The sequence below is a fragment of the Siphateles boraxobius genome, unplaced genomic scaffold, assembly GCF_051911475.1.
Source record: "Siphateles boraxobius isolate OS27281-9 unplaced genomic scaffold, OSU_SipBor_1 11, whole genome shotgun sequence".
Classification (NCBI taxonomy): domain Eukaryota; kingdom Metazoa; phylum Chordata; class Actinopteri; order Cypriniformes; family Leuciscidae; genus Siphateles; species Siphateles boraxobius.
The window spans coordinates 4,563,924-4,708,102 of NW_027508711.1; the positions used below are offsets into that span (position 1 = coordinate 4,563,924).

General features: G+C 37.2%; 4 protein-coding genes, 1 long non-coding RNA gene and 1 other non-coding gene across 25 annotated transcripts in view; 1 reads left to right on the plus strand and 5 right to left on the minus strand.

The window, feature by feature from the left end:
* Positions 1-14,517: 14,517 nt before the first annotated feature.
* cenpt (centromere protein T) lies at positions 14,518-23,673 on the minus strand. Its single transcript, XM_077194248.1, has 13 exons — positions 22,987-23,673; positions 22,443-22,542; positions 22,153-22,288; positions 21,418-21,514; positions 21,205-21,347; positions 20,936-21,035; positions 20,598-20,746; positions 18,350-19,252; positions 17,737-18,024; positions 15,879-15,978; positions 15,654-15,797; positions 15,449-15,553; positions 14,518-14,903 (listed from the first exon to the last, which is right to left on the minus strand). Exons 1-13 carry the CDS (start codon positions 23,073-23,075, stop codon positions 14,774-14,776), a joined length of 2,484 nt encoding a protein of 827 aa, XP_077050363.1. The 5' UTR covers positions 23,076-23,673; the 3' UTR covers positions 14,518-14,773.
* A 2,449-nt stretch (positions 23,674-26,122) lies between these two features.
* Positions 26,123-26,250, minus strand: LOC143704890 (U6atac minor spliceosomal RNA). The gene has a single exon (XR_013191835.1). It is a non-coding gene; the product is annotated as a U6atac minor spliceosomal RNA (small nuclear RNA).
* A 3,650-nt stretch (positions 26,251-29,900) lies between these two features.
* Positions 29,901-118,019, minus strand: fnbp1b (formin binding protein 1b). 20 transcript variants are annotated; one of them, XM_077194293.1, is made up of 19 exons: positions 117,766-117,955; positions 80,004-80,119; positions 75,386-75,436; positions 75,101-75,248; positions 68,013-68,075; positions 66,670-66,774; positions 62,514-62,642; positions 62,107-62,253; positions 60,748-60,942; positions 55,327-55,518; positions 49,437-49,451; positions 49,130-49,165; positions 42,339-42,448; positions 41,361-41,493; positions 41,140-41,273; positions 40,276-40,427; positions 39,604-39,762; positions 37,684-37,719; positions 29,901-32,428 (listed from the first exon to the last, which is right to left on the minus strand). In XM_077194293.1, exons 1-19 carry the CDS (start codon positions 117,787-117,789, stop codon positions 32,421-32,423), a joined length of 1,953 nt encoding a protein of 650 aa, XP_077050408.1. In that variant the 5' UTR covers positions 117,790-117,955; the 3' UTR covers positions 29,901-32,420. The 20 variants fall into 20 exon arrangements, with proteins under 20 accessions (XP_077050408.1, XP_077050396.1, XP_077050389.1 ...); XM_077194281.1 differs by lacking the exon at positions 117,766-117,955 and adding an exon at positions 107,796-107,942 and having other exon boundaries at positions 55,327-55,422; XM_077194274.1 differs by lacking the exon at positions 117,766-117,955 and adding an exon at positions 107,796-107,942 and having other exon boundaries at positions 40,276-40,424.
* On the plus strand, positions 114,295-117,217 carry LOC143699606 (uncharacterized). The gene is made up of 3 exons (XR_013188532.1): positions 114,295-114,368; positions 114,833-114,866; positions 117,174-117,217. It is a non-coding gene; the product is annotated as an uncharacterized LOC143699606 (long non-coding RNA).
* Positions 118,020-126,986: 8,967 nt separating the features above from the next.
* Positions 126,987-132,934, minus strand: cdk9 (cyclin-dependent kinase 9 (CDC2-related kinase)). Its single transcript, XM_077194298.1, has 8 exons — positions 132,837-132,934; positions 132,355-132,468; positions 132,140-132,221; positions 131,960-132,050; positions 130,905-131,071; positions 130,598-130,769; positions 128,542-128,690; positions 126,987-127,977 (listed from the first exon to the last, which is right to left on the minus strand). The coding sequence occupies exons 1-8, from the start codon at positions 132,875-132,877 to the stop codon at positions 127,612-127,614; spliced, it is 1,182 nt and encodes a 393-aa protein (XP_077050413.1). The 5' UTR covers positions 132,878-132,934; the 3' UTR covers positions 126,987-127,611.
* A 196-nt stretch (positions 132,935-133,130) lies between these two features.
* fpgs (folylpolyglutamate synthase) overlaps positions 133,131-144,179 on the minus strand; it is a 19,896-nt gene continuing 8,847 nt past the window's right edge. Inside the window, exons 8-15 of the mRNA XM_077194309.1 lie at positions 142,401-142,503; positions 142,249-142,326; positions 142,022-142,166; positions 140,399-140,479; positions 139,397-139,547; positions 135,837-135,912; positions 135,687-135,753; positions 133,131-134,415 (exon numbers count right to left, since the gene is read on the minus strand). Coding sequence (XP_077050424.1) covers positions 134,039-134,415; positions 135,687-135,753; positions 135,837-135,912; positions 139,397-139,547; positions 140,399-140,479; positions 142,022-142,166; positions 142,249-142,326; positions 142,401-142,503 — 1,078 coding nt within the window. The 3' untranslated portion in view covers positions 133,131-134,038. The remainder of the gene's footprint in view (positions 134,416-135,686; positions 135,754-135,836; positions 135,913-139,396; positions 139,548-140,398; positions 140,480-142,021; positions 142,167-142,248; positions 142,327-142,400; positions 142,504-144,179) is intronic.

Here is a 144,179-nt window from a genome sequence, read left to right on the forward strand (position 1 = left end):
GTGTTCCCTTTATTTTACTGACGACTACTTCTCAAATTTCGGAGTTCAATGCAAGATTCGTAAACGGCTTGCTCTCGAAAGATGGTGTTCAGAATACTTAGTTTTGAGTTTTATATTGTGTAGATCTCCTGCTAACTGGCTAACTCATGTTATCACTGTCTAACTAAAATACTTCTGCTAACCAGTTGTGGGCCACTATAACCTAAAACTGTGTCTATTAATGCAGATTGTCTGAAAGATTAAGCATGGAGCAAGATTTGTTTTACCAACGTTTATGTTACATCAGTCATTCAACGCTAGAGCTCGGCTAATGTATGCATTGTTATTGATACAGTTCCCGCATGTTCACCGCAATAAATTAGAAAAATTTGACGCACGCTGTACGCTGTGCCCAATCACAACAGACTGAGCTGTCTGGCCAATCAGAGCAGAGCAGCTCACGGAAAGGAGGGATTTAGAGATATTGATTCATCTGACGAGTCGTTTGAGAATCATTGAAAACGTGGTGATGTGCAAATGTATATTATGAGAAAATTCAACAGTTTTTTGACCTTTGATGCATGTAAACCTGTTGTAGGACACTCCAAAACAACATTAGAAAACTTTAAAATAGCATAATAGGGGCTTTAATGGTTCAGGCTGTTGGTGGTGTAATGGTGTTGGGGATCTTTTCTTGGCACACTTTGGGCCCGTTAGTACCAACTAAGAGTCGTTAAAATACCAGTTTTGTTACCCGAGTGTTGTTGCTGACCATGTCCATCCCACAGAGTACCATTTTCTGATGGCTACTTCGCAGTAACGCGTTATGTCGCAAAGCTCAAATGATCTCAAAATGGTTTCATGAACATGGTAATGAGTTGACTAAACTCAAACAGTCACCCGATCTCAATCCAGCAGAGCACCTTTGAGATGTGCTGGAATAGGATTTGCAGCATTATGTGCAGCCGATAAATCTGCAGTAACCGTGTGATGCTATCATGTCATTATGAACCAAAATCTCTGAGGAAAGTTTTCAGGAACTTGGTGAATCTATGCCACAAAGAATTTAGGCAGTTCTGAAAACAAAAGTGGTCCAACCTGGTACTAGCAACATACCTAATAAAGTGGCCGGTGAATAGACATAGATACATAAGCATCACTCACTTCTCTTCAGGGAGTGTAAAGATTTGTTTTGAAGAGTGTAGTAGTATAGTAATGGATTGAACATTGAACATGAAAACCACATTTAATATGTCTTTCCGTATTTCTCATGCAGACAATCTCTCTCATTCATTTCAAACTCCCAACTGCACCTGGACATCCCAAAGGCATTGATTTCCCTTAATCCAGATGTGTGTGTGTGAAGTTAAATGGGTCAGCAGCATTTATAGGCCGTGTTTGGATCGTCACTCGGCAACACCACCGTAAATAAACCTGGCTGAAGGATGCACAAAGAAAAGCATGCACAGTACAAACACACATGTCCATTTTTAGATGACGTTTTCACTATTTTACAAGTCATTATGATCACTTATTTTAACGGCAAAGAGAACATTGTGTCAGTCAAATATCAATTGATAAAATGAGTGTGAAGTAAATTAACAATTTAATAGAATATGAATAAGCCTTAAAGGGATAGTTCACCCAAAAATGAAAATTAGCCCATGATTTACTCACCCTGAAGCCATCCTAGGTGTTTATGACATTCTTCTTTCAGACGAATACAATCGGAGTTATATAATGGCTGTCTGCTGGAAGTTAGTTATTTTAGTTGATAAAGTTTTAAATATGGATATTTTACTTACACAAACGTATTGCTTCACTTCAGAAGGCCTTTATTAACCCGCCAGAGACGTGTGGAGCACTTTTATCATGGATGGATGCGCTTTGATTGACTTCCAAAAAAAAAATACCCCTTCACTGCAATTATAAAGCTTGGAAGAGCCAGGACTTTTTTTTTATATAACTCCGATTCGTCTGAAAGAAGAGTGTCATAAACACCTAGGATGGCTTCAGGGTGAGTAAATCATGGGCTAATTTTCGTGTTTGGGTGAACTATCGCTTTAAGGTCCATTAACACCAAGAATGATAACTAAAAAGATTAGCATCCACACAAGCGGGCGATATCGGTCAATTTAATGTAAGATGGTCTGCAGCTTTAAATGCTTGAGCTCTTTAAAGCAGGATGGATTCTGATTGGCTGTCAATGTTTTTATCATTCATCAGCTGGATAAAAAAATCGGTCTGAAAGTGATTCCAACGATATCGTTTCTCTGTGTCGGTCACCAACTGCTCCGAGACAGGAAGGTTGAGGATCCAAATGCAGTTTTATTGAAAGGGTAATCCACAATCATAGTCGAAAACAGGCAAAGGTCATAAACAACGGGTAATCAATCCAAAACAATAACAAACACAACAAGGCAGGGAACACGGGCAAAAGAGTAATCCACGGAACAGGTAAGAAATCCAAAAACCAAGAGACATGAAACATGCTCGAAATTGCAGTGTAACAGTCCAGCTGGTGACCGTTACAGTGTCATTATCACTATTTGTGATGTGGACTCTGCTATTTAGTGCTTTTATATTTGGAAAGATTTTTTGAACTGCATCTTAATCATTATAGTAATTGTCTTTGGTGTGAACAAAAAATAAAACAATTAGGCTACTATGGAACCATAGAAAATACTGAATAAAGTGAATATGATTCATATAAATGAATAAAGATATATAATATGGAACTGAAATTACTTTACTACAGTATTTACATGGTATCCTACTACAAAGAGGGTGAGGAAGAGGGTGGTCTCCCGCCTCTTGGCCCACCTCCCATTCACCTCACAAGCTGGCAGGTCCCCAGTCCTCCGATGACTCCTTCGGGGAGACGGAGGAGGAAGAACGGGTCCACCTCATCTGCCACCTATCCTGAGGCGCATGTAAATGCTGCATTTCCCCCAGAGGTGGCCGTGAATGCTGCATTTCCCCCAGAGGTGGCCGTGAATGCAGCATTTCCCCCAGAGGTGGCCGTGAATGCTGCATTTCCCCCAGAGGTGGCCGTGAATGCTGCATTTCCCCCAGAGGCAGTAGTCTCCAAACCATCGCCTTGCAGACGTAAACGGAGGAAGAGAAGGAAGGCTTCCTCTGTCTTAAGAAGTCTGGTGCTCCCAGAGCCGTCCACTTTCACTGTCGCGCCCTCAGTGTTGGCCGAAGAGGCTGCAGCGCCCCCAGTGTTGGCCGAAGAGGCTGCAGCGCCCCCAGTGTTGGCCGAAGAGGCTGCAACGCCCCCAGTGTTGGCCGAAAAGGCTGCAGCGTCGCTTCGCTCAAGGAAACAGAAGGATGAAGTCTTCCTGCTTACCACAGGGCCCGGAGGTTGTTCCAAAGCCTGCTATCAGCCCAGAGGCCGTCCCCAGGCTCATTGACCTGCCGGCGGCACTCCAGCGCCTTGCCCTCCCTGCGCCGCCCCAGCGGCTTGCCCTTCCGGCCCAACCCCAGCGCCTTGCCTTGCCGGCTCCATCCATGCTGCCAGTCATGCTGGTTCCGCCCAAGCTCCAGGAGGCTGTCCCATAGTCACACAAATGTCTTGTCTTGCCAACCCAGTCTTTGCTGCCTGACCCACCCTGGCCTTCTGCCAAGTATTCAGATCCGTCTGGTCCACCTTGGCCCTCAGTCTGGAATCCTGAACAGCTGGAGCCTGCCTGGTCTGTCCCGCCATGGCCCTCTGCTGGGACTCCTGATCCGCTGGAGCCTGCCTGGTCTGTCCCGCCATGGCCCTCTGCTGGGACATCAGACCCGCCTGAGCCTCCCTGGCTCAACCCTCCTGTCCCTCCCTGGTCCCTTATAGAGACTTCCTGGACTGTCATGCTGGCTCTGTCTTGGCTCCCCTCCCTCCCCACTTTGTCTCCGTGTTTTGATCTACCCATCTTGTGTTGTCTGTTGGTGAGTTTTTATGTCTTGTTCCTGTCTTGTTTTGTGGTGTTCCTTAGAGGAGGGGTAGTGTCAGGGTTCTGTCACTTCTGTCTTGTCTATTTCTTGGTTTTGTGACAGAGCCCTGACACTCATGTTTTGTCTTGTGCTGTCTAGCACGCAGCTTGTTTACACTAGCTGTGTGCTTTCATGTTGTCTTGTTTTGTGTGAGCACATGGCTGGTGATTTTGTTTTACTGGCCATGTGCTTGTGTTCAAGTCATGTTTGGTGTGAGCACATGGCTTGTCATGTTTCCTTGTGCCATGTGCTCTCCTGTTGATTGTCTAGCCCCTCCTATCTTGTTACCTGATTATTGATTAATTTGCCCCACCTGTCCTCCCTGTTACCTCCTTTGTTTGGTCTCCCTATTTATTCTCCCTGTGTTTGCAGTCCTGGGCTGTTTTCGTTTTCCACTCACAGGCACCCTGGAGACGACCACCATTCAACCCGAGTCATATAACCATTCCAATAACTCCGAAGCTGTTCAGTTAAGCTAAAAAAAAAACTGCATAGTGCTGCTTTAATCAATAAATAACAATTAAAAACAAAGGCTGTAAAAATAATAAAATAGTTAATAGAAAGTATTTCAGGTCTCTTTTGATGAAATCAGGTCTTTCATTTTAACAATCATAATTATGTATGATGTTATCCAGCTCTGTCATGCTTGAAACAAGTGTCTTTTTAAAAGCAATGTTAAAGCAAATGTTATTTCAAGGGAAATCAGAACAGCTGAAGCTCTGAGTCATTTTTCAGCAGAGTGACTGGACCATCACATAAAAACCTCACACTGTATTTATTACAGCAGATGGAGTGAATACTGACAGCTCAGCAGAGAAGCAGCCCATCACTATGATCCGAGAGTCAGAACCAGCGGCCAACACCAATATTCATGAAACCACTTTCCAGTATAGTGCCATGTTTAAACCTCTTTCTCTCTCTCCCACATACAGCCCATCCTCACTGAAGACTCTGGACGATTACGCAATATTTCTCCATTGGCAGCCTCCGGCGCATTTTAAAATACTTTGCAAGTGAGCAGGGGGCATTTATTTCTATTGGGCAACAAAATGCAGTATACACCCTAAATGACCTTTTAAGGAGGTCCTCCCTGGTTTAGCAACAAGATGGTATTAGCTCAAGTGTATTCATGCGGTTCTGCCTTAAAAAGTAAGTGAGATCTGGGTGTCTTAAAGAGATAGTTAACCCAAAAATGAAAATTCTGTCAGTATTTACTCACCCTCATGTTGTTTCAACTCCATAAGACCTTCATTCATCTTCGGAACACGAAATAAGTTATTTTTGATGAAATCTGAGAGCTGGATCACTCCTCCATAGGCTTCTTGAGGGATTGAAACTTGCCGGCCTCGAAAAGTTATTAAAGACATCGTTAAAATAGTCCAAGTGACTACAGTGGCTCAATCTTAAGTTTATCAAATGACGAGAACACTTTTTGTGCGCAAAAAAATCAAAAATAACGACTTTATTTCAACTATTCATTTCCCTCTCTCTGGGCCTCGAGTCAGTTCACTAGTTTAACAGCGTATGATCTGTTGTTGTAAGTCACACGCATCACCCACATGACCAGCGTCGGCCAATAGCCTGTGACGTAGCTCTATGCAATTACACTAGTTTAACTGACTAGAGGCCCAAAGAGAAGGAAATGAATAGTTGAAATAAAGTCGTTATTTATGGGTTTTTTTGCGCACAAAAAGTATGCTCGTCGCTTGATAAACTTAATATTGAGCCACTGTAGTCACTTGTACTATTTTAACGATGTTTTAAATAACTTTTAGAGGCCGGCAAGTTCAATCACTCAAGAAGCCTATGGACTAGTATGGAGGAGTGATCCAGCTCTCAGATTTCATCAAAAATATCTTAATTCGTATTCCGAAGATGAACAGAGGTCTTACGGGGTTGGAACAACATGAGGGTGAGTAAATACTGACAGAATTGTCATTTTTGGGTGAACTAACCCTTTAAGGTTTAGAGGTTTTCCTTCAGGCCTCTGCAGCATGATGAAACCTCACATGTGCCTTCAAACATGCAAACAATACACAAAAGGCTTATAAACAATACATAAATCTCCCATCAAATGATCTCATTAGTTATGTCAAGCATCACTAGTATTTCTCATACTGAGGGTTAATGTTTTGAACAAACCTCTAAAACTAAGTATTAAACTTTGGCACACAACCCTGCACCGTTTGCGCTCCAGACATAAATGATTCCTCAAATGATCTGGCTTATTTATATTACTTTTCTAAAGTTATTTTATGACTGACAATTGAAAACTGGGGGAAACAGTTAGCAACAACCCATAATACCCTGGCAACTGCATAACAGTAAGATTTGCATGGGCAAATACCTGAACATTTTCTTTAGAAAATGTCATTTTAATATCGGTGGAACATTACGTTTTAAAAATATATGTAATGCTATGTATTAGTAGCATTGAAAATTTTGTAATTTTTACATTGCAAAACTTCTTATTTTATTTATCATTTACATTACAAAAACTAGCTGTTTTAACACTGTGTGTGTATACACTGCCCGGCCAAAAAAAAAGTTGCTGTTTGGATTTAAATAGGCAAATATGACTGAGTCTATGTTTGGATCATTATTGCAGTGATTATTATGTTTCTAGTATGATATATGTTTGCCAATAGTTCTTCTAACCCTAATTGATGGAGTGTGTAGCTTTTTATTTCTTAAACATCCATGTAGGAAGACACATCATGACTATATTCCAGGATGACAATGTCAAGATTTATCAGGCTCAAACTGTGAAAGAATGGTTGGGAGGAACATGAAGAATCATTTTCACACATGAATCGGCTCCTCTGAGATCAGATCTTAAATTCATCGAAAGTGTTTGTGATGTGCTGGAGAAGACTTTACAGAGTGCTGGACTCTTGCATTGACAATACAAGATCTTGACGAAAATAACATCACAACATTTATTACATCATTTTTTGTTCAAGATCTTGTATTGACAATGCAAGAGTCAAAATTTAGCCTAAACCAGTACCTTCATATGGATTAGTTTTGCGATCTCTTTATGAACTTATTGAAGCATCAAAGTGGTAGTTGCGTAGCTGTCTATGGAGCGATAGAAAGCTCTCAGATTTCATTAAAAAATATCTGGTGAACAAAAAAAAACATTTTCTAGTGGAAAAAAAATAGACTTATGTTGAATGACTTGTGTCTGTATTACATGGTCCTGGAAGTAGTGCGGTTAGCCGTTTTGGTTTAGCGTCTCTGTGCCAGTATAAACATGAGCAGAACATTTCCCCCACAAACAGCCAATCATACAAACCGACCATCAACTAATCACAGCTAATTAAATCAATGAGATATTGCTGGAAAGGTAAACACCCGGGCTTTCATTGGAATTGAGACCCTTGGAGCGGTCAGGCCGGGGTAAAACACGAGTCTGGCGCACATGAACACACGTGGATGCAGACAAAAAACAGTCTGATATACCCACCAAGAAAATCATAATTCCGATTACAAAAGAAAAAGAGTATAGTGAGTAAAAGGTCATTAGTGTAAATGTGTCATCATACAGCAATCCTTAATTATTCCCAGAGAGGAAACCATTAGGTCTTTTCCTCTCAGTAAAGGGACATCATGTAGCAATTGCAGTAAAACTGGTGACAGAGCCACAGCCTGGGAGAAATGTATGTGTACTGATCACTGCATACTGAAAACTACATGTACAGTGCAAAAGTTTGAGATCGGGTCGGTTTTTAAATTTTTTTGAAGGAAGCATCTTTTGCTCACCATTAATTTAATAAAAAAAAAAACAGTAAAAACAGTAAGAAGTTTTCTATTGTAATATGTTTTAACATTTAATTCATTCCTGTGATATAAAAGCTGAATTTTCAGCATCATTACTCCAGTCTTCAGTGTCACATGTCCTTCAGAAATCATTCTAATATGCTTTTATAGGTTTATATTTTTTTTTAATAAAATTATTTTGTAACATAAATGTCTTTACTGTCACTTTGTCAATTGAATGCATTCTAATCCTTTCAAAAAGAAAAATATAACTGACAACAAAAAATGTTTAACAGTGTATACTAAATGGCTTTCACATGATCTCATCATGTTGCACGTTGTTAATTCAGCAAGTGCTGTCAGCAATATTCTCTTGGAAATGAGAACTGTTATTTTGCATTTTTAATCCAGTTTTGTGTAAAAACGCCTTAACTTTTGGCAATCTTTTCAAATATTAGAAACTGCATATCAAAGGTCAAATCAAATCAAGCAAAGTATCCCATGCATACAGCGGTGTGCAGTATACATACTTTCGTTTTTACAGAAGTACTAGTTAGTATACCATTCCAAACATTTCCGATTAACTGTAATGCACAGTTTAAAAAACCTTGTTTAATTGTAACCTTTAAATTTGAATTAAAAATGGATGCACAGAGAGAGAGAGAGAGAGAGAGAGAGAGAGAGAGAGAGAGAGAGAGAGAGAGAGAGAGAGAGAGAGAGAGAGAGAGAGAGAGAGAGAGAGAGAGAGAGAGAGAGAGAGAGAGAGAGAGAGAGAGAGAGAATCTTTGTGGATGAAAAAAAAATGCTAAAAAGGGAGGAAGATATGAACAAGAAAGGGAAGGAATAGGGACAGGAAATAGAATATAAGACAGGAAAAAGAGGGATAGAAGGAAAAGGAACACGAGAGGAGTTCCACGTGTACATTCAGGCAGGAAGCTGTACATCTTCAGCAGGACATGAAAGAAAGACGAGGGGAGGGGGGAAACATGGGGAGAGTGAAATAGAGGAAAAACAGCCATCATCCCGACTTTCCATCCATCACCCCATCTTTCTGAAAGGGGGCGGGGGGATGTGGTCACTGGCCGGGACCGCTCAGTATGCTAGAGGTGGCCTGACTGTCTACTGCTAGACATGATGTTACAGATAGGCCTACTGTGGTCTGAAACACACACGTAAGCACTGAAACACTAAAAGATGTCATTAACCAACTTTTATTCTTCTGTGGAACTAAAAAAAGAAGAACTTTTGATAAATATCTTGTTTTCAATACAATGAAAGTGAATGAGGACTGGGGTGGTTGAAATCCAAAATGACCATTCAAAGGTATATGGTATCTTTTGTGAAGAGGATTTGACTACATGTGAAAATTGTAATCATTAGGATACTCACTGAAAATTTTGACTAGTGGCCTGGGGGTTTTCAGAAGAGTAGCGATGTCGGATTCAAAAAAATTGGTTGATCCAATGCAGGAAATTGCATGTTTATGAATCACTGATGCTGTTCTCGAATTCAACTCACTGACTCATTCCGACTGCAAATGCCCAATGAAAAATGCTCAATGAAAAACGGATGAAATTTCAGTCTGTTCCTTACACAAAGTTATTGCACGGTTTCAGAAGACATTAAATATAGTGCATCAATCACATGGTGCACTTTTATGATTATTTAAATATATTTTTAAGTACTTACGCTTTATTTTTCGACTTTGAAAGCTCCGATCTCCATGTAAATGTGCGGAAAACAGCGACCAGTGCAGTATCCGGAATATCTCTTCTCATTTTTCAGTAAACTAAGATTAACAAAGATTAATAACATGCAACAAATGTACTGCTCATTAATAGTTCATGCTAGTTAATACATTAGTTAATGTCAACAAATGAGACCTTATTATATAACGCTATCCCTTTAAAGAGGGATAAACCGCAAAATGGAAAAGAATGTTGCAGACTTGAACCAGCAATAAAGGAATCTGGACTGTGGCATCTTTATATGAAATGAAGCATACTGTATAAAGACTAAATATGTCGGGACACTACAAAGTCAACTGTGAACAGAGGCCACATTGTGCTCTGGGAAACGTAGTTCTCACCGTCGTCTCCCCTGGAAATGACTCGTTTTGTGGCTTTTGAGACTTGGGATTTTAAATGTCATAGTCCGTCTGCCAGAAACCTAGGAAAAAATTGTTTGTGTGTGTAATTAAAGCCATATTAAACCATTAGAATACATTAGCTAATATTGCCGGAGGATATGACTAACTAGAGGACTAACTAAAACATGAGTGGTACTTGCATGTGGAAAGGTCTGACTAGAGCAGACCAGAAAGCAAGACACTTCTAGATCTTTGTCCGTCATTCTGTTTTGCTATTTACTTTTCACTTTATTACCATCTGGAGTGTAGTATTCATGTATTTTTGGCCAAGCAGATCTTTCTCTCACTCTGTTTGCTAAGTAGCAGTGTGACTCAGTCAAACATTGATGATGAAATTGGTGCGGGTCCGCTGGGTCCAAGTTCTGGCAAGAACGGACGAGAAAAAGTGCCAGAAACACGGAAACTTCCCCTGCAGCCAGAAGAGCAGAAAACATTCACACAACACTGTGAAAACAGACACAGACCAACACGAAAACATCCGCGCCTAGTGACCAGCCCTGGACGAGAGACCCCACAACTCTGCTTGAGCTTCACTTGTTTGATTTGGATAAGTCGACCATTCAAACTTAGAGATTTAGGACAGATAGCTGGACGACATCTCAACGATGTCCCAAAAAAAGCTTTAGGCGGCTGTCACCCCTCACCAATAGAGAATGTCATAAAATGTCACACATGACTGCCTACAGGAGCAAATTTTCAGTCTATATTTTCCTATAAACCACATAATATGTGGTTTTTTGTGTTTACAAACAAAACAACATTGCTAGCTAGCTATCAAAGTCCCTTTCAAGGAAAGTCTGTTCACACGGCGGCCATATTTGCAACACCTCCGGGCAGATATATCTGCCCAAGACCAAGTCCTATCTACTTGAAATGAAATGAAATTTTATTTCGAGCAATATAGTGACATGTAACAAAGGCAATAAAGAAGCATTTGATTCGATCTATACAACAATGTAAATTCACCTTACTACAACAACATAAATCAATCAATTGCTCAAAAGGGAGTGGGAAGAAGTCAGACTTATTTAGACCCACCCCGGTCTGTTACAATTAAAAAGAAAAACAAAGGTAGCTGCTTCCTTAATTGTTAACGTTATCATCTCTCAATTACATATTTATATATATATACACATGAAAAAACACAAACATATCTTAATTACACACCATATATTACCGCAGGTAACAATCATAGTAATACCAGTAATGGTAACTAGAATACCTACAAGGTAAGATAATAGCCTATGAATACATCACCAGACGATTAAGCCCCGCCATACTTGTACTGTAACAAGACCTTCTGTTTATAGAGTGCTTTAAACTGGTGAATGCTTTGACGTTGTTTGTTCGAGCTCCAAACTATTCCATATTTTATTCCCTTACTATTCCCCCACTTGAATTGTCTCAAAAATGTTGTTTCTTATGCTCAAATAGAGTTGGAAAAAGCTTACTTTACAGGCTAGACCAGCGAAGCGGCGCTTCTAAAGGCAGCTGCAGTGACGCAATGACTTTTAATTGGAAGCCGGGGCTTATTCCGCCAGATTGTGACTTGCGGTTTAGCCCATTCTAGGAGTGCAACATCTTTGTATATCTATATAGTAGCTATTCAGAAGTTCAATCAGCCAATCAGAACACTTTTGATGTTTAATATCTAGCTATATGGAACGAAATGTGACTAATGAGATTCCACGATGGGCGGGAGTCGCGGGACTGGCTTCTTAAGGCCTGTTGACACCTGGTATTAAAATGCGTTTTGGTCGAACGGATCAAAGTGGATGACGCTAAATACAGGTGTAAACAGGGTCTAAAACTTTTTGAGCTTGTCCACTATCAACCACTTCCAGAAGTAGTCGAAAACTCATTCGACCGCATTGCTTTCGTAGTGTAAACGCTAATGTGGTCGAATGTGTTCAAACAGCCGCAAAAGACGTCTACACTCCACCTATTGACCTAATGTGTAAACATTATGGGAAGTGTTCTAGCCAGACAGGATTTAAACTGACCAAAAACATATCAAAAAAAGCACAATGTTCTCATCATTCCTGATTTCTAACACACAATCACGCAAAAGGTCACGAAAGGTCTAGAGATGTGCTTTTTTTTAAAATTTAAATTCTTTGAACTTGAGCAAGGTATTTTTAACAACCATCTAGCCTAGCGCATGTTAACATAGAAAAATGATATAAAAGCAGCGCAGCTGAATGAAAAAAATATGTTATTTGTGAACGGCTTCACAGTGTGTTCCAAATGGCAAAAAAAGCGCTTTTCCAGGCACTCTAAAGGGAGACACTCATGGCAATAATTTTGCAGGGTTTTTTTATTCAGAACAGCATATTAGCATACTATTTCTGCCACATAAAGATATATTAAGTATGCTATTTCAAAAGAGTCTGTACACCCTTTACCCTCCAAAGCTTTCACTGTGGAGCCTTTAAAGACAACAGAATAGGGATGATCACTCCTGAATGGAATGCAGTTAGTCTATATACGATTGGTCCCCTCAGTAGTGCTCACTGTGATCAGATGACCAAACAAAAAAATATCTAGGAAATGTCAACAGGAAAAATCTGCAAACTATCTTACTCATGTAATGTGATATCTCTTTTTTTTTTCAACAAGTACAAATGTTTTCGCATCAGGAACTGATTAGATGGTTAAAAGTGGTCCTTTACGGCAGGTAGTTGGAGGGGATGGGGCTAAAAAATAAGAGAGCTTGATGATGTCAGCTGAAAAGTTATTTCAGAGGCGGAGCAAGTTGTTATACTTGAAACATTATAAAGACAAACTTTTTCTTTGGAATAACTGTATTAAGAAAGTAGATAGGATCAATGTTTTTCACTTTCACAACAACAGCTCTCTTGTTTCACATCCCTCTCTCCATCGCTGAAAATCTCATCTTAAACAATAAGTCAGCTAATTTCACACACGTGTTCACTTGCACATCCAGCCACATTGAGGATAATGTCTCACCCGGTGAGTCATGCACTAGATGACGTGAGCGTTCTGGCTGCCGCGCTGCTTTGTGACCCACGTTTGTGGCTTTGTGAAGGAGACCGAGAACAGATTGGCTTGTCAGAGGTTCGTTTTCAAGCAATGTTTGGTTTAAGTGCTACATTGTAATGAAACTCAACATGATAGATGGAGTTCGCTGGAGCGGCTGCAGTGCTGACTCATACTGTGGAGAATGTGGAAGGGTCACAAGCAGGAGGAGAAGAGAAGGAGGTTTGGGCCCCAGAGGGCCACAGGGACCCAACATCTGGAGGGCCGGATCAATCTATAGCGACACCACAATGAGAAGGGTGTGAAACATGAGCCGGATCTGGAAGTGAAAGCTTTGAAAGATTAAATCAAGTCTGACAGTAAATAAATACAAGAGATACTGAAAGAGGTTTAGAAAGAAACAGGAATCCAGCGTCTGTCTGGGCCCGCAAATCTCAAAAACAGACTTGGCCTTGTAAAACTCACACATACATGTCTGCTTCGGTCATTAGCAAAAGGAGAAAAACTGGGGGGAAAGATTAAGAAATGGTGCATTAGTTACTTCGAACTTCACCCAAACTCTTCTATACAACATTGTCCCATATTAAAGCAGTTATTTTAACAATAAGGTACCAAAAGCTGAGACATATTGTGAATAAGAGGTCAAGGTTTCGCTTGATAGCAGAAATGTATGAGTAACTAAAGATTGCAAATTTCAAAATGTGCACCTCAAGTCACACATAACTATAATTTCACAAAATATTAATGTCATACTGCTTTTATACAAGTCAATGCAAAATAAAAACATGCAAATGCATGTTTTACTTCTGATATAAGATCTATACCTGACATGTAATCTAAGGTTATTAGTTGGTCTCTTCCAGTGATGTGCAGTGATATAATCTATACTACATATTTTGCAACATCGTATTGACCAATTAGGATTCAATTTCGGAATGATCCATTTTGTAATAAAATTTGTGGTGTATAATTCAAAAGCCTGCAACTGACACACCACTATCACGCTTATTAAACTCCCGTGATGGAGTGTGAGTGCCACCTGGTGGACACTGTACTCAAACACATTTTTAGATCTGGTATTTTTGCATATTAAATTAGTCTTTGGGACAAAGGAGTGATCAGTTACAACATAGTAAAGTTTCTGACAACTTCAAACAATAATACGCCTCCAATCTAACATTAATCTTCTGTGACTTTCCAAGTGACAATAGATATAGGGTTGGATAGGCAATTAGACAGGAAAACTTGTTTTTACCAATTCAATATAAATATACAATAATAATTATATCATTCAAAATATTATTTTATTAAATAATAAAAAATAAGTCAATACAGAAAATATTCAGAAATTATAATATTGCACTGTAAAATAAAACCAAGTGTTTATGAATAATAAAATTATTTACAGAAAAGTAAAATTATAATACAAATATTTATGGATGTCTTTGCTTTCAAAATCAAAATCAAAGAGCTTTTATTTTGCAGAGAACTTAAATATAGCTCATGAAGAAATAAATGCATTTTAAATTTCATCAAAAACAGGCTATGATGTTTGTGGTTTATATTTTTACTTGGCAGAAATATTTTAAGCAAATTATTTTCAAAAAAGCATTTGTGCGTGGATGAATAATGCACGACAAGACAGGGACTTTCATTTAAATACCATGCGGTTTTTAATGTCTGCTTTGAAGAACGTTTTGAAAATATACATAAATGACTAAAAATACATTGAACTGAAACTTTATTTGTTTGGTGTTGCATAAAAAAAGACATATATATCACACAAAACTTTATTTACAAAACAAGGCATTTATGTTTTGAACATATAAACATATTTACAAGAGCACATGCAGATATGCGCAGCCATCTACTCCAGTGTTTAAAGAGGACGTCACGTCTGCATGTTCACCTTCTTGGTTTTGGGATGACTTTATTTCCACTGGTGGCCACCGGGATGAGAAGTTTCCGATACTCGAGCGGAAGATATTTCTCTATCAGTATATTCACAGGTGTAGCATCCGTCACAAAGCCCTGCCTGAGAAAAACAACACAAACAGTCAGTTGAGCATGCTAAACATAGCCAATATGACTCCAAGGGGGAAAAGGCTGCACAAGTGTACAAAAACAAGTTATATTGACCTATTTTTCCCTTTTTCAAAGTCTTGATTTTGTTTTTGGGTCTACTAGAATAGGTTTTCATGCTTTAATGTCAACAGCTTCGAGCACATAAAAAAAAAAAAAAAAATTTGTTGCGCCCCTTACCATAACCGTGAGTTTAGTACTAGCTAACAGTACTAGCTAACTCAACCAGACCTCGCCCCTTTTTTGCATGTACTGGGTGGGAATTATTTAAAAGAGGAATATTGTGACTTGTTTGTTGCAAGAAAAAATGTCAAGACTAAACGCCAATTAAAGGCGTTTCAGGGAGCACAGAAACAGTGACACTGATATAGAGAATAACTCCCGCTGGAGGGACTTTGTGCTTTGTAACTTTGCAGACCTTTTTCATGCTCAAACAGCAACATTACACACTAAAGAAAGGTGAAAATGTAAAAAAGCATAATCCTCTTTGGTGTTTACCTTCTCATGAGGAGCTCAAAATCTTCAATCTCAATAGTTTTACGTTTGGCATGAGTAGCGTATACTTCCAGATCATCTGCAAGCCGTTCAAAGTACTTCTTAAGACTAAGGAATAAAAAAAACAGCACAGACAGAAACATTGCAGGACACGTCACTTCAAATGTTCATGCTGCATAATGTAAATAACTCTTCTTTTAGCACTTACAATTCATTAATGACAGGGTAGACGTCACTGGCCACTTTGGTCTTGGCGAAATGCTTGAATACACTCATGACGTAACTCTTGGGAAGAGCATCAACCCCTGTCTGACGCTTCTTTCTGGGGGCTCGTTTGGCAACCTGAGGGGGACTGAGATAAATGGGTTTTAAATCTGCATTAGGACACAATATAAAACAGACAAAGAGAAGGAGGACTGTTGATGGTAAATACCCAGCATTCACTTCTTTGAGGACTGTGGGTATGGCCTGCACACTAGGACTTGCGAACAATCTCTTCTGTCTTACGAAAGCAGGAGTTTTCATGGACAGTTCTGAAATAAAGGAAAATACAATTAATGCAAAAGTAAATTAGCTAAATCGGAATTGCAAGCACATCAACAACTGGTTCTTCTTAATGATTCGATAATGGCGAGTTCACACTGCACGATTTTAGGCAATTTTGGGAGATCGCCGACAAATGCCCCATATCATAAGCAAACTGGTGCTCGTTCACGTGAGTGACAATCATTCTCACTCAGTCAATACTCACAAAGGTCTAACGATCAAGATTAACTTAAAAATTTCCCGGAGTCCTCCTTTAAGCTCATCCAGAGTGTTGGGTCTTGCGTCTCTCAACTTTCTCTTCACAATATCCCACAGATTCTCTATGGGGTTCAGGTCAGGAGAGTTGGCTGGCCAATTGAACACAGTAATACCATGGTCAGTAAACCATTTACCAGTGGTTTTGGCACTGTGAGCAGGTGCCAGGTCATGCTGAAAAATGAAATGCTTCCAAATTCTGAAAAGCTTTATGGAGATGAAGATGAAGTGCTCCAAAATCTCCTGATAGCTAGCTGCATTGGCCCTGCCCTTGATAAAACACAGTGGACCAACACCAGCAGCTGACATGGCACCCCAGACCATCACTGACTGTGGGTACTTGACACTGGACTTCAGGCGTTTTGGCATTTCCTTCTCCCCAGTCTTCCTCCAGACTCTGGCACCTTGATTTCCGAATGACATGCAAAATTTGCTTTCATCCGAAAATAGTACTTTGTACCACTGAGCAACAGTCCAGTGCTGCTTCTCTGTAGCCCAGGTCAGGCGCTTCTGCCGCTGTTTCTGGTTCAAAAGTGGCTTGACCTGGGGAATGCGGCACCTGTAGCCCATTTCCTGCACACGCCTGTGCACGGTGGCTCTGGATGTTTCTACTCCAGACTCAGTCCACTGCTTCCGCAGGTCCCCCAAGGTCTGGAATCGGTCCTTCTCCACAATCTTCCTCAGGGTCCGGTTAACTCTTCTCGTTGTGCAGCGTTTTTTGCCACACTTTTTCCTTCCCACAGACTTCCCACTGAGGTGCCTTGATACAGCACTCTGGGAACAGCCTATTTGTTCAGAAATTTCTTTCTGTGTCTTACCCTCTTGCTTGAGGGTGTCAATGATGGCCTTCTGGACAGCAGTCAGGTCGGCAGTCTTACCCATGATTGCGGTTTTGAGTAATGAAACAGGCTGGGAGTTTTTAAAAGCCTCAGGAATCTTTTGTAGGTGTTTAGAGTTAATTAGTTGATTCAGATGATTAGGTTAATAGCTCGTTTAGAGACCCTTTTCATGATATGCTAATTTTTTGAGATAGGAATTTTGGGTTTTCATGAGCTGTATACCAAAATCATCAAAAGACCTGAAATATTGTGTGCAATGAATCTAAAATATATGAAAGTTTAATTTGTATCATTACATTATGGAAAATAATTAACTTTATCACATTATGCTAATTTTTTTAGAAGGACCTGTATATATATATATATATATATATATATATATATATATATATATATATATATGAGAGAGAGAGAGAGAGAGAGAGAGAGAGAGAAAGAGAAAGAGAGAGAGAGAGAGAGAGAGAGAGAGAGAGATGGGGAATTTAATTATTTTAGTACAAGGACAAGGGAATCTGCGCTTTTGTTGTTGTTCACTGAAAACAGTTCACTGATATGATTGATTCAAATATAAATGCATTTAAAATTGAACTGATTTGAGAAGACAAATTGCAAAACATTGCAAGACAAAACACATGTGAAAGTGGAAGTCACCTGCACTAAGAGCATCGTCGTCATCATCCTGTTCCTCCTCCTCCTGAGGAGGTTCAGGGCTCTGATTGGCTGGCTCAGAGTCCATCAGCTCCTCCTCTGATTGGCTCACTTCCTCCGGGGCATCATGGTGCTCTACAAGCTCGGGCAAATCTTCCTCAGCCAGACTAGACTCACGTTGTGATGACCTCCGCTTAGAGGTGGTGACCTCTGCCACAGGGCTGCCCGCTTGTTCCCTTTCTCTAACGTCCTGCACACTCTCTCTGTTCAGGTCACCAAACTCCAGATGATCTGAACAGAAACACATTAGCTTTTCAACCTACAAACAATCTCTGAAATGATCAATTAATTTTAGTTTAGTTACTATTAAAGACCTGCCCACTTAAACGTGACATCGCCTGCTTTTTAACGTGACATTTTGGAGGCATCTTAATATGCAATTTCTGTTTATTTAATAGTTATCAAATTCCAAAAGCTTTGCATCATTGGAATAAATTATTTAATAGATTAAATTATTTAAATAATTTTTTTAATCTTACTGACCCCAAACTCATTTGAGCCTATAATAATCAAGTTGAACCTTGTGTGTCACTTCAGGAAGTCTCACTGTTCTCACCTTTCTCTCTGGGATTCAGTCCAGCTCCGAAACTCTTTGTGACTCTAGTGGAGGCTGGGGATAGATGAAAGAGGACAGCTCCTCCTCCCTCTGAGCGGTGAGCTCTGCGAGTTATTCGCTCTGGATGATGTGATACATCTTGGTTCACTTCAATGTTCTTATCTTCAGCTTCCTCAACCTCTTCATGCTCATCTTCCACAACGTTCTCTTCCTCCACGTTCTCATTCTCAACGTCCTCATCCACGTTCTCATCCTCAACTTCCACAACGTTCTCTTCCTCCACGTTCTCATCCTCAACTTCCACAACGTTCTCATCCTCAACTTCCACAACGTTCTCATCCTCAACTTGCTCCTCCATGTTTTCGTCCTCAACTTCCTCCATGTTCTCATTCTCAACGTCCTCATCCACGTTCTCATCCTCAACTTCCACAACGTTCTCATCCTCAACTTGCTCCTCCATGTTTTCGTCCTCAACTTCCTCCACGTTCTCATTCTCAACGTCCTCATCCACGTTCTCATCCTCAACCTTCTCATCCTCAACTTGCTCCTCCACGTTCTCATCCTTAACTTTCTCCTCCATGTTTTCATACTCAACTTCCACAACGTTCTCATCCTCAACTTCTACAATGGATTCACGATCTTGTAACTCCACATCCTGAGATGCAGGAAGAGATTCTGTCATCGCCTGCGTTGGAGCAAGTACAATATAATCTCCAGGACTCAAAAACACATCATCTCCTGCTTCTTGGGATGAAGGCACCGACTCTTCCTCTTCCTGGGATGGTCCTACTGTCTCGTCTTTTTTTGAGCGGACGTAAAGCTCAGTGACATCATTAAGGCCGAGCGTGAACTTCTGCCATGAAGAATCTTCAAGTGTTTTTCCATCCTGAACCACAGAGTGATCTAAAGGACAGAGAAACTATTTAACATACAGACCAAATAAGACAGATGCATAATATCAGACTCAGTGTATATTAGGGTTTCACAATTTTGGGGGAAAATGTAATTTGTGATATTTACGATAAACATTGCCATTGCAATTTAAAAAAGAAAAGAAAACCTCCAGGTTTGCTGTGCTTATTTGTAGGGCTGCACAATTTGGCCATTTTTTTAAATTATATATCAAAATGACTAATAGTAACAGTATTAATAATATAAAATAATAATACTAATAATTATGTAACAATAATTAGTATTATTCAAGCTCAGTGTATACTAGGGCTGCACAATATATCGAAATATCGCAAAAGTATATATATCGCGATATGCATATCGCACCGGCTTGCAATAACTGGGGTCATGAACCAAAGACAAAGAGAAAATCACTTTTAGTGAAACACATTTGTAGCTTAAATAAGAATCAGTAGGCCTATATATTTAATTCATACAATGAAAACTAAGCAGTGTTTTATTTTTGCATTTGATTATTCACATACTGTTGTTGTTTACTAATCCTAACGTTAGCCTTCCTGAAACCCTGAACCCTGTAGTTTACACTGATGTTAAAATAACACTTCTTATGCTACGGTAAAACACTGATGTTCACTTTCAGAAGTTGTAGGGATGTTTTCTTGTCACAAAACAAGACTGTGAAACACGTATGTAGGTTATATAATTTTAAATATATTTTAAAGATAATTTATGTTTATTTGACACACTTTAAGCATTATCGTATCACATATCGAATATTGCATTATTTGAGTTATCGCATTTTTCTTCAATATCGTGCAGCCCTAGTGTATACCTATAGCACTTATACAACAGCCACACGACTGACCAAAGTGCTGTACAGAGGTTCAAAGGGAAGGAAAAAAGGTAAACAAACAACACCGCTAAAACAGCTAAAAAAGTTAATTAAAAATTACAATTTTTAGAAAAGTATTATTATTAGTATTATTACTACAACTACCAAAAAAAAAAAAAAAGAACATTGAAGAAAAAATAATATAATAATAATAATTTTATTTTACAGTACAATTTTTGGTGCATGTTGCATTCGCATATGCACGTTATAATAAGCGACCCAAACTCAGCAAATGCAAAGATGGAGTTGCTAACCGAGCCGCTCTGAGACACTAAAAAACACTGAATCATGAGCTGCTCTGTGTAAACTAATGCTTCACTCTGAAACATGCAGAACATAATATATTTAAATAAATTGCAGCCATTGAGATTTAATGATCATATTAAGCCATTTCACGATTTTGGTTTTATTTCAAATAATTGTGCAGCCCTAGTGTATATAAACCTTGTTTCGGGCCCTGCTCCAAGCATCTCTGAACGGCCAGATCAAATGCATCCACAGACAACGACTTCCGATTGGACACCTTCCGCTGTAGCCCCGCCCTCTCAGAGCGCTTATCCACAAATGGTGTCTTCAAGGTCAGGTTCAGCCCGCTGTCAGAAAATAAACTTGAAATTAATCACACTCAAAATGCCTCAATCATCTCTTACATCTTACAATTCAATCATGTAGTTTCTATATAGTTCTTTATTAAGTTAATAAATTAGCAAATTTATTTACTTTCCATTGCCAGTTTTAGTGATCGGGTCAGTCTATTGGAAAATAATGGACAAAGCATTTACCTCTTTGAGCCAGCAGACAAATCCAAATCATGAGATGTATCTGGTTTCTCTTGAGAGACATCACCTCTGTGAGAGACATGCGAGACGTCCTCTGAGTTGTCTGAGAATGTAGAAAAGTGTTAGATAATGCTTTTTCGGAATGGTCTGTTGCACACGTGATAAAGTTAAAATTATCTGCTGATATTCCACTATATATGCAGTACGCCTGTTTTCAATTCCAAATGGTCTTGCTAACAAAATCATTTAACAGGTGAGAATGGGTGAAGCACCTGGCAGTTGATCGAACTGTCTCTCAAACGCGGACACACTGAAGGCACGCTGAGGTTTCCTGCGGCTCAGTCCTCTGACCACATGCGTCAGGGGTTCAGTGTTCAGAGTCAGATCAGACAGCTCCACTCCAGACAGGCCTTCCCTGAGGAAATCACAGACACGTGAACAACGTGCAGAGAACTACTAGTACATGAGACTGAAGAGTTACTAACGTTCTCTCTCCGGCACTGGACACACTAGACTCGGCTGGATTCGGTTCTGCTACTTGAAGTGCAGGCTGACCCGACATCAGAATTGATGCTTCCGTCTCTGAAACACACAAGTCAAAAATAACTCACTATGTTAGTACAGATAATTGTAAATAATTATGTTAGTCATTAATAATTATAAAAATGTAATTAAGCAACTGGATAACTGTGTATACAGAAGCATCCTGAAATATGTGTAAACTTACCAACACAAATCAAGTGAACTAAATAGAAAAACATGAACTAAAATTTCAAAATAGTGAGTACATACCAGTGTTGTTATTGTTGACAAACTATTAAAATAGTTTTCATTAAATTGAATAAATCTAAAAATGAAGTAAATTAGAGATAAATGAAAATTGGTTAAAATTAGAAAAATGTTGCCTTGGCAATTAACTGAAATAAAATAAGTTGACAAACAAAAATGACAAAAAGCACGTAAAAAATTACTAAAACTTAGTTACAAAATTAAAACTAAATATATATAAATTAAAGCTAATTAAATTAAAATGTAACTAATATTTGTACTTTCCATAGCTTTTCCAAGTTTGAAAATAAAAAAATAAAAATTCCAATAGAAATTCCCTGATATTACCAGGTATTCCTTAGCAATAAAATCTCAGAATATCTCTCTTTATTAATAAACCCATCAGTTTTTCTTGACATTTATCGGTTCATTCCTGAAACCTTTCCACTCACCCATCTGAATGATCCCTCTGAGCAGACCACGAGTCGTCATGTCCTCATCATGCAGCGGGGACGGGGTAGGAGGGTCCGTCTTTGCCACCGTTGACCTTCGACGTTTAGGTGAAGGGAGGGGTGACAGAAAGGCACTCTGAAAAAAAGAGGAAAGTATTCAGGATGTGATTACATAGAATAAGCAGTTGTATATATATGTATATATATATATATATATATATATATATATATATATATATATATATATATATATATATATATATATATAATGTATTAAACACCACACGTACCTCATGGAGCTTCTTCTTGAGTCTGTGACGTAAGGCAGATCCAGGACTCTCCAGACCAGGGGTATTTTTTACCCTCATGCTCCGCCGTACACTGGTAGAACTGAAACACATAAACATTGAAAAGCAATACACAAAAATAAAATGTTATATATATATATATATATATATATATATATATATATATATATAAAGAGAGTTATTGGTCCAAGGAGGTTTTAAATTGTTGTCTGTAAGTTAATGGCTATTATTCACAATTTGTATTGTTTTAAAATGTAATGCTAAAAAGAATATTAATACAGACTTAACCGACAACCAGTATACAGATAGTATAACTTTCACCTTATGACATTTTTTGTATTTAGTTGTTACCCAACTAAGTTACATAATGTTTGAAAAGTATTTACTTAACTATTTGTTTATAAAAATGTATCTGTGTGCATAAACCATTTACGTAAACTGATTTTAAAGCAAGCAAACACATATACAATTAGGCAGGAGATTTTATATGTTTATAAAATGTAAGTGAAATTTGAAATAAATATACCTTCTGGTTACAGGGGACCTGGGTAACTCTGTGTGCAGGACTCTCCTCAACAAAACCCGAGCAGATATGTCCTCTTCTGTTGAATCCATCGTTTCTTATCGTAGTTTATCACAAAATGAAAGAAATATTCACAACTGCTAAAAACTCTAAACTACATTAAATTGAAACGAAACAAAGAAAAACATCGTCGACTCATACGTCTAAGGTTTGAAAAATGGAAGTCACACTCCCGCTCGTTGGTTTAAGTGAATCTCGCGATATTTTGTCGCTTGCTTTCATTGGCGGTAAGGTTTACAACACTGTAAAAGAAATGGACACAGCGACCCCGTTGATTTCAACGGAGAGAGTTGAAGCCCAACATGGGCACTCACTTCCTGATAGCCAAGCGTTCTGCGCAGGCTCAAACTGAGCTTGATGACGTAGATGTCAAGTGAGCAACCTGACTGACAGTTATAAATCTTCTAGTAGCTGTTTGGAGAAAAAGAAAAGAAAAAAGCCAACAAAAAGTTATCACACTGAATTAACAAAATACCACCTATAACACAATACTTGTCTTGAATGATGATCAGAAGTTTCCAAGGTCGAAGTATCACGGCTCTCCAGAAATAAGGGCTTTGACTAGCAGGCAGGCGCAAGCAAGCTAATCTCGAACGGTCAATGACGCATCAGAGTAAAGAGTAAACTCACATTGATGTGTGTGTGTGTGTGTGTGTGTATGTGTGTGTGTGTGTGTGTGTGTGTGTGTGTGTGTGTGTGTGTGTGCGTGTGTGTGTTTTGGAAATCAAATCGTTTGGTATTGTAAAAACATAATATAATTTTTATTAATATATTACAATACTATTAATAATTATAATAATTAATTTAATATAACATATTACGCTATATAATTACAATATGACATGATAAAAGAAGTGGCTAAAATCGACTTTAAAATAGCCTACTTTAGGATTGTAATCGTTTGAGTAGCCTATCTGCAGTTCTAGTAATTTTAGTTAGTTTAGTTTATTTTGAACATGTTTATGTATATATCCATTAGATTTAAATATTTGGCTAGTACAATCACACACATAATACAATCAAAAATAACAGATAAATAAATGCATAGCACAATCTTCCAAAATTATTAAAAATGATTCAAATATTGGCACATATGCAAATCATTTTTTCCCTTCTTTTTCGTTTCCTTCTACATCAAACAGAATAATAACCCATCCAAAAAATACTTCTTAGAATGAGCCCAGGAACCATACTATAAAATACTGTCCCCTCGAGTCATTTTCATATCCATTCAATATTCCATGACCATATACAATATTCCAATATATAAAGAATTGTGAGCTAGGTGTTAAATCATGTAGTTTTGGCTAATAAATCATGGTCACAAACACTTGAACAAAACCGTTTTACTTTATTTCACGTTATGTAGGCATTTTGTACATATGGCTTCCGAACGGGATCACATTCATCATTTATCGAATTATTTCCAATTCCTCAAAAACGTTGTTTAAATATTTTGTCGCGTTGCTTTTATGGACTCTGTCTATCTATGACATGGGCTGACTTTAGACAGTAAAAGACTGCCTGCGAGACTTTGCGAGCTTCTCCTCCTGTCTATACGGTAATGTCTCTATTGTACGACATAAAGTCGCGTGGTTATGACGTAATTTTTTGCCTATTTTTACAACAATGGCTTCTACGGGGCCATGACGTAAGATACAAAGTAATGGAGCCTTATACATTGTCGTGTTTCTTTAGAAATAAATAATGGACAAATGGAGTCTTTGGACGCCTCAGATGTAAAGTTATTCGCTGTCAAAGTGACGCCAAAATGAATGGGAGTCAATGGGATGCTAACAGCAGGTGATAGCCAGCTACAATGGCGGCCCCCGGAGGCGATATTTTTTTTCACAGGATGGTAGGGGAAGACTCATGAATATTCATTAAGGAACTCATCCCTGATTGGTCTTAACCCCAGTGACTGGTAGGTTTAGGGGCGGGGTTAGGGGTAGGTCATCAGACCCCCAGTGACGGGTAGGTTTAGGGGCGGGGTTAGGGGTAGGTCATCAGACCAATCAGGCATGAGTTCCCTAATGAATATTCATGAGTCTTCCCCTACCATCCTGTGAAAAAAAATATCGCCCCCCGGAGGCAGCTAGTACCCATAGACATCATATAGATAGACGCCCTATCGACCGCTACTGCCTATTGGCGCGGACGAGCCGTGGGGCCGCCATCTTAAACCGGTCACCCGCTCCGCTCAGTGTAATCTGTTTGGCAAGTGCAATGAGCTGCCAGCGCATATCTCACTGAATACCGAACTGATTTTCACGCGGGTTTTTTTTGCTGCAAAGGTCATACATGTAGCTACGATACAGGACACATTGAATATTTTGTCCACAAAATACAACCAATCGTACGGTAATGTTAAATGTTAAATCTTACTTATGAAAAGTAATCCCCGAGTGATGGTCCGCCAATTTGAGCAGGAATATGCTGCGCATTGCTCTGGCATCTACTGCTGCTATGCAACGCAAATAGGAGTATGACCGGTTTAAGATGGCGGCCGCATTTCTTGGGCATCTAGTCACTATATGATGTCTATGGTAGTACCAGTATATCCTCAAGGGGGGCGCACGACGACAGCGCCTCAGAAAGCTCATCTATGATTGAGCTGCATTCAAATCTCAGTGCAATTTGTGAAGTATAATAAATTGATACCTAACATACAGATTGAAAACATTTACAATAATCTATATAAATTGATTTTTAAATAATCACTCAATGAAACAGATGTGATATGGCAATCCTTCAGAACATAATGGAACTTTATAGAACAGAAGAATATAATTCCAATGGAGCAGGTGTGCCCAACCCTGCTCCTGCCGATCGACTGTCCTGCACAGTTTATCTCCAATCCTAATTAAACACACCTGCCTTTAATTTTCAAGTGATCCTTAAGACCTTAATTGGTTGCTTGAGATCCTGAAGACCTTAATTGGTTGCTTCAGGTGTGTTTGATTAGGGATGGAGATGAACTGTGCAGGACAGTCGATCGGTATTTACTAACTACTACCGATAAAAACTGAGTTGTTTTGAGTTTGAGTTCTGCATCATGCACTATGTGCAAACACGAAGAAAAAAAACCTGGTTAGAGATGCCACGAAGTAAGTGGCAATGCCTTAACCGTATGTGTGTTGAAGGCCACTAGGACCTCTTCCATCCTTGTCAAGGGGAGTGCTAACCTTCTCTCCTTTCATACAACACACAAAGTTTACAGTTTCTCAGAGTATATATAGGGTAGTGTGTACCTGTTGTTCCCAACGACGGTGACCAGTTTTAAAACGAAAACCTTTTTATCATAAAGTATATATCGCATATCGTTGTGTATACATGTTAACGTAAACGTTACAAGCGTATTATTTTGATTAATTCTTGATTTATGTTTTTAAATGTTGTTTTTGCGATCCTGAGGCGCCTTGCATAGCTTTCTCATTTGCATCTCTCACATACCGACCAATCATAACGACGTGAGAGGATACGTCACATACTCTTGCCCGGGAAGTAAACAGTAGACAATGCGGTTGAAGAACTAAACGTCTGTCGCGGCCGGCTGATTGATTGAAACTCGTGTGTTGCAGAAACATAACCCGCCATTCCTTACATAAAATAAATGTAAGGAATGGCGGAATGTGTGAAGCGTGTGCATTATTATGCTCAACTCACTCCCAAAGAGGATTTAAGTATGAATTGTTTACCACTTCCAGAAACACCCGATTAACAAACCTCTTCCAAAATGCGGTAATACACTTAAGGAAAATATAAAATTTCGGTCAAATTAATAATAATATAATAATGATAATAATACACACACGATTATGTATTACAATTTTAGGTGTCTCTGAAACAATAAGTATATATTGCGTTCAGGTAGTTTGGCGTGACTGGCCTGAGACGCTACAAAGTCGTGAGTCGTGGTTTGAAGTCGTGATTTACGTCTTTAAAAACCTGCCTGGAACGCAGCATAAGTGAAGCCGGGAGAGATGGAAAGTAGACTACAGTGTATGATATGTGAAACATGTTAACGTTTGCTCTTCATCCTTTTGACTTTTGAGTATTAAAAAAGTGACATTGAACTTTATCTTCAAGCACAGCTGCAACCTCTTTGCAAAGATGGTGTCCTTTTTGTTCTCACTTTGCCTAAATGCTAGCAGAGGATGTCTGACCTTGCAAAACGGGGTCTCAATTTTTATTTGGTAATTCTAAAAGAAGAGGTTTATTTTCCACAAGAAACTCATTCTAGTGTTAATGATGAGCCTTTGGTCAGCAGAGTGTAGAGGTAAAACTTTTTCACATGAGTCTTCTCATTCATAATTTTATTTAGCCATCATTTTACTGGTAAAATTATTGGTTAAATAAAATTATCAATGAGAAGACTCATGTGAAAAAGTTTTTATCATAATTTTACTGGTAAAATTGAGTCACATTTCTCTTTAGAGGGCAGATGGATAATAGTCGTTGTTCAGTCCGGACAGGCTGTTATTTTATGTAATATATATAATATATAGATCAATGCTTATATATATAGGACAATACTTGACAAGCATCAAGCTTGACAAGCATGTTTTGAAAAACTGTCTGCCTGTTATTGTACCTCATATCACTGCTATTGTAAATGCTTCACTCTATATTGGGAATGTCTGTTCTGCTTTAAAAATGGCTGCAGTTACGCCAATTCTTAAAAGCCACACATTATTGTTAAAAGCCTGGGAGTGATATCACCGATATGTCAAATTATGACATATGTAGGCCTGATGCAGAGCTTCTTATCCATCACGTCAAGGCTTGATTATTGTAATTCTCTCTTTGCTGGTTTGCCAGCTAATTCTATTAAGGGGTTGGAATATATACAGAACTCTGCCGCACGTGTTTTGACTCATACATCCTCACGGCATCATATTACACCCTTGCTCCAGCAACTGCTTCCAGTTCAGCCACGTATTGATTTTAAAATTCTGATTTTGACCTATAAAGCAGAACATGGGTTGGCTCCAATTACATTTGTGATTTGGTTACTCCATCCATTCCCGCTCGCTCTCTCCGTTCTGCTGGCTCTCTCTCTCTGTATCAGGCTCGTTGTAAATTGAAAACCATGGGGGGGGAAGAGCCTTTTCCAACAACATATATATATATATATATATATATACACACACACATATATATATGTGTGTGTGTGTGGCTTTAACAGCTCTGATTTAAACCATATTCTTTTCCAATATTTGTCTACAAAACTGCTTGCTTTAAAAGTTTTGTTCACCCAAAAAAATATAATATTATCCCATAATTTAATCACCCTCAAGCGTATAGGTGTATATAACTTTCTTCTTTCAGCCAAACACAATCGGAGTTATTATATTATATATCATACGTCATGTGTCGGGTCAGATGTCACCCTTCCGCCGGAATCAGATCTCAACAAAGACATTACCGGAAGCCAGTACTTATAGTTTATGTAGTTTTAAATATGGATATTTTCTTACAAACAGACTTTGCTTCACAAGGACTTTTTTAAACCCCTGGATCTGTACAGATTACTTTTATGATGAATGGATGTGCTTTTTTTGGCCTTCAAAATCCATGGTACCATTTATTCCCATTATAAAGCTTGGGGGAACCAGGATATTTTTAATATAAACTGATTGTGTTTGGCTGAAAGCAGAAAGTCATATACTTTTAGATGTTTTGTTATGAATTACTCATATTTGTATTAATACATGTTTATAAAGTTAAAATTAATGTAAATGTGTAAATAATTTACTCTAATGGATCTGCTATTGTTTTTTGTAAAAAAAAAAAAAAAATACAGTAAGGCTAAATGTGAGGTCATGCAAGTAGTTTCATATTGTATGCATACATGCATGTTATTTTTTTTTTTTTTTGCGAGGACATTGCATAGACTTCCATTGGTTTTATGTCAGGTTAATGATATTTTCTATGGCCTAACCCAATCCCTACCTCTAAACCTACTCATCACAGAAACGTCCAAAACAATAGATGTAAATAAAAACATTTTGGTCGATTTGTAAGCCTTTTTAACTAGTGAAGACCAGTAAAATGTCCTCACTAGTCAGTTGTCATAATATTTCACTATAAGTGAGGACATTTGGCCCTAACACATATAGACAAGCCAGTACACACACATTAACACAGATACACTAAGACAATATTTCTTTGATTTTCCCCTCTATCTTTAATTGGCACAGTTAACACATACAAAGTATTCAGTGCTCCAAAAACACAAGCAAAACAAACAAAACACAAAGACAAAAGTGCAAAACAAACATTTGGCAGACCCCACCAAACGAGACCAAAAAAAAAGTTTAATTCAATTAGCAAAGCAGAGAAAAGAAACTGGGATGTTTTTATTAATCAAAATTTAAAAATAGACTCTTACCATGGATTGGTAGTTCACTCTTATTTATAGACTTGTACGTATAGATATACACACATATATATATATATATATATATTTATATTTCAAACTCTCTGATTTGGGAATGGTGTTTTGAAGCCCCAAACAGAGCAGGTAGGGGCCGAGGGCAAATGATTCTTATCACTGATAGACCAAATAAGACAGCTGTGTGTGTGTAGATGCCATATGGTGATAGCCGGCACAGTATAACAGTGCTGAAAGGATGAAATGTAAAAGTTGTTTTGTTATTAAAGAGAACCAGAGCACTTGAGACAGTGTGTATGTTCGGAAGACAGACGTAATGATGCTTTCCTCTTTAAGATGTTGTTCTCCGCTTTTCAAAACCTTTTCTCAATGATTCATTTTCATATTTATAGGTTCATCAATAGCGAGTCAGTCAGTTATTAGGTGATGCTGCTCAATTCATTCAACATAAAATATCATAATTCATCAATAAGCGCTTTATTAAACATAATAAAATGATTCAGCATTAAATAGCAGATTTGTGGCATGTGCGAATTGTCATTTCCATGATGCTGCCTGTAGAGATGTAGATGTTTTGGGCTTCAAACCTACTTAAGAATAAAGAGAAAATGAAAAATATCTAACACCTCTCCTGGACCCAATATGACTGTGAGAGAATTAAAAATATATAAAAAGAAAAGTTAAAATTATTATGTGCCTCAAGGATGGTGAGTAGTCAGTGGAAGATGATGAAATTAAAAAATATTATCTCTTCACAACAGACATTACAGAAAGAAAAACTCCCCTTCGTCAAACCACAATGATTACATTAAAAAGAAAAAAAAAATCAGTTGAATTAAAAACCTCAAGCATGGAGTCCATACTTCAGGTTAAGACAACCATAAAAATGCCAAACACAGATCACATGATGCATGTTAAATGTCTGGTTAACCTGTACATTTGGCTCAGAGTACATTTAAACCCTTACGTATATATATATATATATATATATATATACCTTTTTGCCAAGGTAACCGAAACCGGCCAATGAGGTTGCGGTATTCTCGACTGGGTTCTCCACAGGGTAAAACCATGAAGGCATGAACAAAACATCTGTCACAATAAATACATACCCATATCGACAGGACATTAGCATATTCATGTGTGTAAATATAGCTCCTCCCCTGCCTGACAAACAAAAAAAGCTCACGCTCGAGCATGACGATTGGACGGTAAAGCAGGAAGTCATTAAATGAATGAAAATGTGAATCACTGAAGGGATGTAAAAATGAGTTAAAAGATGGCAGACAGACAGAGTATTAGTAATTGCACTGGAAGGGCGGAGACAGAGGAGGTGCCAGGGCAAGCAGACATGCTATTGGCCAGTGAAGCCCCGCCCCTGATGTGTGCCCTGCAGCTGTTATCTACGGGAGGCGGAGTCAAAGCCTCCAAAGGGGTGTGGCCTGATAAAGGAGCCGGAATGAGTGACATCATGAAGAATTCTATTGCTGCGTTCCATTCAACTCGGCAAAAATTCTAGCTTGAAACTTGGAAAAGTGCAACAGATGGGCACTTAAAGACATTTCACATCATACAAAGAAAGCGGGACATGTGGTTAATGTTAAACAAAAGCTTTTAAGCACAAAAAATGCAAGAAGTTCCTACATTATATGTTTTTAGCTGTGTAAAACATGATAATGTTGATATTCATATACCTGTAAAACATGTACTTGCTTCGCCATTTTGTTTCTTTATACCCTACCGGCCAAAAGTTTGGAAAGATTATGCGTTTTAAATATTTTTGAAAGTCGTCTTTTAAGCTGAGGCAGAATTTATTTGATCGAAAATACAATAAAACAGTAATATTGTGAAATATTCTTCACACGATCCTTCAGGAATCATTCTAATATGCTGATTTACTGCTCAAGAAACATTTCTGAATATTATCAATGTAGAAAACTACAAATCAATGTAGTTAATATTTTTGTGTAAAACGTAACATTTAAATAAAAATACTTTTATTAAGCAAGGACACATTAAATGAAATCAAAAGTGACAGTAAAGACATTTGTATGTTTCCAAAAGATTTGTTTCTTTATATGCATCTAAGAATCCTGAAGAAAATGCATTAGTTTCCACAAAAATATTAAGCAGCACAACTGTTTTCAACATTGATAATACTAAGAAATATTTCTTGAGCAGCAAATCAGCATATTATAATGATTTCTGAAGAATCATGTAACAGTAATGAGTAATGATCCTGAAAATTCAGCTATGATCACTGTAATAAATTACATTTTAGCATATATTAACATAGAAAACAGTTATTTTGAATTGTAATAATATTTCAAAATATGACTTTTTACTGTATTTTTTATCAAATAAATGCAGCCTTTGTGAGCATAAGAGACTCAAAATCAAAAACATTTAAACATCGTAATTATTCCAAACTGTTAGTGTGCATCATCTTCCAAGCATCAAGATGTAGATGTAAAGTAGGAATACGGACAGAACCCAGCACTGATGTGGTACCGCAAATTCAGCTCCTTTTACAGACCACGTTCCCAGTTCAGGATAGGTCAGGGAATCGGAAGCAAAACCGTTTTTCAAGCTGTTAAAGACGAAAACACACACATACATACATACACTCATTCGCACCAGACTGAAAGAAACATTAGAGCCGTTCAGCAGCGATGAAGAGCCGTAAAGCAAAATGATATATGTAGATCATATTCACCTTATTATAAAAGAACAGACAGGTAATAAATCTAAATGTCATAATATTTCTCTGATTTGCTGTTAAAGTTCCTCTCTACAGCAGGAGAATTTAGGCCGAGAGGTCTCTATAGCCTCTTCCTCTCGCTTCTTTCACTGTTCCTCTCTTTATTTTGTGTCTGTCTCTCATCTGTCTCACTCTAGGGTGGTTCATGGAGGGTAGGCTGTAGTTTTCCTCACATGTGGCTGCTGTTTGCCCTGCACCACTGAGTCCTCCTTCCATACTTTACGAATCTGCAGTCATACAAACAAAACAAACATATGAAAAACAAAAGAAAAGACATGTTAGAGTTGGTGAAGTGATGAATTCATGCCCCCTATGAATGGCTTTTCACACTATAATTAAAGGGATAGTTCACCCAAAGACTAACATTTTGTCATCATTTACTCACCCGCAATATTATAAGATATTTTGAAGAATGTTTGTAACCAAACAGTTGCTGGTCCCCATTGACTTCAATAGTTTTGAAAAAAATACTATGAAAGTCAAACGGGACCAGAAACTGTTTCGTTACCAACATCCTTCAAAATATCCTTCTTCTTTTGTGATTTAGAACAACTTGAGGGTGAGTAAATGATGACAGAATATGTCATTTCTGAGTGAACTATCACTTTAACCCTGTGTTATATTTTGTCATTTTTATCCATGGGTTAAGCAACATTTCATGCCAGTGTTATTGTAGTATTATTTGTATACTATTAAAGTGTATATTAATATTTTGAATTAGCTTCTATTTTTATGTTTTCAGTTAACATTTTAATTTTAGTTAAAGGTTTAGTAATTGTTTTGTCATTTTTATTAGTTTTCTTTAAATATTTTCTTTAGCATTAATTTTTTTTTTTTAGCTTTAGTCATTTTAGTACAGCATCTTCATTTAGATGCCAAGCCAACATTTCAAAATGTCAAAGTTTTTCATCTAATATTTATATTTGAATTTATTACAGCTTTATTACTATTAACGATCAAAGTGCAGATCAATGGGAGTTATTGTCACCTAAAAGAATGAATCAATAGCCAATCCGTTACTGTACTGCTCATTATTACAGTTCGTATAACTGTGTATCAACTGCTGGGTAAGATCCGGAGCTGAAATGTAGATATGGTAATGGACGCTTCGCTTCTGAAACGAGCTACAAGCGGTAGACCAATCACAACAGACTGGACCATCTGACCAATCAGAGCAGAGTGAACCAATCACAACAGACTGGGCCATCTGAGCAATCAGAGCAGAGTGAACCAATCACAACAGACTGGACCATCTGACCAATCAGAGCAGAGTAGACCAATCACAACAGACTGGACCATCTGAGCAATCAGAGCAGAGTGAACCAATCACAACAGACTGGACCATCTGACCAATCAGAGCAGAGTAGACCAATCACAACAGACTGGACCATCTGACCAATCAGAGCAGAGTAGACCAATCACAACAGACTGGGCCATCTGACCAATCAGAGCAGAGTGAACCAATCACAACAGACTGGACCATCTGACCAATCAGAGCAGAGTAGACCAATCACAACAGATTGGGCCATCTGACCAATCAGTGCAGAGTAGACCAAACACAACAGACTGGACCATCTGACCAATCAGAGCAGAGTAGACCAATCACAACAGATTGGGCCATCTGACCAATCAGTGCAGAGTAGACCAAACACAACAGACTGGACCATCTGACCAATCAGTGCAGAGTAGACCAATCACAACAGACTGGACCATCTGACCAATCAGAGCAGAGTGAACCAATCACAACAGACTGGACCATCCGACCAATCAGAGCAGAGTAGACCAATAACAACAAACTGGGCCATCTGACCAAACAGAGCAGAGTGAACCAATCACAACAGACTGGACCATCTGACCAATCAGAGCAGAGTGAACCCATCACAACAGACAGGACCATCTGATCAATCAGAGAAGAGTAGACCTAACACAACAGACTGGGCCATCTGACCGATCAGAGCAGAGTAGACCAAACACAACAGACTGGGCCATCTGACCAATCAGAGCAGAGTAGACCAATCACAACAGACTGGACCATCTGACAAATCAGAGCAGAGTAGACCTAACACAACAGACTGGGCCATCTGACCAATCAGAGCAGAGTGAACCAATCACAACAGACTGGACCATCTGACCGATCAGAGCAGAGTAGACCAAACACAACAGACTGGGCCATCTGACCAATCAGAGCAGAGTAGACCAATCACAACAGACTGGACCATCTGACAAATCAGAGCAGAGTAGACCTAACACAACAGACTGGGCCATCTGACCAATCAGAGCAGAGTGAACCAATCACAACAGACTGGACCATCTGACCAATCAGAGCAGAGTAGACCAATCACAACAGACTGGACCATCTGACCAATCAGAGCAGAGTGAACCAATCACAACAGACTGAACCATCTGACCAATCAGAGCAGAGTAGACCAATCACAACAGACCGGGCCATCTGACCAATCAGAGCAGAGTGAACCAATCACAACAGACTGGACCATCTGACCAATCAGAGCAGAGTGAACCCATCACAACAGACTGGACCATCTGACCAATCAGAGCAGAGTAGACCAAACACAACAGACTGGGCCATCTGACCAATCAGAGCAGAGTAGACCAATCACAACAGACTGGACCATCTGACAAATCAGAGCAGAGTAGACCAAACACAATAGACTGGGCCATCTGACCAATCAGTGCAGAGTAGACCAAACACAACAGACTGGACCATCTGACCAATCAGTGCAGAGTAGACCAATCACAACAGACTGGACCATCTGACCAATCAGAGCAGAATGAACCAATCACAACAGACTGGACCATCTGACCAATCAGAGCAGAGTAGACCAATCACAACAGACTGGGCCATCTGACCAATCAGAGCAGAGTGAACCAATCACAACAGACAGGACCATCTGACCAATCAGAGCAGAGTGAACCCATCACAACAGACTGGACCATCTGACCAATCAGAGAAGAGTAGACCTAACACAACAGACTGGGCCATCTGACCGATCAGAGCAGAGTAGACCAAACACAACAGACTGGGCCATCTGACCAATCAGAGCAGAGTAGACCAATCACAACAGACTGGGCCATCTGACCAATCAGAGCAGAGTGAACCAATCACAACAGACTGGGCCATCTGACCAATCAGAGCAGAGTGAACCAATCACAACAGACAGGACCATCTGACCAATCAGAGCAGAGTGAACCCATCACAACAGACTGGACCATCTGACCAATCAGAGAAGAGTAGACCTAACACAACAGACTGGACCATCTGACCAATCAGAGCAGAGTAGACCTAACACAACAGACTGGACCATCTGACCAATCAGAGCAGAGTAGACCAATCACAACAGACTGGGCCATCTGACCAATCAGAGCAGAGTGAACCAATCACAACAGACTGGACCATCTGACCAATCAGAGCAGAGTGAACCAATCACAACAGACTGGACCATCTGACCAATCAGAGAAGAGTAGACCTAACACAACAGACTGGGCCATCTGACCAATCAGAGCAGAGTAGACCAATCACAAAAGACTGGACCATCTGACCAATCAGAGAAGAGTAGACCTAACACAACAGACTGGGCCATCTGACCGATCAGAGCAGAGTAGACCAAACACAACAGACTGGGCCATCTGACCAATCAGAGCAGAGTAGACCAATCACAACAGACTGGACCATCTGACAAATCAGAGCAGAGTAGACCAAACACAACAGACTGGGCCATCTGACCAATCAGTGCAGAGTAGACCAAACACAACAGACTGGACCATCTGACCAATCAGTGCAGAGTAGACCAATCACAACAGACTGGACCATCTGACCAATCAGAGCAGAGGGGGGGGGACAATCCAACCGTCTCTATTGACTTTGCATTGCGAGAAGCTGCCTCCTTGTCATTTCGGACTTATAACAAAGAACAAAACAGTGTCTAAAAGCTTCTATGTGACAAAGTGTACAGCAAACAAGCTAAGAAAGCCAGAAATAAGTTTTATAAGCTGTCGAGTCGACCCCAAAAAAATAGCGTTTAAGGACACAAAAGTGGAAACAGGCTGGAACAAATGGGTAAATTGTATGATCCTGACACTAAGTATGCACTAAAGAAATACACTACGTGTGCAGTAAACCTTTTGTCACTGGTAAGTCAAATATCCAAATGTCAGTTTTATATATTATATTTCTGTACGCTAAGCTATCCTCTCGCTGATTACGTTCCCCTCCAGTTGACATTTCTCACAGTAATATGGCACCTTGAGTTCTGTTTCAACTGCCTGTATCCACTTTTATGTCCTTAAACGCTTGTTTTTGGGGGTCGACAGATTATTAAAAACTTATTTCTGTTTTTTTTAGCTTGTTTGCTGTATACCTTGTCACATAGCAGCTTTTAGACATTGTTTGGTTTTTTGTTATAAGTCAGAAATGACAAGGAGGCTTCTCGCAATGCAAAGTCAATGGAGACGGATTGTCCCAGCCCCCAATGTGTGGGCGTGGCCTAAATGCGCTTTGTCTCTATCACAACAGACTGACCATCTAACCAATGAGAGCAAAGTAGGCTCTCGGAAAGGAGGGGTTTAGAGAGACTGAATCTTATGAGAAATAAGGTGATGTGCAATGTATATTATTAGAAATTGATGCATGTAAATATACAGTAGAAGATCTCCAAAACAAAATTAGGAATTTATAAAATAGCATAATAGGGCCACTTTAATAGTTATAGTTTTAGTTAACAATAATAACACTGTTTCATGCTTGTAATCTTTAAATCAAATGCACACAGTGATTAACCCAGGATAAACTAACAGTGGTTAGGTAACCAAGGTTAAAAATAGCCACGATTACAAGAGTGAAAAGCCTATTTGAATGCACACCAAAAACACACACATATGACATTTTATGTATATGCTTATATGAGCTGTACAATTACAAAATGGACTGAAAAATGACAATATATACACACAGGATTGTGTGTAGCGTGATTTATAATATGCATGAATTATTGGCAAGAGTAATTAAATTTTCCTGGTTGAATTCAAGAACAAATGCAGCCTGAAACACTCAAACATGCATTTATGAAGAGAAAACATCACTCAAACAGGCAGGCTTGCAGAAACAGAGGACTCAGATGACGTGTAATATGTTTATATCAGTAATTAGATCAGCATGTAGGTTATCTCTCAAGTTTTTTTTTTTGTGAGTGCACGCCATTTTGCAGAAAACTAGCTTAAAGGCGGCTTACAGTAAGTAGGTTCATGCTTGTTTAAACTGAAACAAAGGTCAGACTTCAACACTTCATTTGGAGGAAATTACACTCGTGCAATATTCAACTCCAACTGTTTCAAATGTATATGGGATTCTAATGCAATTTGAGGCATCTTAAAATGAAAGAGAAATTCAAGATCTCTTCATTCCCACACACACACACACACACACACACACACACAGTTAATGCACTCATCTAGTACTCCGTCTCACCCTCAGAAAGATAAACCCTTGTCCAGGAAAACAGCTCTGTGAGGAAACATTGAGAAACGTTTCATGCGTCACATTTCACAGCTAAAATGGCAACTCAGCTCTCATTCAGGAATAAAGATGAGGAGCACCGAACATGATTGTTTCGTCGTGACTGTGTGATATGATTGTAATTCTTGAATGTATATTGTGATTTTACTCATTTAAATGGTTGCATTGTGTTTTTCTGTAAACCTCTTTGTATCAAAAGGTTTTTTCCCATGGTTATTTCTTCTTGTTATGAATATCTACATCAACTATACACTGTAAAAAAAGATTTTTTGAATCTTAAAAAAATATTGAAGTTTTACTAGTTAAAGATCATTGAAGTCTTACTAGTTCAAAATTTTGTTTAATTAAATGTGTTACAGTACTTCTGAGTAAAAATAGTTTCTACACAGACTTTTTCAGTGTGTGTATTGAGATTGAACACAGTGTGAACAAATAATACAGCTAAAGATCCATAACGGCAGTCTCTATCTAACACGTATTAGCAAATTATGTGCGTTTCACAAATATATTCAAATGCATGATGATGGTTTACTAAAGAAATTCTACTTATGCTACTTGTAAACTGTTTATTATTACTAGTGTTTGAGCTGATGTCAATATATGATCATCTTTTTTGGGGGGGGAAACACCTGCATAAGGCCCGGTTCACACAGAATGCGTTTTTGCAGTTAAAAACATGAGATGCAGGTCAGTGGAGCGAGAAAAAAAAGCAAGGTCTAGACTCTAGAGACTCGTTCTTTAAAAGTGTAACTTATTTTAACCTGAGTGCCGTGTTTTTTAGAATGCCTTGTCATGTACGATAGACGATAGTCTTGTGTGTTTACATAGAAAAACAATGAAAAAGTAGAGCAGTGGAATGAAAAAATGTGTTCTGTGTGATTGGCCCCTGATTTGACGTTTTCCTCCAAGAGCTAGGCTGGATCTTAAGGTAATTTACAATTACTTTATATATGAGAACAGTACAAAAACGTTCATGTATCTCCTCGTATATATGTGTGTTGCATTTTATTGGAGCGATCTAACATGCACTGCTATTCAATACGACAAGATACTATCGCCATATGAAACTATGGTGGACTAATATCTAAAACCATCATGTGTTAAGACACATACAGTACTAGAGCTGCACGATTCTGGTTAAACTGAGAATCACGACTTTTTATTTTCAAACCGAGATCACGATTCTCCCACGATTCTGAACAGACAACTAAACAAAATAACATGTAATTTACTCATTGATAATAATTGCTCCAGTCCACTTAAAATGTTGAATTAATTTGAATGAATTATTTAAAAAATCGGGTTGAATGAAATATTTAATGACTCACTCATAAATACTTCACTTGTTTCATTACTGGATGAATCCGTGTTTTGAACGAATCTCTTGAATGAATGATTCAATTACAAATACATTTGTTCAGAAGTCTTGTCACCTGGTAACAATGTAATCAATACAATCGCTAAAGTATCAAGTTACTTTCAAAAGAGCATTTGCTCTATTTAGATCGCTACTGTAGACATCAGTGTTTATATCCAAACTATAATCTTTTATCTTAGTACTACTGTGATAATATGAATATTTGTAACACAGAAATATCGATACTCGTCATTTAAACAATGAGATCACGTGGGTATTTGAATACAGATCGCCATCTTTTAACGATTAATCATGTAGCTCTATACAGTACAATCATTTAGTCATTCAGTTTCAGAAAAAGGTCTGTCCGCATTAATAAAAACAGTCACATTCTTGGCTTGGAGAGAGTCAGAATCAAACACACGCCCTAGATGTCTCCTTTAGGGTTCATAAACACAAACAGACTCATGAGCTCAAAGGACCTAAAGCACTCGGTCATATGTAGGTTATGGCACCTTTGGCGTTGGAGTCCAGAAAGACCTCGACGTAGGATGTGGGGACGTAACCCTCCTCTTCCTCATTTCTCCTAACACGTGTCCATCCATCACCTTTGTCTTCCTCTATTACATACAAGAGCTCACCCTCTGTTACTGCGATGGTGCCTTCATTATGACCTACAGAGAAAAGTGATTGGAAAATAAAGTTGTATCTGGAGTCTTTTATTCAGCAAGGATATATTAAATTGATCAAAAGTGAGAGTAGACATCTACATTGTTTCCAAAGATTTCTGTTTTAAATAAACCCTGTACTATTGAACTTTCTAGTCATCAAAGAATCCTGAGCACAACTGATTTCAACATGGATAATTATCAGAAATGTTTCTTGAGCAGCAAATCAGCATATTAAAATGATTTCTGAAGGATCATGTGACACTGAAGACTGGAGTAATGATGCTGAAAATTCAGCTTTGCATCACAGGAATAAATTACTACTAATAATACTAATAATATTTAACAGTATTACTTTTTTACCGCATTTTTCATCAAATAAACACCTTGATGCAAGTATCCAATTTCACTTAGTAAGCTCCATTTGTAGACAGCAGACAGCGAAGCAGTTCACAAGGTTTGAAGCAAAGCCCATATTTTTGCAATAAATGTTTGTTTATGCATTTATACATGAAATACCTTCGAATGGGTAGAGGGCTTTGCAGGTGCCGATGGTCGGTAGCATTTCCTCATCTGGGTCATCAAATTCATCTCCGGACTCCGCTGTTTCTGGTTGGACTTTACTCTGGACCTCAGAACTCTGTTCCTCTGTATAACTGCCATCCGGACTGCTCCATCACACACGCACACACACACACACACGTAGACAATAACTATAGCAACTGTTTTGAAAGTATGTGCATATATTTGCTTTAGGGATTCATGAGGGACTAGCTTTTAAAAATGTCCTGAAAAATACTGTAAAGCATCTTCGTCACTAGTTAACTAATGTCCTAATTAAAATCTGAAAATGTTAATGTTGTCTGTAAAAGCTACATGCAAAGTGAGAAGTTCCCAGCTTCAAGTAACTGTTCTGTTTCAGTGAAAATGAGTAAAGCTTTATTGATATACAATTTATTTAAAAAGTGTTTACAAAGTGCTATATGACTGTCACCTCATGCTTTTATACATTTTAGAATTTTTCTTGGGTTTATATATTTCATTCTCCTTCACATTTAATGTTACACAAAAGAAGATATTTTGAGAAATGTTTGTAACCAAACAAAAACAAAATAAAACAAAAACAAATGGAAAACAAATACACAATGGAAGTCAATGGGGTCCATAAACTTTGTTTGGCTATAAACATTCCTCAAACTATCTTCTTTTGTGTTCAGCAGAAGAAAGAAATTCATACAGGTTTGGAACAACTTGATGAGAGAATTTTCATTTTGGGTGATGTAATGTATTATAAAAACAATGAAATTCCATTGTGGGTGGAGCTAAGGTAGTCCTCACAAGTTGAGGCACACGATGTGTGTGTATGTGTGTGTGAGCGTGTACCTCTCTCTATCCTGTGCGCAGTTGTTGTTGTTGGTGGTGGGTGGCGTGCTGTTTTGGGTCTCGTACAGGACACTTGTCCGTCGCGGAGGGTCACTCTTCACTGGCATCCTTCCTTCGACCTCCGCTAACCAGCCCTAGAGCACACACATTCATTTCCACTGAACTGAACTACTCATCCAGGCCTGTGCTATATATATTTCAAGATGTTCATTTACACGCACCTCAAATTTCTGTGCCTCCACTTGCAGTTTCTCAATGTTGTTGGCGATCTCTCCTAACCGAGGGTCCACGCTGTTGGGATCCCCCATCTGTGGGTTCTTTATATACACTTCCTTCATTTTAGTCAAAGCATCTCTGCCAAGAAAAATGTCACATGAATACACATTTTTCAGAATAAATCACATCAAACCCTGGCCTAGTCAAAATATACCAAAATGAATATGTTAAACATTTCGATTGGAATTTCATAATTAGGGATCAAATAAAAATCCTGCTGAAGAATCAAATAATATTCAAAAGGACTTGATCTTCTTGAGTCTTATTGAATATTGTCTTTATTAAAACTCATTTCATATTGTATTGAGTAATGTTGTGTTGCTGAAACATTTAACATTTAACATTTATGGTTAACAGAGGGAGTTATAGGGGTTTTAAAAGCCCAAAATATTTGAGTTAAATAGAATTTTGTTGTCCTAAAGATGGATTTTATTCTATAAATAATCATAATGCAATTGGAAACCATGTGTATACAATAACCATTACACTTTACAATAATGTTCTATTGTTAATATTAGTTAACATGAACTAACAATGGAAAATAATTCTAAAGCATTTAATAATCTTAATTAATGTTAATTTCAGCATTTACTAATACATTATTAAAATCAAAAGATGCATATTTTCATATTATTTAACGGACCTGGGCTAACAATGAAAATTATGTATTTTATTAACTAACATTAACAAAGATTTATAAATACTGTAATAAATGGATTATTAATTTGTAGTTAATGTTAGCTAATGGATTAACTAACATTAACTAATGGAACCTTCTTGTAAAGTGTTAACAAATAGATACTTTGTAAGGCTCACAAAGTCTTTATAGCCTTGTTATTCAAAGAGTCTTTAAACACTGTCAATATGTCCTTTGGGATTATTTTTGTTTGTGTTTCTGTTATTTGTGTGTTTTGTCTGTATACCTCTGGTCCATCTCTTTCTGTATGTCTTTATTGATGTCGTCGATCTTCGCCTGAAGCTTCTTCCTTCTTTGCTCTGGAGGAAGATGACTGAAGTCCTCCGGATTCGAACCCTGAGAGCAGACAGAGAGGGAGACAAACAATGAGTATTTGCACCTTAAAAAAACAACACTGTCCTGCTAGAATCTACAAATACATAAACAAAAAATATGCACAACCTATGTATAAATAGGGAGGGTCAAACCAGGCCACATCCAAACACATCGACTGACTATTACATATTCTTCTGTTCCTGTCATCTGGTTGGCTAGCTTACTTTGGTAATGAGCCAATCAGCTTTCAAATCAGGTGTTTATCAAAGGGAAACCAGATGAGCTAATTAAATCTAAGATCAATGATTGACGGAACCTCTTCAGTCCAATGCCAACAGCAACATTGATTAAACGGTTCTCATAAAATAAACTGTTATCTTGCTCGCTCATCTTTGAAACCTGATTCTGGTTGATCTGAGAAATGTGGTTTACATCTGTCCTTATGTGCCCTCTCTCTCACATCCTCTTCCTGTCTACATTAATGTATCGATTCTCTGAACACTCGAGTCGTGGTTTTTTCCACATTAGTTCTCTCTGACAGGCAGTATTCGCCATGCTGATCTTAATCACATGGTGGTGCTAAAGAGCCGTGAGTTTGGGGACATTAAAGACTCTGCAATACTTATTCTAGCCTAAGATTGGACCTGATTTATTCACAGCATTTCTCTCATTTGAGCTTGGACTGAATAGGTGCATGGCTGTATCTTTTCCTCTAATCCCACCCACTGTTCAATGCAAATGTCTAACTAAAAGGTCAAAGGTCACAAGGCAGGCACTGCAACCTTACCCCTTCTTCCACGCCAGCGTACTGTCATGCAAACAACAAACATCCAGATTTTACTGGGCATGCATTGTATTATCACTCAAAAATACAGTTAAATAAACCCACAAACTCACCCCAGGCAAACTTGAAATATATAGTCAAGATCTACACAAGCACAACACACATGCTACAATCACTTTTGTACTCACCCTCTTCAAAACAAAGACAAATTTTTAAATAAAATATTAATTGTGTAACATTTGATTATTTAAAAAATGTTTTTTATTTAAAAGAAATTAGATCTAAAATCTAAAGAAATCAACCAAACCACTTTAGAAAGAAATTATATGGATCAATATACACATATCTATAAACATAACATTAAAAACAAACATTACCTGTCATATAATATTTAACTGTAAATCATACTACACCATCAGTGAATAGGCCGATTCAATAATCACAAGTAAAAAATATTTGGGTGGGGCTAAAGTAGTAAGACGCTCTGTGATTGGTTAAGATATTTGATATGTTATAATCACTGATAATTATTTTTTCACCCTCATGCCATTTAAAGAGTGTTGGACTTAATTTCCTCAGTGAAACACAAAGGAAGATATTTTGCTAAATGTGTACGCTGCTGTTTTCCATATAATGAAAGTGAAAGTAAGTATCTCCTTTTGCGTTCTAAGGAAAAAAATAAAGTCAAACAGGTTGAGGATGACACGAGGGTAAGCAAGTGAAGACTGAATATGTATTTGGCATGTGAACTATCCCTTTAACTTACACTATAAGTTCTTAACTGATGAAACAGAATCTCTAATACCGGGTTCAGACTACATGATATCATTCCGTCACATCTGTGACATTGACCAAAAGAAGCACAGAAGCTCTTCCGTACACAGCTTGCTTTCAAACATGGTGAAGCCAAAGAGAGACGATGGCATTGGTATTACTCCTGCCTCTATGATGTTTCCTCAAGGGACTATAATGGCAGAGTAAATAAAAGATAAATGTGGCGATAGCGGAGGCACTTCAGAAACTCAGTAAGTACTGGAATTAGCATTTAGCTAGCAGATCATTCATTATTCTCCTTCGCTATAGAGTGGGTGGAGCTAAAAAGCTGTTTTGGAGCATGTTGCTTTTTTCAACTCTCTGATTGGTGTAATCTTCTGTACAGCATCATGGGTGATGTGGTTTTTCACCAGGAATTCCACTCATAAATACAATTATTTTAAAAATTAGCTGAAATAATGCAGGCTGACGCTTCAGCAGAAGCAAATACTATCGATTAACAACCTCGTAGCTCACAGTAGAACTGTCTTTAAAGGTTTATAAGTTATCGTTCAAAGTCAAATTCTGGTAGCACCATATTTTACAGTCCTGTTCCCCATGTACATACTATGTACTTATTAAAGTAATTGCAATAATTGTGTAATAACTAAGTACTAACCCTGAACCTACCCCTATACCTAACCTTAACCTATGTAGTTACCTTTTATTACTCTGCACTTTGTAAGTACACGCAAGTGTTCGTACTGTAAAATAAAGTGCAACCCAATTTCCATATGGAGTTTTTACTTCCGGAACCCGACTGTAAAGGCCCGTTCACACCAAGCACGATAACTATAAAGATAACAATAAAGATATAATTCTAAAAATCGTTCTCCATATTAAAGAATAACAAAGTTCACACCACAACTATAACGATAAAGATATGAGGAACAATATCATTGGGATCACTTTCAGATAGTGCTGTCAAACGATTAAAATATTTAATCGCGATTAATCGCATTAATGCCATAGTTAACTCGCGATTAATCGCACATTTTTATCTATTCTAAATGTCCCTTGATTTCTATTTGTCTCATTATTTTTTCTAATTTTAATGCTCTTATCAACATGGAAAAGTGGATCAGCATTAAGTTTGTTCTTAGCTGTGGTATCCATGTGCTTCTGTCTGAAGTCATCCATTGTAGAGCTTAGATCGGGCCCAAAAAAATCAAGCCCGACCCGAGCCCGTGCGCATTGTGTCCGAGCCCGGCCCGACACATAAACTGTAATTATGAGCCCAAGCCCGATTTAAACCCGTCAATTTTTTTCATACGTGGGTCGTTATAACTGACGTTCTCAACTATTTTCTATGTTACTTTCTCCCGCCCGCAACATTTTTGTCCCGCTCCCGCCCGCAAATACACTCTTTTTTTTGTAGGCTACCTCCAAATACTTTCGCCTACGTGTCGCCACCATACACATCAGCATAAATGCTCCTGATAAATTATTTGTTATTAAAGCATTAACACACAAACCACTGTTATAACATAAAAGCAAGCAGGCTACTGAGTGCATGGTTTGGCATGACTGAATGCGCGCAAAGTGCGCTCCCTTAATAATTCCTAAAAAGCTGACATCAGTTCATCGCAATCTCACACATCTGTTATTATCAGTGAAGCTGACTGCACAATGCATCTTTCATAATATATACACTTTGTTTGTTATAATTTGAGGATTTGCCAGCTTACAGAATTCAGCACTGAACAAAAAGTCTGTTTTGAGCGGTGAGGGGAGTCTATTTTAAATGCTTCTGATGCTTCTTCATATGTCTGTGATTGGCTACATCCCTCAACGCTGCAAACATGTTATAAAAAGAAACTCTGGCCTGTAAATCGTTTCTATTTTGTTTTAGTTGTTCTTGTTGCTTTTCTGCAACATATGAATAAAAATGTATTAGTTTTTATGTTTTATTCATAGATATTTCTAGTTTGCGGGAGTCCCGCGAATCGTTTTATTCTCCCGTATCCGCACACAGAGTGAGTGCATTACCGCTCGAGCCCGCCCTCGCACTCGGCCATCAAATCTAGTCCCGCGCCGCACTCTATTGCGTTGAGAGTGCACGTCTCTAGATCGGCGTCTCGCGCTCGCGCCATCCACTCAAAACGTACCGTTAGCCTACTACTCTTTGGCCGGCGCGCAAGCCCAAACAAGTACGTGCGGCGTGCCTGTTGTTTTGTTTCCGTCTAGCTATCCGGTGTGGTGTTGTTTGCTAGGCCAAAAAGAGCGTTAATCTCGCGATAAAAAAATTGACGCCGTTAAAATGTGTTTGCGTTAACGCCGTTAATAACGCGTTTAACGCACAGCACTACTTTCAGAACGATTTTTTTTCCAGCTGTCGAACGATAAAACACTGACAGCCAATCAGAATCCATTCTAATTTAAAGGTCTCGTGCGTTTAAAATGGCAGATGATTTTGCAGAGAAGTTAATCGTCGAGGTCCAAAAAAATCCTCCACTGTTTGGCAAATATTAACGATGAGATATTATGCAGTTTAGCATAGTGTAACAAAATTACCTAAGGTAGGCTATCCAGCGCTAGTTTTGACAACATTGCTGAAGTTGCAGTGAAAAAGGCGTTGTATACATAAAGGTGTTGACTAGGCGATGTTTTTATCCCATCATTGACTTCGTCAGCTAAATTCACTGTAAGATTAGATCGATTACACTAGACTTGCTAGATTCACTGTTTAGATGCGCTCGGGACATAGCATGCTGGCTGAGGACGTGCTGGCAAAGACGTGTAAAGGCAATAAGAACAGCAAAAATATATTCAATGACATGTTGTAAACAACAATTATAATAAAATTCGGATTCTCCAAACTCCTCTCGTCTTTTAAGGATATCGTGTAAAAAGCTCGTTTTTCTTTTGATATTTTTTTGTAACGTAAAGCAGCAGCAGGATCATCCATTTTCGCTACTTTGAAACCGCAGTGCGGGCGCGCGCGTGCTTAGAATAATAAAGTTATCGTGCTTGGAGTGAACGGGCCTTAACACTCTAATAATTGTTTGCTAAAGGCCCGTTCACACCAAGCACGATAACTATAAAGATAACGATAAAGATAACTATATATGCGTCTGCACCAACAACCGATAACAGTCTTTTATTCTAAGCACGCGCGCCCGCGCTGCGGTTTCAAAGTAGTGAAAATGGATAACCTGCTGCTGCTTTACGTTACAAAAAAATATCAAAAGAAAAACAGGCGCTTTTGGTTACACAATATCCTTAAAAGACGAGAGGAGTTGGGAGAATCCGTCACTCTGATTAGAGAGTTGTCGTCTTTTGAAGACAAATTGTATTCATATTTTCGAATGAATCAACAACAGTTTCATTCTTAAAAACGTACTACAATAGCTTTAATGATATTGACTGATGTTATAGATTACATTTTATTATAATTGTTGTTTACAACATGTCATTGAATATGTTTTTGCTGTTCTTATTGCCTTTACACGTCTTTGCCAGCCCATGTCCTCAGCCAGCATGCTATGTCCCGAGCGCATCTAAACAGTGAATCTAGCAAGTCTAGTGTAATCGATCTAATCTAACAGTGAATTTAGCTAATGAAGTCAATGATGGGATAAAAACATCGCCTAGTCAACACCGTTATGTATACAACGCCTTTTTCACTGCAACTTCAGCAATGTTGTCAAAACTAGCGCTGGATAGCCTGAGGTAATTTTGTTACACTATGTTAGACTGCATAATATCTCATCGTTTATTCCCAGGATACGACCGATTGCTTTCCATATATCCATCTTTTTTAACGTATCCTTGAAAAGGGGGGTTGACTTGTCAAACAGTTGAGGATTTTTCTGTACCTCGACGATTAACTTCTCTGCATCAATGTCATCTGCCATTTTAAATGCGCGAGACCTTTAAATTAGAATGGATTCTGATTGGCTGTCAGCGTTTTATCGTTCGACAGCTGGAAAAAAATCGTTCTGAAAGTGATCCCAGCGATATCGTTCCTCATTTCTTTATCGTTATAGTTGTGGTGTGAACTCTGCTATTCTTTAATATGGAGAACGATTTTTAGAATTATATGTTTATCGTTATCTTTATAGTTATCGGCTTGGTGTGAACGGGCCTTTACGCCGCCTTCACACTGGCAGTTGAAATCAGCCCCCTTACGGCTCCGAAACGACCGGAAGTCATTCATTTCCTATGGAGATTCGCAGACCGCATGCGAATGGGTCTGAAACGGGTCCGACCGAGTGCGGTGCGAAGAAAATGGTGTCCGTTGGTCATCCGGATGCGTTCAAAAAATTGAACTCTTGCGAAAAGCTACGGACGGTTCCTATCCGACAATTCCAGCGGAAGTTAGCGTTGCTATGATACTGATAAACAAACCTGAATTCTTATCGTTATAAAATCATTATTTATTTTATTAAAAGTTAAGTTGTCATGTCATTTTTTTATTTTCATGATTTGCTAACGTTATTAGGGCAGTTAATACAATTAAATTGTAGGCAGACATCGAACTAAATGTGATATAGTGGTATATATTATACCACTATATCACATTTTTTAGCCGACCTGACATGTCAACGTCCTGAGCAACTTTACTCACGCAGCTGCCTTCCCATTAATATCTCTATAACCCTCATCAGAGAGATCATACAGAACTGACAGAATCAACCTTTCTAATCTCTCCGCCATTTTTGTTCTACCCGCTTCCGACGCTTTTCACTGTGTAGTCCGACGTCCGTTGGGGGCGTATTGCGTATTACGGAGCTGATTTCAACTGCGGCGTTATGCTCTTGTTTGCGGAAGTCAGTCGCTAGTTCCATCTTCTCAATGACATCACGCACGTCGTTAAAAGTGGTAAGCGATGACTGGTCGAGAAGTAACGTGTAGTCTGACATGTTTCTTGTTCACGACAAGAATTTAGGAGTCAAAATCACATAATCTACTATTGTAGTCTACTATCAGACAAAACTATTAGTGTAGTCTGAACTTGGCATAAGATTAAAAATGATCACACTTTAGCACATCTGGTTAGGGATCAAAATTAATCAAGCTGTTCAAAATACATAAAGACAAAATCAGGGAAAACTGAACAGATAAACAAACATGAGGACAAAAAAAAATGGGTTTCAGATCACCTCAATAAGGTTCCGCACGTGGGCATTGAGTGAGAGCTACACAGAGGGACAGTCACCATGGCAACAAGACAAAACAAAACAAAAACAGACATCAACAAAAAAAGATAAATGAGACAACAACATGGTTTTGAACTTAAATACACACAAAGGTAAAATTATACAAAAAAGACCAAAAGTTTCGTTAAGCAAAATACTGATACGGGTTGAAGACAAAGGAACAAAGTGATGTTAAAGGACCATGTGTTACTACAGCGACGGACATGCTACGGTCATGCCGCTACGACTATGCTACTTAGGTCATGCTTACCAGCTTTAGAGAGAGCTTCTCATGGGCGAAAAGAGAGAGCGATCGAGGGAAAGAACCGAGAGAAGAGAGAAAACATCAGAGGGAGAAACATCAGGCTGCTGTACACGTCATACACACACATGCAGGTGTGTTCATGTGTTATGATGATGTCACCAATGAAGCTCACTACATCACCTCACACAATTCACACATGGCTGGCAGGCAGTATTTTGTGCTCCGTCATAAGACAGATATCCGCTGACAAAGCCACGTAAAAAAATTTGCTGAAAGCCTCACTTTGGCAGATGAACAAAGAAAATATCTCATTAACGGAAGTTTAAGCCTTTTAAATGCATTCGGTCACTTAGCCCGTGTGTCCACTAAAGCGTGAAGAAGTGCTGAGCTTCAATTTATAGTTTTTTCTGGTCGTCGAAAGTTGAAAAAGTTTAAACTTTGGGTAAATCGCAGACCTCATCGCTGTCATTTTTTATAATAAAGACTAAGAAAAATAAGAATAAGAAAAAGAAATACTTTAAATAATAATAAATAGTTTGTATTGGCCATAAAACTGTTTTTGCAAAACCAGCCAGTTATTACACCAAAAGTTTAGATAGCAGTGAAAATGAACAATTCTCTATTCCAATTTCAAAAGCAAAGCTAAAACTACTAGCCTAACTAATATCAATTTAAAACATTATTAAAAACAAGTACAGTAGTTTTGAGGTAGAGACACTGAATAAAGTAATCAAATGTAAAATATCATTGGATAGTCTTTACTATATAAATTAAACAGAGATTAATCCTTATTAAAATTTTCAAAAGTTATTCAGCCATTTCAGTATTTGCGCGATGTCTGGCTAAAAACACTTTGGTGGACACATGACTTTAGCGAGGGAGTTCAATTTGCTTTAAAACCTTTTAAATATACCAGAATGTTCTAAATATTTGTTTAAATGCACAGAGGAGGTTAAGTTGATCATTTAATAATGCAATATTAAAAATTTTAGCAATTATTGGACCCCAATGATATAAAAAAGTTCGAAACATAATTTTGCATTTGTATTGTATTCGAGAGAAACTGATATGCAATAAGAGAGAAAAAAAAGGATTCAATTTGATTTTATTACATCAGGAAATTGATTGGCATTTTCTTCTGATGCAGTGAACTTCAGCAGGTACCAATGAACCAATTATTACACAGAATGTTATAGGGTAACATGAGGATGACATCATCAGTCTAACGCAATAGTCAGCAAACAAACAGAACACGATAGGGATGGGTGTACAAGAGAGAAGACAGAGGAAAGAGAAAAGAAACAAAAATGAAAATATATACAATAGATAGGCTCGTTTTTGAGACGGCCATCACAACAGAGAGGATTCTGGGTAATTGTAACTGAGTAGAGTTCTCAAATCAAAACTACTTATGAAGAAAAGGTATAAGTGTGGTAAAATGTGAAGTAAAAGGCTAGTTTCAACCGTGTAATATGTGAATAAGTGGGTGAACACCTGAGATTACTAAATGATTAATCATAAGAAAATACCAGGCATAAAACATAACATAAAGTGAGCATGTATGTAAATAACTATGCAAATAAAATAAAATAAAATATTAATATATCATTTTAAACCAAAATATTAAAAAGATAAAATGTAAAAATATAACTTTAAAAATCAACTATGATTTGATATATATATATAATCCATTCATTTATTTATTTTGTGCACCTTAGTATAAAGTGTACTGATTATGCAAATATATATATATATATATATATATATATATATATATGAATAGCCTACTCTAATTTTAATGAAGCAGTGAGGGCAACAATCTCTGATTTTGAGAAACCTTTCAGTGAAGCTTCATAAGACTTGGGACATAATATTTTAGGGTGCTCAAACTATGGAGCTATTGTCTGATGTTTGGACAAATGTATTTTGACAAACGCATAAACGCACTGACAGGACGTACGATTCAACATGTTTAAACACCTCTCAAAACAGGATGTAAAATTCAACGTGTTTGTAACGGACACAGATAGCAAATACAGACAGGTTGTTTGTGTGAACGTGATGCACAACATCCAATATATCAAAGCAGCGAAATGACACCAAAAGGGGAGAATTCTGAAGGTATCTTGTGTGTGATAAAAGTGTTACGAGCACCGGAAGGGTCAAAGTTGATCGTGAATGCGCTAGGCTGGCATTCAGAAGTCGCACTCGTGACACTTCGAGAATTAACCCCTCCCACACAAGCTGATTTGCTGCCAGAGCACAGGGGCGGAGCCAGGCTGCTGGGGTTGCACATGGGAGGTTGGGTCAGAAGCCAGAAGAGCCAATGAGAGAGTCATTTGATGATGATGTATAACTTTTTTCAATTACAGATGCATTTTAATACTGAATATCAGACATTAACCTCATTCAAGGGATGAATTCAGAGATATAGATTGAGGAATAAATGTTATGTTACTGAATATTACTGAACATCATCAATTCATTGATATTGATTCATTAATTTATTCATGAACTCATTCATTTAAACAAAACACACACTAAATGAGGTTAAGTCTGTTAACTGTATTTTATTCTATATCTCATCATTCAAGCCCACACACACCACTTAATAGGCATCTATTGTTTTAACATAAAGATAATAATTATCATATACAGGCCCAAAGCCTAATAGAAAATTTTAATGAAAATATAAATGTATATAAATGATATATAATGATATAATATAAAATAATGCAAATCATATATACTTATACAAAATATTTATTTAGCTTTCAAAATAAAGATGACCCCCAAAAAGAGGTTGTCGCCATATTTAGCTCACTCTTTTGGATAAATTTGTATATCTAAATAAACCCACACACACTCTTGCCTCCTCTCACACACTTACGACATATTGCCTGGCCTCGAAAGCATACGTAGGCCGACCGAGAGTCCTCTTCATGATTTCTTTATTATAATACAGAGACTGGGCAGACTGCAGCAAAGAATAAACCCTAATTAAACACACACTCACACGAAACTATACAAACAGACACACACACGCGCACACACCCTGTGACTCAACAAACACACTTTTAATACAAAAATACACACAAAAAAACATTTGAACACAAGGACAAACACACATACTTGCAAATTTTTTGGTTCACAAACCAGCAAACAAATACAATTCAAACACACACACACAGACACATCTAACTGACTATCAGGCACCAAAACACACTCAGACACACTGAAATTATTCTTCACTGATTATTATGGTCTTACATCATAAATATTGTATGTAGTGTACCCACATACTTGGCTCACATACTTGACCCAAGTATGTGACATGTTCTAGCGTAGACAGCTAAAAACAAACATATTTTTTATTAAAACAAATCCAACTTCTTCAATAATAATGCTCTAATACTAACCTGTTCAAAAGTTTAGGATTGGTAAGATTTTTTAAATGTTTTAAAGAAGTCTCTTATGCTCAACATGGCAGCATTTATTTGATAAAAAATACAGTAAAAACAGGAATATTGTGAAATATTATTACAATTTAAAATAATGGTTTTCTATAATTCCTGTGATCAAAGCTGAATTTTCAGCATCATTAATCCAGGCTTCAGTGTCACATGACCCTTCAGAAATCATTATAATATTGCATCATAATATGTTATCTATGTTGAAAACTGTTGTGCTGCACAATATTTTTGAGGAAACCATGATACATTTTTCAGGATTCTTTGATGGATAGAAGTTTAAATAGTTCAAAAAAACAGCATTTATTTGAAGTAGAAATTTGTAAGGTTATAAATGTCTTTACTGTCACTTTTGATCAATGTAATGCAAAATAATGTAAATAAAAGTATTCATTTGTTTAAAAATCTTACAGTCCCCAAACTTTTGAATGGTAGTGTACATCAATTCATGTCAACTATAAACACACATTAGAAACAAGCCAGGAGCACAAATGGAGAGAATGAATATGTCAAAGACCTTGATATGTTTAGCTTAAATTCTTTAAGATGTTCCCATCTGCCCTCCATTACTCTATTTTAAACCATTTGTGCCTATAACATCCTTCTTTCTTTCAATGTGACCTGATTTATGCCACTAGCTCTAATGTCAGTTAAGCTAAAATCTTGAGCGTCTACGTTATGTGGAAAACAGAAAAGAATAGGATGAACTTAACCGGGCACTTCCTGTTTGATGGATAAACAGACAAAAATAGGAAATGATAAATCTGTTCTGTTTTTCTGTTCACTGACCATCGGTCCTTGTATATCAGTGAGCTGAACGGAGAACAGTATCTGTGTTCGGTGCATTGTGAAAAGATAAAAACGTTTGAGATTTGCACAGGCACATGGGAAACTGGGATTTGCTGCGTTATCTGTTGTTTTGCCTCTGTTATCTAAGAGAGTCATTCAAAAGTCCGAATCTCTGCTCGCACACACGGAAACATGCGAATGGCCTTCCTGAGGGGAAGGTGAATCTGGTCCGATTTTATCAGAAAGACACATGTCAGCGTTTGTGTAAATACACAACATTGTTTCTGAATGTTTGTGTACAAGTAATCTCATTATTCAGGATTAACCTTTATGTTTGAGCACCCGTTTTTATTTTATCTGTCACTGCAGGGTCCATTCGAGGCCTCCTGACTGGCGCCCCTGCGTGGTGAGTGCATAATTGTGTTTGTACATGAGACAGTGAAACCATGATAAACGAAACATAAAAGAGAGAGAGAAAAAGAGAGTGAGAGAGACAGACTGATAGAGAAAGAGAGAGAGAGAGAGAGGCAGAGTGAATATCATTGGCTGCGTGAGGTGGAGAAAAAAGGAGCCGAAGGACATAAACAATTCCACTGCTGCTTCCAGAAGTCACTGCATGACATCATCGCCTCAAGTATCTGAGTCACACTATGACATCATCGCTTCCGAATGTTGTCTTCAAGTCCTTATAGGTCGTAATTTAGTAATGTGCGGTCAAATTTTGGGAGGAAAAACATTTCAATTTCACATTTCCACTAAGACAGGAAGCTTTTTTTTAGCACTAGTGTGACAAAATAAAGCAAATAATAATATAATAAAATACAATTTAATATATATCAATATAATATAATAAACCAATTTATATTAAGCTTTTTTGCAAAAACTCAAAATGCTTGGTGTTGCTATTGTAAAGTGTTGTTATTGTCAATTAAAACTATTAAAAATTGTTTCCTTATTTAAATACAAAAACTGAAAATATAGATATAAAAATTGAATTGAAAATATGAATACTAATGACACTAAAATGATACTGCTTGGGGCAGCGATTCTTCGTTATGAAAAAATATAAATAAATACCAAATGTACCCAAAATCAAATTTTTTAATGTTCTTAAGAAAATAATTAAAAAGAATTTGAATATTTTATAAAATCTATAGGCAAATTTACAGTTATTAATAGTCTTAAAAATTAGGCAAAATAATTGAAGAAACAAAGTAAAGTAGTATTAATAATATAACCATTGTATTCTATTCCTTAAAACTATAGGATGATCGTTAAATAATAAAAAATAAAATAAAAATGATCCTAATTATCATCCTAGGGAACATTTTATCCTAATAAAATTCTGAAATCATCCTAGGGCACAGAAAAGTTCCCCAACCTGGAGATTCACTTAAATACATTATTAATACAGCATTAGTCACATTATGACATCAATAGGTTGTTTTATATGTAGATTATGATGTTCAAAAAAAAAAAAACACTAAAATGATCATTCGGCTCCTTTTTTCCATTATCCCAATGTACACTGACATGACAGCACAGGCGATGACACAGGCAAAGAGCGGCGCACGCGCACACTTACATGAACACACAGATGTTGAAGACGTGAAACGCCAGCATGCACGGATACTTACCCCTCGCCGGAGGCTCCTGAGGCAGTGCATTTTGGGCTTGGAGGTCATGAGGTCGTTGAATCGGTGGGACAGGGGCTCCTTGGACTGTTTGGGGGTCTGGGGAGTGGGGCAGGGGTCAGGGGTCACAGCAGAAGGTGAGGGAGGGTCAGGGGGGGGCTGGCGAGGTATGGGGGATGTTAACAGGGACATAAGCTACCGGTAAGACACGTGCCACAGAGCAGCGACCAGTGAGTGAGAGAGATTTACAGAGAGAGAGAGAGAGAGAGAGAGAGAGAGAGAGAGAGAGAGAGAGAGAGAGAGAGAGAGAGAGAGAGGGTGGGGACAAATTGATCCAGAAAGAGGTAAACAAAAAAGGAGGGGGAACACAAAACAAGAGAAATAAGGACCCAAAAATGTTACAGAACTAAAGCAACGGATTAATCAATTAATCAATTAATAGAACAAAAGAAAACAAAAAATAAAACGGAACTTAAAACAAATGCCAACTGAAAGAAACGCTGCAGCTGTGGTGTTGTTAACCCTGTGAGCGAGAGAGTTAGTGCGATAAACTCGGTTCGGGATATCAGGGGTCACATGCAGGGGTCAAATCACTGCAGAACCATTTAAAGGGACAGTACACCCAAAAATGAACAGTCTGACATCATGTGAATGACTTTTGTTCTTCCCTGGAACACAAAAGGGGATGTTTATGCTGCTTTTTTCAATATGATGGAAGTGGATGGGGACCATGGGTTGTCAAGCTTTACAAAATGGCAAAAATCCCTATAAAAATCCCTATCCCTACAAAAATCCCTATAAAATTAGTACATATGACTATGTGTACTAGATCTGTAAAACTGTGGCATGAGGTTAGAGAGTTTTCCAAGAATTCCTTGCCTTTTAGGAGCTTGACAGCCATGATCACTATCCATTTTCATTGTATGGAAAATAGCAGTGTGAATATTCCTGCCATTTCTCTTTTTGTGTGCCATGGAAGAAATTAAGTAAATGATGGTGAGTAAATGATGACAGCATTGTCATTTTTGGCTGAACTGCCCCTTAAACAAACTTTACATGCACAGCATACACACACACACACACTGCTCTAAAGTACAAAAAAAAAACAGTTTTTAGGTCAACCATTTGCTCTTTTTCTCTCTCTCTCGCTTTCTTATTAGCAAGCTCCCTAAGGCATAATGGAGAAATTAACGAACGTGCGTTCTGGGACAGCTCACATTAACGGTTCAGTTCCCAACAGACTAGAAACCCTAAATCTGTCTTTGAAGGCCGTGACACACCAAGCCGACGTCAAAGACGTCTAGCAGTGACGAAAGCTGACTGTGTTGTCGCCTCTCTTCAGCTGCGTCTGGGCCAAAAAGCTTCACTTGAACACCTAAAGGACTACAGCTGACTGCCAACTAGCATGCGTTCTGCGCGTCAGGAAATAACTGTCTACATCAGCAGGTATCAATATTCATCATTCTAAAAGGCAAACCAAAACTAGGACTGCAGATATACAAACCGTAAATAAAGCAGCGTCCTCTTCCCATTCTGAATATCAATCATGCTTATCACTTTATTCATTTCAGCCGGCTCATGTAATTATGAAAATATTTGGGCATTTGAAAGCGAAGGTAAGATGATGTAAATTTAGAACAGCCTTCTTTCTGTGCAGCTTTCATCACTCCCTTTTATTCTCGTACACCGACTCGTCCACTAAGCTGAACAACCAATCAGAGCGATCTCTCTCACCGACGGCTGACGCCGATTCAACATGCTGATTCGGCTAACAGACAAGACCCACACCACAAAAACTAGACATTGACCGACCGTTGGCTTGGTGTGTCTCGCCTTTATGCATTAGCAAAAATCTAAATCTACATGAGTGTGCCAAATACCACGGGAAATAATTATGACAAAAATGATGTGTGCAATAATGCACTTTCAATGGAAGTCCATGCAGCAATATGTTTAATAACCAGTAGTCCCACTACTAAAACTTTACAACTCAAATAACATATTTTGTACAAAATAATGTAATCACTTCAACATAAATATGAGCTGCATATATTTTGCTTTTAAACCCTCCAGAACGTCTGGTATTAGTTTTCCATCTTATATTTATATTTTGTTCAATTTCAGCATATTTTCAATTAACTAACATGATTTTTAATACTTTTAAAGGGATAGTTCACCCAAAAATGAAAATTAAGTCATTAATTACTCACCCCCATGCTGTACCAACCCCGTAAGCCCTTCGTTCATCTTCGGAACACAAATGAAGATATTTTTGATTAAATCTGAGAGGTGGATCACTGCTACATAGGCTGCCTAAGGGAATGAAACTTGACGGCCCAGAAAGTCATTAAAGAACATGTTTAAATATTCCATGTGCCTACAGTGGCTGAACTATAAGTTTATCAAGCGACGAGACTACTTTTTTTCCGAAAAAAAACAAACATAAATAACGACTTTATTCGACTATTCCTTTTCTTCCTTGTGGGCCTGAGACGAGAGTTCAAGAGATTTCCACGACGCATGCGCGAGAACTGAGAAGAGGACGTTCTTCTTCTAATACTTCTTGTTCAGTTCTCGCACATGCGTCGTGGAAATCTCTTGAACTCTCGTCTCAGGCCCACAAGGAAGAAAAGGAATAGTCGAATAAAGTCGTTATTTATGTTGTTGTTTTTTCGGAAAAAAAGTAGTCTCGTCGCTTGATAAACTTATAGTTGAGCCACTGTAGGCACATGGAATATTTAAAAATGTTCTTTAATGACTTTCTGGGCTGTCAAGTTTCATTCCCTTAGGCAGCCTATGTAGCAGTGATCCACCTACTAACCCTTTAATCAAGAATAACACCAGCCCATAGACTTCCTTTGTAAGTGCATTGCTGTACACACTTTTTCTGCTTGTTTTTACAAACAGACTTTCATTTCCTGTGGTAATCGACAGAATTTCAACAGATGCTACCAACAGAGCTTAACTTGCACTGAACCCAGAAGATTCCTTTACCAACATACATTAACACAAGAAAGCCTCTTATAACCCTCTAGAACAATCTATTTTTGTCATATCATCAGCTTTCGATATGTACCCATGCATAAACACCATTAATCTGATATAATTTTGCATGAGAAGTTTGTGCGTTTAGCTAGATGACCATATAATAAAATGTAGTTTCTAAGAAAAGACTGTAAAAGTCTCCTAATACTTGCCTTGTGTTATTTCTGACCACAAACAGACGTTATACACAGAAAACACAAACAGAATAGACGTGAACTGACAAACACAGGCTATGATTGGAACAGCATTCTACTTTCTACTCGTACTAATTACAAAGTATGAATACTAAGGGCAATATGTAAATCTAGTACTCAGATGGCCTACTGTACTTCATTTGCCAAAATGTGCAGTATACAACAAAGCACACTACATGGAGAACAATATCCCATAATGCAATGCGCCAAATTTCCATTTATAGTGTAAATCAAAAGGACTTTAAGTGATATCAAAATGCAATATCTGCCAAAAGTTACATTGTTACACAAAACTGGACTAAAAATGTAAAATAATCATATTTATTCATAATATAACAACTGGGCGCCATTGCCAACTTAAACATGATGTGATGAGATCATGTAACAACAATGTGCATTTGCGTACTACTGTATTGTTGCATAATGTTTCACATAAACAAATTTATTAAGAAATACACTGCCGTTAAAAAGTTTGGGGTCGTAAGATTTTTAAATGTTTTTTAATTCTCTTCTGCTCACCAAGGCTGCATTTATTTGATCAAAAATACAGTAAAAACTGTAATATTGTGAAATATTATTACAACTTAAAATAACTTTTTTTATGTTAATAGATTTTAAAATGTAATTTATTCCTGTGGTCAAAGCTGAATTTTCAGCGTCATTACTCCAGTCTTCAGTGTCACATGATCCTTCAGAAATCATTCTAATATGCTGATTCGCTGCTCAAGAAACATTTCTGAATATTATTACTAGGGATGCACCAATATGAAAGTTTTGGCTGAGACCGATAACCGGTAATAATTTTTATATGAAAGCCGATAACCGATATATTGTAGGATAAATTTAAATCCAAATTTTTATATAATTTTTGAGAGCCTGATTACACAAAGTCTCACCATTAAAAGCCATGTCCCTAGCGCACAATTATAATGATGTTCTCATTATAATATTATGTAGCCTATATGACAGACTTGTGCTGTGCATGTTGCACTTAAATGTATTTTCTTTTTTTTAAGTGATTCGAATCATACTTCAAGCAATTCAAAACCATCATGGAGAACGGTGCGCATCTAAAGTGTCTCAGCTGAAGGAAACTAATCCATTATTTATCGGCTTTAATATGTTGGCCAAATTTTTTTATCAGGCCGATGACGATAACATTAAGAATGAACATATATCGTCCGATACCGATATGATGGCCGATATATCGTGCATCTCTAATTAATTATATATATATCGTGCTGCTTTATATGTTCGAAGAAACCATGATAAATTTATTTCAGGATTCGTTGATGAATAGAAAGTTCAAAAGAACAGCATTTATTTGAAATAGAAATCTTTTTTAACGTTATAAATTAATTTACTGCCACTTTTGATCAATTTGATGCGTCATTGCTGATTAAAAGTATACATTTCTTTAAAGAAAAAAAAAAACATCCTACCGTCACCAAACATTTAAACGGTACAAAAAAAATAGTAGGCAGTATACAGTATATACTGCACAGTATGAATTACGCAATACAGTAGTTTTCCATTCTGCCCATAGCCATACAGACACACCTCAAAAAAATTATGTATCACAGTGTTAATGCTCACATCCTGGTCCTGCGAGGTTAGGCGGGGTTTGGACTGAGCATGCTCAGTAAGAGTGGAGCCTTTGACACAAATGTCAAAGGTCACAAGAACACAGAGGAAAACGAGGAGGAGGAAGAAGAATGTGGTTACCATGAGAACAGCAACGATGAGTGAAGGAAAGAAGAAATTACCTTTCGGTTTGAAAGGACAATACAGAAATAAGGGTTTAGGGTTACAATTCTCTGCGATGTCAAAGGTCAAAGGTGAGGCCTCTCGGGCCGGTGCATTAGTACGTTATCGGTGGAGCATCAGGATGAACGAGGAACGGTTGTATTTTCGTGCAGGGAAGGAAAAGGAGAGGAGAACGATGGTGGCAAACGAATAACAGCATCTACAAGTACCACGATAAAACTAGACAAATACAAACAACCTACACAAATCAAAATAACCAGCACAAACTAAAAACAAAACTCACATAAACACATGAAACAATCTTTATTATGAGCTTTCAGATCAGTCTGTCTCTATTCTTGCATTCATATTGATTTAAATGTAGTTTTTCGGTCAAATCGAAGTAACTGCGAGTAAATGCGGTGACTGTGTGTGTTACCTTGTTTTTCTTAATGAAAGGCCATAGAGTTTTGCTTTTGCCCTTGCTGGAACGCTCGGCTTTGTTGTCCGAGCGCGAGTTATTGAGGCTGGTCTCAGACACCGTCCTCTTCATCGCCTGACCGTAGTCTTCAAACTCCACATCCCCAGGAGGCTCGAACCCAGACTTATACGACTCTATGACCTGAGAGGAGTCCTGCCGGGGAAAGAGAACGCAGAGAGTCTCTGAATGGGGACTTCACATTGATTTCTATTGCTACAAAAATAAGCTAATTAGTATTGCTATAAAATAAACCTTTTCCAAAAAATTATATTTTGAGGGTTTGTCAGATTTTTCTCAGTCTTTTCTGGAGAATATAGCTATATTCCATAAAGGCCATTTGCAGTATCATATGCAGAAGAAGAGAGAGAATGAAATGTTATTAGTGATACTCCTAAATTAGCCACATAAGCTGTTACCATCCATCTATTTTTATGCGAATTTTGAGACATTGCATAAAAAACGCTGGATGGAAATGCCAACATGGGCCGCATACATTTTTTTTTTTATCCGATAAGAAGACATGCTGATGTCTCAATATACACCAAAAAAACTCATGTGACTTTGCCTCAACAGAGGATGTGATTGGATAATGGACTAACCAGTGGAACAATCGTATCCCACAGCACCTCAAATGTTGGTTTAGGTATTCTGAAATGCTTGAGCCAAAGTCTGTCAAGATGATTTTGTATAATGACCTCCCTGAGGCTTCTCGCAAAATTGTGTTCTCAAACACCAGGCATTCGAATGCAAGATTACAGCGTTTCCTCGGCGTGTTTTGAGGCGCAATTCATTTATGACGTACGAAAAAGAGCCACAATAGCTCCCTGATTGCAGAAACTTCCATTTTTATTACAGATATTTTGTGCCAATATCAAAGGAAGTGACCGTTGTGTTTTCTTGAATACAGGGGATGGAAACACTGCTTTATTCGCAAATGTTTTATGCTATATTCCAATTTCGCATATAAGTTAAATTCACAGCTTTAGATGGAAAAAGGATGGACTTACACTCTTGGAGCTTACATAAAGATGAAAGCTCTGACAGAGGATTTAACAGATAGAAATGTGTACTATCTCTTTTGAGGACGCCTCTAAAAGGAAGTTTTCTCGGATTTAGTTTATTTCTGGAGATGTTTTTCCCCAAAAAGCTATTGTCAGAGACAACGGCCATTCGCAGTTTCCTCTCCAGACTATTATATCTATAATTTCCTCTTCTCTTGAAACTGTACCACGGACAGCAGCACTTGCAAGGGGTATTTCAGACAGAAGGAGGCGCTAGACCCGGTCAAGAATGAGGCTGTATGAGTGTGTTACTAACATTCTTGGGTTCAATGGACTCGGCCACTTGTGTCATTCCATCCAGGCATTTCCCGATGATGGGCAAAATCTGTCGGTCGACCTCGGCAAACGTTTTCAGCGACTCGCCCATTCGCTCTATCCTCTTCTCCTCCATCGCCTGTATCTTCTGCTCACAACACACACACACACACACACACACACACACAGAGGTAAAGAGTTACTGTGTGTACTTCTAAGTAGATTTCTACAAAATCTGGAATTGCACCATGCAAATTGCATTCAGCATTTCAGGGCGTGTTTATGCTATTAACTCATTTGCATAATTCAGTGAATTCAAAAACAATGCAGCCTGTGCATGCAAATAAACAACAATATCAGTAGACAGAATTCATTCTCAGTGGATGTTCTATGTGCGTGTGTGTGCACCTGGAAAATATTAGGGATGATGGTGTAATAATGTTCGTTCTGTTCCTGGTTAAACTTCTGCAGGTATGAGGAATATTCATTCTTGCTGTCAGAAGCCATCTGGTGTCTCATCTGAGCCTGCTGCCGTGCCTGAGAGAGAAAGAGAATTAAATATAATTGATTATGCATAGCAACATTATTAAAAAATATAGTACTTACACCCCTAAATACCCATTGCGTCCCAATTTGCGTACTTTATGCACTATTCTATGCCGTTTTGTATAGATAGTGCGAGTAGTGTGTTCACACTAAAAAAATCCAAAATAGAATAAGTACACTTTAAATACCCGGATAAATAACCGAAAAAAAAGTGATGAATGTTGGAAACTTCATGCATTAACTATCGCAGCTTTAATCATGTAGCAGAGGGGGAGGGGCTTCAGACCCCGATGTTCAATGACAAAATAACCTTATAAAGTCCATACACTACACGGATGAGTTCATAGTGTAGAATTCCATAGTGTATAGTGCGTCATTTAGGACGCAATTTACAACAAAAAAAAATTCCTTTTTCCAACGTCTTTGTGACAAAACATTCTCATTAAATCTAATCCATTCATAGGGTTATCTCAAGTCATAACCAATTAGATTCTAATTATTAGAACATATCTGATGTTAAATATAGAGATATGCGGAATGAGATTTTTGACCAATGAGATTTCATTTTGTACGGGGGGCTAACCAGTGTGATGATGCAGAAATCAACAAAAAGACTACACGCAATTCTCAATGACTTCCCCTAAACTCACACACATACATATATATGCAGATATGCAACCTCAAATAAATACACATAAAAATGGTTCCTCACTCCCACATGACTCACACATCAGAGTATCATCACCTTTAGCCTCATTTACATAGACGAATTTATAACTAACACACACTTATGTGTCAAAAAACAGCTATGACATACGAGCGAAAAGCTAAAAGAAAAACTAGACTATAAACACCCACTGCTCAAGAGCTCTTGTGGTTTGAAAAAAAATCATCAGTTTGTCTGCTGAAAAAAAAAGCAACTCTAAAGTGTACAAATGCATTTTAATGCACATCATTTAAGCGAGAGAACGATACAGAGAAAGCAGTGTCATGTTAACCACATCCTGATCCGATTCTAGGAAATTACCATAGACTGTAAAAAATAGGAAATTACACAGGTTAACCTGAGGTTCAGTGTTGCCATGGCAACACTCCGACTCCAACACCAGCTCATCAAAAGCAGACGAGGAAGTTCAGAAAATATACCCTTAAAATTAAATTTGCTCACACTGGAAATGTATTAAAATAAGTCAGATGTTTTTACAGATTTATTGATTGAATTAGACTATTTAAATAAAATTGAACTGTGACATATCACTCCCATCTTGTGCATTACAATATGTTTTCTTAAATATATAAGAATATTCAAATGTAAGAATATTGCATTACAATATTTACATCATATTTATAATATAAAATGTATAAATGTATTAAACATAATATAATATATTATAATTTATATTATATTTTATTTTTATATTATTCAGATTTTTATAAAATAAATAAATATTATTTGAATGCAATATTCTTACATTTGAAAATTCTTATACTTAAGAAAATATTGCAATGCACAAGCACAGTGATATGACTAATTAAATATATGAATATTTATTAAATATTAATAAAAATATAATAATATAAAAATAAATAATACAAAAACATATGAAATAAATAATATGTATATATTTATTAAGAATATTTATTACAAATGTTTTTAAAGATTCTAATAAATAAAATTTAAAACGAATGGTGAATATACAACATAGTTTTTTATATTGTTGTATTATGGTATTATATTAAATTAAATAAAAGCATTTTAAATATTTTGTAAAACTCATGTGGACACATTGCAAGACGCCGGATTAGTGATGATTCCTAAACACAAACAAACATCCTAATAAACTGTAATATGGTGAGCTGACATTTATATATGGGCCAGCAGAACAGAAAGCTTTGAGATTTACATGTTTAAATATTCATGCCCGGAGCCATGTGACTGGTGGGGTAGCAGCGCAGACAAACTTTAATCAAGCCTGTGATTGGGTGGCCGTTCAGCAGGTGTGTCGTGTGGGCGTGGCCATGGCTGGACAGGAAGCAACAGTGTCCTGACACACAGACACACACACGCACACACACAGACCTGCCACGGTGCACCTACCTTTAGGTAACATCGCTTTATGGCATGATATAAAAAAAAAATACATATACACATTAGTTAGCTTAGACTACTAATGAGTTAGTGCTTAAATTTACACCGTATCATGACAGCGACATATCCAAAACAAACCGCTCGACAACACATCAGAGTCAAACAAGACGCATCAAAACCCCACGACCCTTGAACACACAAACATACTGGCTGCATTCAGAATGAAATACAAGCATATATTGTACACTTCAATTGTAACTGTGTCTATCTATTATATAGTAACTATCAAACTGCAGTATATGCCATGTTTATATCATATGACCTCATTGTGTTGCATGTTTAATTCAGTGAGTGAAGTCTTAACTTTTGGCAGTATGAACTTCAATAAAAATAAAAAAAATCTATAAATGAGTCATAAAAGAGATCAAAATTGTGGTTGATATTTCTTCCGGTTTATGAGTCTCAGGGTAAATGGAAGATAAAGTTAAGGCGCATTGCATTGTGGGATGCAGTTCTCTGGTTATATATATATATGAAAGCTTATTCATGCACCATTCATGCACAATTCAAATACAGTACACAGTAAATTGCAGAAAAGGCACGAGTAGTATGGCAATATACTATGCTGAATGCAGCCACTCTTTAATTGGCCCAATACAGCTTATGTACCTTCATTGCCACTGACACATCTGTGTCTACATTAAAGAGGACCTATTATGCCCTTTTACAGACTCTTAATTTATTTCTGGGAACAAATAGGTTTTCACACTAGAATGTTAAAAAAAAAAAAATTGTAGTAAAAAGTAATTGTTGCAGCTCCTCTCTCTTCCCAGTCTGTCAGTAAAGCTCTGTTTAGTTCCTGACTTTATGAAGCCCCTCCTTCTGAAAAGCACAATGTGCTCTGATTGGTCGGCTGAATCAGTGTGTTGTGATTGGTCTACCACTTAAAGTGTGTTTTAGGAATGTGAATCCCCTTACCATAACCTTGACTTTTAACACACTACTAACTCAGGCCCTGCCCCTTTATTCTGCATATACCTTGTGTGGGAATTATTTAAATGAGGAATATTGTGACGTGTTCGTTTCAGGAAGAAAACTCAAGACTACAATGGAGGCGTTTCAGGGAGTTCAGAAACAGTGACACTGATATAGAGAATAACTGCCGCTGGAGTGACTTTGCAGACCTTTTTCATGCTCAAACCACAACATTACACACTAAAAAAAGTAGCATAATAGCTTTTTAACAGATTTACCAGATCTTCAAGTTTGCCTTTGACATGCATTTGACTTTTCGGAAACTCACACCATTGCTACCTAAAAAACCTTGACTTTCTCAGTATCTGACCGTTAAATGACAATAACACTCTAGATTCTGGACTCCTGGAAGCAGGCGCTCTTTTCCACATCTGAATACTTTGGAAATTTCTCTTTGTTCTATACAAGCTGTCATACAGACATCTGTCGAGCACACGCTCTGGAACAAAGAAAGATTAAAAATGGGCAAGGCTCATCGAAAGAGTTGGCGATATTGCCTGTCCTGTGAGACTCCACAGTTCCACACACACACACACACAGTCGAGTTTCCACAAAACGCCACGGCAGCAGTGTGAGACAGCGAGGGATGTGTTAAGATGAAGTAAAAACAGACACATGTGAATCACTGGAGACTTATTAATTTTGTATAAACCAAATAACACAAAGAGAGGTGATGACATCAATGACATCATGATCAGATGAATTACAGATCTATCTATTCAGACTTGACTGATTGATGGATTTCTTTTCAGGATTTTGGGTGGTGAAGATCTTCACTAGGAATTTGGGTATGATAATTTTTTTGGTGGTTTCAACATAATTATATTTGATGAGGTCTGCAAACACACACACACACACACACACACACACACACTCACACACAGCCGGTCTTACCTTCTCCACGTCTGCTTTCGTCACGTTGATGTCTGCGTCCATCTTCTCAAAGTACTGCTGGGCTCGATCTGCTTCTTTACAATCCCGCTCAAACTTTCGCTTACACTGCACACACACACACACACACACACAGACACGTGTGTTAAAACATTAATAGATCTAGATGAATGTACTTACAGATGTTCTGATGCAGAACATTCACATCTTAATTAGCACACTCACACATGTAACCCACCAAATGTGTGTGTGTGTGTGCGTGTGCGTGTGTGTGTGTGTGTGTGTGTGTGTGTGTGTGTGTGTGTGTGTGTGTGTGTGTGTGTGTGTGTGTGAAGTTCTGCCGTACAATAAACCATCATCCAAAATCACATTGTTTATCCTTCATCTCTCTCTTGCACTCATTTATTTGAAGGGACAATCAACATTTGTGTCCACACTGACCATTGAATCACCCGATCACGCAAACACACACAATGAGATCATTCTTACACACTGACACACACAGGCAGTGCTCTCTTCTCTCACACACACACACACTGAATCAACAAACACAGCCAGAAGACGGCTAACAACAACACAATCCATCTCAAATGCCACACACTCTGCAGACATTGGGCGTACAGAGGAAAGTTGTGATATATCCTGTCTGGTTCAGTGTGTGTGACATCTCTCTCTCTCTCACACACACACACACACACACACACACACACATACAAAATCTAGTTGACTGAGTCTGACCCAAATTCAGATCACTTCGCTAACAAAAAATTACCATGGTTTTCTTTTTAGGTAATACCATAGTATTCACTGATATTATATACTTTGAAGTACAGCATGATATGTGAACATGGAAATCATTCAGTAACATGGTATACAGCTTAAGTTTAAATAAATAAAAATACCTAAATAAATACAGTAATAATATTTTAATATTTTAATTAAAAAAAATTGTGTCATTTTAATATTATAATTTTATTTGTATTTATATTATAATTTTATTTGTATATTGAATAATGCTAGTTTAATCCAAATTAAAAAAACATTAGTATTATTAGTTTAATTAAATACAAAAAACAACTTGTTTAAATAAATATAAAAATACTTAAATAAATACAATATTAATATTATAATAATTTATTTTTAAAAAAGAAGAAAAAAAAAATATATATATATATATCTTTAAATATTTTAATACATTATTTTGTATTGAATAATGCTAAACAAAAGCCTTTTCACTAGTAATCCCAGACTTTTGGAGACCATTGTAAATCAAAGTGCCATGGTATTACCATGGTTTCTTTATAAGTCAGGAATATTGATTCATTATTGATTTTGGTTGAACTCACCGACTCCAGCTGTTTCCAGCTGGCTTCGACCTGTTGCTGTGCCTTCCGTCCATCATGGAAATGCTGTGAGAGAGAAAGATGTAGAAAATGTATCCCTTGTTCATCATGATTTATTAAGAATAAGATGCACATAAAAGCACAAACACATTCCCACAAGAAAATGATAATGCACACAAATTGCACTTTCATTGTTCAGGAGACCGAGAAGTTCTCAATTATGATTTAGTTCTATATCAGTTTTGTCTCAGATATTTTACCTAAAATTCCTGAAGAGAAATACATTTTATTTGAGTCAGTAGTTGACAGTATTAAAGAGCTATAAAAAAAAGTGTTCTTATTGTTAACTAAAACAAAAAGTATTAAAAAAAATGTTGTTAGTTGAAATGAAGCTGAAATAAAATATAAAGTTTAAACTTAAAAACCGTGAAAATTAAGCTGTACACTGAAGTACTAAAATTACTAAAACTAATAACTAATTATATTAGAAATATAAGAAAATAAGAAAATTCATAAAAACAACAAATGATAACTGAAAATATAATAATAAAATCTCATCCAAAATATAACAAACTATACTAAAATAACACTGTTCAATAAGATCAGTTTGAGAATTTGATGAGAAATGTCTTTTTTCTCAGGTAAAAGAAATCTCAGAAGCAGGAGACTTGATCACAAATCTCTATTTGCTTTCCATTTAATCTTATTACTAATATATAATGAAAACAAGAATAATTGAAGAATACAAACGGGAGTGTGTGTGTGTGTGTGATATGTGTGTGTGTGTGTGTGTGTGTGTGTGTGTGTGTGTGTGTGTGTGTGTGTGTGTGTGTGTGTGTGTGTGTGTGTGTGTGTGTGTGTGTGTGTGTGTGTGAGTAGCCAGGAAGCCATATTGGCGTGTTCTGTGTGTTTCCTGTGCGCGTCGTCACACTCGAGGCCGTCTGTGTGTTTCTCTCAGCGGCTCCTCTTGGCCTCAGCACTCCAGGGAAAGTGTTCGCTTGGCCAACACTCAAATATCTCTCACACAAAGAGCTCAGTGTGCCACACAGATAAAGACCTGCTTCTCATGCAGGTCTGAGATCAGCTGAAGACCCCAACAGTCATCAGCTTAATAACAACACATGACAGCTTAAAGATGACGAATTTATATAGTCATGCAACATAAATCACTAACATGTTTTGCATCCAGAGATTTAAAAAGTATCTGAAAAACATACTTCAGTAAAAGTATGGCGAAAAATACTACAAATAAATCACTAATGAGTCAAAATCTATCCAAGAGTATCTAAAGTTTAACAGAACCATTTTACTCGTACTGAATGTAGGCTCAAAGATGCACTAGTCCTCAACATCTAAGAGGACGTTTACACGAGACCGCTTTCAACTAAAAACAGAAAACTTTTTATGTGTTCTGGCCGTTCATTTACACAACAACGGCGTTTTAGGAGCCTGAAAACGTAAACTTTTGAAAACGGCTCTCAAAGTGCAAGATTTTGAAAAACATTATCCATTATCCTCTCAGTATAAACTACAAAAACATGAATTTGTGAAAACAGTGACTTAATGCTCATGTGTATTACGTGTTCAGTCTATAGGCACGTAGTGTTTCTTTACAAAGTGACATCGCCAACTACTGGCCTGGCTGCATAGTACAGCGTTATTAGATTTGTGAGGAGAGCAATCACTTTCTTTTCTAAAATCGAAATAAAACTGAACATCTCAATATTGCAATCAACACAACAGCCTCTTAAACATCTACAAATACTCAGTTAAGCTCAAATGCTCAAAAAGGACATTAATAAACCAGATATCCTTCAAAATGTCTCTTCAATATAACGTTTAATCAATTAATATAAATTTTTTTTTTTACTATAAATATTCCTCTTTTGTCACTTTGGATAGAAGCATCTGCTAAATTAATAAATGTAACATTATATTTTTATTTCAGTATTTATTATTTATTTTAATTACAAAAAATAACAATCCTTAGTAATTCCTGTAAAATGAATCACTAAAATAACTAAAATGAATTCCCTTTAATAACTTTTAGTCTAGTCTAATGTTGTTTGTAAAACACACGGACACCTGCACTGAATGTCAGACGGTCAGATTAGACTCAATATCCTGTTTACCACACAGAGTCAGACTGCATAAAAAATCAGCAGAGCACAGTGTAAGTGCACTGTCCTTTACTACTGGACTACAGAATATTTTTGTTGAATATTTTACTGTATTTGAATAGCACAATGCATATGGTTCCTATGACAAATGTAAAATAGTTTCCAGTTTGTTAAATGTGCAGAGTCAACTACAAATCATGTGGTGTCTGACTTCCCGAAGATTGTACATTTTGTGGTTCTGTTACACTTTCAAAACACTGATCCGTTTGTTTGAGAATATTTAGAGCATTCTTGACTGATATATATAGTCCTGCTCAAAAGTTTAAACACCACTTGCAGAATCTGTGAAAATGTGAATATTTTTAACAAAGTAAGAGGGATAATACAGAATGCATGTTATTTTTTATTTAGTACTGTCCTAGTAAAAGTTCCTGTGAAAAATGTTGAGCACCACTGTATAATTGTATAGCAGCACTTTAATTAATTTTATAATTTTATTTGGAATATTCCTGGAATATAATATATATTGAAAAAAAAAGAAATATATATATATATATATATATTATATATATATATATATATATATGTGTGTGTGTGTGAAGACCTCCGGTGCAAAAGCCTCTAAAATCCACCTATGTCAAAAATGAGAGAATAATATTGAGTGAATGCTCTCCGCACATAATAATAATAATTTGTTACATTTATTACATTACGCTTTTCTAGGCACTCAAAGTCCTTTACATAGAAAGGGGAATCTCCACAACCACCACCAATGTGCAGCATCACCTGGATGATGCCACGGCAGCCATAGTGCGCCAGAACGCCCACTACACACCAGCTTACTGGTGGAGTACATTATACCTTCACCAAATACTTTCACTTCAAACTCACTAAATCTCAGCCTCAGCCAATTCAGAAATGTCGGTACTTAGGTAGAAACCTATACATAGGAGCCTAATAAAAATTGTAATATTAAAGAAAAACGTTAGACGGACTTAGAGGCTTTTGCATATATATATATAGATGCAAAAGCCTCTAAGTCCGTCTAACATACATATCATATCTCATATATATATATATATATATATATATATATATTCTTTTTTTATTATTATTTTTTATTATTTAGAATACTCCTGCAAAAATTCATGTAAATTAAAACACTCATATTTCTGAATCTCATAAGTCCACAGTAAAGCCATCCTTCAGAAACTGAGGACCACAAGACTTTAGGAAGATGTTTGGATCTGTGTATCATGAGCTGCTGTTTCTCTGTGCTGACTGAACAAGAATCAGTGAGACGTTAAGAATGACAGTGAGAGAACAAGTGAATGAATGAAAGAGTGTGAATGTGATCAGTATTCATCACTGAGAATCTTGGATGAATAAGAAATGCAGGCATGCAGCGTGCGAATAAAACCCTATAGAAAGCATTATGGGTACAAAACCACAGTCAGTCAATAGTGAAGGAGTCCAGTTGTGTCTAGCATAGCGATCAAGGCTTCAGAGTGCACTTTCACAAATACACATACACAAGAAGGTATATTTATCATTCTATTATGGTATTTCAAATAATTCTTACTGTGCTTGACCTGTATTGACTCTCTCAGTTTTCTAAAAACAGATAAACGTGACAATTCACATACACAAAATGCTACAGCCCATTAAAATAAACTTAGAAGCGGAAATCTACACTCACAGCCGATCAGAGGATGTCAACCTGTTCTCAAACAGGAAGTTGACCTCTAGCTGATTTAAAGATCAAGCTTTACTGTAAGAAGAAAAGAAAAGAAATAACAGAGAGAAAAATATGACCTGATGAACAGATGAAAGAGACTAGACTGAACAAAACCGTGCTACTTCAGAGAGGATTTGAATAATTTATGCTTCACACACACACACACACACACACACACACACACACACACACACACACACACACACACACACACACACACACACACACACACACACACACACACACACACACACACACACACACACACACACTGAAGATAAATGCAGACTTGTTTCCCATGGATCAAAAACAGAACAAAAAAACAGTAAGCAACTGATCTATCTTGAACAATAGCAAATGCACTGACATTATAAGTCTTCTATTAAGCATAAAATAAAATATAAAGTTGGAAAAAAAATGTTTTATTATTAAAAACAGAAGATAAGAAAATAAATAAAATAAGAAATTAAGTAAAATAAAAAATAAAAAAAATTATTAAAAACAAAAATAAAATATAAAATATTTTTTTATTAAAAACAAAATTAGAAATTAAGTAAAATTAAATAAAAAGTATTAAATTAACTAAAAACACAAAATAAAAATAAAAAATATTTATTTCAGAAAAAGAACTGAGAGCTCTGGCTAAATTCACTGCAACTTCCGGGTTTCAATTTCAGATAAACCTGCTCATAAACGACACAAAACTGAGGTTGGTCAGTTTGCATGTCAGTCAGTTGTCTCTTCATGTCTGAAAAGACATTCCTGGCCTGATTACGACTTAGTCGTAATGACTTTTAGTCAAAGTCTGGCTATGCAAAACCAGTCTGGCCTTTGTCATCAAATGAAGTGCTTTTGTTTCTGTTATTCACTTGTTCAGCTGTGACTGTATCTGGATCAGTCTGAGGAACTGAAGCAGCACCTCTCAGATTCTGGATTTATCACATCCCAGAATAATAACCTGAGCTACTCCGCAGCGCCTACAGATGGAGCTTGTCTCAAACACACATGGTCCAGGCCCAGTGAGTGTACAGCCTCTTCAACAATGGGTTTAATAGAGATGTACAGTATCAGACCATATGCTGTCTGGATTAAAAGAGTGAAAAATCTGAGCAAGACTGTTTTTAATTAATTCTCGATTGCAAAGTCCATAAACTACAAAATAAATAATAGGTTTACATATATACATTTATACACGTATATATATCTGAATTCACAAACACATCCAAAAATGGCACGCGTGTCTCAAATCGACAGAACATACTGATGAACAGAGGTAGACAAGAGAGATAGATAGACAGACAGACAATTAAAGAGAGTGAAAGAAGAGGTTTATAAAACAGGAGAGAAGCAGCATTCTGGGAAAACGGCCAGACAGACACCATGGAGCCCTGCTCAGTGTGTGTGTGTGAATAGAGAATGCTGCGAAATCTGCGTTCTTCAGGTTAATACTAAAATGCCTTCATCTTATTTGATAAATGAAAGATGAACGTTGTGTTCTGACACTGCTCATGTCATTAGTTCAGCTCTGTCTGGACATAAATCAGAGTCGACCACCACGAGAGCTCAGTGTCATTCTGGTGATGTTTCTCATCTGTGTGTGTGTGTGTGTGTGTGTGTGTGTGTGTGTGTGTGTGTGTGTGTGTGTGTGTGTGTGTGTGTGTGTGTGTGTGTGTGTGTGTGTGTGTGTGTGTGTGTGTGTGTGTGTGTGTGTTTATGTGGAATGATGAAAACACACACAGACACACAAATGAGAGTAATTCATATACACAACCCAGACACTTTTAGTCTAAACACACAACAGCAGCTCTATTTAAGGAAGTGAGGGAGACAGAGCGAGATGTGTGCTATAATTCTGACAAATAGGATCTTTTAGAAGAGAAAACTGTCCTGTTATAACTTATATACTCGTAAAAATACAGGGCAGTATATTGTTTTAAGGTCCATAAATAAAATTATCAATATTATAAATACACTAAAGCAATAATAATATACTAATGTATTAACATGTATAAGTATGTATGTATATAATTTTAAACATAAAATTTATTTAAAAAAATTCTAACAATTATAAAAATACATTTGATATATATATTATAATTATATATATATAATATTTTTATTTATTTATATAATTACATATTTATACAGATAAAATATATACAATAATGTAAATAAACTTTATATACATTTATATAAATTATAAATATTATATAAATTTATATAAATCCAATTTATATATAATAAATTATTAGAATAATTTCATATATATTAGGGCTGGGAAAAGATTAATTGCGATTAATCGCATCCAAAATAAAAGCTTGTGTTTACATAATATATGTGTGTGCACTGTGTATAATTATTTTGTATATATATACACACACATGCATGTATACATATAAAAAAAATTTTTATTTATATATTAAAAAATTATATTTATATATAATATAAATTATAAATAAATATATAGAGTATATACGTGTAAATATTTCTTAAATATATACATGCATGTGTGTGTATTTATATATATACAAAATAATTATACACAGTTCACACACACATATTATGCAAACACAAACTTTATTTTGGATGCGATTAATCGCGATTAATCTTTTCCCAGCCTTAATATATATATATATATATATATATATATATATATATATATATAGATATATATAGATATATAGATATATATAGATATATATACAGTATGTGTGTGTGTGTGTGTGTGTGTGTGTGTGTGTGTGTGTGTGTGTGTGTGTGTGTGTGTGTGTGTGTGTGTGTGTGTGTGTGTGTGTGTGTGTGTGTGTGTGTGTGTGTGTGTGTGTGTATACACTTGATCTTTTAGTATATAACTTAAATAAAATGCATATTTTTTATATGCTGTTACATATATTGAGTGATTAAAAGATTAAGGGATTTGCTTGAACCAAAAGATAATTTTATTACAATTTACTTTTGAAATGAATAGTTTATTGATTATTCACTTAATCTGCAAGGAAAATACCTAATAACCTTAAAAACTACTTGCAGGGAAGCTGGATGAAAAAGTGAGATATCATGAGAAATGGATGAACATTGTGTGTGTTTATATGTAGTTGAAGGTTCCACATTATTCACATCCTTCAGAAAGTAATCCTAACAAGTTGTCTCTGTTTAATAAACTGGGATAAAAGACAGGATTTGAACCAAATTGCACATTCCACAGCTGAAACTTTGAGCGATCCTTCACTCACCGATTTCCTTTCTGTTTTGACTTCCTGTGCGTATCGCGTGAGGTCAGCGATGATATGGGACGTCATGTTCTCTGCGATGACCTCATGCTGGCCGGCGTAATCGTTCAGCTCGTTTAGCGTCGAATAAAACGCACGGCACCAAGTGTACCTACGACGGGAAGTGACATCATCAATATAGGAAGTCATGAATCTATCTTGACTAGTACAATGTTGATTCAGACATCTGGTACATGTGATTCATATGGATTTATACCAAACAAATCCAATATCAAAATTTAAACATACTTATTCTCGTCTTCCTCTTTCTTCTTAGGCTGGTATTTCTTGGACAGGTTCCTGCACAAAATTGAAGAAAAGCAAATGACTGCATATGTTTGAAATACTAACATACTTCTCATACTAGTTCTACAGGTACTTATATGAGGTTCACTACATTCAGGAATATTATACGATAGTGATATACTTTTTTTCTTTTTTAAATGTGCAGTAACCAACCAGAACATGCTATGTGCACTACCATATCCCAAAATGCAATGTGATCAACCTCACTTTTTATTTTCATTAAATGCACAAATGAACCATAAGTAAACAATTTCCAAGAAAATAACAGGAAATAATACATATGAATAAATTAAAAATTATACATTGCAGTATCAAACATGCAGCATAATCTAAATGTGCAGTAGCATACTACTGTTTGAAATAAATACCATGTATACTGTTTCACATACTATAAAAATACATATTCAGTGTATCCTCTGCAGTATGCTAATACTCAGTCATTTTAATAGCATGTTTGAAATGTTTATAGACCAAACAGAAGGCTTAATTAAGAAAAGCCACCAATCAAAAACAATACATTAGTACTAACAACCAATCAACAAATAAAAATATGAACTTCATAGAACTTTTTGTCTTTGCCTTTTTACATAATGTGAGGCTCAATGCCTGTTAGTGGAAACTGTGACACAAAAGCTGTTTCTTTGTAGCCTTTCTCTTCACAGCCAGATGTTATTCTCTTTGTATTCTATTATCAGCATGTATAAATACAGAGCGTCGTCTGCCCGTCATCAGTGCCTCAGGGAAGGTGTGTGTCATGTTTGCGTGTGTGTGTGTGTGTGTGTGTGTGTGTGTGTATTCATACTGCACCTTGCAGAAGGGTAAAATACACACACTAAAATAAACACACACTCACGCACACACCTACACCTACACAGACTTCTCTCGTCCCCCGTCAGATCTTCTGTCACTGTGTCACACTACATGACACTACACAACTGTCACACTATACATGGAGTGTGCACATGCATGTATGTTTGTCAAAACCTATAAGTGCTAGTGCATGTATATAGACAAAATTATAAGCTGTATCCCATACAACAAGTGCCATGGTATTACCATAAATGTATATCATGGGGAGAAAAGGGGCAAAATTATGTTTTTATTAGTTCAACCATAATGGAAATGCCATCACAGCCCAATTTAAAGACCCTGCTTAATAAAGAAGATATTCAAAAAAATTATTTGGTCAAATTATTTTGATCATCAAAAGAATCAAGGTACTGCCACAGTACTTTTTTGTAGAGATGCATCGATTAATCAGCTGGTGATTTGAATCGGCCGATTTTCACGTGATCGGCCATGACCGGCGAACGGCCGGTCATTCTGATATATGTTTTTTGCCGGTCAAATGCACTAGGGCGCCGCATGATTAACATCGCGCAACATCAGCATCACACATGTGCACACGGAACGCACATGTAGGAAACCTCGTGAATTTCGGCCGTTTCACATTAAGAGCAGGAGCAGTGCGTGAGCAGCACTGAAGGGGGGTTTCGGCGCAGAGTCTATTTTTGCTCAATTACAGTGAAAGCACTTTTTGTTGGGACAAAATAAATATGATTTCACCCAAAAAGTGCCCAGAATTTTCATGTTTGATGTGTTTTAACAAGAACTGGAGTAGGCTATGAAAACTAATTATTTTTATTATTTCCCAATCGTTTCCCTGCACTTGCTCCACTTACCCGGGCTTAGCGCTTGTTTTGCCTGGCTGGACATGTGGCAGACGAGAGAAGAACTGTTTGCGAAATAAAACTTGCCATGGATGTACAAGTGATTGCAATAAGCCTCTGTGTGTGTGTGTGTGTGTGTGTGTGTGTGTGTGTGTGTGTGTGTGTGTGTGTGTGTGTGTGTGTGTGTGTGTGTGTGTGTGTGTGTGTGTGTGTGTGTGTGTGTGTCTGTGTGTGTGTGTGTCTGTGTGTGTGTGACTGTGTGTGTGTGTGTGTGTGTGTGTGTGTTAGACGGCTGAACCCCCGCTGCGTCTGGGAATTAAAGGGGTTTCCCACTGTTATCTGGAGGGGGTTGATGTACAGTCAGTGTGTGTGGATGTGTGTCCTCCAGTGTCTGTGAGGTTTAAATCCTATCACTGGAATGGGGGGTGGGGTCGAGGCGCGTGATTGGCCCGTGCAAATGTAGGTCACCAACGAGGAAAACCATGCAGACACCTTGTTACCACGGTAACCTGCATTTTCTTCCCAAATTTAAACACACACACACAGAAAATACAAATGTTGCCCTTCCTTCCTGTATCCTTGAGCTGTCAGCAGCAATATCACATCTGTAATTAGTGTGTGTGTGTGTGTGTGTGTGTGTGTGTGTGTGTGTGTGTGTGTGTGTGTGTGTGTGTGTGTGTGTGTGTGTGTGTGTGTGTGTGTGTGTGTGTGTGTGTGTGTGTGTGTGTGTGTGTGTGTTAGCTGTATTTATTTTCACATGAATACACTTTAAAGTACAAGCAGCTGCACCTGTGCTCATTTGTATGGACACGACACGCTTTGCAGGGGTTACAGTGCGATTTTGGTGGTGGCCGAACCCCAAGATCTGGTGGTGATCCTGGTGCCCTAGGCGAGATGAGATAGGACCTCTGACCTATTAATCCCCAAAAAAGTATTCCACCTAATTACCAATGTTAAAAAAGGCTGAGAGTCCAGATTAAACCAGCTCAAACCAGCAAACCAGCTTAAAATGGCATAATCTGTATTTTACAGCAGGGAACATACATATATTCACTAGAAAGCTAAATAAATACACACATATAAGCATGAATATATGTTCTTGTGTTTATTTGTTAATGTTTTCAACATTTAATAAAACGTTTTTTAAATCAAAGCTTGTATCTGTTAACATTGCACTGTGAACTAATGTTACAGAAATGTCCTATTCATATTTGCGTTGACTATGTTGTACTAATTCTTACAAATTTTGCAGTATAATCAGTATAATATGCATTAAGAATATGACCAAATATCTAAGGTCATATATATATTAGGCTTGGGCGGTATCCAAATTTTGATACGTCAAACCTCCTCCTTATTTTACCGGGGTATACAGTATTACCGTGACTAATTAAAAATTATGACATAAGGCTCAGACAGCGTCACCAAACTGTTGGCTTGTGCCTAAACCGTACAGAAACTGAATACTAGATCGGGCAAAAAAAAAATCAAGGCCAACCCGTGCATGTTGTGTCTGATCCCGGCTGACGGCATGCAATGTAATTATGAGCCGGAGCCCTATTTAGACTCGACTATTCTTAATACGTGGGCCGTTATAATATGGTGGCGCCAAATAATTTTTTAACCCAGGTGCTGAGGGGGTGGTAGATATAAATACTATTTATAAATGAGCAAAAATGGGACACTTAATAATATTTAATTATTTTAATTATGACAATTAAAGTATTCATTTTATTAATTACTTTAAATTAAATTAACAAGCAACAAGCAAGAAGTGCATTTGTAAATCCGTTGACACGTGTCCATTGATTTTTATTAATACAACTTTTCTGTCAGTGCTGCAAAGATTAAGTTGACGATCGCCATCTCCTAGTGAACGTGCATATATAGAGAGAAATGCAAATCATGGATTACATAATCAGAAGATATAGGATAGCCTTTTTCTTTTCGTTTTGAATTGTTTCGTTTAAAGAAATTGACGAATCGCCATCTCCGTAGTGAACGCGCCTATAGAGAGAAATGCACATCATGGATTAAATAATCAGCGTGTGGCCTATTTCTTTTCGTTTTGAATTGTTTCGTTTAATGAAATTTCAAGCTTTATTTAGATATAGGCCTATCTGTCATGTCTGTGAGACATACACTGAGTTTCAGTTAATTTATGATGAGATTTCAATGCAAGTGACCACGGCGCGCCAGCACACGATCATGTCATGATTATGCAATTGGTTGATAAAAAAATTATTAAAATTAAGATACAATTTATACAAAACGAAATTCACTTTAAAGAAAGGCCTTTTACAAAAGACTCTGACTGAAGAAGTCTGACTCCTGATGCATCCCATCTTACTCGTGCTGTTCAGTTTTCATTATCAACGTAAAAAAAAAAAACATTATAATATTTTAACAAATATAAACTAATGCGCTTATTTAATGAACTCGGGGCAAAATGCATCCTCGCAGCAGTGAGTGAGTGGTTGTTTCGGAGATGCGACATTAGGTTAGAGGTGTTTCCATCTCTCGCGGTCACCTTTTTTATTGCAACATTTACAAATTGCCTCGTCAGTATTTACCGCCTCTCCCTTCTCTCTCTCTCTTTCTCCTCCACACTGTCACTTGATGACAACTACATAAGCATTTTTAGGCATTGAATAAATTATATTTATATATTATATATAAGTGCCGGTAATGAAGGTATTGAAACTGATACCGTTGCTATTTTAAGAACCCGCAGTATACGATATTACCGTAATACCGCCCAACTCTAATATTTATATATATATATATATATATATATACACACACACACATACATTAGTCTTTAGGTATAAAACTGCAAAAATATTTAGTGCACCGACCTAATTAATCAGTGAGGTTAATGTAGTACTCACCTGATCTGTCTTGCATAGTTAAGCTCGATCTCTGACCTTTCCTTCACAAATTTGGTGTATTTTTCCACAAAGTCGATTCCCCACTGTGTGTGCTTTTCCAGGTTATCAAACTGATCCTGAGAGGGAGAGAGACAGAGAAAGAAATATGTTAAAGTCGGCACAATAACAGTGAAAACTGATGTTTCAACACCATGAATCAGTTGTTGAAACCAAAAAAAGTCCACACCAAAAAAGGTTCAACAAAAAGGCAGAACAACACATGTTTGATGTGTTTCGTTCATAGTTGTGTGACAGTTAATCACTGTTTGTGGATAAATTAAGCAGTTTAAGTGCCGTAAACTGAATCATACCCGTCGCACAAACATGTTGAAGATTAGACGATGGGCTGTCTATTTATTAAATGATACACCGGTTTCCTACAAAAGCAGTTTATTCAGCATAGTGAAGCCTCTCCTCCATTGACATCATTCAAAAAAAGGCCTTCCCTGCTAACCTTGCCTTTAATAGGGATAGTTCACCCAAAAATGATGTTGTCATTCCAAACCTGTATGAGTTTCTTTCTTCTGTTGAACACAAAATAAAATATTTTGATGTTGATGACCAGACATTTGACTTCCATAGTATTTTTTTTTCCTACAATCAACTGTTTGGTTGCCAACATTCTTCAAAATATCTTCTTTTGTGTTCAACAGAAAAAAAGAAACTCATTCAGGTTTGGAGCAACCTCAGGGTAAGTAAATGAAGACAGAATTTTCATTTTTGGGTGAACTATCACTTTAAGTGGCTTTGCCGCTTTGGCGAAACTTCTATGCATGATCTCCTGCATTCGTATTATGTGTATGAATGGAAGTCAATGAAACAAAAAGAGTAGTGTGACCGCTAGGGAAGTCATGGTGAGGACATTTGCACACCAGATAATTAACTTGCAACAACACCAGTATTATTGATAACACTGGGTGTGGGGGTGGGACGCTCGAATTCGTGCATATTCTATGTCGGGAGCGGTGGTACAGAACACCGATTTTTAAAATAAGATATTTGTCAATGATTAAATCATGCGTCATCATTCTGTCAGTCATCTTTCTTTACTCTTGTCATGTGATCAGTGAAATCTGACTCCTGCTGCTCTGTGTTGTTCTGCAGCTCATGCTGTATGGAGCAGAAATGACGCTTTCAGTTTATAATTATAGCGTCCGTTGTCCAACTGAACTGAATGAGTACGTAAATAATCATAATAATAAATAAATAAATGTTATCCAACCACAATCAGAAGCAGTGACACATTACATCAGTAGTGTTTAAGTTAATGGGCCTGAAAGGTTTCTTCATGTCTTAATATGCTGTGGTCGTCTATAGATGATATATTATGAAGGTATGATGATGAGTTGTGTGTGTCATTTTCAATTCATTTTTACAACTCAACTAAAACTGATCACACATTTTGAGACGTGACAGGCTCAGTTTAAGAGCATGATGCATGCTGGGTAAAAAATGACAAAAAATATTTAGACTTTATGTTAATCAGGGCTCCAGAGTGCGACCAAATGGTCGCATTTTGCCACCAAAATTTGAAAGTGTGCGACTGAATTTTACATCCAGTATATAAAAATATTTTGTCCTGTTGCTTTTATGGACTCTCTATCTATGGGCTTCTTCCTTGACTTTATGCCTCTATGTCCCCCCGATTGCCTCATAGACAGTAAAAGATTGATTGCGAGCTGCTCCTCCTGTCTATACGGTAATGTCTCTATTGTGCGACAGAAAGTCGCGTGGTAATGACGCAATCGTTAGCCTATTTTAACAAAAACGGCTTCTAAGGGGCCATAACGTAAGATACAAAGTAATGGAGCCTTTTATACATTGTCGTGTTTCTTTAGAAATAAATAATGGACAAATGTAGTCTTTGGACGCCCCAGATGTAAAGTTATTTGCTGTCAAAGTGACGCCAAAATTAATGGGAGACAATGGAATGCTAACAGCAGGTGATGGTCTGCTACAATGGCGGCCCCCGTGAAGCTTCAGTTTCCGGCTGATGGATTACCACCTTGGTAAATGTGTGTGGGAAGGAGACGAGAAAAATATCACAACCATCTATGTACGTCTGATCAATGAGCAAGCGAACTATTGACTCGTTCTTCCGACCTGCGGCTAGTGTGCCAGTGCCAGAGTCTACAGTGTCACAGTCGGATGGTGATTCAGACGTTTGTGTGGCGAAAAAGGCCCGAACTCACCATTTTAGGTAAGACTGGCTGCGAGAAATCAGCTTGTTGAGGTAACGTTAGCTACTGTAAGCCAAGGAGACGAACTCCATGAACTGCGAATGCTGCAGTCGCTACCCCAAAACTGCGGGGAACACTAAGTTTGCCGACAGTGCAGGCAGTATTGTTTGTAACTACGAAATGACCGAAAGCTTACTAAGCACTTTTTTACTTAGCACTTTTTTTATTATTTTTTATTTTATTCCTATTTGTACTGACATGACAGCGATGGTGCTGTCGGTTTATCTTGTTGTTGCATCTTCAAAAGTGCACAATAAAATGTGACACTGAATTTGAAACAGTACATTGTAATTTTTCTGTATCTATTATCAAAGATTTTTTATTAGTAATACAGTGGAAATTAGTAGAAATGTGAATATTTGGTCAGCATGTTGATTTACTGTGTGTGCCCCTAAATTTTCTAGCCTGGTCCCACCAGACTCTCGTACATTTCATTTGTACATAGAGTCTGACACCGCTCCATTGACAAGCGTTAACTTCCTTGTAGGCGGGAACTCTATTGAAGTCTAAAACTATTGGATCTGCCCAGAGTCACACTGGATCTGCCATAGCCAATCGCTAACGCCTGGTCGTGATTTATGCCTAGTATTCGCCTTAGCCGACTCATTCACCACGAACAGAGCGAGCTGGAAAATCAAACTTTTCCCGAACTCTGTGGGGAGGAGGGCCACAACATCATGGCCACTAACAAAACTAAGCAAAGATTGTTCTTGCTCCGGCTTTAACTTCTTGATATTCGGCAGCGTTGCCACAACGGACCGAATGGCTTCGCTTGCATCTTTCTCCACTGCCATTACTGAACTACAACTCAAAATAACGCACGACATCAACGTCATCGTTCTCAGCCACTCCCTCTGTTCGCTGATTGGCCCGGTAAAAAATTGATCGGAGAAAACCAAAGAATACAGCACAATCCCAGACCTAGTACTGTAGGAAAATGAAAATTGAGCAGAAGTACGTAGGAGGGCGGAGCCAGGCTATACATTTTCTGGTTGTGCCCCTAAAATTTTCAGTTGGGGGCCACTGTGCTCCTAATGAAAAAGATTAGTCTGGAGCCCTGTTAGTCTCACTAAACTATTTCAGAGTCCTTTTCAAATCACATCACTATGAAAAATAAAGGTTCCAATTAGAATCAAAACTTATTTTACAGCCTGATGTCACAAAAGAGCCTGTTTAAGAACAATGAACTTCAATTTCTTTAGAAAATCCATGTAATGAAAACCCAGAAACCAAAACACTGATTTGAAGAACCTAAAAGGAAATAAAGAACTCAAGGAAGCAACTTAAGAATCCTACACATCCAAAAATGTGTCTTGACAACAAAACATTGCTTTGCCGAACCTAAGAACCATTCAAAACCCTTTCACAGCACAATAAAATCACATAATCAGAACATAGACAGAAACTAAACTAAATAAAACACCAAAGTGGTACTGCAGTAAAGCTTCAATCACCTTCGTTTGACTCCAGCATCCCCCCATTTTCTCTTCAACCATCTCGGATTCTGAAGAATTCAGCCAGATTTCCACTCACACACTCCCTCCGTACGAGAGTTAGATTCAAAAGAACATTTTACTTTCTCCTTGTGAAAGAACACACTAGTTTAATTTCTGTTCGTGCAAACTGTCCGCATGCATTCAGTCAGCAGACAGGATGAGCGCTCAAACCTTTGTGAGTGTGTTTGTGTGCACAGGATGTACATGTGGGTGATGATTTGGGTTTCTGCACTCCACATAAAACATTTGGTCGATTATTTAAAGGTATAGTTCACCAAAAATGAAACCAGGTAATTTGCTCATGTCGTTCCAAACCCATATGAATTTCTTTTCATCTTTAAGTAGCTCTTTTTAAATTACAGCAGTCGAAACCAAAAAAGTATTATAAATGTACAGTTAAAGTAGTCCATACGACCTGAGTGCTATATTCCATGTTTTCTGAAGTAATGTGAGTGAGGAACAAACCAAAATGTTTTACTTTTTATAATTTTAAAGCAATTTTTTGTAAAATTTTGTGATCATTATAAATTGGAGCTGCACGATTAATCGTTAAAAGATCACGATCTCGATTCAAACACCCATGTGATCTCATTCTGAAATGACAATGATTCATTCGGCTGTGTCTATTAAACCTGAACATTCAAATCTGCATTCGTGCAACTGCCTACTCTGAGAAAGCGGTTATCATCTATAATGAGACCGCTTCACTAACTGTCTTTTCAACCAAACAGTATCATTATTTCTGTGTTACAAATATTCAAATTATCACAGAATAGCTTTACAGCTTGGATATAAACACTGATGTCTTCAGTTGCGACCAAAACAGAGCAAATCTTTTTGAAAGTAACTTGACACTTCAAATAACTATTGTATCAATTACATTGAAAAAGGTGACTTAAAATGTATGTAATTGAATTATTCATTTGATTAGTTAAGGGTTTAGATAATAATTGCTGATTCATCTAGTAATGAAACAAGAAGTATTTGTGAGTGAGTCCCTGCAAGTGCGAATGCAACCAGGAAAATGGCCCTAGGGGTATATTTAATTCTCGGGGGACCGCCCTGGAGCCTCGTTCCTGTAACTGAGTTCCTATAACAACGACTGCCCCTAATGACTGAATTTTCATTTCTGGTGAGCTATTCCATTAAGGCTATTAAAACTAGCAATGGAAGAATAGAGCTAAGAAATACACAAAGTGCCAAAGTCCCCTCTCAGCATCTGGGTAATACAAATGACCTGATACGATTAGCCGGCCTCATTTAAACACAGATCACCTCCTCTTACACAACCCAGTCTTTAATACACACTACAAGAGCAGCAGAACCCCAGCAGCTGAAGTTTTAAAGAGAGCAAAACGAAAATCTGCTGTTTGATCGCATATAGTCTTGTGGTTTTGATCAGTGAGACAGCGTATTTTGCAATAAGCGGATGTCCGGGTGTCTAACATTTTCAGCAATGCAAAGTAAGACGTCTATGAGGGGCTCCAAGTGCAAGTCTAAAGATCTGGGGCTATATGATAAGATTTGAAAAAGCTGACCCTGCTGTGTAAACTAGTCCATCCACAAACTACTTCTTTGAAGCTGTACCTAGGAGTGAAGATGCTTTATGTTGCTGCTAATGTGGGCAGGTTTTGCAATTCTCTAGAAAAAAAAAAAAACCATCAAAACTTGACATCTCCTTGGGGACGTCCCCACATGGAAACTTTCTTCATAATTTGTGTTATTTTACATATAAAAAAATAGTAAGAATGTATTTTTGGCTCAGTTGGTTTAATATTAAAAGAGAAGGTTAGGGTTTGTAAAATGTATCATCCAGTTTACATGTGCAGTTATTTATTTAGCAGACACTTCAATCCAAAGTGACTTCAACCAAAGAGACTACAACAAAAGTGAGTCATCCATGAAAAAAAGTACAATAAAAAGTAAAATTATGCATGTTAAAGTGAAAAAAAATTATTGAAACAGCAGATATTTTTAAGGTTGATATCACAGTTAGACACCACCATTAAACAACAAACCAAGTAATTTCACTGAGAAATAATATAAATACAACCACAAACTATACAACATTTGCAGACACTTCAAAATAAGGTTCAATTTGTTAACATTATTTAACAATTTAAAATACTTCTAAAGCATTTCTTAATGTTAGTTTCAATATTTACTAATACATTATTAAAATCAAGAGTTGTATCTGTTAATATGATTTAATAGACATGAACTAACAATGAACAGTTGTATTTTTATAACAAAGATTAATAAAATGTATTGCTCATTGCATTAACTAATATAAACTAATAGGACCTTATTGTAAATCAAAATGTTTCCTTTTAAAACACAACATAATATGATATTTGGTGTAGTAATGCAGCACAAAAGCATTAGCATAATTCATTTACCCTCTGAGTCGACAACATATTAGTCCACATTTGTCTGAATGATGGAGTGGCCCCCATCTCCACTGCCTTCAAGCCAGTTTCCACCAAATCCTAAAGTCAGAACCGCCTGTCCAGTTCAAACCAGTGTCAGTCAGTCCACCTGCACAATTCTCCAGACCAAACCAGTCAGAGTTCATCTGCCTGCTCCAGTATGATAATGGTGGATTATAATCCAGATTCTGTCTTTATCCACAGATTAAACCCCTCAAACCAGCATAAAGCAGATATATTGCACATCAGGAGCTGATCCAATGAGCATCTGTGCACCAGATTTACAGTAGTTCTACTACTTATTTCAAGAGCAGACATTAGCAATGACCAAAGAACACCAGATAGATGCAACACACTTCCTGGTGGCAAATTTCCATTCATATTTACATCCTGGTATTTAGAAGAACTTGAACTATTTAAAGCGACATACAAATTAGCAATAGGTCAACAACAGGCGATTCACAACATTTGGTGTAGCGCTACATAGAATTTAAGTTCTACATTTTTTTAAGCATTAAAACGTTTTCTAAACATTCCACTTGCGTTGTGCAAATGTTAAAGGTGGGGTATGTGATTTGGAAAACGACCGGCAGATTTTGAAAATACACAATTCAAATGGTCCTACCTTCTTTCCTCCAATGCTGGCTCTAACTCCACCCATTCGAAGAACGTGGACGCGCAATCATGCACGAGTGAAAACTCAGATGTGCGAGAAATTGTAATGACCATTTACTACTAATCATGGAACCAGCTTTGACAAACTTACTGTCCAATGATTCCAGGTGGTCTTGGAAATGATTGGCTGGAGTACTTCGAGTCCTGCCCGTTCCACAGATGATTAAATTGCTTAATTGCTTAATTGCTTCATTTCAGTGCTTCTAACTCAGTGGCTGTAAGTGGGTTAGCAATAGGATTTCAAGTTATTTTGAAAAAATTGACAAAAAAGAGAAACACATACCCCACCTTTAAAATCTGTTTTTTAATGTGTCAACGTAACTTTCTTAGTTACATAAACATATCATAATGTTCCTAAAACCGCAAACATACGGATCAAACATTTTATAAATGTTGATAAAAAACAGAATGCATCAAGCTTGAGTAAAATGTTTTTTGCATAAATATTATACATTATATGTTCAGATATTTATGTATTCAACAAAATATTCTGGGAGCCATGATTTTTTTTTTTATTATCAAAAATGCTTGAGCTGGCTGGCTACTTTTATATAAATTAAATAAATAAATACATTTTAAAAATTAAAAAAAAACTCTAAGGGAAACAGTTAACCAACAATTTACACAGAAATTTGTTCTGCTTGTTTCATGAATTGGCCCCAATTTGCAAATTTCATTATCAGCTTAAAATAATCTAATGAACATTCAAATAAATGTCCAAGCACTGTGAGAACATTTATCAAAATACTATTAGCATCATATGGAACGTTTGATCCCAACATTTACACAATGTTTGCATTGTGAAGTTCTGCATTAGTTGGAGAAGGAACATACAGTCATTATGTCCGTTATACGTCTGTTATGGTGTGGATTAATGAGGGTCACGAAGGGTCGCCAGCTGACCCTGGACAGAGACAGAACAGATCGCAGAGCACCTGCATCCGCTGTGAACGAGTCTACTGGAAACGAGGGATCAGGGAGAGGTTTAGCACACACACACACTCGGCTGTAGGCGTCTGAGCTGCGCGCGTGTAAAAATCAAAGCTGTGCCAGGTGGTGACTGAGCAACTGGAGGAAAATATGGAGAGAATGACTCAGAGAGAGAGAGAAAGAGGGAGAGAGAGAGAGAGAGAAAGAGCGAGGGAAAGAAAGGAATTTAAAAGACGTCTGATATTCAATACTAAGAAACACAAGCACACTTTCATGCATGAACATACCTGAAAGGTTAGTGGTCATAATTTACTTACAGACGTGAGGTCAGTAAAAAAAATGACAGAATTTTCATTTTAAGCTGCACTATTAAACACACACACACACACTCTTATAATCAAAGTGATGATGTCATTCTTGATTCTGAATCAAAAAATTAGGTCATACTCTATACATGGAAGAAACAAAAATGTTTCATTATAATTATTCTCGTGTGCATGGTAGAATGCTGCAATTCAGCCTGAAATAAAACACACACAGCTGCACAAAAAAACGAGCATGAGAATAGCTGTATGTGTATTTCATCATCCAGAAACACATGCACACACGCCTCCTCTCTCACTATAAATAGGCATTGCGCGCTCAGATGGGACACAGAGAAATCCTAGAGTTCACTCGTCTCTCATGAACTCATTAAATCCAAAAACTCAGAAGACCAGAGCACTATCTGAGATCCTGTAAATACACCATCACTATTACTAGTGCCCATTTTGAGAGTTAGAGATTTAGAATTACCAGACTAAGGTATTCTTGGTGGAAACTGTACATTTTTGCATGTGTTATTCTCTCAACATTTCTGAAATAAGTAAATGTGTTTTTAATTTACGCTCCTGCTATGAACTCAGCAAACTCTCAACATGATTCACTCACGATCCTTGTGAAATCTGGCCTTAATTTAGCTTTAGAGGATGAGATTCATCAGGCTTCTGCTTTGTTAATTTGGGAAAGTCCAATTAACCACAAAGCTAATGGAGAACATCACTCATTTAAACACATCACAGAGAGCTAAATATATCACTGGTGGAGACTTTCTGAACATTAATGTCATTTTAAACTGAACTCGAATGCAAAGCTGAACACATCTGGAGCTGAATGTATGATACCAAACTACTGACCTCAGATCAGTCTGCTGCTTAGTCTCTGGTGGAACATGGTTAATAAGAACAGGGTGAAAAGGTATTTTTGGAAGGTTTCTTCCAAAATATAACGTATGCATATAACCTATGCACAAGCCTATTCCATTTATTATATTTATTTACCTAATGTTTTTCTTGCTGTTTTGAGAATAAAAAGTTGCAATGAACACAATATCATATCTATGCCATCATTTGATTGAGATGTGGACATACATATTTACATACACAAAGACATGCTACTGACACAGATATAAGCACTAATAAGCCAACACTCTTTTGTGTATGTGTGTGTGTGTGTGTGTGTGTGTGTGTGTGTACAGGGACTGAGGCTGTGTATGCCAAACACAAACAGGTGTCAGTGCTAAGTGTATTTGGTAAACACAGGACAATGAGATTCTGAAGGTCACTGGGGACGCTACACTTTGGGTCATACTAAATGCAGCACAGCAACTGAATCCCTTCAGGAATCCCTTATTCACAAGGATGCTCATTAGATGGTCACTTCTAGGAAGTTAAGATAAAAAATAAAATATATATGGAAGGGTACATAACATAATCATGGTCACTTTTAAGAAGCCATAAAATAAATATAAAGTGAAGAGTACACATGATGGTCACTTCTAGGAAGTAATAAAATAAATGAAATTAAATGAAATTTAAAAAATTAAATAAGATATAGTGAATGGTATATAAGTTAAAAAAAGAAGGGAAAGAAATGAATTTACCCTTAGTCTACTCATTAGGAAACAGGAAATGTCTATGTGACACCTGCAGTTCCACAGCCGAACTCTTGGAGCAGTAGAAAGTAACTTATCATCACTGAACTATCAGTCAGCCAAATTAATATAGAAGTCTCTGACGTGTGTTAGTGATTTAATTACCAACAAACTGAAAGTTTCCAAAGCTCCAAACACACATACACACTCAAATCTGCCCAAAATTCCCCAAACTTCCCCCAAAAAACCCTCTGATTCACACAGGTATACAAATTACTATGAAAAACTACTTCAAGGGAACAAAAAGTGAACGGTGTGCACGCACACAATACCATGTATAAAGGCTGTTTGACACTCATCCAACAATACCAACATGGTTAACAATGACATAATTTTCATTTTTGCATGCACACGTCAGAACGTTGCAGACATTACAACACCTTATAACATCACTATCTCGGCTGAATTTTTCAGTCAGAATTAGATATTACGTTAAATTAGCACTTAGCAATTTGTTCTACTTTAGTTCTCTGCCACTGAGGAACATTAAAATAACACTCGGCAGAATCCTGCTGACCTAAAAACAGCTGACAGAGGAAGTGGCTTTGAGAAGGTGCAGATGTACAGCGCTGTGTGTCAGTAGTGTAGTGACGGATGGGTTCTTTAACACAAGAGGTCAGTGAGTGTGATGATCTTATTAGTGCCTTTTGCTCAAACAGACATGAATGATACATCGAATGCCATGGCCTGTTGAGAAGTTAGTCCAGTTAGTCACATGCACACATTAACTATGTTTACATGCAACCAAATAATCCATTTGATAGCTAAATTGGATTGAAAAGCCTTCATGTAAACACCTCAATCGTTCCGACTGAGCTTCAGGTTTCAATAAGATTAACAGGCGTGCTCAACAGGAGTCTGATCCTGGGATGTCAATATACATAAATTCCCATAATCGATCATTGTTTAAATTAACAATCAATTAATCAATCAATCGTTAATCTCTTAAATCCGAAGCAGGGGCGCAACTAAGTTAACATGTTACTTAACAGCCACTTGCTTAACCAGCACAAAATATGTGTTGTTTTAAAGCTAAGAGGCTTGGCTTTACAGTGAATATAGGGAATATGACCATCATTTAACAAGTCCTTTACATGAAAACGTGATCTGTGGTTTGTAGCTTCGCCCAACCTTAGTAAAACGCAGTAGATAGCATATGTTAATTTAGACCAGGTGGTCTCGAACAAGTCCAAACGAAAACATAAGCCAATGCGTAGCTGACATGACATGCTTCTTGGCTAAAGCTATAGGACTTCCAGCGTCATTTGAAAGTCCAACCAATGGAAACTGGATCTTGGGTGTGGTGGGTGTATATAGTGGGTAGAGACGATGTGTAGAGACCAATTGGACACTGTTTTACTGCTGAAAAGCACTTGGATTGGTTTGATTGCTCAGATTGACTGGTCTTGATTTACCATGTGCCTTTGAAAAGTAGCGCACAGCTGAAACAGTGCTGAAGATCATCACTCATCATCCAGGATCTTATTGTTTATTCTGTGTACTTTTATTGTGCCGTTTACACAAGTAAGTAGTTCTTATGTTCAGGAAAACCACTTGTTTCGAGGGTTTTTTGGACCCTTGGTTAATTATGTTTCTAAATAAATGGCAACCCAACCTAATCCATTGCCTGGCTTGAAGACATAAATGCATACGCAAGTACAGCACACTCGCTTAATTATTCTTCGTGTTTCTGCTGCATGTGTAATTGCGCATGAGCCGCACGCACCTCAAAACTACGCACTCTAATGATGACCTTGCTTAATCGGCCATCGATACGTTTTTTCGATTAAGCTATTATCGACAATTATTACACGGCTCTGTGGAATATTTGATTCTGATTGGTCAATCGTGCCATACAGCAGTATGTTATGCTGCCTTCACGTGCTATAGGAATTATCATAAATACTAGAAAAATTGGACATGAACGCCCTCTCAAGTCAAAATTTTAATGCGATGAGGTCGTATTCACGATTTCAGAAGTAGAAAATCTCCAATAGCACGGGATGGCAGCATTATTTCCCGATAACAGCTGGTAAAAACTGATAACAGGCTCATCCGTGTAACTGAAGTCAGCGCTGTACGCTTCCTAGGAACTATTTTTCTTTGTGGACGTTTTGCGTTTGGTGAGTTATTAATATTAAAACTTTAATTAATATTTTGTGTACAATTATTTGTCAACCGGGAGTCGTAGTCTCGCTATATTGTTTCATAAAAATGCAGCTGCTGCCATTTTGCAGCCATTGTTTTGTATACTGTAATGGATTAAAAGATAACAAACAGGTAAGATTTTAAAACCGTTTTATCTCAAATCAGTATCTCCTATGCTCATAATTATTTATGTGGGGAAATGCCATAGTAATAAGTGGTATGACTGAATACCATATCCCTAAAATGTCTGTCTATTTTGAGCTTGCCAACTTATGCCAAGCTAGCAACTGCTCTCTCAGCGGAAGCTTTGCATTCAAAGACCTAATAAAACATTTCAGCGTGATAATGTACATCCAGCCGTTTGTTATCGCAGAATAAACCCATTCAGGGTGATGCAGGATCCTGATCACCCTGTCAGGATTTATACAGCAATAACAACCAGCTGAATGTACATTATCCCTTAAAAAATTAATTGTAGATAATCGTTAGCATCCCTAGTCTGAACAATTGGAAAACACGCGGTTTAAGTCTTAAGAACAACAGCATATTTCAGTCATTTTTCTTACTAACTTGTCAGTGGAGAAGACTGAATAATTAATTACTAAATATTTCATAATAGGCATAATCTTTTAGAAATGCCATCAAAGCAAAAACAACAATTATTCTCATTGTATAAGTATCGCCAGACCTTTGCTCGGTATACATTTACTGCATGTCAACAAATATATATATTGGATTTAAATGTTTAGTGTTCATATAAACAGAACTTTCAGAATCTGAAATCAGATTGGATTTATTCCGATTGATTCGCATGTAAACATATCTTTGTGCATTATGTGCACTTAGTGTGTGTGGAGGGGTTTTTAATCATCATCATGAGATGTTTTGAATTTATGCTCATTGTGGAAAATAGAATCATCTATCTCTCTTTGTTCAATAGCCTCTGTTCATTGTGGCTGGAGCTCGTAGGCGGTTTGCATTCAGGGAGAAATATTTGTGTGAGATGTCGAGCAGTTTGTGTGCTTTTCTATGTGTGTGTGTGTTTGTGCGAATGCCAATCCATTGGTCTTTCACACAGGGTCTTTGTGCTGCAGAAACAAGCAGAACAGAGCTACTGTAACCTCTTAGTCATGATACACAGATGGGTCACATACACACACACACACACACACTTGGATGGTCCTATCACCAACATTTGTCTTTGTGACATGAAAACGTCCAACATGAACTTAAACGTCCTCACTACACACAGTAGTGCATCATTACAAGAACACTCTTCTGATTTAAAACGCCCAAGAGAACATCACCACAACCGCTGCATAAACAACGCTAGCATCATAAATCTCTACTGCTAACACGAAAATCCCTTTCCGCTTCTGAGAGAAGGTCTCAGATGTTCATAAACATACACAAACGCTCAACACAACCAAAAACTGTGGGTTTTCAAACTTCTGAATTTACCGCTTTGTGTATGTGTGTACATTAGCACATTGCAATGTGGTTGCCATTTAGTTTTGTAAGGTTGCTAGGGCATTCTGAGTGCATTTTTTTACGGTTGCTGGGGTGATCTGAGTGGTTGTTAGTGCGTTGCTATGTGTTTTCTGGGGTAATCTGAGTGGTTGTTAGTGCGTTACTATGTGGTTGTTAAGAGCGTTTGAAGCTGCATTTCCTAGCAGCTTCAGTTTTAAAAAATAAAAAATGAAGTGGTTTTGGGTAGAGTGAGTCTGTCTGTCTCACATTGAAAGTCCCACCCACAAGTGAAAGCTGAAATTAGAGTCATTTTGACTGGAAGAATGACACATCAACACACACACACACATTCATTCTGTGTTATCTCAGCCACACAAACTCACTTTCAAGCTCTACTGATGTGTGCTGGAAACTCAAGTGTCCGAGCTGACACAGGACTAACCTCCCTGATAACTAGCCTGAGAGAACTATAATGAAATACACTAAGAACACAATTCATCTACTCCGATGACTCAAATTCAATGAATAATATTCAATTAGTTGTTGTCTATTAAAGGCTTCGTGGAAAATTGTGGCAATTTCATTGCAAAAGAAACATTCACAAGCCAGTGAAATCTTTCCATTAGCTAATATCATTTGTTTCCAGCCAAAACTGTAAAACTATAAACTCTATTGTGTTTAAATGGTTTTAGTAAGTACTCCTGTTAAAAAGATGTTTTTATTATATAAAAACTCCTGTTTTTATAATTTATTCATATTATAATACTTTATTAACATAAATTCATTAAACAGAAGTGTATGATATCCTAACATAAAGAATGGCTATTTAGAATGGTTTTTAATGGTTTTGTTCAAAGATTTGAACTCTTCTTTAAAAACGGATACATTCTTAGGAATTTAAGGGAATAGAAAATGATTTTTTCATTTTTTCATTTTCTTAATGTTAAAATTAAGAAGAAAACAATATGTAGAATTTCCTTCTTGATTATTTCAAGCCGACTGGACATTTTTCTTTGGCTTTCAAAATGGTCCAGAGGCATGAGACATCAGTCTGAAACAATGGTTAATTATACAGCATTGCGGCCAATTTACAAAAATATTTCAATGCAGAATGCCATGTCTGACCAATCAGAATCAAGTATTCCAAAGAGCTGTTTGATTCGTTATATAGCCTACAATAAATCTATATAAGCTCTAGTCACTGAGGGATGCAGTCGCTATGACTACTTACATTGCTGATCATCTTTATCTCCAGGAGCCTCTGCAGGTGCTCCTCCAACGGGGTGAGAGGAAGAGGGATCGGGGGGTCCGGTTCTACCAGGAACCAGCGGAGCGAACCCACCGACTGCCGTTTGTTCAAGAAATCAAACAGCTCTTCATGCATCATCATTAGCCAAATGCACAAATGCAGCAAAGAATGAGAATTTTTTTACGAGAAACTAAGAAATAGGAGATAAATAATTACACTTCTCTAGGACGGAGAGATAAACAAATGGTCAAAAAAAGTTGACGAGAAGTGAAAGAAATGAGTTTCAGCTCTGATCCGCTGTGGAATGTGCGTGATTACCCATCATGCACTGGGAGATTAAGTGACGCAGTGAACTTTGCTTGATGCCGTTTTTGTTATTAAGGCGATTACCAGCTAGAACTCAGCTCGAAGAAACACAAACACTGAGAAGTTGCATCAACAATACACTTTCATCCACACACATGCCCACAATCCTCAGGCTGATTTGTGCAACTCGAAAAACACATCACTCATTGTTCAGGTATACTGTTCAATCCATTTTGTTCTCCGGTCAAATTTTCCTGTTTTATTACATTACATAAGACGAGTTCTAACTTCATCTCTGAGGATCTTAAAACTGAGATTTTCACAGGTACTGAAAGTCAGAAATGAAACTAAGAAGATGCGATGGGTTCATGGCCTGATTTTAGACACCACCAATCAAAAGTTTGGAATAATTAAGTTTTTTTTTATAAAAGTCTCTCATGCTCACCAAGGCTGTTGATCTAAAAACTACAGTAAAAACTGTAAAATTGTGAAATATTGGCCCTTCAGAAATATGCTGATTTGGTGCTCAAATATTATTGGTGAATATAATTATTAATAATGGTTCTTCTGTTTTGTTTTTTGACACATTTTTTGTGGAAACAATTTTTTTTCAGGCTTCGCTGATAAATAAAAAGTTCAATTAATGTATCACATAATGTATCACGGTTTGCACAAAAATATTGCTCAGTACAACCATTTTCAACATTGATAATAATCAGAAATGTTTCTTGAGCAGCAAATCATCATATTCGAATGATTTCTAAAGGATCATGATACACTGAAGACTGAAGTAATGATGCTGAAAATTCAGCTCTGATCACCGGAATATATTACATTTTAAAATATATTACAATAGAAAACAGTAATTTAAAATTGTAATAATATTTCACAATATTACAGTTTGTAGTTTATTTTTGATCAAACAAATCCAGCCTTGGTGAGCATAAGAGACAAAAACCATAATTATTCCAAACTTTTGACTAGTAATGTACATACACCCCAAAAAACTCCAGTGGTTGGTCATTTAACATGTTGATAAATTGTACAGACAGTGTCTTCCTGTGTCAAATCAGGCAGTTCTTGGCCAGAATAAGCATCAAATTGGCCCAGACTATACTTTGACACTTAAAAGTCTGGCTTGGCAAGACTAGAATCGTCTAGACTTCATGATTTGCTCTGACAGTGTGCAGCGAGCTGGTATCTGTCCTGTTGTCTTCTGGGTTGCCTCTGAAAATATATTTTTATAGGAGGTTGCCCAGCCTTCAGCAATTACAAACACACAAACAGCTGTTCGAGAATAGTGCACATTTATGCGTGTTTCTTTAACAGGGAAAACACAGCAAGCCTGAATGTGTGTGAGAGACTGTTTAATAGTGAGAGGGAAAACTATACTGGTTATGTGAGGTATGTGTGCCAGCGGAAATCTGATACACACTCACCCAGACACACACACACAGCTCCATGTGCCAAATACACGGGCACTTCTAAACTTCCTACATGTGTTCTCAACTATTACAAGGTGAAGCATTTTAAGTCAACGTTTGAAACTCATTTTACTTCCGTCAGGTGACAGAATTCCAAGTGAAACGATGAAGATCAACGATGATATTCAATGAGGATTTGTTTGAGAATTGATTGGATGGTGGAAAGTGTTACATTAGAGAGCTCGATGATGTCAGTGGAAAAGGAAAGTCATATCTGAAATTAAACAATATATTTTTTTAATTTTAATAAAGTAAACTAACATTTTCATGACTCCAAAACTAATGCACAATAAGCAACGGATCGCACACAATAAAACCATGTACATGTGCTGAGAAAAAGTGAATAAAATCAACATGACATCAGAATTTACCCTAAAGTCAATTAAAGAGTTTAAATTGATGCACAAAGATTTTGCGGCTCAAATTGAACTCCGGCATGATGACAAACTAACAAATTGTTATTGATCATTCACATTCATTTCACACACACTCCTTGCTATCTGTTCAGTGTGATGTTCAGTGCATTCCTTAAGTTCAGTGTTATGTGAAGAGAAGCCTTCTCAGCTCTCCAACCTGAAACACACACACACAAACATTCATTTGATAGCAGTGACCGTGCCGTGGACTGAAGTTTAGGCAGGAATGCTTTAAGATTAAAGGTTGGATGCTAATCCAAGGATTCAGTTCAAAGACCTGAAGAGGTGAGAGTGAAAAACTAAAATTAGACGTGCACACGCTCAAGCACACACACACACACACACACACACACACACACACACACACACACACACACGGTACTCAGATTATCACAAGCACTTAGATACTGAAGGAGGGAAGTAAACTCCTCTTCCGCTCAGGGTATAGATAGCTAGTAATCAGATTTAAAAACAGGTATGCATTAAGAGAACAGCAATGCATCCTTATTAATGCTGAATGGAAGATATCACTGTAAAAAACACTAATCACCCAGACCAGAGAGGTCTGTTTGCGCTGTTTGCATCCAGCTGAACAGAATATATGTCGAAACTGTAAATTGAACAAAATGGGCATTTATAAATTAATTTGCTCTTTTCAACAATCCAACAATATGAAGAACTGCCTGATTTTTATGACAAACAAAACTTTTGAAAAAAGTAACTTTTGAAGAACGCTTGTTTTATCAGTTTGTTGTATCAGTTGCATCAGTTTGTTGTATTTGTTGCAACGCTTGTTGTATCAATTCACTTGCAAATCTAATCCACACACTTACTTACATTACGAATCTAAAGTTTAGGGTCAGAATTTTTTTTTTTTAAAGAAATTAATACTTTTATTCAGTAAGGAGTCTGGGCTTTTTATTATAGTTTTCTAAAGTACCAATTAGAATGACATAAAAATAAAAACAGAAAACAGAAGGAAGCGGGTTAAGACAGAAGGAAGAAAGGCAAGTAGGGTGAGGTAATCTATTGTTCAGCTGCTTTTAGTGAAGGGAAATTTAATGGTCTTTCACTGTGCAGAATTCACAGAACCAAATCAGTAAACCTCCATCCATCCATCCATCCACTCGCTCATCAAATAACCAACATCTGGCAACCCTATTAACCCCACAAACACCGCTGTGACTGAGTACGGGACTGAAAAAAATTTATCATGGTAAACATTGCTGCCAAAAAAACCTAGAAAGCTCAATTACTCAATTACTAGTGTAAAATTAAACTTTAAACTGCACAGAGCTGCCAACCTTTGAGGAGTGAGTATTATGGAGGTGTGAACGAAACCTTGCATCACAATAAGTGTATTTGTGATTGTCAAAACATTTGGTAACTAAACAGAATTTCATTAATTCTAGTTACAACAACATATTACAGTGTTTACATGGTACAATACAAATTTCACAGATTTCAATTCAAAACTATTATAGAACTCTATATATACTCTAACTAATGCTGTAAACAAACAGGAAGTCCTGCCAGCTCGTATTATTATAACTAAGGTTAAAATTAACCACTAAATTTAATATAATTCGTTTTTTTATGATAATAACGATATAATTTTTTTAATGATGCGAGTACAAATATAATAAATATGTAATATAGTGCATATATTTAGCAAAATATTTCTTTCTAATTTTTCTAGCTAAATAACATGCTATGGTCATTGAATGGCTTTCCTGAAGTAAATGTAACGTTACGTGACATTCGTATTGAAACTAAGTCATTTTCATTTCTTTTTTCTTTGATGACAATGGTGGTTAACACTTGCCACAGTTTCACTGGCAGAAACTATGGCTAGGCATTAGAAAAAAATTAGTTTGGTTCCGGTTTCCGACCGACCCTGTCAATTTATGTGCGACCCAAATTTATTTTATGAGCTTGGGGAAGAAATAATACAAATTAAATACATACACAAATAAAAACTTTGAGGCGAACTATAATTTATGTTTTTGTACAGCACCGTATTTGTATAGCCTGTTGTCCTCCAGCAATGCGAAAAAACGAGGCAGCCACGGGCGTTCACACATCGTTGTTGTCATGTAGATGCACTGCTGCGCTTGTACCAGGGCGCATGAACTGAACGAGCAGAGATAGAGAGAGAGCCCCGGTCGCGCGCGCGCGCTCTCTCTGCGGAGCCAGGCGAAAGTATAGGCTTCACCCTCTCAAAACTAAGCACTTTCTTGCTCTCTCTCCCTCGCACATATTAATCAAATAAATCGACACGATGGCAAGGTCGGAAGACTAAAGTTTCATGTGGAACATTCGGAGATTTCTTTTTTCCTGAATTGCCGCTGGATGGGAATTGTGCTAAAATACGTTGCCTTATCTTCTCTGAAAAGCGTTCCACACATTCAGCTGATATATAAACCACACTTTAAATAAACGAAAAAACTATCCAGTGATGAAATGTTTTCTGTGATGACACAAATCTTGTGGGATGTCCTAACCATAGACATGATGAGGCAATATGGCGGCGCCGTTGACGTACGCTCCAGCAGCCAATAGGGCGTCTATGTATTTATTATGTCTATGGTGGCGGAATATGATTGTATTTCATATTACCCCCTGGTGCCCCCCCAACATCATTGGGCTAGATTTACTGTCAACCTGACAATGCCCAACGCCATTGGATCAGAGCGCTGTCAATCACTGCTTGATTTGCGATTCGCAAAGCAGAATCACATGTCCGCGTTTTTCAAACAGAAGGAGAGAGAGACACCTCGACACGTCACTGTTTATGGTATATAGACACTCAATTAACGTTACAGTATATATTTTGAAATATCGCACCATATGTTAGTCTGATTACTTTCATGTGTGACTGATCAAGCCAGTAACGTTAGATTAGCTAACGTAACTTCGGCAGATGACTTGTCAGTGTTATTCCACGGCAGCGCGTCTATATAAATATAAAATAGATACATGGGTCATCCCTGCGGTGACTTTCCTGTCCTAATGATTTATTTACTCATATTTTCTCTAAAATGAGTCACATATTTATAATAAATGGCTTAAATTGTAGATTTAAGTATTCTTTACCATTTAAACAGAGATAATAATAGACTGATGTCTATGTCTATAAAACACTATTTTGTATTTTACACAATTTTAATTGATGTATGCATTCAATTATATCATGTCCTCAGTGCACAGTAATCAACTTCTGCAAGAAATATAAACCATGAAATGACAAAAACCTCAAAATATTTTTAAATTATGTTACAGACTAGGCTAAATTGCCTCTAATCATACATATAAATCATGTGGAAATATAGGTATTTTTCTTAAAATTTTCTTCAATTACTGCGTCCCTGAAGTCATCTTCCACCCTGTTAGTATGTACTTTTTTTGCCTTGTGTCGACTGGAATTTCATTGAGACCATTTTCAAGAAGTGACTTCATTTCTTTTACATGCTGGAATTCAACTGTACAAACTGAGGTAAGCTTCAACTCTCACTCCTAACTTTGTTTTTAGTTTTTGAAATGTTATCCTGCTTGTCCCACCCTTAAAGTTCCACCCTGTCAGGCTATGTTATGGAGAATGTTTGTCCTATCAAAAAAATCCGACATAGTTATAAAAGTTCTGTTCATCTGTAGAAGGTTAGCTAGCTAAATGTTGATCACTCAAAGAGCTATGGCTAACTTAGCTCAGAATTTCCACCCTGTTAGATATATAAACCTAACAGGGTGGAATGTGAAACATATTCTATTCATCAAAAATTGTTTTGCTTGTTTCAAGAAGAAAAAAATAATCTAAGATGGCATAAGGGACATATACTATCCAAGAAAAGCTCATTATTGTTTAACATTTACATTATTAACATGTGATAATAACTATGTATATGTCCCTAAAAGGGTGGAATATTTTTATGGACAGTGTCTGAACAATCTACCAATAATTATTATTATAGAGTCCCTCAGCTTGACCAATATGTGTTCCTTATAGTTAAACATGTCACTTAATTAATGCCTAGGTGATGTTTTTTATTTATTAGAACAAAACTGTGTGGTTCAATCAATGTAAAATACAAAATGATTTTCAGGCTCTTGTTCAGTGCCAGATTTAATACCATCTATGTTAGGTCACTGAGCATTGCAAAGATTTTTTTAAATCGTCCTAAATATTTTCTAAACAAGTATTTATTTCCATTTGAATTTTCTGATTTCCCATGGGCCCCCCCTGACTGGATCTTGGTAGGGATGCACCGATACCGATACCAGTATCGGGCCCGATACCAAGCTCATGTACTTGTACTCGTACTCGTAAAAATACCCCGATACCAAAGACCGATACCTCACGTATATCCTTAGCTTATATTTCTTAATTCTTATGAACACTCTTCCTGCAGTTATAGTGTTGCTAGATTTAATAGTACACTCTAATATTTCACTTTACACTTTCGGCTGTGATTACATTGTTACTCAGTGTTATGTTAAACATTTGTTCTTTGATTTCTTTGGCACTTTATGACAAATTTGATTGTCTTGTTGTCTGTGATTTCTTTAGCACTTTGACAACTTTGTGACAGGCAGGTAAAAATTACATTCATTATGTCCTTGGTTTTGCCCTTTGGAGGTTATTGGACACTGTGAAATTTGGGCTTTGAAAATTTGTGATAAGCACAATAAGAATGATTTATTTTTTTAAGTTTATTTAAGTTGTTGAAAATAAAGATGCTGATTTGTTCATTAGTCTCATTGTCTTGTTCTTAGAAAATTGCCACATAAAACGAGAACCCCTCCAGTACAACAGGCATCGGTATCGGCGAGTACCAGGAAAAAAATATCGGTACTCGTACTCGACCCTTAAAAAGTGGTATCGTTGCATCCCTAGATCTTGGTCCCCCCTGTGCCCCCCCATTTATAAAATCCTGGAATCGCCCCTGTGTTTGCCCCCGCGCACACATTTAAAATCAGTGTGTGTGTGTAACATGCTGGGACACACAAGGTGGTAGAGTACAGGTAGGCCTACATGTGCAGGTAGACTATGTTATGAAAAAATAGAGTAGCTTTTCTATCGCTACTGTAAATAAAACTTAAAAAAATAATAATAATAATTTCCTTCCTATCCCTTGCTGCCACTATACAAAAAAAAAAAAGTCCCTACCGACCCATTACCTCAACTGACAACCAACCGGAACCAAACTTTTTTTTATGCCCTACCATGGTAAGTTTTTCATGGTGGTGAACAGTTTCTCTCACGTTTAGAAAGTTTGCCTGTAAATCTACATCACTTTAAGGCTGAAAGCCCATTAACCACTTGTGTTCTAGTTCTTGTCTTGTTCTTGTCATCTCTTTGTGTCTAACACATTGAAATGGGTGCTTGTAATTATTTCCTGTTTCTGCCTCTCACTTCCTCTTTCAAAATGACTCAAAAAAATACATAATCTCCACCTTGGCAGCAAAATCAAGAAGAAACCACTAAGGATCATTCTGAATATTGAAATCCACGGTGACAAAACTTATAAAGAGGTGCAACAACATTACCATATTTTTCAGAATGCACAGTAATCCAAATACCATATTTTGTGTCAGTTAAGCATGACTAAAATTGTTACTAGCGCTGTTTTTATTGGCACTGCCAAAACAAGCATGGTTGCCATGGCCATGACTGGCACGGTTTCCAAAGTTACGAAACGCTTTTTGATTGGACAACGGCAAGACAGAAGAAATGGCAAGTTCTGAAAGGGGAAGTCATTGAGTTCACAACAAGGACAAACACGGAACTGAGAAACGAGAAGTTTTTCTCTTAAAAAATGGACAAGAGTCAAATGTGGAAATGTGCACGTGCGCATAAGTCATACTTTGAATTTTAGTGCACTGACAACCCTTACAAAAAAATAACATACTAAGCTAACATACTACTTACTATTTCTGTAGTACACACTATGTAAGGTGTGCACAGTATGCAAATGTTCAGTATGCATGCAATTCCGTATTGAATAGCCAAGTGGAATGGTTATTGCACAGCCATGCATGAATATATAAATGTGCAGTAAACAACAAAGGCAAACTGCATGGAATACTGTATCCCAAAATCCAATGCACTTTTATGGATCTTTTTTGACTCATTATTTAATGCCGAAAGTTTTTTTTTTTAAAACTAAATTTACTTAAAAATGCAAAAAATATATATATTTTCCAGACGGAAAACTGGATGCCACTTACGTGCAACATGATGCGGTCATGTGTCAAAGTTGCACAATATACTTTATGAAAGTCTATTTTAATTCTGGCAGCCAAGCAACAGGACAAGAGTGATTGACATTATGATGAACCAATCAAAAGCAGTCTGGGAATAAGAAGGTGGGTTCACCGTCAATGAGAGGAACTGGCAGCTTTATCAGAGTTTCCCACAGTTTCTCGACTCACAAAGCTGCTATTCATACATACTATTCATGTGTGTTGTCAGAAAGACCACATTGCGTTATCAACCTGAACAAATCTAAGATACTGTAGGTATATAATAATTCTAGCAGCAAGCGAGCTCAATCATTGCCAGTGAAACAAACTGAACTCTGTGAGTCTCTGAAACCCTTACAAAAATGCAGTACAATGGTACATCGATATATCATGGGACTCAATGCATAACATATTCATATATTTCATATACCTTTTTATATACATGTATTTACATGAAACATGTCCCAAAATCTAGTAAAAACTATGGTACTTCGATATACCCCAAGTTTATGCAGAATTATACACTATCGTTCAAACTTTTGAAGTTGGTAAGATTCTTTCCTGTATTTCTATTTGTTTCTTATGCTCACCAAGACTGCATTTATTTGATTAAAAATAGCAATATTGTGAAATATTATTACAATTTAAAAGAACTGTTTGACTTTGAACATATTTTAAAATGTAATTTATTCCTGTGATGCAAAGCTGAATTTTCAGCATCATTCCTCCAGTCTTCAGTGTCACATGATACTTCAGAAATGATTTTAATATGATGGTTTGCTGCTCTAGAAACATTTCTGATTATTATCAATACCGTTAATATTTTTGTGGAAACCTTAATTTTTTTTCAGCATTCTTCGATGAATAGAAAGTTCAGGATTTATTTGGAATAGAAATATTTTGTACAAACATAAATGTATTTTCTGTCACTTTTGATCAATTTAAGGCGTCCCTGCTAATAAAAGTATTAATTTCTTTAAAATAAAATCGTACTTATCCCAATATTTAAAAAAAAACATGGAATACACTTGGTGTATGCCGTGGTACTTTTTGTGAGTGCAACAATTCTGATTATAAATTTGCATGCGGATCTCAGTTCACAGTTTTCATATTAACTAATTTTTTGCATGAGCAAACACTTTTTGAAACATTGATTGTAGAGTTCAAGATACTTTCCTAGATTCGAAACGGTGATGTACATTTTCTCACCTTTGCATATATTAGGAGCAGAGCTCACACCACACACAAATATTTATTTAGCAACCTCAAGGGTTGCTATGCAACAGCGAAGGAAGAAGGAAACACCAAACTGATACATGCACACACCGCTGATAACGGCGCATCAAAATCTGTTATGCAAATGGAATTTGCACACACAGACACACACACACAGAGGAAAGATCAAGCCCTGTGAGACACTCTGGTGGCTGAATACCAAGACTATTTTTAAGGAAGAAGTAAACATTTATTTCCGTAGACCGCAACAGAGCCCTAAAGGAATGATTTGTGAATCATTCAGAACTGAATCAACTGACTCATTGAAACAATTCAAATCAAAAGAACAATTCATTCACAAATCAGATGAGGCTATTTCTCTCAGGAATTTACATGAATGTCCCATTTCAGATGTCAAGATCTATTGATTAAAAAAAAAGATCTCTGAAAACTGACAAATCATGCACATTCCAGAGAAGCATAACAAAACACAGTCATGCATTTAGGTGTAAAACACACATTATCTACAGGAGTCACACAGTCCAGGTTTTATTAGAGGCCTTGCGACGGCATGTGGCATTCAGATGTCAAATACGGTAATTTGCCTCATCTGTAATTCTTAACACACACACACACACACACACATTTGAGGTGCCAAAATAAAGGTAATTTTTACCGGTAAATAACCTCTGCAACACACACTTACGCATTTAAGGAAGTTGGGAGTCTAAAATGTCCTGACAAAAAGTACAAACAAATATGTGCATAAATATGTCTAGCCTTGGACTAAATTTTATCAAAACAGAAGGGCATTAATAGTTTAGCAGTAGGTGGATTATTTCACAGTATTGTAGTATTTAAAACAGCTGAAACTAACATTTAAAGGAACAGTTCTCCCAACAAAAAACATTCACCTCATTAGTTATTTATTTACCTTATTGTGTTTTAAAACCTGCATGACTTTTGTTTCTTCCATAGAACAACACAAAAGATGACATTTTCATTCTATGAAAATGGAAGGGGACTGGCACTGCCGAGCACTGCCGAACTCAATGTGCCATCGTAGGTTTGACAGCAATGTTAATTAAAAAACAAAAAACAAAAGAATAAATGTTCCTTGACATGCCTTGATGCATATTTGATCATAATCTCAAAATTGATTTCCACCAAGTTAGAGTCTCATGTTATCATCTGTTATCGTGTGGCTTGGCTTCAGCATATATTATATTTCAATTTGAGTCATGCATAGTACTTTTGTAAAACTTCTATGGTGCTTTTATGTCATTTTTGGAGCCAGACAGACCCAGTCCCGATTCACTTTCATTGTATCTGTTGTTCTAACAAACTACTGTAAAACTATTCCAAAAAGTTATGTTAATTGATATAAAGCTGAAATAAAACAAAATATAAATATTAGATAAATATTAGTTGAAGTACTAAAATAACAAAGTAAATCTGAAATAAATCCCCCCCCCCCTCCAGTTACAGGGCAGAGAGCAACCCCAGCGTGTGTGTGTGTGTGTGTGTGTGTGTGTGTGTGTGTGTGTGTGTGTGTGTGTGTGTGTGTGTGTGTGTGTGTGTGTGTGTGTGTGTGTGTGTGTGTGTGTGTGTGTGTGTGTGTGTGTGTGAGAGAGATTGCTTGTCATTCCAAAGGCCGGTGGTCTGTGTTGGGCTCTGGTGTGTGTGTTTTTTTATGGAAGGGGAAGGCCTGTCCCAGTCTCACAGTCTATTTTCAGGTCGTGTTAAGCAGCATGGAATCTTTTATCTTTCGTCTTCAGAAACAATCGTCTGGCCTCAGCGGAAACTAAGCATCCAGATGAAGCAAACGTCCACCATACGGGACAAATTTAACTTCCACAACGTCATGCAAGTCTGACTATGCGTTTCATTGGTCTGCAAGCATGTGGCTAGTTAAACAACTTGATCGCTACATCAAACCTTTCTCACTTTCTTCATATTTGACACTCACAGACACAAAGTATGCACTGTATGCCTGCATTCCTGCTTATCTGCAACACACTTCCACTTAGGAATCACTTTCACTTATAGGGATGCATGATATCTACCACATCGGCTATCAGGGGACATTCAATATTTAATTATGGATGTTGCCTATTTGTAGCCTGGCTCCGCCCTCCTACGCACTTCCGCTCAATTTCATTTTCCTTCAGTACTACGTCTGGGATTGCGCTGTAGACTTTGGTTTTCTCCGATCAATTTTTTACCGGGCCAATCAGCGAACAGAGGGAGTGGCTGAGAACGATGACGTTGATGTCGACTCGTGCGTTATTTTGAGTTGTAGTTCAAAATAAGAAAGATGCGAGCGAAGCCATTCGGTCCTTTGTGGCAAGTTGGCAACGCTGCCGAATATCAAGAAGTTAAAGCCGGAGCAAGAACAATCTTTGCTTAGATTTGTGTTTATGGCCATCCTCCCACGGGGTTCGAGAAAAGACATATGTCACGACCAAACGTCAGCGATTGGTTATGGCAGATAGAGTGACTCTGGGCAGATCCAATAGTTTTAGACTTCAATAGAATACCCGCCTACAAGGAAGTTAACGCTTGTCAATGGAGCGGTGCCAGACTCTCTGTACAAATTAAATGTACGAGAGTCTGGTAGAACCAGGCTAGCCTATTTGTAGATTTTAGATTACTTTTATTGTCATGTAGTGCTAACTTTATGTCAAAGATTTAACTTCCTCAATGTTTTTTTGAAATGCGCTCTCCTACAATAGATATCCAATCTCTATTAAAGGGACTTTCTCATCAATGTTTTTTCATGTCAAAATGAAAAGTTATTCATGTTTCATACTGTACATAATGTAGAGATTAAGTCTAAATTCACGTATGCATCAGAACATCGATTTAAATTAGTTTTTAAGCACGTTACGCTCGTTCAGAATATTAAAATAATTGTGTGTATTATTCAGAATTTAAATATCAGAGCATCCCTACTTCCAACTATTTAAACACTTTAAAAGGTACACTGTAAAAAAGAAATATTTTTGAAGTTGTAAATAACCAAAATTATTGTATGCTTAATAAAAACTGGGGGGGGGGATTATAAAAACATTTTAAAGTTTTTTTGTATTTAAAAATTATTTTTTTGTCAGTGTCACCAAAGTGAATAGCAAAAATAATACTGTTTTCGAATCGGTTTCCCTAAAAACTGCTCACATCTTCCATTGGTCAGAAAAACATACTGAGTGAGTGAGTGAGTGAGTGAGTGAGTGAGTGAGTGAGTGAGTGAGTGAGTGAGTGAGTGAGTGAGTGAGTGAGAGAGAGAGAGAGAGTCACCTTTAAATCTCAACTCACATTTATTAGTTTTTCTTATAAATGTAAACTATAAGCCATAACCATGCTTCAATCAGTCAGTTTAACCAGTAGACAATGTGCCTTTATTTGATATGACTATATAACTTCATATCAAAGCATAGCGCTCCAAATACAACCACACACACACTCAACTCCAACCTAACTCACCCGTAACTGCTGGACTTTTATCAGCGTCTCCACTTTAATAGCGTCCATGACTTCCCAAAATGTTCAACAGGCTGATTGCCTTTGCTATTACAGTAGCCACACCCGAGCGAACAGCTGAGACGTCCGATCAGTGTGTCCAAATCTGACTATGACAGATATGTGTATGTGTGTGTGTGTGTGTGTGTGTGTGTGTGTGTGTGTGTGTGTGTGTGTGTGTGTGTGTGTGTGTGTGTGTGTGTGTGTGTGTGTGTGTGTGTGTGTGTGTGTGTGTGTGTGTGTGTGTCCAACTTGCCTTATTCTCACACTTATGGACATTTACATGTACATAGAAGTGAAAGCCGTAAAGGTTGCAGTAAAGGTTATGGGTTATGTCATAAATGCTTTTCTTTGTTTTATTTCCTGTTTCAGAGCAGAACAGAGATTTAGGTCTTTCACATTGTACACAGCCTTTCAATTACTACTTTGATATGATTACGATCTGAGCTAGCTTTTTTTTTTTTTTTTTTAGTTCAAGGCAACATTTTTCATCTAATATTTATATTTTGTTTTATTTCAGCTTTATTTCAATTAACTTACCTATGATCATACAGAACACTATAACAACTGCATAGCAACACCTTGACAACAATAGGTCTGGGCTGGAAATCACTCAGAACACCTTAGCAAATGCATAGCAACATCCTGGCAACCACAACTCTGCGCTAAAAACACTATGAACACCTGAGCAACCGCATAGCAACACTTTCGCAACTAACCAAAACCACTTAGCATCTTAACAGTTTTTTGCACAGGAAAACACCACTCAGAAGTGAAAAATTATGATGTAGCAGATATAGATTATAAGTTGTTATAGATTTGATCTGCCAAAAATGTGAGTAACGTGGCTCATCCTATTACTCTGTTTCAGCAGGCAGGAAGCCTCTCAAATATGCCCCAGTTATGAAATATGCTTCTCTCTCTGTGTGTGTGTGTGTGTCTCTGAAACAATCACATGTTTAGCCATACTTGACTTCCTCTCTGAATGGATGTATTTGTGAGCGTCCAAGGCGGAGGGGGCACATACACTTCTCTGGAAAGCTCTTGTTTTCTCAAAACTGAAGCATACTTGGTTTCTGTGATTTGAACAAATATGATCCAGTGCAACCTAAAACCTGTGAATTCATCACACAAAATACATTCACAAATAGTCTTGGGAAAGTTACTTTTATAAGTAATGCATTACAATATTGGGTTACTCCTTAAAAAGTAACTAATTGCGTTACTTAGTTACTTTTAATGGAAAGTTCTTTTGCATTTCTTTTTATCATCTGACCTGGGCTTGCTTGATTGATTTTTAATAACAAAACAACAAACAAAAGTTATATTTTTGGCTAATGTAAAGACCCTTTCACACCAAAAGTGAAATGAAAAAGCCTGGAGAAGAAAGAATGAAAAATGAAGGACACAGGAGAAGAAAGTTCCACGATCTTAATTTAGCAATAATTTAACATTAAACAATTTAATGTCATGTTTTTTATCTGCATATTTTTTGCTAATTAGTATGGTTTAAGGTCAAACGCAAAGACATTGGTTAATTAAGTAAGTCTAAATACATAAAGTATATAAATATTTGTGTAATTTTAATTTAATAATTTCATTATTGCAGTTTTGCGTAATATTCTGAGTTTGCATTTCACTCTTTTTATTCATTTTGAGGAATACTGAATCTTTTTTTGTGCAAGTGAGATGAGTAAAAGTATGTTCACATTTAGTCTAGATTAGTACTTCAAAAACCATGTTCACACACACCGTACACAACGCCTCTGCACCAACGATTTCTCTCAACACGGGAACAGGAGAGCTGTCAATCAATAGATGGGAAAACAAGTTAACTTGCATTACTTATTTGAAAAAGTAACAGATATTTTGTTGTAAAATTAAAAGTAAAGCGTTACTTTATTTGTTACTTGAAAAAAGTAATCTGATTATGTAACTCGCGTTACTTGAAATGTATTATGTAGACAGATAGATAGATAGATAGATAGATAGATAGATAGATAGATAGATAGATAGATAGATAGATAGATAGATAGATAGATAGATAGATAGATAGATAGATAGATAGATAGATAGATAGATAGATAGATAGATAGATTAGAGACAACCATTCCAAAAGGGTGATGTCATTAGAAAGTGCCACTGTATCGGAGATGATGTCATCAATTTGGTGCCAAAAGGACTACACATGATTCATGCTTACTGTTACAAAAAGAGACGAATACAGTCATTATGTGTTGTTAGAGGTGTATTATTTCTCGGCACAACATTCTTTAGCAGTGTGGCTCACAGAGGAAATACTGAACATATAATACAGCCTTCAAAGAGTCTGACAGTTAAACCCTCCTCTATTGCAATAGACTGTGAGTCATTCAGGGCCTCTTACAACTTCACAATGGGTGAAACTAAGGCAGATTTTCATAAAAATCCAGTGCAACACTACCTCTCATGAGGATGTACGACATCACTTCCTGTCATACCACTTCCTTCCGCTAACATGACTACTTACCAGAGAGAAATCATAAAATAGTTCAGGGTACATATGTGTGTCAGCACAGAGTGGCGGGGCCTCACATGTACAGGGGCATATCATCAAATTCACTGATAAATAAAAAAAATTAAAAAAGCAATCGGAAAAGTGATGGTTTGATATTTTGTTATCTAATGCAATGACGGTAAAAAAAAATCAGTTTGGCTTATAGTAAGTGTCCTCCTGAATGAATCACACTCACCATCCATGGGACTTCTTATCTTTGCAAGCATTTCACACAAAGAAAGATAAAAGCTGCACCTTTACTCTCCCTAAAGTAAGCATTCTGAAACTGAGAATGAACTGTGTGTGATTATTTGCTATGACATCATTGCTAAAGCATGACTGCCCCCGGCTTTCACCTTCCACCGTAGCTTTAATACCCCTGCAGAACCGAAACGCACCCACACACACACACACACACAGCGTCTTCACATCCAACATCTCCATCTATCATCCCTTTTAACATTCCTGCTTCTCCTCACACGTCGAGCCCTTCCCCCTCGCTGGATTTAACCGCACGCTAATCATTCACCATACACTGAAGAGATTGAGGACTTACACTCATATACACACACATCCACGACACCCGCAGGGACTGTAAAGTAGGATGGAGATACAGTAGAAGCTTTCTTCATTATAAAGCCACTGCAGAACGACACACTCAAGGGTAAAAGTAGGGAGAAGAGTTTTAAAGGTACAGTGCATAATTTATGCAGTACCTTAAAATATATCTTTTTCTTTAATAATTGTTTTTTTTATTTTACAGTGAAATATTACAGTACCACTTTACAATATGGTCTCATTTAATGCATTAATTAAAATTAACTAACAATGAACAATGTATTTTTATATTCATTTATTAACCTTTGTTAAACTGCCCCTTTTATGCCATTTTAAAGTTTACTAATTTTGTTTTGGAGGCTTCTACAGGTTTACATGCATCCAGGGTCAAAAAAACTTTCATTTCATCTCATAATATACACTGCAGCATCACCTCATTCCTCAGACTCTTAAAAATGGTTAATTCGAAGATTCAGTCTCTCTAAACCCCTCCTTTCCGAGAGCCTGCTCTGCTCTGATTGGTTAGATGAGCCCATCTGTTGTGATTGGTCTACTCTGCTCTGATTGGTCTGTTGTGATTTGTCTACTCTCAGGGATTAAAGTTCTCCGTCGCTACGACGGATTTCCGTTAATTGCAGCGAGTCTATGACGGATTTCCGTCAATTGCAGGGTTCCCGTCTGTCCTTAATGTCTTAAATTCACTTTTCATAATGTTAAGGCCGTAAATAGGCTTTCATTTCTCAAATAGTGTGATAAATGTCTTAATTTTAGTTTGAATAGGTCTTAAATTAAGGAAAGACGAGGTGTATTCACCCTGCTGAGGGGGATGTGATAAAGCCTGGATCGGAGCGAAAGCACGTTCCTCTCTCCACTCTAACATTCTGTAATCACTTCGCTTATGATCCAGTCCGGGTTTTCAATTCCCGCTCACGGAAAAACTGCTCCGTGTTCACTCAATTAATCTTAGTTTTGGAGAAGTGCATGTCAGGCTACAGCTGGTTTGCTGCGGTCCGAATCCGAGCGAGTTTGTTCCCTGCGCCCCCCGCAGCGTTGGTCTGGTTTCACGTTCAACTTAATTCTATCGAACCCTGGTGCGTTTGCGTGCATATTACGTCAACGCAAACGTGCACGGCGCATGATAGAAAACAGAACGCGGGTCAATATTGGCCGTTTCTCAATACCAATAGGCTACGCAAACCTCGGACTTGCGTCCTTGATAGTTCGGACGTGGCAAGTTCGACTCAGGAGAACGAACTCCCGAGGACGCGAGTCCGGTTATTCTGCAAACGGATCCGCGCCGATCTTGGTTTCGTCACTCATCTCGCTCTGGCTACTCCGGTTATCTCTTTATGTATATTTTAGTCAACAATAAAATGAAATATGGTATAAAATACAACTCTGCCTCTTTTCATCAACAATAAAACGAAATATATACAAAACACCTCCTTTCATTTATAAATGAACATATTATCATAAACATATTAGGCCTATATGGCCACACAAATGTGGTTCAGATAACGCACATTGATTATCTTCACTCCATATATTTATAACAACACGCAATATAAAACACAACCCTGCTTCTTTTTGTTTTCATTTTAAAAATATGAAACATTATTGATCATTAAAACTGACAAACTTAACAAACAGAGACAGGGTTGTATCATTTTATTTTATTATGCATGTACACATACAAGAGAATGCATAATAAAATATATAAAGAATATTTTATATATTTTAGAATATATAACATTACACAACCCTGTTGCTTTTTGTTAAATGTCAGTTTTAATTATCAATAATATCCATAAAAGTATAAGTAGCCTAATATGTAGGCTATAAGAAGCTATACAATGAGAAATAAAGCAAACAATTCAGTCAAACATTAGTCAGCTCTCTAATAGGCTACACAGTTAAAGTTAAATAGCCTAAATATATAAAGTTATGAAACTTCACTTTGCCCTCAGCCAAAACGATTTGCCATTAAACAAACTATATATTAATATAATTTAGCATTGTTTGGTCTTATAAGATAAATAAAAACATGCACTGAAAAGTTATGTAGATGGTTGATTATTTGTCAAGCTAAGTAATTTTTTTTCATAGATTAAAATAGCTTTTAAAATATGCAAACTGGCAATATTAAAGCGGTTTAAAACATCTCCCCTTAAAACGATATTGGTCTCGACTATTTAAATAAAGTTAAAGGAATATGACTTGGCCTGAAAAAAATTTTCAGTCAGAAGAATTTTTTTAACTTTAATCCCTGTACTCTGCTCTGATTGGTCTGTTGTGATTGGTTTACTCTGCTCTGATTGGTCAGATGGCCCAGTGTATTGTCATTGGTCTACTCTGCTCTGATTGGTCAGATACTCCAGTCTGTTTTGATTTGTCTACTCTGCTCTGATTGGTCAGAAGGCTAAGTCTGTTGTGATTGGTCAGAAACAAAATGCCCATTAATTCGAGCTTCGAGTCGTCATTCTTTGGAAGTGCATCAAAAGGGGCTTTTGCACTGGAGGAACATTTTAGTAGTCCCTATAACCATTGCAGGAAAAAGCCACTTTTTCTCATGTTCGCACCGCAAGAACTGTGAAGGATTTTAGTTCTAGGAACGCCCTATTGACTATATTAGCTCCTACTTCAGGGTAGGGTTTAACCCAGCACAATAGGAACCAACCACCAGTCACTAAAGTGTACGTAGATTGGCTGAAAACATGCCATACGAAACACCGGCACCTGCCATTTTTAAAAAGCCGTGTAAACACAGAGTTTACATATGCTTACTCCACGTACTAACATAAACATACAGAAAGCTTATGTTAACGAAATGTAGCTGACGCCTTTGTTTGCGCTTTGATGCTCCATATTTGGATTTAATGCAAGTGAAACCGGGATTCTGCACAATAATGAATGCTGATAAAGAACAAAATTGTGTGGTCGTTGCTGAACTAGTTTGGTCAAGCTGTTGTGGTGCGTTGTGGTGCAAGAAAAACTAGACATGCAACACACACATACACACAAAAAGCTAATATGTGAAATTACAGGGTATGGATTGCCATTTTGCAGCTGTAATAAGCAAGAGAGGTCTAATAACATTCCAGCATTCCTCTTTAGAACAGCCAATAGCATTCCAGCTTTTTGTAACCGGGTGGCCAATTGCGTTCCAGCATTCCTCACTGTCTTTGTGCCACTTGTTTTCTTACTGCACTCCTGTATTATTGGACTTCCTGCTGATTCACAGTCAACACTAGTGAATCAGCAGGGATGAACCTCTGAATCACTGAGATTAAATGATCAGCAAGGATGAATCATTTGATCTGATTCTCCTACAATGAGCCTGTGGAGCTGAAGCCCAGCAGGAGTCACTCACACAGTCTGACGCTGAAAGAAGAAAAAACGAAAGAGGAAAAAATGAAACAGAATGGGAGAATGTGAGAAATGAGGTGAAAATTGAAAATGCGGTTCACCTGCTAAAGAGACCCGTCATGTGTTTAAACAAGGAAATTAAAGACAATGAGAAACTAGTCGTTGAAATGATAACATCTTATTAGCCGTGCGCGTGTGTTTATTCAAGCAGGAAAGGGAAAATTTTGAGTAATTATGAGATTTTATCAGGCTTTCACTGAGCATCCAATAACACAACAGTCATACTGTTCCACGTTTAGAATACAGGCTGTGCTCAGAATGGAAACTAGTGTACTATATACTGCACACTATGCACTGTATACTATATTTTATGGAAAAGTAATATAAAACCACGTTTTAATCAATATGCTACATTGCTGTCACGTGTTGCATGTAAGTGGTCTCACCAACTTTGTACAGTTCTACAGTTATTTTGCATTTTTTATTAAATGCATAAAATGTCCTAACTTTTTTTTGTTTATTTGTTGTTTTTTTATTGCAGATTGTATAACACAAGACAGGGAACATCCAACAATGTAAGACACATCCACCAGGATGAACAAGCAGTAAAGACAAACAACTTAAGACACTAAAATAATACATATTTTAACATAGAGAAACATAAAGTTAATAGACTTTCTATTTAGTTTTTTATAAAACATTTGAAGCTTTGAAATATTTTCACAAACTGGCATAGAAATATATTAAAGGAGGGCTTGCATTTTTTCCATTTACATGTGGGAATATGATATTTACCCAGAAATAAAACAACGTTTACAACATTAGAGAAAAGGGAATTTAAATCACACTTTAAAAAAAAGAGGATATTTTGTAGAACAATAGAAGGAATTGTGTTCATTTTTACTGACAACTAGCAATGTATATCATACCAAAATTTAGAAGTAACCTCAGAGTAAAAGAACAGGTGATCGAGTGTTTCAGGGAAAGAAGAACAAGGATCCACCTCGTAATTAAATCTTTCTGTATAAAATCATTAATAGAGTAAATCCTTACCACACTTCCTATATACTGCAGAGATAGTAATATTAGTATGTTAGGGTGTTATTCTGAACAATAGATCAACATAATACATTAGCTGAATTTGGAATAAAATAGACAAATACACTTCCTATTTTTATCTTATCTTGATGTAGCAGAAATCGTGAAAGCAGTATTCAGCTAGTCTCTTCTTTCTTTCTGGCCAGCAAAAAGGATGTCGATGGTTTTAAATTTGTGCTGATTTTTAGGGAGGGTCATCATGTGTCGGCTGAAGGTTTAGTTTAAGGTTGCTGAATGGAGAAAATACAGAGACCTATTTAAAGAAAGATTGCGTGTGATTAAGAGAAAGCGATGCATGTTTGTTTACGTGTTTGTGTGTGTTGGTTTGGTGCCAGTGGGCATCCTCATCATGCCAGACGGCAACTTATGTTCATGACGCATGATGATGGCCTCCTCAGTTACTTGGCTCTTGTGTGTGTGTGTGTGTGTGTGTGTGTGTGTGTGTGTGTGTGTGTGTGTGTGTGTGTGTGTGTGTGTGTGTGTGTGTGTGTGTGTGTGTGTGTGTGTGTTGCACTAGTCAGATGGTAAATGCACAGCTATATTTCCAGTATGTAACATGTTCTAAGCACCAAAGTTTAAACGCAGGCTGTAGATGAACATAATCACAAATACTTTTATTTCTTTAAATTATAAATGATCAGTTATACATCTGACTCTAAATCTGACAGGATGAGCCACATTTCACCCTCTTAATCTGTGGTAAAATCACTGTAGTGCTCAACATTGAGTGTTTTATTCCTTCATCAAACTCTAGAATCATCTCAGTGTAGATCTAGGCTTCTAATGTAGCCGACTGTCATCCTGTGGCTGTGGATGAGAATAGAAGAACAGTAAAGTGCACAACAACCCTGAGTATAATAATCACATCACCCTACAGTGCAGGTCACTGAGCCACTGTCATGCAGTCTATAAAGCTGATCAATACAAACAAAGACTGTGAGGATTCAGTTAGCGATCAATCTCCACGGCCTGACCTGCATTAAAGGAATAGTTCACCCAAAAATGAAAATTATTTCATCATTTACTAACTCTCAAGGTGTTCCAAACCTGTATGAGTTTCTTTATTCTGCTGAACACGGAAGAAGATATTTTGAAGAATATGGGTAAACAAACAGTTGATGAAACCCACTGACTTCCATAGTATTTTTCACATTTACATTTATGCATTTGGCAGAAATGTTTTACCCCCATAAAGGGTTGGAACAACATGAAGGTGAGTAAATGATGACAGAATTTTCATTTTTGGATGAAATATCCCTTTAAATCAGACTCTTGAAACAAACATCTTTATCTTTGTGCTACTACTTCTCTAATACTTTAATTCAAATATATTTGTATAGTGCTTTTAACAATATAAATGGCTCTAAAGCAAATCACAAACACCTAGTGAGTGGCGATGCACTAAAATATATCAGCTAGACTAATTAATGAGCAATAAATCAGCAATTATGTGCATGTGTAATTTGATATAATGAAACTGATTAAAGTGTAAAGGCCTATATAAGGGTTATATTTCCCCCTCAGACAAAAGCCAAATAATATAGTACATACTTCACATACTATTACAATGTAGTATTAAACAAACCAGTACTTTCCAAAAAAAAAGCAAGGCCAAGCCTTAGATATCTTTAAAATCTTTGGAATTAAAATACTGAAAAAAGACGTCAGATTGTCCTAGTGTTCATAAGCTGAATTGCACATAACTATTTACTATCTTACAGTTATACAGTCACTCTAGGCTTCTATGACATATGATCTCTCATCTCATCCATGTTTTGTTACAGAAGCTGCCTTCTTATGCCGAAATTTGCATTGCCTCACTCGCAACACACAAGATAGTGAGGCTGACATTTCCTTTCCACGACCCCTATGGACTAAAAATACCCTGAGGTACATGGACAAGCACAACAAGCCTGCAGAGATACACACAGATTAGTGTGAAGAGAAACCCTCAGCCATGAGGCCAAGATGGGTCACATCCAACAACACTAGAACACAAATAACACATCTGAACATCTGCAACAACGTCACAGCAATGACAACTAGACACACACACTTGCATATATTGGTATATATTGGGGTTGTCAATGCACACACATACACACACACACACACACACACACACATTGTAAATTTGCATATATATATATATATATATATATATATATATATATATATATATACAGCACAAAATAGATTGAGTTACTGAGCGTTGTAACATACGCGCACTCTCTTTATGTTTATTATATATACACGCGTTCGCTCAATTTAACATGTAGCCTATACAGATGCAGTTCCAGTGCACTGGTGCCCGTGAACCCGTTATCAAAGCCCTTGGCCGAGATAGTGGACCCCCGTGGCGCGGTGTGAACTCACCCATAGCTCGGTTCCCCAGCTCATGGTTTCCACGCGTTGCTCGCGTAATAATCCACGATTCGTGCGTTCGGGTGCGTGTTGGTACTCCAAAGCACAGCAGCAGCACAAAGTTCGTGTGTGTCGCTCTTCTGTTTCTGCGCGAATGAACGTGCGCGTGTGTTTGCGTGGGGGGTGGGTGGGTGGTTGTGTTTGTGTGTGTGTGTGTGTGTGTGTCTCCGGAGGCTTCGAGTACTGCCCCTCTCTCGGTTCTTCCTGATATGAGAAGGGCGCCTAAAATGCGGCGACTTTGCACGCTCGTTTCCTGAAAATGGCACAGAACCGCAGAAGCATCATGTTCAAATACACAGTCAGTCACAGTCACACACTCTCAGAGAGACAGACGCAGAGCTCGGCCACGCGCCTCACGGCCCCGTTGACAGCTGCACTGGCGGGAGCGCGCACGCCGTAGAACGCAAAAGAATCTGAGGGAAAAAATCGATAAATGATTATTCACCTCAATCGCTGGACAGATGGCGAGCCTGTTCAGAACAATAAGAGCTAGTTTTTATTTCTTGTGGTATCCAATGTTTCCATGTGGATGTTGAAAAGTGTTTTTTATACATATATAAATAATTAATACATATTTCAAATAATGTTGAGATTTCAATGACTGCTAAATATTGTGAGATTATTATTATGTAACATTAGCATAAATATATACTAATAATATAATATATAACATGGGGTTTGATATAAATGGCTCACTTTAATTTCGGATTGTGTCAGATTATTACTCTCTGCACTATGTCAAAACTCGTAAATGTTTGGAAGATTTACATTACTGAATAAAGAGATTTGCAATGCACACTCATAAACTGATGAAATGTGATTTTGGAAGGAGCACGTGAATGATGACAGTTGCTGCTGAGGAGTTCAGGATAAAGGCGAGCTTGTAGCGCCATCTAGTGGACATAAGCCTTTATGGCGCAAGCATGGTCTACAGAAAATTAATGTTTTTAATACCAAACAAATTTGACCCACTTCATCCATAACCTTTGTAAACACTGACTTAATAAACCCTAAATCATTCAATTGTCCCTGCGTTTTATTGAGGTGTTTTTAGTTTATTCAAGTTCAAATTATTTTATTTAGGGCCATAGCACATTTAAAAACAGCCACAAGACTGACCAAAGTGCTGTACCAAGTAAGTATGGTTCTGAATTAAGGGTTAATGTGTAACCATGAATTATAAATAAAATAACATTTAAATTGCATCTCTTTAAAAAACAGAAATTATTTATATTTTGCAGTGTACAGTTTTTAGGTTTATAGTATGTAATTGTTTGTGGCAGTTTCTTCTTTTCATCTCTAGATGGTAGCATTTAGTTTTACTGAAACACATGACCTTCAGACTTTCTTTTTCACTTTAGCCATTATTTTGAAAAGATTTTGTTTCTGTTTTTAGTTTTTATGCCTCATACACAAGTCTGGTTTTGTTAAGGCCAATGCAGAAGGTTTGAGGCGATAACCTACTAATCTGAATTTGACTAACTACTATAATTAGGGTTAAACTGTATTTTCTAAATGCTAAATGATATGCAGAATAAAATGAGATATATAGGTAACACATTTCCGCATTGATCACATTCTCATGGTGGCTTCCAGTATGATGTCCTGCTTTTAATAATAGTAAAACACAGAGACAGTGATAATAGTATACTATACTCTTAAACTTTAATCAGTTTATTACAGATTTTCAAATTCAAATGCTGAAGGCATCCACACAATATGAAGCCTTCATCAAAGCATCTCACTGTATGTTGATTTTTTTTAAAACTATGCATTTGTTGACTTTATACTGATCATTTTATCTGATGTTTATTGTTCAAAGATTAAAATATATATATATTTATTTATTTTTTCAAGTGTCAATCAATGGAGATGTCAGTTATCATAATGTAAAATGTTGTGTTTGCACATCAAACAATTTGCATAAATCCAAAGATCAACAGTTTAAAGAAGAGAGATGCTGGACAGAAAATCAGAAAATCAATGGCACTGGCATATACTGGCAACAACATGTACTTTTCAAGTATCTGATTTGTACCATAATTAGGCTAATATTCAACTAATTTCTTTACACAATTACTTGTTTAAGTACTTGTTATTTAGTATTATAAAGTATATTTAGTAATACTCGTTCTAAAAACAAGAAAGTTCTTCCTGTTCTTCAACATGTTTTGTAGTCCTTTAGTTGATTGGTTCATCAGACAATAAAAAGCAATGTACAGGCAACAGATAACAATAAACTGTATGTGCATGCCTTGTGAAATTGTAATGTCAACATTACAAAAGAAAAGCACAGCTCCAAATGTGCAGCCATAAAGGAAAAATAAAGTTGCTGAGGATGGTGATCGGACCCAAAGATTTTTGTTATACAAAGACAGTCGTATTACTTATGGGAAAAAGTGCAATGAGAAATATATCAGAATAAGTGGAGCCCAGGATTCCCCATTCAAGTAGACGGACTTGGTCTTGGAGGCCTGAAACAGCTAAATGGATTGGAGGCGTTGCAAATATAACCACCGACTGAACAGACTTTCCTTGAAAGTCACTTTGCAGAAGCCCTGTCACATACTGTAGTTTAAGGTCCTGTTGTTTTCTAAAGCAGCGTGATTACTCACCATCAAATACAGGCTAACCAGCGCTAAAATGCATTCTTCAATATTATGATCGATTCATATCATCATAGCTGCTAGAAACAAAGTCGCCTCATCCTGGACCCTCTCTGGCACATCAGAACGAGACTGCAGCTCATTCATTAAAGACTGAAGATAGAACAAAAACAATAGGTTATCTTCACATACAGTTGATTCACTAGATGCATAGCAGGTGTCATCAACTTCATTATTAATGTAGTAAAAAATTTGAAAACAATAAAAATGGGAATTAAGACTTCGCCATGTGTTTATCAGCTACAGTTAATTTATAATAAAACACTTACAATTTGATTCGAGATACATGCTGCCCCATCTATCAAGCTTCAGTGTGTTTGCTTCTCTTGATCCTTGGGATTTTGACTCTTCCTGTTTGTTCTTCACCGCCTTGTTCTCATAATTCTGATGATCAAACTGTAGTTTGCTGATCATTATTTTCTTCACACCTTGTCTTCCAATTTCCACTTCATATTTGTCTGTTTTAAACACAAATTTCAACAAAATATAACATGTTTTCTAAATTCATAGCTCAAAAATTACACAAATGTTACAGCAGAAATTAAAAATAATAATTTTAACCTATAAGGAAAGCATAGTAATTATAATAATAATGTGGTTTGACATAAATGCTTTTGTCTTGCCATTAATAAGAAGTTAAACTATTGTAGGCACGTGAATGGCAAAAAAATCACATTAAATACTGGATTAAATTTAAAATCTAAATGTAGCTACAATTCAGTGTGATGTTATGGTGTCATTTTTTTTTGTTGTTGTTTTTTTTGCTAGATCAACTTCCTGCACTATGCACAAAATGTTATATAATATAACATATGACGTGGTGATATGATATATAATTATAGATATTTGGAAGACTTACATTTACTGAATTAAAAGAAATCTGCTCTGTCAGCGCGCTCTCATGAACAACGATGAAATATAATTTTGGCAGAAGAATTTGAATACTGGCAGCTGAAGCTCATGCTTGCAGAATAAAAGAGAAGCTACAGCTCTATCTAGTGGACAAACTCGATGAAGGCTCTGCTTTTGTCAGGTCAGCGTGTTTGCCACCCACAGTATTGACTGGTTTTATTTAAAAGTAAATCATTATGGTAATTAATTACCGTTTAAAAAATAAAATTAGTAGGACAACTAAATTATATGCAGTAGGAGTTAAATGCAACACGTGAAAGGCAATGTTTTTCACTTACAGAAGTTTAGCAAACAAACTACTTTTGAAAGCTTTGTTTGAAATCATGTACACTCAAATGAGGTTTCAGAAAAGCAGCTTTATTTACAAAAATCAGATCAAGGAGCCACCAAATAGAGATCACATGAAAATGAACCATATGCAAACATATAAGCCTGCTAATGGGCATTTCTATAGGCTCAGTGGTAACTCAAATGTTTACTTGTGCATAATGACACAACAACAAGTGAAACGCTAATAAACATTATTTATTGCATAAATACAATTAATTGTATTTATAACATATCAGAAAACAGTTAAAAAGTTGCAAATAAAAGCAAAAAATAATAATAATAATCGTGAGCTTAGAATTATATGGTTCTATCTCCACTTTTGGTCGAAATTGAGTTTTTGACAATCTTATCCGGTGTTTATTAATGCCTGTGTGGTGTTATTTTTGTAAAAAAAAAATATATTTTGTTAGTAGTTATTAATAAAATAAAAAGGTTCCATCTCACAAAACAGCTGCAGGGATTTAAAAACTTTGATGCTCAATATCTCAGAACTACCCTAAACGGAGATAGAACTGTTAGCTCACGTAATAATAATAATAATGCAATAAAGTGGCCATTTTAAACTGGGTCCTGTACTCGGGCCCGTTACTCCACAGTCTTGACTTATCCCGTCACAAGTTGTCAGCCAACAACCAGTACAGTTATTTCACCTGAGATCTATTTAACTAGCAGTTGTAAACAGGTCTGAGGGAATTCAGAGATGCTGCGGCGGCAAGACTTCTAACAGGTACTAGAAAACGGGACCATATTACTCCAGTGCTACGGACGTCATTTGCACTGGTTGCCTGTACGATATCGTGTGGATTTTAAAATTCTTTTGTTGGTTTTTAAATCCTTAAATGGTCTGGCCCCTACTTATCTTTCGGACCCACTGGTAGAGCATGGTCCAGTTATGTCTCTCCGGTCGTCAAATCAGAGATTTTTAAGTATACCGAAATCAAAGTTGAAGAGTAGGGGTGATCGCGCGTTTTCAGCTGCGGCTCCAAGACTGTGGAATGCGTTACCTTTTAGTATTAGATTTGCTCCATCCTTGTCTGTTTTTAAGTCTAGGCTAAAAACCTATTTGTTTGATTCAGCATATGGCTAAGGATGAACTGTATTGTATTTATATTTGTCTTTTGTACTGATGTAAAGCACACTGGTCAACTGGTGTTGTGTTTGGTAGTGCTATATGACATTGACATTGACATTGCCTGCCATAAATCACCATTCTGACAATGTTTTTGCAAACTATAAAGACAAGAGGTTTTGGAAGCCAGAGGAACAGGAATGGTTGAGACATCAATGCTGGAACTGAATGTCCATAGTTTTCTAAAAGAGAGTTTAATTATTCATAATATTCAAACACAAATATTAGCCAGTGCAAAGTTATATATATCTACGGGGTGATCAGTTTAAATCATGTATCTGTCAGTGACATAAACTCACCTCATCTTGAACGGTCTTTGGTACATCACACTCAAGTTTAACTGGATCATGAGAGACTGAAGATAAAAAGGAAATAACCCCTTTAACACATGCACATTGTATGTTTACAGAGAGATCATGAATTCATCAGAGCAGTGAGAGCTAATGTAATAAAATACTTACAGGTTGGATTGAAACGCTCCATGCTGTTACATCTCTGGTGTTTCACTGTCTCTCTTGGTTCATTGGCTTGTGGTTCTTCCCGTTTGTTCTCCATCGCCTCTCCAATTTTACATTGGCTTCTTTCCTTTGACAATTTCACTGTATACAATTTATAAAAACAATTTACATTTTGTATAGTTAGTAAAGTAGTTGTTAAGTTTAGGAATTGGGTATGATTAAGCGATGTATGGTCATGCAGATTAAGGCATTAATATGTTCTTTTGTAAACAGCCAATATCTTAGTAATATGCAATGCACGCTAATAAGCAGCAAGACCTTAGGTTTGATTTTGAAATTTGTGGGGGGACATCCCCAATATCAAGGCCACATCCGGGTTCTTGCCTGCATTGACTACAGTCCATGAGTACAGTTGAGACGCTTTTTGCGTTTTGATTTTTCACACAAAAATAGATACTGAAAAGAAGTGAATTTTCAAATGACATTTCATTAGCTTGTAGACTAAGATATTATCAATCAATAATACCCATACGTATTTTATATTTTCCACAATTAGCTCCAAAAATAAGGTGCTTTTTATCTCAACTGTACCCATATGTGGTACAGTTGAGACACCCATTTGTTAATTATGTAAAGGTAACTAACGTTCGTTGCAAATATAATCAATAAAGACAAATAAAGAAAATAACAATTGGGCAAAATGTTTATTCATCCATTTAAATTCATTAATTTTATTTAAATTAGCACTGGTTAAAAAAAAATATATATATATATATATATATATAACAGGAACAATATATTTCATATATTCATTAATAATACAGTTTAAATATCACAAATATCAAAAAAAATTCATTTGCGTCATATGCTGGCTAACTACGACGTTTAACCTGTTATCATAACACTGAACAACTAAACAGTGTGTTTCCTAATAGAACTCTACCGGGGGTACAGTTGATACACGTGTGTCTCAACTTACCCCGCTGGCCACCTCACACATTTCTCTAGATTTTGCAATGACCTTGCATGACACAATACCATGAAATCCTCCATACCATCCTCGATCTGTCAGTGGATCACCAGCTTCCTGACGGACCGGCAGCAGCGAGTGAGACTGGGGAAACACACATCCAAGACTCTCACCACCAGCACTGGCGCCCCCCAAGGGTGCGTACTCTCCCCACTGCTCTTCTCCCTGTACACTAATGACTGCACTTCTAAAGACCCCACTGTCAAGCTCCTGAAATTTGCAGACGACACCACTGTCATCGGTCTCATCCAAAACGGTGACGAGTCTGCTTACAGACTGGAGGTTGAACAGCTGGCTGTCTGGTGCAGTTATAACAACCTTGAGCTGAACACGCTCAAAACAGTGGAGATGATCGTGGACTTCAGGAGGAACAGCTCAGCACTCCCCCCACTCACCATCATGAACAGCACTGTGGAAGCAGTGGAGTCATTCAGGTTCCTGGGCACTATCATCTCTTAGGACCTGAAGTGGGACAATCACATTCACTCCATTGTGAAAAAAGCCCAGCAGAGACTGTACTTCCTTCGCCAGCTGAGGAAGTTCAACCTGCCACAGGATCTGCTGATTCAGTTCTACTCAGCCGTTATTGAGTCTGTCTTATGCACATCCATCACTGTCTGGTTTGGTTCAGCTACCAAATCAGACATCAGGAGACTACAACGGACAGTCCGGACTGCGGAGAGGATCATTGGTGCCCCCCTGCCAAACCTCCAGGACCTGTACTCTTCCAGAGTGAGGAAGAGAGCAGGTAAAATCATCACAGACTCCACTCACCCTGGACACCTCCTGTTTGAACTGTTACCGTCAAGACGGCGACTCAGATCACTGGCCACAAGAACATCTCGGCACAGGAACAGTTTCTTCCCACTGGCCATTTCCCTCCTGAACAGTTAACACTCCTCCCAAGGCATATGCCTTTAAGTGCAATACTCCCACTGTTTAGTGCAATATCCTACAACTCAGGTGATACTTATATGTAGATTTATTTATTAATAATATTCAAAACACTGTAAATGTTCATAATCTGTAAACCTGAAAATGTCGACTATTCTGACTAAACCCAACTGTGATACTTTTATTCTCATATATTTAAATTTCTATTTTTTATTCTTATAATTTGTAGTATTATGTTTCTTGTTGTATTTGTATTTGAATATGTCCACTAGAAGCCTCAGTACCAAAACAAATTCCTTGTATGTGCAAGCACACTTGGCAATAAAGCTTTCTGATTCTGATTCTGAAATATGCCAGTTTTTAGGGTACAGAGTAAGGTTTGTGATTATACCAGTTACGTTTAACAGACACATAAGGATAATAAGCTATTAATTTGGGAGTGTACATGAAGTGGAAGTCTTATCTTAGAAAAAAAAAACTTTTGCTGATATCTTCGGATCGGAGATGCGTCCATTGTTCAAATTTTCCACGATCAAAGAGGACACTAAACACATGTGCACAGAAAAAATCACAACTTGTGCTTCCTGCGTACGCAAGTTATTTAAGGTGTCTCAACTGTACTCATGTCTTAACTGAATACAGGGTCTACCCTACTGTCTATGACTAGCCTACAGTATTTTCGTATACGAAAACTCGCAGCACAGGGTTGCCAAGTAGTGTTCACGGCTCACCGCAGAAAAGGAACTAAACTTTTGCAGACATCCCAATCTCCCGGAAGTTCCGTGAGTCTCCCGCATATTGATAGCGGCTCCCTGATGCCTGGCCCGCAAATTAGTTCAAATCTCCCGGAATCTAGAGCTCGCGAGCTCCAAACCGTGTAGCGCGCGCACGGCAGAGAGCAGTAGCACCTCAGTACAGTACATGAGATCCACGGGGAGGAGTCGGATCAAGATCCAAGGGGTGGAGATGGGTAGGATTAGGGTTGGGTTTAGGGGTGTGTTTAGGGATCAGGGGGCGGAGTTGGCTAGGTTTAGGTCAGGGGTAGGCAAGTTCGGTCCTAGAGAGCCGGTGTCCTGCAGAATTTAGTTCCAACCCTAATCAAACACACCTGAACAAGCTAATCAATGTCTTCAGGATTACTAAGGCTATAGGCAGGTGAGGTTTATTTCAGTGTTGGAGCCAAACTCTGCAGGACAGCGGCTCTCTAGGACCGAACTTGCCTACCCCTGGTTTAGGTGTATGTAAGGTGGGAGGAGTTGGATCTGGATCAATTAGAGAGCTCTGTAATTAAAAATGAATGGAAGTCAATGGAGACATATGACTAGTAAAATTGAATTAGAGAGCTCTGCAATTGTAATTCTTACTAGTAATAATTGAATTAGAGAGCTCTGTAATTGAATTAAAGAGCTCTGCAATTACATTCTTAATAGTAAGAATCGATTAGAGAGCTCTCTAGTATTAGTATCTAATGAATAAGTACTAGTAGCTAATGAATAAGTACAAGTACTTAATGGAATAGATACTATTATCTAAAAAGTAAGTATTTGTAGCATGAAAATAGAGACTAGTAGGTTTTAAGGATTACATGTTAAAACGGTTTACCGTAGTAGGCTCGGCTGTGTGGATGTGCATTTTGAAGGCAGGGAAATGAGTGGGCAATGGTGGACGGTCTTTCGAAGATTTTTGGGGACACAGGTTTTCCTGTGAACATTATTGTAGCCATAGCATCAACAACACCCAAGTAGAAAAATGAATGGCGGGAAATATTTAAGTTTTATTGGTGTATTATACTTACAAGTAACTTAAACACCAAGAACCCAAACACATGATCTTACAAATAAAACCATCTTTAAAAATAACAAGAACGTAAATTAAAAATAAAATAAAATCTGAAGAGAAGTTTACCAGTGTTTTAAATACAAAGTCTCTACACAAAAAGCAGTATAGCTTTTCAATACAAAATCATCATATCAGGAGACGTACATCTAATACAGGACTGAATCTGTGCATGAAAACAGAAACCTGACCATGGAAACACTAAGAACACTTTTTTCTCTCTCCCACAATGCACTGGCAGCACAAGACACTAATATCTCAGTGCTGAAGCTGTTCCTGGATCAGCTCTGGTAGTAAAGCATCAAGTCATATCAATTAAGCTCATCTCATCCTCAGTCAGTGTTTTTTGTAAGCTTAATAAAGCTTCTGTGAGTGCAAACACTAAACAACAGGAGTTGTATCTGCCTACTTCATAGATGTCCAACACATCACAATGAGGAAGCAATATCTGTGGAAAAGTATTATATTTCATAATTGAGTGAGACCACTTAAGTTTTAGTCCTTCCTGACCAATCACAGACTGTCTGAGCGTGACTAATTCAATCAAAAGACCCTGTCAAACTCTGATTGGCTGGTGGTGGCCGGGTTTCTGTTCTGATTGGCTGGCTGCTGGGGCATGTGACCTCTCCTGCGTGGCGGTGCCAGGTACTCAAACATTGAGGTGTTGTGCGTGGAGAGCATGTTTTTGAGATCAGAGGGCATGGGGTCGGACCAGAAGAAGTCGTGGTTGAGAGCGTCGTCGCTGTCAATTCTCTGAGCCGGATCCAGAACCAGCAGTTTGTCGATGAGATCCAGAGCGTACGGGTCTTTCACATAAGCTTTGAGTCTGTCCTTCACCTTCCGCTTCTGACCTTTAGGAAGCTCCATCTTCTGATAGAGTTCATACTTCTTATCCACACCGGGCCAACCCTGAGATAGCGCAGAATACATGTTAAAAATATGCAAATAAATACATAAATTATAAGTATATGTATTTAATTTTACATAAATTAAATACATATACTTAAAATTAATCATAAGTTTTGAATCTGTGAATCATGGTTTGGAGGGAAACTATTAAGAAATAAAACTAGAACTTGAGAAAGAGAAAATAAAACTAGCATTTGTGTGTCTCATAATGAAATGTGAAGCCATCTTGTCAAAATCAGGGGTCATATGTATAAAACTTTTTTGGTCTTATGAGCGCGCAATACAGCCATCTTTTCTTAATCAAGGAGCTGAGAGCATTTTTAATGCTTATGGAGCTTTACGAATCAAACTTATTCCTAAATCTATGATTAAGGGTAAAATTGTATAATTGTAAAATTTTATTTTAAGTGGCTTTATACATATGGCCGTAGATCACAAATGGACACTTCAAACACATTTGAAACATGCTAATATCAGACAAAACAGTAATCGTTCTCTGTTGACTATTTGTGATCTGATCACCCACAGCAGATGTTAATGGATCTCAACTGTTTTGTGTGTTACCTCAGGAGTAATAGAGCCACACAGCTGGCTTATCAGGGTGAGCTGATGTTGTTCTGTGTTGCCCTGCATGATGGGGCTTCTGGTCCACATCTCCGCCATGATACACCCTCCACCCCACAGATCTATAGGAGGCCCGTAGTCTCTTTCCCCTGAAAAACAAAACAAAAACTAATACACAAACTGAGAAACAATCAACAGTACAGTAACCTTTTAAAAGAATTATATAATTTCCTGTCACGTTTGATAAACAGTGGAAAAGTTCACCTGTCGACTCTCTTTTTAATTATCTTTATTTGTTACGTTGGCCTCTCTCTTCTTTGCATACATGCACATGAGTATGTGACAGAAACATAGACAGCGTCCGAAATCGCATACTCACTTGAGTAGGTACTTATTTTTAGTAAATAATTACTTCACTACCGCTTAAAAAGTACGTTCTGTATAGTATGAATACGTGTATGAAAGTAATCTGGACGTACCTCATTCGCCATGTTGTCTTTATCATGTGACCTACCAGCGTCAGTCGCTTCACCTCCATTCATAAATCCACACTTCAGAATCTCTGCGATAGTAGTAGGTCATCAGGGTACTTTTTACCTACTACCTATTATGAGTAGGGCTGCAACTAACGATTATTTTGATAATCGATTAATCGGACGATTATTTTTTCGATTAATCGGATAGAAATTAAATTACATTTTTTTTTTATTATAACTAAATAAACCGTAAATCAGGGTATTTATGTGTAAAAGTGTACTTTAAAAAGTGCAAAAGCCACACATTGAGTTTTACTAATATCAATATTTGCATTGTTTTTAATTATAATTGCTGATGGCAAGTTGACAAACATGATTATTGTTAAAAAAATGATATCCAACATATTATGTTTTAACACAATTTTTGTTAAAACAAATTTACACAGACATGTTGTTCAGATGTGAATATCTGAACTAAAAACAAACTAAAAACATCTAAAATATATAATTCATTTAATTTTTATTTAAAATTAATTATATATAAGGAATATAAGGATAAAGAATATAATATATATTATATATAATATATAAAAGAATAATATAAGGATAAATTGATTAAATAAATATAGAAAGACTGAAAACAATTGTGTGAATGTAGAGCCGCAGTAGATCGCGTTTGAAAAACAATTAAAACTTAGTAGACAAATGCTATAAAAAGAGAACGGAATGGAGGTAACGTTACCCAGCAAGCTAACAGGCTTGAGTAAAGGACAGGAGAAATTATGCATTAGTGCACAAGCATTCGCTGAAAACCACTGAGTACAGTGACTAAAAAACAATATTTTACTGCTGCTGTTATTAACTGCCTTTATATTTAGTGCTTCGCTTTGTAAAGACCGTTTTAATTTAACCTATTTCTGCGGTAGCGCTATTTTAATCCATCACTTACGTTGCGAGCGAACTGATTGCGCAACCTGATGCTCGAGACAAAATACAGACATCCCAAGATCCCGGAAGTCCCGGGAGTCTCCCGCATATTGATTGCGGCTCCCTGATGCCCGCGAATTAGTTCAAACTCCCGAAATCTAGAGCGCGCAAGCAAGAGCGCGCATGCGAGACAGAAGAGACTGCTCCAAACCGTGTAGCGCGCGCGCTCGGCAGAGCGCCTGAGGGAGAGAGACCTTGCGTGTGTGTGCATACCAGTAAACGCTCCCCGTGACGTAAGCAGACCAACTAATCGATAATGACATTCGTTGACAATGATTTTCATAATCGATTATAATCGATTTTATCAATTAGTTGTTGCAGCCCTAATTATGAGTACTGTGAATTCAGACATACTTTTGTTACATACTCTTTTCAACTACTATATATAGTAGGGAAGTATGCGATTTCAGATGCAGCCTGAGAGAAAGTGCTTCAGCCAAGTGATATTGAGAAAACGGCACTTTTCAACGCATATGTGCAAAGCATATATGAATCAATTCTTTGTGATCTTAATTCTCACTAATTCTCAAAAACTTTTTCTCATATTTTTGAGTGAATGAAAATGAATCTCAACAGGGTTTTACTTCACATACCCAGCAGTAGTTCAGGTGGTCGGTACCACAGTGTGACAACCCGGTTTGTGTAGCGGTTCCCCTGACTGTTCTTGGCCAAACTAAACGCTCTGGCCAAACCAAAATCAGCCAGCTTCAGAACGCCATCTCTGGTGATCAGAACATTGGCAGCCTTCATGTCTCTGTGGAGGATCTGGCACAAATATACAAAAAACTTCAGTCTGAGCCTATAAACATGAGGACAACCCTGTGCCTGCTTCCTACAATATTAAGTTACATTTACCTCAGATAATCTGAGAAACCTGCCATGTAAATTGCCACGTCTTACCTTGTTTCTGTGTATGTAGTAAAGTCCGTTCAGCAGCATCTGCATGACTTTCTTAATCTCAGCCAGGGTGAATTTAACATTAGCGTTGCTCAGCAGTCCAGCGAGGTCATGCTCACAGAAATCAAACACCAGATAGATGCTGCCCTTATAGCGGTTAAACTGGGTGGCTGGAGAGAAAGAGGCAAGCAGAATAAACTCCGTTTTATAATCCTTCAATCAAAAGCTAGACATAATGGTAATTTAACAGTGTCTATTGATATAGGTTCAGTAACATGAACACAAGTCATAGACTCACACACTTCTTAATTCATTAATTCTCATTGGTTTGCCATGATTAATGCATAGGGCTGTTCACACAAATGGTGAAAACTTTAACAATTAAGTATAAATTGTTATAATTCTTTGAGAATAGAGACGTTCACATCACAGCTATAATGACAAAACCACACAATATCATTGGAATCACTTTTCAGAATGATTATCCAGCAGATGAACAATACAAAATTGACAGCCAATCAGAATCCACCTGAATTTAAAGAATTTGAGCATTTAAAGCAGCAGACCACTAAACTGCAGCAAGCGCCTAAATAACCAGAACATTTTCATCCATTAACGTGGATGCTAATAGTTAATGTTATAGTTATCTTTCGGGTTATCATTCTTGGTGTGAACGGGCCTGAAGGATGTCTTAAAAATCAATTTGTATGGTACTGTAGGTACATAACCTCATAAAAAAGATGTAAACAATAATACTTGTTAGTGTACAAATGTCTTCAGTCTGTCCATTGAGGGTCTTTTTTATATTAATCAAACCAACTTGTCTAGACAAAGAAATATTTCAGCAAAACAAAAAACATTCTTTTCACAAAAAAAAATGCCAGCGACTTTAAAGATTTTACTCCTTTCAATTACTTTTCCAGGTCCTTAACATTTTTCTGACTATGATTTTATATATTAGCAAATTGATGTGGCATTTGCGTGTAAAAACAGCTGCACATCTTTTTTTGTGACAGCACCACGGAAAGACCTATTAAACGGACTGTGTAGGTCTTCACCTTTTGTTCTGCAGATCTCAATCAGATTCACCACATTCTCATGTTTCAGCAGCTGTAAAATCTTGATCTCCCTCAGAGCTGTGATGGGAAACTGAGGAGAAAAGCTTTTTTAATCAAGATACATATTTTAATTAAAGGGCTGTGTATATATACATGTAGGATGGAGCTGCGTCTTCTCACCCCTTCTTTCTCATTCTCCATAAGTACTTTTTTCAAAGCCACCTTCTTCCCCGTCTGTCTGTGTTTGGCCTTGAACACCTCCCTACACAGATAAAACACATCAGAGATCCACTAAACCTCACTAATAAACCAGACAGCAATCACATATAACAAGAGGTTTAATCACAATGACCCACACATAGTCATCAACCATTACACAAGCATTAAATACTCACCCAAAAGTTCCCTGGCCGATCTTCGCCAGCTTCTCGTATTTAGAGAATTCATCACAGAAGGGAAACTCGACCCCATCATAGTATTTAGACATGATGGCCGTCTCTCTGTCCGGCCTAACACACACAAGATTGTTATTAAACACGGTGAGTAGATCTCATTGCCTTCTGGCGTTCTAACATTGAGATAACTACTTAACGATACTCTTACAGACATATTTTGGCATAATTCTGTTTTAATTACAACATTATTTAGTCTTTTATGAGGCTGTTTTGGTTGTGGGTAATTTCATGTTGTTTATTCGGGCCTGATAGACACAAAACCAGACCCACACACAGATATATCCGTTTTACAGCGTCGTTTAAAAGACTAAATCTTTTTAACCAGTACAACTGGGTGCTTGACATGTTCAATATAAACAAAAGTCATGTTTTAATACTTTAAATGACTGATAAGAGATAGAAATTTATTAAAATATTCGTACTTTTCCGCGCCGGCGGAGCTTCCGGTTTTGTCGCGCTGCATCGTTGCTGTTCCTCTGCGGATTCCCAGGACAGATTCAACCGCGACAAGAAAAACTCTACCGCCTCCTACCGTCCGGAAGTCTTACGTAAAACTACTTTACAGTACAATATACAAACCGTTATTTCACTATGTGTGCATGTATTATATCTCATTACCTCAACTGGGAATTAAACAACGTACACTTAAAAATATACATTAACATACAGTATTATACGTACATCAATATAAATATGATTGAACAATACAGACCAAAAATCTTCATTGTTTTTATTCAATTTCCATCTGTGGTATGTACAGTACTTAAAGATTTTTAACAGCACCCTATGGCACTTTAAGACAAGAGTGGCATCTTTATTGATCAAAATAGTTAGTCACATTTTTGATATAATTGTCAAATATTTCAGTTAACAAAACCAAGCCACCATCTAAAAAAAAAAACTCCCATTTGAAGATAGCAGTTTCTATTTAGACTAGTACGCACCCTCCTATCTTAACTACAGTACATAAAATGCTACAAAAAATGAATTAAACTAATATGGAGATTTGATGGAAAAAACTAAGGTATTTATACACCACCAGTCCTCTGATGTATATACACACACAACATTTAACTTATTTATTTACAATGAACAGAGGTGGGCACCTCAGTGTTGAAATGCTTTGAACATCATTTTGCATCCACTTGAATGTATAAATGCAAACTTTCCCATACATGTGTTAGAAATTACACATTAATATTAGATTATTAGAGAACAGCGTTTTATATGTGGCACGACTCTTTCATTGCAATAAAAAAAATAACAAACACTGATGGATAAGTAACCTGACTTTCTATTTCATGAACGGAAAGATCCGGTTAAAAACATCAAAATTGAAAAGTAAAACAAAGATTTTACACAGAAAACAAACTTAATGCACTTCGAATCAAGGTAAACGTGAACAGCTCAAGTAGTTTTGAATTTATGAGCTCTTTACATAAACTGATGAACGCTCAATGTTCAATGATTTTCTCAAGTCACGACATAGAATGCATGGATTCTAGAAAAAACTCAATTTTATTCGGCAGTAAATCTTCTCAGACTGAACTGTAGTGTGACAGGGTTTAGGCACTAGGTGGCGCACTTGCTGTGTTTGTGTGAATGTCTGATGCTCATATGTCCATTATGAGTTTAAAGAAGGGTCCAAGTGTTTTAAAGCCCCTCCCACCAGGTGTAAGCTACCTGTGATGAGGACGTGTATGTTCACGGCCTCTCGTAACGGTGCGGCTTTCGAGTTTATGCTCGGTTTAACGGGTATGGTGCATCTGTTTGGGTCTGACAGAACAGAGTCTCTTCCCTGACTGATCCACTGCAGGGCGCTGAGGATGCAGGGAAACACCAGTGTGTCGCTGTGCCTTTCTGCCACTAAAGGCAAACCTGCCCCGATCAGAAGCTCCGCCTCTGGCTTCTTCTCCTGGCCATTCATAATGCGCCAGCTCTGCTGGTTGTCCAGGCAACGTGTGAGCATGTTCTCCACGGAAACGTTGAAGTTCTGTTGATCTGAAGGACAGAGTATGTTAGTAAAATACACTGAACTTTCCACACTAGCACAAAAATGACTTTGTAAGGCAGCATGCTATCTGACATAAAACCTCATAAGAGACTGATTTAAATATTAATAGCCACTTACAAAAACAGCAGATGAGAGGCTCAACTAAATCTCACAAGTCTGATATTCACATTTTTCTAAACAAATAAATTGATACTCTAAAAAGCAAAAAAACTAAAATGCTAATATTGGGGGGGGAGGGGGAGGGATTTCAATTGTAGTAAAATATTCCTATGCATGTTTTCTACGGAAGCTCGTTTCCTCTATGGAATAAAAAAATTAATGAAAAGGTAATTACAACTTTTTATCTCACAATTCTGACTTTCTCAAAATCGTGAGATATAAACTCACAATTCTGAGAACTAAAGTTGCAGTTCTGACTTCTTGCAAATGCATGTTTATATCTCCCAATTCAGACTTTATATCTCACAACTGCGACTATCTCCCAATTCTTAGAAGATAATTTAGAATTGCAAGATGTAAATTCCCAATTGCGGGAAAAATTCTGAATTGTAACAAAAAGTCGCAATTACTTTTTTTTTATTCCGTTGTGGAAACAAGCTTCCAGGCTTACAGTGCTTAAAAAGGCGCTAATTAATATAAAATAATACAAAATAAATGTATATAAAGTTTACTATTAGTTTTTAGAATTTATTATACATTAAATCATATATCATAAAAGTAATGGAAATTTTCTAAATCATTTCAATGCATTATGGGATTGCCTATATGGGATAATTCCCATTATAATCCCATTATGGGATTGCTGCAAATTTTGGGCCTAAAAGGCATCATTTTGTTACTCACAATTAGCATTAGGAATGAAACAATCATGTGTCTTAGGTAGACAGCATACTTGAATTTAAAAGAGCGCTTAAGCTGTGGTGGTTAAAAACACACAAACACGGTTCTTTAAGCAGTCCTGATTAAAGTACCTAAAAGGTCCATCTGATCCAGCTATAACATTTATAGTTATCACCCGTCTTTCTGATTGACTAGATCAAGGGTGTCCAATCCTGCTCCTGGAGGGCCATGACTGTCCAGCAAAGTTTAGCTGCAACCCCAATTAAACACACCTGAACAAGCTAATCAAGGTCTTACTAGGCATACTACAAACTTCCAGGCAAGTTGGAGCCAAACACTGCAGGACAGTGGCCCTCCAGGACTAAGTTTGGACACCCCAGGACTAGATCTCTGACAGAGGACTGAAAGCATCTCTTACCTGCATTACAGGTCGCTATGGCCTCTGTGATGTTCGGACAGAACACGGCAAAGTCGAAATGACAGTGCTAAAACATACAGCATTTAAAAATGAGTCTCTGGGTTACTTTAGAAGAGTAACATGATTAAAAAGCATGAATTGACAACTCACTGTGAGCAGTTTGAGCATGGCAGCACAGTCTCTCTCTCCTGAAGCGTTGAATAAGAGAACCCTCACCACCGAACCCCTACAAACACACAACATTAAACACCAGTAGAGGTGGGCGATATATCGTTTAGACGATAATATCCAAATTGTTGTCTGGACGATATGCAAAATTGGGATATCGAATATTTCATAATTTGTACAATCCGACCCCCCAAACATGAAAAGAGCTGAAGGAAGTTAAAGAGAAAACAAATAACGCACACTATAACCTTCTAAACAATTATATGTAGCGAGTTTAATACTGTAGGGGTTTGTTTGACTGTATTTTATTTTTTGTACAAAATCACGATCGTTCCTCAATTGCACGAGAGTAAGCTGCTAAAGTTACTAATTTGCAATGTACAACTACGAAGTTCTTACCTGTGTGTTATGACGTTTAGGTTGAAGCAACAATCCAAAATCGTAAAGAGAAGGCAAAATATGCGTTGTTTGTGGAAAAATGATCTTAAGTTAAAAAGTTTTTCTTCAATGTCTGTGGCGTCCTTGAGTGGCGAGCTTCGTGATTGCATCATTAGAAAATTGCGTTGTATGAGTCCAAAAGATGGAATACATTTTCCCAAGAGATCGGTTCCGTACGCATTACAAACCGAACCATTCCGGTGGTTGGACCATTTTTCCTGCCGACCAAAATCCGCGCTGGAGCGAACACCACAATGTTGCGCATCATCAACTGGCAAATGTAATGAAAGCGGAACGAAACTCATTATTTTGTGCTTAACGGACCATTTATCATTTCGGACAAATATCAGTGCAGCGCGATCCGATCTTGAAGCAACACCGTTACTACATAAGAGATCCAGTAAACAAAGCATTTGAATTCGCCACTTAAGTAATAACATCGCTACGAGATCTAGTCAGAAGCGTTACAATTTCTCTGTTATTAACGGATCAAACAGCGCTGATGTGGAAACCAGGAGAAACATCATTCCATGAATGAACTAGTTATAGGTTTTAAGTCCACAGATCATTCACCATGGATTTAATGTAGTAACACTTGTAACCATGGAAGTTTGGCAGAAATATTAAAATGCTTTCAAGTACGTCACACATCTTTTTCCAGCACTTCAAAACTCAAATGTTATATGTTATTTAAATTTTATTTTTAATGTGATGACCAAAACATTATTTGTTCATCCTTCAAAGATTACCCCCATTTATAAAACTAAAAGTTTCAAGATGTAGGAAAACTCACAATTATTTAAAAATAATTTTTCTATTAATAAATAGGAAATTTCTATGGAATTTCTTTATTTTTGCTGTATCGAAAACGTACCGAACCATGACACCACTGTATCTTATCAAAACAAACCATGAATTTTGTGAACCGTTACACCCCTATTAAAAATATAAAGAACAATAAAGACTTTGAATAATAAATGACTATTGAATAATATTTTATTATTTTAAAAAGTTTGGGAGTCTTTAAATCAATAATGTCTCATATCTTTATGTACTAGTAATTCTATACAATAATAGGTCAAATGCAGCAAGTCAAAAGACCAACTGGACCTTCTTTACCAGTTTGTAAGGGTGACACGATTTCGATTTCGAAATTAATTCACAAACTCAAAAATCGAAATAAAAAATGGAATCGTCGATACTGCCACGCCCCCATGTCGCGCCCGTGATGGAAAGTTCGGATCGTTTTACTGACTCTATTGTTCAATCTCGTTCATCAAAATTAACTAATCTTTTTTCTAGTCATTTCAGGGGCTTTAAATGTTATAGCCTACTTTTAACAGGCAAATTCCCCGAACACATCCAACGCAATCTTGATCATATTCTGAATTAAGAAATCATTATAATGCAGTCAAAAGTAATTTACAGGGAACATTAAAACTGAGTCTTCTAACTTGGATTCTATGCCCGAGTCCGAACTTGTCCGATATTTCCCGTCACTATCCTCGGGTCGGGCTCTTGATCTATAGACGTGCACTCCCAACGCAATAGAGTGCGTTGCGGGACTAGATTTAATGGCCGAGTGCGAGCGCGGGCGGTAATGCACTCACTCTGTGTGTGCGGGAGAATAAGAAGATTCACGGGACTCCCGCAAACTAGAAATATCTATGAATAAAACATATAAAAACTAATACATTTTTTTCATCTGTTGCAGAAAAGCAACAAGAACAACTAAAACAAAATAGAAACGATTTACAGGCCAGAGTTTCTATTTTGAAACTCTGGCCTGAACATGTTTGCAGCACTGAGTGATTTAGCCAATCACAGACATATGTGTTGATTTCTTGAACGCAATGACCAATCAGATGCATTTAAGATAGACTCTCCTCACCGCTCAAAACGGACTTTTTGTTCAGTGCTGAATTCTGTAAGCTTGCAAATCCTCTAATTATAACAAACAAAGTGTATGCTATATATTATGAAAGATTCATTGTGCAGTCAGCTTCATTGATAATAACAGAGATGTGTGAGATTGCGATGAACTGATGTCAGCTTTTTAGGAGCAACAGCAACCTGTGCTTAAAAAAAAAAAATCGAGAATCGAATCTAAGCGTGACCTTAGAATCGAAAATGTAATCGAATCGAGGATTTGGAGAATCGTGACACCCCTACCAGTTTGCACACATTTCTTTGAAGGATTGCTTCTGAATATCGTCTGAATATCGATATCGAGATATTGAAAAAAAATATCGAGATATTCATTTTTGTCAATATCTCCCACCCCTAAACACCAGCACATTTACCAGCTATCTGCAGATATGAAACGTTTAAGAACCTCTGCAAGGCTGACCGTAGGTCAGTGTTATTTCATTAATATACTATTATAGCATTTACAATGTATATATTTTTTCTCACTTTTATTAGGTTTTTTAAATACATTTCAGTTTTTATTAGTTTTTGATACTTTATTTCAGTTAACGTTAATATCCTTTTAATTATAATTCTGTAAGGACCATTATCGTCAAATACGATTGACAATTATCACAGTTAGGATTGGCGGAATGGTTCTGTTCTGGGCAAGAACTCCCCGCGCATCAATGCAGCCTAGCATTGATAAGAGCAGGGAGAGCAGCAATAACTCCCCTTAGAGTAAACAGAACAGAACCAACATGAATGTACTGCAGATATCATTAATTAATTATAATGTACAACATAATTAGAGAATTTTAGTCTGATTCAGGAGTAATCAAAACGCCAAATCCTGACATACTCCAGGAGGAGCTGGGGATGGAGGAGGGTAATGAGCTCCTGTCCTGAGAAACGCGATAGATGCTGATAATACTGAAGGAGCTTATATATGTATACAGTGATAGGCCTCGTATTCCTATATGTAGACGTGCATCAGCTGATGCGAGCTTGACTAACGTGACCTGCCAGAACTGATGCTACGCTTAATCATTTTACAAATATTTTTGTTTTAGTTAACAATAACACCACTGCTGTAGGTTCTCTTTTGTACTGTATGTTTTCAAAGATTTCAGTATTGAAGCCATAGAAGGTATATTATAAAACAGAAATAAAAATAAAGATCAAGACCTTCTCACCCAGCATTTCTCTCATGATGTGTTGCGATCTCATTAAACCAGCGGACACAGGCCTGCATGCTGCGTGTGGTATGAGCTCCGTCCACGAAATACGTCACAGGGCCGTGATTTAGCGTCTGATTGCGCCCAGGCCACTCAGTCTCGGCAAGACCTGTCAAAACATCATATATGGTATACTGACTTGGATGCATATTTGACTTTAAGACCATTTAGTCATTTTGTAACATAGTGGTTAAATATCTGGGCTAAAAGCAGCAGATGTGACATTTTTAACAAAATCAGGTAAAAACAAAATTTGTTTGGAGGTTCGGGAGTTCAAACCAGCTTGGTAAACACCTTTATACTGCGATTGGTCCATGGTGATGATGTAACAGGTAGGTGTGGCTCTAAGGCTCCGCCTTATTTTACAAGGAAATATTCTCCGGTTTATCTCTTCTGTTCAGTCAATTAAGGTCAGATGCAAGCAAAAACATAAATACACTGCAGAGCTGCTTTAGTTGTAATTTGTAAGTTGTAATTCTAATTGAAAGCAATACTGATAGTTTTCTAATGTTTAATTCTGTAAAGACATGGCTTGCTTTTAAACAATCCATTGTACATCAATGCTGTATTAATAAAGGTGACTTGACTGGAGAGCCGAATCGCATAGCTGGTGCAAACAAATCCACATTTCTATGATCAGATGTTTTCTTTACTGCTATTTTCTCAACATTGTAAATTTTTGCTTTATTTTGTTATTAAAAGGAAAGCATGCAGCATATATTTACATATTCATCTAAATGCCACTCTCAGCAGTGCGCACGGCATTGGGATGTTTGCTAATAGTATATCGCCGTTCAGGTTTTTTTTTTTTACCCCTAAGTGGAGAATGAAAAAGAACTACACAGTGAGTATTTTGGGGCCTTGAGAAGCAGCTGCCTATGTAGGCAGAAGACATCAAGGCTGCTCACTAGGTTTTAGAACAAAGCTTTTAATAAGGCTGTATAGTATGTTTTTACAGACCTTTGATCATTGCAGGACTAGGCTGGAACGCTGGAGCTGGACTCACACCACTGAACTCCACTAGAGATGACGACGCAGGATCTGAGGAACAAACAGTTGATTAAAGACTAGTGTTGGGTAACAAAGCCAGGCACCGATATGGATCCGGTACCTAAGTAACTGGTATGTAACCGGACTGAATCAAAACGCAGATTTCGGTGCCACTTAAATGCCTCAGCTGTCTGTTGAAATATTTGCCCTCTGGTTCTACGAAACGGACGTAAGAAGCATCATCACCGCATGTGATCGCTAGATAACCCTTTGACGCGTACGATCGTTTACACCGGTGTGATTAGAATGTTCAGATCGCATGATCATCAACTTCTAAATTTGCACGTTGGCTGGCGCTGGGCCAGTGACAGACGCTCTCAGCGCTGTCATATTATATCACAACTATCAGTGTTTTCAACCACATAAGGTTCATTTTAGGTTTCAGACATTTAAATACACATAAGTACTAGCAAAACAACATGTATAGTTTGTAATACACAGCAGAGGCGGCAATAACAATCCTTTCAATTATAAATGAATGGCGTGTTTAGGTACACATTGTGTAGGTAACTATAAAATTTCCTCTGTTCTTCTCAGACTTCACCAGCCTCTTACTTTAATGTATTTTGGGAGAAGTGGATGAATTGACATGTTGTAGGCCTAAATCTGACAAACACAATTCTCTGAACTGCAGTGCGTACTAACATGGCACATTTTGCGTTATAGATCAACTAACATGAATTATGATCATTATAAAGGTTTCTTAAATGACACAACACATTCAATTACATGTATTTAAGAATAAAAATACCAGCCAAAGTAACGCAACCAATCACTGTTTACTTCTTTCCGCGTCATGTTTAGTGTGAAAATGTAAAGTCGATGTCCAAATAATAACAGACCGGCTTACATCTAATAAATTATTCATTCAAGAACGTTGTGCAAGTTTACTGCAAGAATAGAGCCGCGAACCTCACGTATTTGTGAAAATCCAGCCTTCAGTTGGTCCTAATGTGCGCTCATTGTCACAGTTGTAAATGACGGCGTTCTTCCACGTTGGGTTTCGCGTCACGGCATTTAAGGTGATGCATTCTAAAATAACGCTTACTTGTGCAGGACATGCAATAAGTCTGGAGAGGTGTCGTATTTGGCCAGAGAAGGCAAAAAATGTGAAAAGAATTGCTGAAATTTAAAGCTGGTTTGTAGCATACCGAATACAGACTACTTTGCTGTTATTAGTACTGAATGAAGTACTGTTAGCACTAAATAGTACTGTTATTTAGTGTTAAATTATTGTATTTGGGTTTGGTGGTTTAGGTTTTATTGTGAATTTATGTAAATTTGTATTCAGACTACTTAAATTTATAAATTTACTCTACAATTTTAATATATTAAATTTTTCATAAGTTATTTAATGTCATTCACCATCGTTTTGAGGCTCTCTCTTTTTTTTTTAAAGTATCGTTTCAGGCACCGGTACCGTTTTAAAAGTATCGATTCGGTATCAAAAAAAACAAAAAAAAAGATAAACCAACCCTATTAAAGACACTATAAAAGAGATGTGAACTAATCCACAGAGACAGAAACACACACCTGTGAGGAAGTGTCTCTGCAGCCAGGTGTGCGAGAGCTGAAGAGCCAGAGAAGCGTTACTGCGCTGATGGTGACCAGCTAAACCCAACCTGAGCGAGCCCTCGCTCTCATACTCATCCAGATCAGGACACACAGACAACGAACACTGAGAAAGAAAAACAGAGAACAATGTCAGCAAATGAACTGCATTTTGAATTGTGTATCTGCAGTATGTTCGTATTTCTTACCCCAATTTCTTCTGCTCTCTCTTGAAGCACCTTCATCGACCCATCAGGCTGTTTGACTGTGAAGGCAGGAACTCCCGGCTGCAATAAACACACATACACTAAATACCTTAAAACACACTCAGTTTTTACAGTCACAACACACAAATACTCACCTTAAAAATCCCTCCTTTCTGCCAGGCAATTTTCTCAATGCTATCTCCCAGTAAGCTGGTGTGATCTATGCCCAAAGAGGAGATCCCACACACCCAGGGGTGCCTAGGAAACACAAGAGACATTTCAACAAATTAAATCTTTAAGTGTAGCAAGTCATTTCTTGTAAATATTTAAAGTCCCCTTATTATGCAATTTTAAAGGTTCCTAATTTTGTTTTGAAGGCTCCTACAATAGGTTTACATGGATACAAGGTAAAAAATTTTTTTTAAAAAACCTTTACATTTCTCATAATATGCATTGCAGAATCAACCCTTTTCTCAGTGTCTGAAACGGTATGATAAAGGATGCATTCCCTTTTCAAACCCCTCCTTTCAGAGAGCCTACTCTGCTCTGATTGGTCAGATGGTCCAGTCTGTTGTGATTGGTCTACTCTGCTCTGATTGGTCGGATGGTCCAGTCTGTCGTGATTGGTCAACTACTGCTTCCTCAGAGCTTGATACACAGGGATACGAACAGTAACAACGGCATAATTTTTACAGTTGTATTGTACAACATTTGAATTTCTCTCTTGTGCTATCATGCTGAGATCACGTGGGTTAAAGGTTGTATCAGTGATTTCAGGCCCAAAAATAAATGTCTAATCTTTCCTAACGATCCGCTAGCTGCCCGCACCATAAGCATGCCGTCCAAAAACCGCGTCTCTGTAGGTAGCCTAGGCTCTGAGATCTGCACACAAAAACAAATGGGTACAACCACCACTCAAAACCAAAATAAAGTGTTCCAACCAATCACTGACAGGGGCGGGTGTTGTGAGGTTTTGCGCTCGTGCACGGCTGGACGCGAAATCGGAAAAAAAACTTTTATTAACCTTAGTTAATGCTAAAAATGGAATCTGATTGTAAAGTGTTACCATTTCATATAATTCCAAAGAGTCATTCTTAAAGATGGCCATTAAAATTTAATAAAGACCTATATTACGTATACGTAATATAGCCTATGTATAGTCTCTCACTTTATTTGCTTCTATTTTAGAACACTTGATGATTATATAATCAAAATAACAAGATGTATTGTAGTGATTAGTGATTAAAAAAAAGAACTTAAATCGAACACGTTTCTGATTTGTTTATGTTTCTGTCGGCTAACTTACATGAACATATCAATGTTGAGAAAGCAATCACGTCACTAGTTTTAAATATGCAACTTCGTCGCCTAATGAATGCATAAAAGTATGAAGGTAAATTAGTAGCAAAACTCGAGAACACGTAGATGTGAATTTGACAACTTGTACAATAAATTTTCGTACTTGTACGCTAAAATGTACACTCACAGCTTCAATGTGAAAACTTGTAAAATAAAAATCTGAACTTGAATGCTAAGATTTACACTCGCAGACAATAGTCACAAACCTGTATTCTGAATTTGAAGCTGCAGACAAGCAGTCAAAAATTTGTAAAATGCCATTCACAAAAATACAATGACAGACACTAACTTGTAGCCTAACATATATTTGCACGTATTCTTACATTCACACTCGCAGTAGGCCTACAACCTCAAGTAGGCACTTGCAACTTCTCAAATCTGTCACTGCAATTTCAAATTTCGCGCCTTGACTTTTGCTACTCTTTTCGCGATTTTTTAGATTCAAAACTAACTTGTGCACTTGCAACTCAGTGGCGGCGAGAGAGGAAGGGGGGCGGGAGTGGGGTTGTTCAAAGGAGCCGTTTTATTGGTTGGCGCCTAGCCAATAAAATGGGACTTCTGTTATATGTGATGAT

What these genes read in the sequence shown, in the direction of transcription:
- cenpt (XM_077194248.1), bottom strand. Translation starts at nt 23,075, where the DNA reads ATGGATTCAACAGAAGAGGACATATCTGCTCGGGTTTTGTTGAGGAGA. An exon ending in AGGTCCCCTGTAACCAGAAG is followed by an intron (nt 22,543 to 22,986) that starts GTATATTTATTT and finishes TATGTGTTTCAG; the next exon opens with TTCTACCAGTGTACGGCGGA. An exon ending in TTGTCTGCTGGCTCAAAGAG is followed by an intron (nt 20,747 to 20,935) that starts GTAAATGCTTTG and finishes ATTTTCTGACAG; the next exon opens with CGGGCTGAACCTGACCTTGA.
- fnbp1b (XM_077194273.1), bottom strand. Translation starts at nt 107,843, where the DNA reads ATGGACGCTATTAAAGTGGAGACGCTGATAAAAGTCCAGCAGTTACGG. An exon ending in AAAGAGGAAGACGAGAATAA is followed by an intron (nt 75,249 to 75,385) that starts GTATGTTTAAAT and finishes TTCCCGTCGTAG; the next exon opens with GTACACTTGGTGCCGTGCGT. An exon ending in GCTGGAAACAGCTGGAGTCG is followed by an intron (nt 66,775 to 68,012) that starts GTGAGTTCAACC and finishes GTGTGTGTGCAG; the next exon opens with TGTAAGCGAAAGTTTGAGCG.
- cdk9 (XM_077194298.1), bottom strand. Translation starts at nt 132,877, where the DNA reads ATGCAGCGCGACAAAACCGGAAGCTCCGCCGGCGCGGAAAA. An exon ending in ACTACATACACAGAAACAAG is followed by an intron (nt 130,770 to 130,904) that starts GTAAGACGTGGC and finishes TATTTGTGCCAG; the next exon opens with ATCCTCCACAGAGACATGAA. An exon ending in GTGGCTCTATTACTCCTGAG is followed by an intron (nt 127,978 to 128,541) that starts GTAACACACAAA and finishes GCGCTATCTCAG; the next exon opens with GGTTGGCCCGGTGTGGATAA.